The sequence below is a fragment of the Rhineura floridana genome, chromosome 6 (genome assembly GCF_030035675.1).
Source record: "Rhineura floridana isolate rRhiFlo1 chromosome 6, rRhiFlo1.hap2, whole genome shotgun sequence".
Lineage (NCBI taxonomy): Eukaryota > Metazoa > Chordata > Lepidosauria > Squamata > Rhineuridae > Rhineura > Rhineura floridana.
In genome coordinates this window covers 48,580,653-48,697,964 of record NC_084485.1, presented here as the reverse complement: position 1 = coordinate 48,697,964, position 117,312 = coordinate 48,580,653, and the positions used below count along the sequence as shown (strand labels likewise).

At 41.1% G+C, this 117,312-nt stretch overlaps 1 protein-coding gene across 5 annotated transcripts; it reads left to right on the top strand.

The window, feature by feature from the left end:
• Nucleotides 1-29,264: 29,264 nt before the first annotated feature.
• Nucleotides 29,265-115,273, top strand: RALGAPB (Ral GTPase activating protein non-catalytic subunit beta). Of its 5 annotated transcripts, none has more exons than XM_061631718.1 (31): nt 29,265-29,619; nt 49,859-50,074; nt 55,693-55,895; nt 56,847-57,010; nt 61,575-61,761; nt 63,036-63,167; nt 65,776-65,954; nt 66,745-66,792; nt 76,167-76,315; nt 76,452-76,665; nt 84,290-84,491; nt 87,224-87,391; nt 87,969-88,083; nt 88,974-89,121; nt 89,999-90,063; nt 90,231-90,363; nt 93,919-94,040; nt 94,528-94,710; nt 95,902-96,053; nt 96,445-96,632; nt 98,548-98,654; nt 99,838-99,990; nt 100,606-100,815; nt 101,924-102,082; nt 105,426-105,591; nt 106,167-106,289; nt 107,473-107,609; nt 108,173-108,281; nt 109,028-109,106; nt 110,466-110,614; nt 112,328-115,273. In XM_061631718.1, the coding sequence occupies exons 2-31, from the start codon at nt 49,889-49,891 to the stop codon at nt 112,519-112,521; spliced, it is 4,524 nt and encodes a 1,507-aa protein (XP_061487702.1). In that variant the 5' UTR covers nt 29,265-29,619; nt 49,859-49,888; the 3' UTR covers nt 112,522-115,273. The 5 variants fall into 5 exon arrangements, with proteins under 5 accessions (XP_061487702.1, XP_061487700.1, XP_061487704.1 ...); XM_061631716.1 differs by having other exon boundaries at nt 93,907-94,040; XM_061631717.1 differs by lacking the exon at nt 29,265-29,619 and adding an exon at nt 29,765-30,030 and having other exon boundaries at nt 93,907-94,040.
• Nucleotides 115,274-117,312: the final 2,039 nt, after the last annotated feature.

The window sequence follows — 117,312 nt, the reverse complement described above, 5'->3', positions numbered from 1 at the left end:
ATCTTGAGAGATCTGTGCTAGAGCGGAGTGAGAAAAAATTAAAACGACGATCCTGACAGGTGGTGTCCTGAGGTGGTGCCTAGTGAAAGGTGGTAGCCACAAGCAGGTGGGAACCTGACAGGTGGAGCCAAAGGTGGGATCGTCACAGGCATCCCCAGTTATTATTTTTTACTGCCTCTTTTTGTCTATTTTGGTTCTACGTGTATGCCCTTATTCGTGCCCTGCACCCAGGAGAAACTCTGGGCTGGATGGGAAGCACTGGCATCTTGTAGAAGACACCCTCCCCTTTTCTGGGGTGTATGATTTGTCCTGACCCAGAGCAGACTGTGCGGTGGGCACCCTCAGTTACTTATTTTTTATGATTTTATGACATCATTATGCAATTATGACCATTTCAGAAGCCTGATGATTTTGATTGAATAAATTTACTGTTATTCTTGATGGGGAGTGTCCCCCAATCACAGCGATATATCATATGGGTACCCCAACATATATTTTGGGGTTCAGAGACATGTTAACAGGCTTGTTGTTGCTGTAGCTGTCAACTTTTCTTCTTTTTTAGTGTTTTGAACTTTCAAGCAAATAAGGAACAGGGAACCAGGAATCAACTTCAGTGTCGTGGGTGGAAGAGTGATAGAAGCTACAGTAATCATAGTAGTAGGATGCCTTACAAAGGAGACAATACGGTTTAGCAGGGTGATGCCTAAAGGCTAGCAAAACAGGAGCCAACCAAGATTCCCTCAGATCACTCATTCACCTCCACTGTAGGCATGTTTGCTAGAAAGTAAAAGCCATGAGACTTATTCCCAAGAAAGTAACCATATTATTGAGGACAATGTCCTATTTGGAAACACAGGCACTCTTCTTCATTATATTATTTCATAAGTCCCTTGGACATACCCTGATGTTGACTTTTTAGGGCTGGATCTTCACTCAAACTAAGCCTTGAAGCATTTCAAGTTTCTTCTTAGTTACTGGGAGGGGAGGGGAGGGGAGGGGAGGGGCTTGCATTAGAGAATAATAATTGAAACAGACTTGAATATCAAACTGGGAAATCAAATAAAATATTAGATGATAAATTAGCCTGTGGATGTGGATATCATGTACCACTTAGAAAAAAGGGGAATATTAATTCTTAAAGCAGGTTCTCTACTAAATGTGATATATAGCAAGTTTATGACAAATACAAATAAACAGAAAATGGAACCCGGAGATAGATATCACCATCATGCTCTGCTTATGAACTTTTTGTAGGATCTGGCTAGTTGCTTGAGAGAATAATACCGAAATTTAAAATGGCCTTCCCCCAACCTCGTGCCTTCCAGATTTTACTGGACTACAATTCCCATCAGCCCCAGCCAGCATGCCCAATTGTCAGGGGTGATGGAACAACCTGTGGATGACACCATGTTGGGGAAAGTTCAAAGATGGAAAATCAAAATTTGAGGTGAGGGAAGTAATTCCAGATTCAACACAATATAGTATGGTTTGTGCATGTAGAGGGTTGTAGTTCTAGGATTTCATTTACTCAAGTAGTGCAGCCATTTCAAGGAATTTTCTCAGGGTAGTCAGAATGTCCTCCAGTGCTCATCTGTAGCTTCATTTACTGCCTGACCTACAAAAAGAACAGGATTGTTTAGAAAGGATTAAAGGGTCATTGACCTTCTGCTGTCACAAGCTGAGCTGCAGCAGTATAATATGCTATTTATTTTACTAACAGTGATTACTATTAAAGATTTATAAATTTAAAACCATGTACATAATGTCATGATGACTAGTGGAATCCTTTTACATGCAAGGCAAACACAGGAGTTGCCACACCACTATAAAAGCATAGAGCTCTATATATTAAGATAGTATAACTGTAATGAATACAGGTCAGAGGAGAACCATGGCCGAACAGTAACATTAATTATGTGTAGGCCTTGTGCTTGATGTGATTACAGGTGAAGTTATACACACACACACACACACACAAATAAATAAATAAAATATAAAGAGCAGGTGGGATTTTCTTTTTCTAGCTGCACATTTTTTTTAACTGTAGAACAACAGAATGTGCATAGGAGTGAGTGGGTATGAAATAGTTTAGCCCTGTGCTTTTTTGGTGTGATGGTGCTCACTGGTACAGAGTACTGGCACCTCTTTTTGGGAGGGGGGCATGGCAGCCATTTTGTGCTGGCACTCACAGCACTTTATCAAGATATGAATACTAGCACCTCATGTTTACCAAAAACAGCAACCACAATTGCTTAGTCCTCCTAGATTTGAATGTCTACAGTTAAATTAGTGGGCAAACAAGAAGTCAGCATGCCAAACAGCAGCACAGAACAAAACTGCTGAACGTGTTCCACTGTGAAAAATTATGGGAACCCAAACTCAGAAGAACTGACAAAAACAAGGGCATGCATTGCCCAAGAGATAAATTTGTTGGCTGAGTGACTATATTGAATTTTGAACCAGTCATGGTTACAATTGACTTATTGAGCTGTTACTGTACAATCCTATATGTGATTGTTCACTGAGTTCAATGGGACTTACTCTCAGGTAAGTGTGGACTGCAGTAGAAAAGGTAGTAAAAAAAGGATGGTGCTATTCCTGTTAAGTAAAACTTATTTAAAGGTAAATTCCTAAGGATTATTTTAGTTTTAAAAACATTAGGGGAGCTATGTAGAGATATAAACTGTAATTTGTTTCAAACTAATCCTTTAAGATTTATAGTACAGGTGATTTTCAGTCATTCTTTCCTTACTGTCCAAATTGTGCAGATGATTCATATGTCAGTTTGCCTTTTAATTAGCAATGCTGTCTTGTTTATCCATTGATTCAAATGCATCTAGAATATACTGTTTGACAACTGAAGCCAAACAAGATTGGGGGCTTTTCCCTACCCTGCAAAATAATAATAAAGTTTGTTTTCAGAAACCATAAGTGCCTCCCACAATAATGATGGTATGTGTGATATCTATAAATTAGATTCACTAATAGGCAAAAAACCTTGCGGTTTAAGAATGTACCTATAGCCCACAGATATTTCTACCAAACTTTAAAAAGCAGGGAAATTGGGCAGCTATAGTGAATGCACCAGGGGAACAGGAGACCTGAACTCCTCTCTGAGATATTGTACTGCCCTACAAAGTTGTCAAAATGCAAACACAATTTGGGTTGGTCTTTCACAGTCCAATCCACTTGCTGTGTAGCTTGGAAGAATTTGGTAACATGTGCCTCTGAGCATATGGTGAGTGGTGGCAACACCTGCCATCTCCAAACATGGAGAATTATATTTTTCTATGTTTGTTGGTGTTCTTCTTACTTTGCTTCTTTCCTGTGTTACTAATGTTTCTACAGAGAATCTCATCTAGAAAATTTTATTTCCCTCATTATTCATCCTAGAAATCTGTGTCAAATTTATTTTTATTAATTTCAAAGCCTTTTTATTGGTCAATGTCATATGATGATGAAGATAGCCTTTTTTGTTTCAAATGGGAGGTTATGGTCTATTTCTATTTTGGGTGCATTAACAGTTGGACCTGAAACTGCAGTTTAATGTAAAATCAGACTGATTACAATATGCTGCTACTTTAGCAATGACTCTAGTTGTTGGAAAAAAGAGGATGCATGTTTTCAGCCTGCTATGTTTAAACCACTTTATTTAAGGCAAGGTGTTCACAATCAATTAAAAACATAGAGCACACCTAGAATTTTGCTAGAATATATTTCACCTCCCACTGTTTTATCTTGTGCAAATTGAGATACTTCTGAGGTCCACTGGAGACTACTTATCAGAAGTCAGTGCCAGTATTCCACAATTATGTTTGGAGTTTTTTAGTATAAATTTTGCAAAGTGTTGCTGTGCTTCACATATTCATAGAAACAAAAGCAAACGAAAATGATTTCCTATAGAAAACTTCACTAAAATTGCAAAGTAAATCAGACATATTTAAAGTGACCATCTGAACTATATCAACTGTCTTAATAATGTTGCTTCCTCCCGGCTAAAACAAGATCAGCACAGGACATATCTTTTGGGCTGATTACAGGTGTTGCCACCACTCACCATATGCTCAGAGGCACATGTTACCAAATTCTTCCAAGCTACACAGGAAGTGGATTGGACTGTGAAAGACCAACCCAAATTGTATTTGCATTTTGACAACTTTGTAGGGCAGTACAATATCTCAGAGAGGAGTTCAGGTCTCCTGCTCCCCTGGTGCATTCACTATAGCTGCCCAATTTCCCTGCTTTTTAAAGTTTGGTAGAAATATCTGTGGGCTATAGGTACATTCTTAAACCGCAAGGTTTTTTGCCTATTAGTGAATTTCTCTGCTTTTTAATCCGGGAGGTAAGAAATGGGATCCTGTGCAAGTTTGCTGAGAATGGATTGATCATTTGCATGCTTATTGAGTTCAGTGGGATTTACACACACATACATGGCAATCATGCTTAGGACAGGTGAAACTGACCACAGTGGATGGGGAAGGGAGGAGGGGGAGGGGAGAAGAAGGACAGATGTGGTCGTTTGCATGTTTATTGAGTTCAGTGGGATTTACTCCCGTGCAATCATGCTTAGGATAGGTAAAACTGACTGGGGGGGAGGGACAGAGGGCTGGAGTGGGCAGGGAAGGTGGAAGAAGGAAGAGGGGAGGAGAAAGGGCGAGGAAAGGTGAAGGAGGGAAAAGGCAGGACTGATCATTTGTATGATTATTGAGTTGAATTGGATATACTCCTATGCAATCATGATTAGGATAGGTAAAACTGACCAGGCTGGGCCTGCCAACCAAGACGTCTTCTGTATCTTTCACAGTTGGGCAGGGGGAAGGGACAATTCTACCTTGTGGTTTTTCCCATTACAATGTTGCAAGAACACTGGCACTTGGCTGACTTTCTCTTCTCCTAAAGATACAGGATCAGTCTCAGGCCCTGAACCTGGCAACCCTACCTCCCACCCAAATTTAAAACAAAGGTGTCCCTGGCCATATCTACACCAGGCCTCTATTACACTTTGGACAATCATTATTTATTTATCTATTTATTTAGTGTATTTATATACCGCCCCATAGCCGAAGCTCTCTGGGCAGTTTACAATAACTAAAAACATTAAAAACAGATATACAAATTTAAAAACACATCTTTTAAAAACAATTTAAAACAATTTATCATGGCTTCTCTCAAAGCCATGGCTCAAAGCCAATCATGGCTTCTCTCAAAGAATCCTGGGAAGTGTAGTTAGTGAAGGGTGCTGAGAGTTGCTAGGAGATGCCCTGTTTCTCTCACAGACCTTTAATCAGAGTGGCTGACTGTTAACCATTCTCTCAGGGGAATAGGAGTCTCCTCTCAGCACCCTTCGCAAACTACACTTCCCAGGATTCTTTGAGGGAAGCCATGACTGTCTCAAGTGAAATCAAGTCTGGTGTGGGTGCGGCCCTCTTATTAGCCAAGTCCAGCAGCTGTGAAGCTTTTAGAACACTGACAGTTGGTCCTTACTGAGCATGCCCTGCGTTATAATAAGCTTCCAGCCAAAATTTCTTAAATTAATTAAAAATCAACCAGGCATTTTTTTTAACTTTTAAACTGCAGTAGATGAAGGTCAGAGTATGGGGCAAGGTCAGTATTAGGATTACAGGTACTCTGTGAACATGGCTGATTTTTAATGAATTTCAACAGATTATGAGAACTCGCAGAAAAAAGTCCAAAAGGGCTCTGAGTTTTTTTCTCTCTCTTTAGACTTTGAACTCTCGATTCTCTCTGACTGTTTTGTGTATCGCCATGAAAATTGACAGGGTTGTTAAGCAAGCATTTCTGAGTTCAGGACTATAAGTTTTGTAAGGTTTTGTTTTGAAATGAGCTTATGGGAAGCCTCAGAATGGCATGGGGGAATATTTTCCATTTAACATTGCGGAATGTGAAAAATCCCCGCTGACTATAGTATACAGCCACTCTCGTGGCTGTATAATTCTGAAGACCCAGGATTAGAAATAATTTTGTTTTTCCTGTTGTGCAGGCAATATGGTCAGTTTTATTTTCTGGATGCATAAGCAATTAAACAAAGAGACTTGTGATGAAATCAGAAGAGCTATGAATATTCACAGTATCAATATTACCTTTTCTGAACACAAGACTTCCCGGATTTTGCTGTCCGTGTTAGCCTAGTTATCACTATGCCTAATTAAACAAATTGCCTGTGGGAAAAGAAAATGGTAATTAATTTTCAAATAGATAAAAGGGAGGAGGGAAATGATATGTAAGAAACAGTCATGCTGTGAGGATTGCAAACTACAACCAGAGATAGCAACATAAATTAACAAAACTCAAGTTGTATAAAACAGGCTTCTATCAGTGGCAGTTTTAATCAGTTATACAGTTTGGTGCAAATAAAACAAGGAAACAGGTGGACTTGTCATTTCTGCTGTTAGATGTCTGCTAATAAAGAAAAGGTCTCAACATTTACAAGTTTTGCTCTTGGGAATCCTGCACTGATTCCCCCAATGCCTAGTGTTGATATTATCATACCCTGTATTTTCCTACCCTGTATTTCCACTCTGGGCTCCAACTGGGAGGAGGGGTGGGATATCTCTAATTAACAACAACAACAATAAATTTCAGTTTCTCATCTATTGATACCTAAAGGTACCTAATATATCCTGCTTCTTAGGAATTCAGAAGTGCTTTTAAGGTGTGTGTATGCTCAAGGCTGTCAGGACATGATTAATAATGCCTACTTTTCCATTTTTTTGTCTGCTTATTTAGTGGACATATAATCAAGTTATAAGCTCTTACATTCAATATTGTTTAAATGAGTTTATCACAATCATATATGCATTTGAATAAAGAAAATTATATATGAAATAGTGTTTGATCAAAATAAAAATGATAGAGCATCAGTTTTGGGATGGGGACTCTAGCTAGCCTCTTTTGCTTCAGCACCACCCACTGCCTCTGGGGCCCATCCTGCTGGTTCTGTACTGACTGGATGGGTAAAGAAATAATAGAAGACCGCTTTGTACATGAATTTGGGGTCTATTTTCTTTCTGTGTTGTGGGAATCACCAACAGTAGGATTTGTTTTCATTGAAATTATGTCAAGGCATCTTACCTCCACATAGTTGTGGTACCTTCCTTTGCATGTTGGGATGTAGCCAGATGCTGGGATTCCCTTTTCTATGTAACTGTTAAAGGTGCAGGGCCCCTGTTCTCTTGTATCTGACCACTCTATTTGCACTTGACTGTATATGGGGGCAGCGGCATCACTGGCAGGAGTGGGGGGGGTGCGGACCTCCGGTGCGTGCCCTCCCAGGGGCATGGACGAGGTGGCTGGGCTTGTGAGGCCAGCCACCCCGTCCATGCCCCTGGGAGGGCACACGCCAGAGGGGCACCCAGCTGGAGAAGACCTGGGAACGCCGGTGCGCCTCCCTCGCCCTGCTGACGCTGCTCCCGGTCTTGTCCGCCCACCTCCGAGGAGGAGTTGGAGCAGCCTTGCCGGGCAACGGTGCAGGGCGGCGTGGCTCTGGGTGCCACCCCCCTCATGGTGACACCCAGGTGCGGGCCGCACCCTCCGCACCCCGGTAGTGATGCCCCTGTATGGGGGAACAATTCACCTACATACACACCATGTATTTAAAGCACATGAAGGTTCCTAGGAATTGTAGCTTACCCCTCACACAGCTATAATTCCCAGCACCCTTAAAAACTAAAGTTCCCAGGATTCTTTGAGGGAAGTGATCTACTTTAAATGTATAATATGTATACTACTGAAAATAAAGTAAAAATATTAAGACGCCTTATGACATGCATTATTCTTAATATGTTTCTTAAATCTGCTGAAAATTATTGTTTTAATTACCTGCCCTTCACCCAGAGGTCCCAGGGCGGTTACAACAGATTAAAATACAACATTAAAAACAACTTAAAATCACATCATCACAAAAAACAAGGTGGGTCTTACAAATATATATCTCGGGTGTCAAAAGCCAGGGTAAAGACTTGTATCTTCGAGTGATACAATAAATAATGTACAACATAATCCTATGCATCTCTAAGAAGTAAGACCCATTGGGTTCAATGAGACTTACTCCCAGGAAAGTGTATATAGTATTTTAATCTTAGGCTTGAGAGTGTTGAAGAATCTGAGAGCAATGCTGTTAGGAGTCTAGACCAAGAGGTTAGACTCCTAGCAGGGACACCCAAGGCAGAATGGTCAAAGCTGAGACACCAGACTAAGATGCATCCAAACTCGGAGGAAGGCAATGGTAAACCACCTCTAAATACTTCTTACCACAAAAACCCTATGAACAGAGTATCCAAAATGCAACACGAGATAGTGCTGGAAGATGAGACCCCCAGATCAGAAGGCACTCAACAAGCTACTGGGGAAGAACAAAGGACAAGTCCGAGTAGCGCTGTGACTAATGACACAGCTGGGTCAAAGCCGAAAGGAAGCCTAGAGGCTGATGTGCATGTGATGCGTCCTTCCCTGGCTCTCCCTGTCAGGTTCCTACCTGCTCGTGGTTACTGCCTGTCTCTAGGCACCACCAGGGACTCCACCAGTCCGGACCGCACTCTCTTATGGTTTACCTATCCGCTCTAGCACAGATCTCAACAGATCCCCCTGCTAGGCAACCACCAGTAACGTCCCAATACTAGTATTCCCAGAGACTCTGAATACAGGTATTGTTATTCTCTTCACCGCTGCCACCATTTGTTACAGTTCCCCTTCAGCCTTGGTCATTACCTTACCCTCCCTTCTGGTCTGTGAAACCCCAGCCAAGGATCAGGCCTTTGATAAACCAAATTAAGTATTTATTACAGATAACAAAGCTAACAAGATTAACAAGATTTCTTCTTAAGGCACATAAGCATATGGTTTTACTCAATACTAATCCGAACTCCACCTCCCTCCTGGCAAACAACTCTCTAAACCCCACCAAGCAACCCACTCAGTTCTCTTCTCCCCCCCCCCCGATTCCACTCTCACTCTTCCTTTTATACATTCAGCCATTTTAAACACTCAGCCAATCATCTCGCATTCTACTGCCCATTCACTCCCCCTCCTCTTTCACTCCACTTACCATGTATCTTCTAAAACAACAACACTTACCATATATACATTAATATAGGAACATCACATTTCCCCCCCCCCCTTAAACAACAGCAGAGTATTATTCCTGTTCCAGGATTTATACGTCGCGTTAACAAATAAAAGTCTCTATGGGGAAAATGTCTTTCTTTGTTCCTCTGTCTGGTCACGTCACTGCAGTCCCAGCCACTTGCCTGGAAAGTCCATCGGCCAGTACATTGTCCTTGCCTTTTATGAACTGGAAGTCCACTTGATAGTCCTGTAGGGCCCAGGACCACCTCTGCAGCATAGTGTTATGGTTTTTCATAGTCTGTAACCATAACAAGGCCCGATGATCCGTAGTCACTGTGAATCTTCGTCCCCACACGTATGGGCGCAACTTGTTCAGTCCCCACACGACCGCTAGGCACTCCTTCTGGACCGACGAATAGTTTTTCTCCCTCGGTGTCAGCTTGCGACTCAGGTATGCCACTGGATGTCTGGTGCCTTCTCTCTCCTGTAGCAAGACGACTCCCAGCGCCAGGTCCGACGCATCTGTAGCCACGATGAATGGTTTCTCATAGTCTGGTGCTATTAATATGGGTCCTTGGCACAAGGCTTGCTTCAGTAGATCAAAAGCCTTCTGACATACATCCGTCCATACCACACGCTCAGAACACTTCTTCTTTGTTAATTCATGCAAGGGGGTTGCTATTTCTCCAAAATTTCTCACAAACTTCCTATAAAATCCAGCCACACCCAGAAATGCCCTTACTTGTTTTTTGGTTAAGGGGATCGGCCACGCTTGTATTGCCTCCACCTTGCTCCATAAGGGGGTGATTTTCCCACTCCCCACCTTATGTCCTAAATAGATTACTTCCTTTAGTCCAAACTGGCATTTCTTAGCTTTTATTGTGAGGCCTGCTTTTCTTAAGGCCCCCAATACTGTTGTCAGGTGTTGGACATGTTCAGGCACCGACTTGCTAAAAATGGCCATGTCATCGATATAGGCCACTGCAAAATCTGACATGCCTCGCAACACAGTATTGATTAGCCTCTGAAATGAACTTGGTGAGTTCCTTAGTCCCATGGGTAAGGTCACAAACTCATATAACCCATCTGGTGTACTGAAGGCAGTTTTGGCTCTGGATTGCTCATCTAGTTCCATTTGCCAAAATCCTTTACAGAGATCTAACGTAGAGATAATGGTTGCTGCCCCCAATAACTCTAACATTGCGTCTACCCTAGGCATAGGATACGCATCTGGGACAGTAATTTTATTGATTAGCCGATAATCAATGCAAAACCTTGTTGTTCCATCTTTTTTCGGAACCAGGACAATACTTGAGGCCCAGGGACTGATGGATTCCCTGATCACTCCTAATTCCAGCATATCTTCCACCTCCTTTTTGATCTCATTCAAAACTTTCCCATTCACACGGTACGGAACAGATCTGATTGGGGCATGATCTCCAGTATCAATGGAATGTATAACTATACTGGTTCGGCCAGGTTTGTTGCTATAGAGATTCCTATAGGTTTTCAAAACTCTCAGAATCTCCTCTTTTACTTCCTCCTTCACCTCCTCTGACCATTCCACTTGATCTACCCCTCCTTTGTCTTTGCTTTCCTGTACCAAATCTGGAAGTTCAGGCCCACTTCCCTCAGGGAATAAGGTAACTTGCAACACCTGTGCATCCCTGGTATGGTAAGGCTTCAACATATTTACATGAACCACTTTGCTTTTGTTTAATTGGTCTGTGGTGATTACATACGTCACTGTGTCAAGCCTTTCTCTGATGGTATATGGTCCTTCCCAGTTAGCCTGTAATTTGTCATGTTTCCTGGGTATGAACGCCATAACCATATCTCCCACATCATACACACGTTCCCTGGCTGTTCTGTCATACCAGTAACGTTGCTTCTCCTGTGCTTGACTCAAATTCTTTTCCACCACCTCCATCATTGATGTTAATTTATTGCGGAATTCCAATACAAAATCTACTACAGATGTTTTGTACTCTCCCAGGGTTCCTTCCCATGAATTTTTTAATAGTTCCAAAGGTCCCCTCACTTTTCTAGTGAACATGAGTTCAAAGGGTGAGAAGCCTGTTGACTCCTGAGGGACTTCTCTGTATGCAAATAAGAAGCATCCCAACCGTTCATCCCAGTCTTGTGGGTGATCTTGAACATAGCTTCTGATCATGCCCTTCAAAACGCCATTGAATCTCTCTGTTAACCCATTAGTGGCGGGATGGTAAGTAGTGGTCTTTAGATGTTTTAGACCACAACATTTCCACATACATTGCATCACTTCTCCCATGAATACACTGCCTTGATCTGTCAGCACTTCATGAGGGAAACCCAGCCTCATAAAGATTTTTAATAAAGCCTCTGTCACTACAGGGGCTTCCACGGATCTTAGTGCTTCTGCGTCTGGGTACCTGGTGGCAAAATCCACCACCACCAATAGATATTTCTTGCCATGCCTTGTGGGTTTGGAAAAAGGGCCCACCAAATCTATTCCCACTCTATAAAAGGGTTGTCCAATTATAGGAAGGGGCTTTAAGGGTGCCTTAGTCTTTACTCCACTTTTTCCCACCTTTTGGCATATTCCACAAGATAGACAATGTTGTTTTACATCTTTGGAGATGTTTGGCCAATAATAGTGTGCAGCCAATCTCCTCTTGGTCTTTTTTATTCCCAGATGTCCTGCACATGGGACATCGTGGGCTACCTCTAGCAATCTGGTTCTGTATTTGCTAGGTACTATTAATTGCTTCACTGGTTCACATTCATCCTTTCTCTCAGCAGGCATCCACAGTCTATATAAAATCCCATTCTCACACACAACTTGATTCCTCAGTTTGTCAGTGAAAGGAATCTGTTGGGTCAGAGCTTGTTCCTTTATCTGCTTCAAACTTATATCTTTTTGCAGCTCTTCCCTGAATTGCTCTGCCTCATCATTATCAGAGACCACTTGATACAGTTTGTCTCCTTCAGCAGGCCTGCTAGTGGTTGCTATGGTGACCTGAGGCTGGTTAACAGATTCCACCCTGTTTGTTTCAGCCCCCCTTAATATGGCTTCTTTTTCTCTGCCAATTTGCTGTCTGGTCACTACATATATCTTTCCTTGGGCGCCCATTACATCCCTTCCCATTATTACTGGTTCTTGTTGCTGGGCATTAATGCCTACTTTATATCGGCCCTCTCGGCCTCTCCAAGTCATATCCACCAGGGCCACAGGCAAACTTTCTGGTTGACCCCTCACTCCTTGGATAGTCACAGTTTCCTGAGGTAATATTACCTCAGATTTTATTAAATCTGGCCTCAGTAATGTCTGAGCGGCACCAGTATCAAGCAATGCCCAATAATTTGCCCCTTGTACACTCACTTCCTCTCTCAGACTTGAATCAAGGTCTGTTACTTCTGTCCAGTTTATCTGGCAGAACTGAACCTTTTTCGCTGTTTCTAAAGCCTTGGGCTCTGTTTTCACTGCCCTTGTCTGAGCAGGATTACTAATGGGGTTGGCAACCTCACATTGAAAACGTAGGTGCCCCGGTCTACCACATTTGTAGCATAATTTCTCCTCACTTTTAGGGTACACAGATCCACTCTGGGGTGTCCTGTGCCCTTCAGATTTTACTGGAGGACTCACTCACTGTGGTACCACATCCCTTCTGCCAGCATTATATGGTCTGGGTTTAAAATCTCTTGATGTTTTCCCCACCTAGCCAGTTCTGTTGGAGGCGAAGTGATCCGCCATCTCTGCGGCCTCCTGCACCGATGTAGGGGAACGGTCTTTGACCAGGAGCCTTATTTCTGGTGGTAACTGATGGTATAATTGATCCAATATCATGAGGTTTTTCACCTCCTCCACAGACTAAGCTTTTGCACTTGTCAGCCATTTCCCAAATATGTCCATCAGTTTTGCCCCCAGCTCCACAAAAGACCTCCCTGTCTGTATCTGGCAATTTCTGAAAAGCTTTCTAAAATGATCAGGCCCCAGTCTGAATCTTTTAAACACTGCTTCTTTGAATTCAGCATAGGTGACGGGCCTGTCTGAGGGGAAATATTGGTATACCTCAGCCAATTCCCCTTTAATCAAATTTGATAAATACTGCATGTATTTATCTTCAGGTAGCCCCCACAACTGAGCTGCTTTTTCAAAGGTACTGAGGTAAATTTGAGGATCTTGACCAGGCTCATAGACAGCAAAGTCCTTTGGAGTAATTTTTATTTTTGCTCCATCTCTGTCCTTTCTTGTTTCATCAGAATGAAACTTCTCTCTTTCAAATTTTAACTTTTCTGCCTGTAATTCCACATCCACTCTCATTCTCTCAGTTTCCATCCGCAATCTCTCAGTTTCCAACTCTCGCTGTTTATTTTTTTCCTCAGCCTCAAAGACCCGCTGCTTTTCTTTCTCATCAGCCTCCCTCCTCAATCTCTCAGCTTCCAACTCCCTCTGCTTGTCTTTCCCATCAGCTTCCATCCTCAATCTCTCAGCTTCCAACTCCCTCTGCTTGTCTTTTTCCTCAGCCTCCCATCTTAACTTCTCTCTCAAGTACTCTATATAAGCGGGATTGCTTAAATATCCTTCTGGGGTCTCTTCTCTGACAGGTTGTTTTTGCTGGGCAGTAGCAAATGCTATAAGTGCTACCCTCAATTCATCTACCCCTTTACCCTCGTGAGGTAAATTGAATGTTATGCACTTCTCCACCAGCTCCTCTCTTTTCATTTTTATGTATTCAGCCATGGTGTTTGAGTTCACTCACTCTTTGCCACACACTTTTTGCCAGTCACTCTCACAAGTAATCTTGTTTTGTTATTTCTGTTTGCCACACAACTATTAGGGATTGTCTAGTATTCGTATCTCACCGTTACAGCCAACACCTGTGACGTAGTCTCCTTTGTCACCACGTGTCTTTGGGACTCTCTTTGGTTTGTATCTGGATTCTCTGTTGTTCGTATCCCACCGCTACTGCCACCACATGTGATGCGTCCTTCCCTGGCTCTCCCTGTCAGGTTCCTACCTGCTCGTGGTTACTGCCTGTCTCTAGGCACCACCAGGGACTCCACCAGTCCGGACCGCACTCTCTTATGGTTTACCTATCCGCTCTAGCACAGATCTCAACAGATCCCCCTGCTAGGCAACCACCAGTAACGTCCCAATACTAGTATTCCCAGAGACTCTGAATACAGGTATTGTTATTCTCTTCACCGCTGCCACCATTTGTTACAGTTCCCCTTCAGCCTTGGTCATTACCTTACCCTCCCTTCTGGTCTGTGAAACCCCAGCCAAGGATCAGGCCTTTGATAAACCAAATTAAGTATTTATTACAGATAACAAAGCTAACAAGATTAACAAGATTTCTTCTTAAGGCACATAAGCATATGGTTTTACTCAATACTAATCCGAACTCCACCTCCCTCCTGGCAAACAACTCTCTAAACCCCACCAAGCAACCCACTCAGTTCTCTTCTCCCCCCCGATTCCACTCTCACTCTTCCTTTTATACATTCAGCCATTTCAAACACTCAGCCAATCATCTCGCATTCTACTGCCCATTCACTCCCCCTCCTCTTTCACTCCACTTACCATGTATCTTCTAAAACAACAACACTTACCATATATACATTAATATAGGAACATCACAGTGCACAGATGCAAAAGGAGAGTCCAGAGTTGTACAACGCACACAATAGGAACATGGGATATGAGAAGCATGAACCAGGGAAAGTTAGAAATTGTCAAGCAGAAATGGAACGTATCAACATTACAATACTTGGCGTGAGTGAATTAAAATGGACGGGAATGGGACATTTTCAATCGGGCAACTACAAAATATGTTATGTAGGAAATTAGAAATCAAGAAGAAACAGGGTTGTTTTAAAAGTGAGAAGTGATGTAGCAAAAGCAATTAGGAGCTACAGCGCATGGTCTTAGCGAGTGATATCAATGAGATTAAATGGGAAACCTATTAACATAACCATCATCCAAGTCTACACTCCAACATCAACCACAGAAGAAGAAGAATTGGAGAGATTTTACGCAGAAGTACAGGAGGAAATTGATCACACACCAAAACAAGATATGATAATCATGGGGGACTGGAATGCAAAAGTAGGGAACAGAGAAGAACTAGGAATTGTGGGGAAATGGGGCTTAGGTGACAGAAATGAAGCAGGAGAAAGACTTACTGAATTCTGTGAAGCCAATAATTTGATTCTTGCAAACCCATTTTTTGAGCAACTGAAAAGACGACTGTACACATGGACATCACCAGATGGTCAATATAGGAATCAAATTGACTATATAATTGGCAACAGAAGATGGAGAAGTTCCATACTTTCTGTGAAAACAAGACCAGGAGCAGACTGCAGTACAGATCATGAACTGGTCGTATCGAAAATGAGAGTAAAGCTAAAGAAGAACAACAAAGCAATCATAATGCCAAAATACAATTTAAATAACATCCCAGAAGAATATTAAGCAGTAACAGATTTGAGGCTTTAAACTTAGTTGACAGAGAACCAGAAAAACTATGGACATTATCAGGGAAGAATGCAAAAAGACAATACCTCTAGTTAAAAAGAGAGGAAGACCTCAATGGATGACAGATGAAACTCTTAAAATGGTTAAAGAGAGAAGGAAAGCAAAAGCAAAAGGAGATAGAAACACAGTCAGAACCCTAGATGCAACAATACAGCGACTCGTAAGTAGGAACAAAGAGAACTATTACAATGGTTATTGTATAGAAATAGAAGAGGACAACAAAAAGGGAAGAACAAGAGCCCTATTCCAAAAGATTAGAGAAATGAAAGAGAAATTTAAACCACGAGTAGGGATACTGAACAATCAACAGGGAAACACACTGACTGACGGAGATGAAATAAAAGGAAGAAATGCCAGGATGACAGATTCATTCAGCCTTTGACTGTAGATCATGAAAAACTATGGAATGCTTTAAAAGAAATGGGGATGCCACAGCATCTGATTGTCCTGATGTGCAACCTATACTCTGGAAAAGAGGCTACTGTAAGTACAGAATATGGAGAAACTGATTGGTTCCCAATAGAAAAGGGTGTGAGACAGGGGTGTATTTTATCACCCTATTTGTTTAATCTATGCACAGAACATATCATACGGAAAGCAGGATTGGACAAAGATGAAGGAGGTGTGAAAATTGGAGGGAGAAATATCAATAATTTTAAGATATGCAGACGATACCATAGTATTAGCAGAAACCAGTGATTTGAAAAGAATGCTGATGAAAGTTTACGAGGAAAGCACAAAAGCAGGACTACAGCTGAATGTCAAAAAGACTAAAGTAATGACAACAGAAGATTTATGTAACTTTACAGTTGACAATGAGGACATTGAACTTGTCAAGGATTATCAATACCTCAGCACAGTCATTAACCAAAATGGAGACAATAGTCAAGAAATCAGAAGGCTAGGACTGGGGAGGGCATCCATGAGAGAACTAGAAAAGGTCCTCAAATGCAAAGATGTATCACTGAACACTAAAGTCAGGATCATTCAAACCATGGTATTCCCGATCTCTATGTATGGATGTGAAAGCTGGACAGCGAAAAAGGCGGATAAGAGAAAAAGCAACTCATTTGGAATGTGGTGCTCGATAAGAGCTTTGTGCATACTATGGACTGCAAAAAAGACAAATAATTGGATGTTAGAACAAATTAAACCAGAACTGTCACTAGAAGCTAAAATGATGAAACTGAGGTTATCATACTTTGGACACATAATGAGAAGACATGATTCATTAGAAAAGACAATAATGATGATAAAACAGAAGGGAATAGAAAAAGAGGAAGGCCAAACAAGAGATGGATTGATTCCATAAAGGAAGCCACAGACCTGAACTTACAAGATCTGAACAGGGTGGTTCATGACAGATATTCTTGGAGGCTATTGATTCATAGGGTCGCCATAAGTCGTAATTGACATGAAGGCAACAACAATCTTAGGCTGCAGTCCTATATGCACTTTCCTGAGAGTATAAGAAGATATGTATAGGACTACACTTGTGGTACATAAGCACCAATTACTGCAAGCGCCTATGGGGATCCAAACATATTAGAGAATCACATTCATTATAATTATAATGACTTGTAAAAGCAAACCAATCTGAAATGAAAGAACATCAGCTGTTGACACCAAAGGGACATAAAATGTAGACATTCTTTAATACAACACCCACCTTCGGCCTGTTTGTACCAGAGGGGTGGTTATATGAATTAGTTAAAGAAAAACAATAAAGAGTAAGGTGGCACCATAAAGACTAATAAATGTATTTGGTATAAGCTTTCTTGGGTGAGAGCTCACTTCATCAGATGAATTAAATGTTATATTTAGTTGGCAGGCTCATGGGTATGGAAACACAGAAGGAGGAGATGTTATTACAAAGTGAGGTTGGTATGCCTGGCCAATGCAAGAGCTAAGTGTGTCACATTGCAATGCAGAGCACACATGGAAACAAGATGCAGTCAAAAGAGTAAAATATCTAATCCAAATGGTGTGACTCTCATGGGCCAAACTAGACTGCCCCTATGCAAGAGACAAAATAGACACAAATCAGACGTTGAAAATGAAAACATTTTCATTTCAATCTCCGTTGGCATTCTGTAAGAGACTTGAATACTGTCATAATTTTTTTTAAAGGTTTCAAAGGAAGGCTCTGGTTAATATGAAGCTGGAGTTATAATTCATCTGCAGAATTTACAGTAGCAGACTTGGGCTCAAGGGAGACTGGAATTGCCCAGTTCCTTCTTTAGGTATTTGTGTAACTCATGGGTAGCCAAAGGGGCGCCCTGTAGATCTTGTTGGATGACAGCTCCCATCATGCCTGACGATTGGCCATACTAACTGGAGCTGATGGGACTTTTAGTCCAACAACTTCTGGAAGGCACCACCTTGAATCCCCTGACCTAACTGACTTGTCTTCCTGTGCCAATCTGTTCCCTGTTGGAAGGGGTCACTTTGAATCTTTACCTCGTTTGACTGGATCTTGTCTCCATTAGTGCACAGTAACGTGAGAAACCTGCCTCTTTACTGCAGCTTTCCCCAACCTGGTGCCCTCCAGAGGTTTTGGACTACAGCTCCAATCAGCCTCAGCCAGCATGGCAGGCTGAGAAGAAGCAATCTCATGGGGCTTCAAGGGTTGTTTGCCTTTGGGAAGCAGGTGCTACTTCTGTCTGGATGCTGACTAGTGCTCCCCTGCTCTCCCATGCATAACCAGGGGGACCTTTATTTATTTATTTAGAACGACAAATATATGGAGTAGGCTTTGCTATTAAGAATAATCTTGTGAAATTCTTGTCAGAAGTTCCTATTGGCATTAATGAATGACTCTCAACTCTCCGGTTAAAACTTGCCAAAAACCAGCAGGCAACTATTCTAAGTGCTTATGCACCAACATTCGATGCTGATGAAGACATCAAGGAAATGTTTTTATAACCAGCTGGACACCATCTTATCAGAGATTCCAGCAACTGCAAGTACTCTTGGATGAAACAGATTATCTTGACCCATTCCAGTCTGGGTTCAGGCTTGGTTATAGGACTGAATCGGCCTTGGTAGCCCTGATGGATGACCTTTATCGGGAGAAGGACAGGGAGAGTGTGGCCCTGTTGTTCTTACTTGATTTCTCAGCAGCTTTTGATACCATTTACCATGGTATCCTTCTGGGCCGACTTGGTGAGATGCGTATTGGAGGCACTGTTTTACAGTGGTTCCGATCCTATCTCCAGGGTCGTTCACAGAGAATAGCATTGGGTGACTGTCTTTCAGCCCCCTGGCAGCTGTGCTGTGGGGTGCCGCAGGGTACCATCTTGTCCCCCATGCTGTTTAACATCTATATGAAGCCCTTGGGAGCAGTCATCAGGAGCTTTGGGGCTAGGTGTCAGCAGTATGCTGATGATACCCAGCTCTATTTCTCCATAACCTCTGAATTGGGAGAGGCCGTGCAAGCCCTGGGCCGGTGCCTGGACTCGGTGGTGGGCTGGATGAGGGCCAATAAACTGAGTCTGCTAGTAAGACGGAGGCACTGTGGGTTGGTGGTTCCCGAGTTCGGATAATTGGTCAGTTGCCTGCTTTGGATGGGGTCGTACTTCCTCTGAAGAGCAGGTCTGTAGTCTGGAGGTACTCCTGGATCCATCTTTGTCACTAGAGGCCCAGGTGACCTCAGTGGCTAGGAGTGCCTTTTACCAGCTTTGGCAGGTTCTGGACCGGGATAGCCTAACTACTGTTGTCCACACACTGGTAACCTCCAGGTTGGATTACTGTAATGCGCTCTATGTGGGGCTGCCCTTGAGGTTGGTCCAGCAGCTGCAGCTGGTGCAAAATGCAGGGTATTGGCAACATATTACCCCGCTGCTGAAAGAATTGCACTGGCTGCTCATTTGCTACCAGGCCAAGTTCAAGGTTCTAGTTTTGGTGTACAAAGCCCTACACAGCTCGGGACCAGGATACCTGAAAGACCGTCTTACCCCTTATATGCCCAGTCGATCACTGTGCTCTGCAGATGAGGGCCTCCTGCAGATACCATCTTATCAGGAGGTTTGTTCTGCACAATATAGGAAACGGACCTTTAGTGTGGCGGCACCTACCCTGTGGAATTCCCTCCCTTTGAATATTAGGCAGGCGCCATCTGTGCTATCTTTTCAGTGCCTTTTGAAGACTTTAGGGACGCCATAATTATCACCCTTTTTAAGAAGGGTGATAGAACAGATTGCGGGAACTATCAATGTATCCCTTTTCTTGCTACCGCAGGTAAAATCCTTGCAAGGATCCTCGCAAATCGCCTCCTGCCGATCTCAGAAGATGTCCTACCCAGATCTCAAAATGGTTTCCGCTGCACAACAGCTTCAAGAAAAATGCTGGGAGCAGAATCGACCTTTATATATGGCGTTTATTGATCTGACTAAGGCCTTTGACACTGTGAATCGAACCGCTCTCTGGACCATCCTTCTGAAAACTGGATGCCCTGATAAATTTGTGAATATTTTGCGACTTCTTCATGACAACATGACAGCAACAATTTTGAACAACAATGGCTTTCAGAGCGATCCATTCAGAGTCAGATCAGGCGTAAAACAGGGATGCGTCATTGCTCCTACCTTATTTGTTATCTTAATTGCTATGATTCTACACCTTATTGAGGGGAAACTTCCTACTGGTGTGGAAATAATATATTGAACAGATGGAAAGCTTTTTAATCTCAGTAGGTTGAAAGCAAAAGGTAACCTCTGTCGTAGAAATTCTGTCAACCTCTGTCGTAGAACTTTAATATGCCGATGATAATGTAGTCTCTGCACATTCAGAGAAAGATCTTCAGACTATCCTAAATGTCTTCGCAGAAGCATATGGAAAGCTTGGGCTCTCACTTAATATTAAAAAAACCAAAGTGCTTCATCAACAGGTGCAAACTAGTCCCTCTGTAGCACCATCGATCCAGCTTAATGGTGTGACACTGGAGAACGTTGATCACTTCCCCTATCTCAGCAGCCATCTCTCTGTAAAAGCTGACATCGATGCTGAAATTCAACATCATCTGAGCTCTGCGAGTGCCGCATTCTACTGAATAAAGCATAGAGTGTTCGAGGATCGGGATATTCACAGAGAGACCAAAAAGCTTATTTACAAAGCCATTGTACTACTGACCTTACTGTATGTCTCTGAAACATGGACCATTTATAAACGCCACTCTCAACTTCTTGAAAGAATCCACCAACGCTGCCTCTGGAAAATTCTGCAAATTACTTAGGAAGACAGACGGACTAATGTTAGCATTTTGGAAGAAGCAAAGACTACCAGTGTTGAAACAATAATCCTTCAACATCAACTTCGCTGGACCGGCCATGTTGTTCGAATGCCTAATCACCTTCTTCCAAAGCAGCTACTTTACTTCCAACTTAAGGATGGAAAATGGAACATCAGTGGACAGCAAAAGAGGTTTAAAGATGTTCTTAAAGCGAATCTAAAAAAATGTAACATGAACATCGACAACTGGGAAGTCTTGGCCCATGAACGTCCCAAATGGAGGTCAGCTATTATCAAAGGTGCTGTGGACTTTGAAGAAGCACGAATACAGGGTGAACGGGACAAACGAGCTAAGCGGAAGGCACGTCCAACAAAGCCTTTCCATCTAGAAACCTATGTCCTCACTTTGGGAGGCTGTGTGGATGCAGAATTGGCCTCCACAGTCACTTACGGACCCACTGTTAAAGACCTTATCTTGGAAGACAATCTTACTCGGCCACGAGTGATTGCCAATGAATGATTTAGCCAGAAGGCTGTATTCCCTTGTGGCCAGCCTTCCCAGGACACATAATGCTAGCAGTGGGTGGGGCCAGAACCAAAGTGGGCAGAGTAAGAGCTGGAGGTGAACTGGGCACACACATGTACTCATAATGAAGATGCCCCCTCCCTGCAGTAATTAGGCTTTCTTGAGCCTAACAGCAGTCTAAGAGCATAACTCAAACACCTTTTAGTTTCAGTTGTGCAATTACTTTGGATGTATACACACGGGAGCAGCCACAGTGCATGGAGAGGGTTAACTGTTCCCCAACTGTGACCCCCCTGTAACCCCCCTGTGCAGCAATTAGAGTTCAAAAAGCTTCTTATGAGGTCCAATAAGAGATTTTTAAAAAATTTTACAAGCCTAATGGCAGCATGGGAAGGAGCGGAGGGAAATGTGGCTGTGAGCCAGATAAGGAAGCTTCCATGGGCCAGAGGTTCCCACCATGAATTATATGTCTATAGACAAATGCTGAAAACAAACACAATGAGCCTCCAGTACATTTTCTTTGCATGGAAACTGATCCCAAAAAGGACTGAAATCTCCTACCACTTGGAGGAAGTGTGTATGTGTGTGAGTTTGAAACACAATGTTGTTCGCTCATGTGCTGTGGAATCAACGTAGCAGAAATAACATTTTGCATTCCAGCTACAAGGTCAGCATTTTTACCATTGCATTTTGCTCCCTGATGATTATTTTCAACACCGTGATAAAGGAGAAAACAACAGCGTCTGAAAGAAAGGCTAGCATGGATTAAAGTTCTGATTCCTAGCACCATCTAGTGTCTAACTAGGATTCTAAAATATAGAAGAAAGAACATACCAAGGAACTAGAGCAGTGATTCTCAAACGGTGCGTCCAGGCACACTGGTGCGCCCTAAGAGGTGGCTAGGTGTGCCTCAAATATTATGAAAGTATATTTTTAAAATGAGAAGAAACCCATTTGTATAGGGTAAGTAATAGTTTTCTATAGTTTATTTTATTCATAGTTTAAAATATATTAATAGATTTTTAATTTTATACACGAAGTGCGCCAGAAAAATTTTATATGTTTTACAGTGCGCCGCGAACCAAAATTTTTTGAGAACCACTGAACTAGAGCAATGTTTTTCAATCAGGGCTGATTTAAAAAAAATTCAGTCAGTTTTTCAACCACGGCTTCTGTAAATTTTTAAAAACTCCCACTTAAGGCACCACACTTTCCCTTCTTGTGCCAACCACCCACTCACACTCCTGAGAGTGGGAGTGTCTATATATAATATGCGGCCTGGTCTAGTCCAATAGGAAAGGGTGTGAGATAGGGGTGTATTTTATCACCCTATTTATTTAATCTGTACGCAGAACATATAATACGGAAAGCAAGATTGGACAAAGATGAAGGAGGTGTGAAAACTGGAGGGAGAAATATCAATAATTTAAGATATGCAGACGATACCATACTATTAGCAGAAACCAGTAATGATTTGAAAAGAATGCTGATGAAAGTTTAAGAGCAAAGCACAAAAGCAGGACTACAGCTGAACGTCAAGAAGACTAAAGTAATGACAACAGAAGATTTATGTAACTTTAAAGTTGACAATGAAGACATTGAAATTGTCAAGGATTATCAATACCTGGACACAGTCATTAACCAACATGGAGACAATAGTCAAGAAATCAGAAGAAGGCTAGGACTGGGGAGGGCAGCTCTGAGAGAACTAGAAAAGGTCCTCAAATGCAAAGATGTATCACTGAACACCAAAGTCAGGATCATTCAGACCATGGTATTCCTGATCTCTATGTATGGATGTGAAAGCTGGACAGTGAAAAAAGTGGATAAGAGAAAAATCAACTCATTTGAAATGTGGTGTTGGAGGAGAGCTTTGCGCATACCATGGACTGCGAAAAAGACAAATAATTGGGTGTTAGAACAAATTAAACCAGAACTATCACTAAAAGCTAAAATGATGAAACTGAGGTTATCATACTTTGGACACATCATGGGAAGACCTGATTCACTAGAAAAGACAATATTGCTGGAAAAAACAAGGGAGTAGAAAAAGAGGAAGGCCAAACAAGGGATGGATTGAATTCCATAAAGGAAGCCACCGACCTGAACTTACAAGATCAGAACAGGGTGGTTCACTACAGATGCTTTTGGAGGTCACTGATTCATAGGGTCACCATAAATCATAATCGACTTGAAGGCACATAACAACAACAAACTAGTCCTGTGATTCCTGCATTGAGCAGGGGGTTGGACTCTATGGCCTGCCCCTTTCAAGTCTACTCTTCTATCATTATATCTTATGACAAATCCTGCCAGTTCACCAAGCTTAAGGTTCATATTCAAAAGTTAATGAACTTGCAGGATTGCATTATTGAAAGTTCTTAATTTTCCAGTCGCCCCATGATCTTGAATAATATTCCAAATTATAATTTTTAATTAGTACAAAATTGTTAAATAAATTATTACAAGTTTTTACTTCTTTTTATCTTTAGGGGGTCAGGGAGAGTGGGTTCAGATTCTGCAAGATATCACAACAGGTGACATGGATTCTTCAGCCAAGAAAGGGTCGAGTATCATGGAGTAGTGGGATGCAATGCAAGCTCATCCAGAGTTGCAGTGTGAAGAGGGTGCTGGGGCAGCTATATGTCTTCCCAGAAGTTCCAGAGGGAAGTGTGCAAAGAATTGCACCATAAGAGAATCTGGGAAAGTTTATTGAGAGCTTTATAACCTTACAACATTTTAGAGTGTTGGCTGTGTCTCTCTAGAGATCTAATGTGGAACAATGGATTTGGCTAGAGTTTTCCACCTATATTTGCCTGGTACATTTGTCTTATTGAATGTGTTTAGGATTTCAGCCTCAACGTCTAAGGCTGCAGTCCTATGAATACTTAGGTGCAAGTAAGCTCCTTTGTACACAGTGCAGCATACTTTCAAATAGATAACCATAGGATTGGACTGCATGTTTTGTTTGCTGGACAACTTTTATGTCCCTAAATGAGAGCCAGTGTGGTGTAGTGGTTAAAGTGTTGGACTACAACCTGGGAGACTAGGGTTCGAATCCCCACATAGCCACGAAGCTCACTGGGTGACCGTGGGCCAGTCACTGCCTCTCAGCCTTAGAGGAAGGCAATGGTAAACCCCCTCGGGATACCGCTTACCATGAAAACCCTCTTCATAGGGTCTCCATAAGTCGGAATCGACTTGAAGGCAGTCCATTTTTTTCAAATCGTTTTACAGGATTTACCCGTTAAACTTCTTCCCAAGGATTTTTCTAGTAATTATTATTTATTGGAAAGCCTAGCAATAGTAACTAGTATCTCATTCTAATCACTACATCCTTAGGTTGTGATAAATTGTATAGCAGCAAGATCAGCCTTCCCAACCTGGTGTCCTTTGTTTTGGACTACAACTCCCATCAACTCCATCCATTGGCCATGCTGACAGGGGCTGAAGGGAGTTGTAGTCTAAAATATATGGAGGGCACATCATCTAAATGAATGGTTGCATTTCCTATAGAAAATAGGAACACAGAAAGATGGCTTGTATAGAGCCTGATCATTGGTCCATCTAGCTCTGTATTGCCTTTACACTGACTTGTAGTGGCTCTCCAGGGTTTCAAGTAGGAGTATTTGTATCTCTACCTGGAGATGCCAGAGACTATAGCTGGGACCTTCTGCCTATGCTCTGACACTGAGCAATGATCCTTCATATACTATTTCAAATGTCACCATAGCAATGAATTGACTAGGGAAGTCTCTGTCTCTCAGGCTCATGTCTAATGTGGGGATAACTACGGTGACTGTTGAAATTATGACAGCACAATCCTATAACATGTCAAGCTGGAATTAAGTCTTCCTGTGTTAAACAGATTTATTCTAAAGTCTTTAGGATTGCAGCTTTAATGTATGTGAACAATGCTTTGAATCTTGTAATTATATAAATGATAATAGTGAAATTACAAAATTGGCTGAATAAGAAAAAGTGATGTGAGTACAAATAAAAATGTGTCTTGAATACAGTTAATTCACCTTTCACTCAAAATTCAAAATGTGTTTAGCTGCTAATGGTGATTCAACAGAATGACTGAACCCACTGAGGCAACAGCTCTTGTCCAAGCTTCAAGTTTCCTGACCATGGAAATGGACAAGCCACCATTGGATACAACCCAATATGTATGGATCCAATTGACTTTCCAAGGGCTCTGGGGAGTTTTCTGGTTGGCATGGTCAGCTCTTCTGTTGAAGCCCTGGTTGATCTGTGGAATACAGAGATGACCTGGCAGTTGACACGATTGCACTGAGCCTCCCAATTGGCAGAGCTCAGAAAGCTCCATGGTATACCCCAGAGCTAAGAGCAATGAAGGGAGAAGCGAGATGACTTGAGTGCAGGTGGAGGAAAATTCCCAACGAATGTAATTGAATGTGCTCACGTTTGACCCAATTCAGTGGCAGTGAAGGCTGAGAAATAAGCTTACTTCTCTGCTTCCATTGCATCCTCAACTTGCCATCTAGCAGAGTTGTTGAGAGTGGCCAAGGACTTATACTGGCCCTAGGGAGGTGGTAGAGCCATCTAAAGCCCACCAAGATGTTTGTTAAGCATTTTGAGGATAAAATTGCTTCCATCTCCTGGGATTTAGACTCCATCGTTGGTGCTGATGATCCTAGTAAGTTGTCTGGAGTAATTTTTCATTTGATGTTCTCGGATGGATTTCAGTTGTTGCAGCTTGAGGATGTGGGCAAGGTACTTTGCTGGATTTGTACAACCACTTGTGTCTTGGACCTTTGCCCCCATGGTTCATAACATTTGGCAGAGAGGGGACAGCTAGATGGGCCAGGAAGATAATCAATGCTTCTGCTCATGTCCAGTTCAGAGTGGGATCCACGGGGCTGAGACACAGGTGCAATTAACTCGTTTTATTAAAGTAATGGATACATCAAAAGCAGTGCGCTTCATAAGAATCTCTACGCTAGCTCACTAGAATTCCCTAACTACACTCTAGACATGCTCTGCAACGTGTGAAGGAAGTTGACTCAGCAGCTTAAACCAGAAAGCTGCAGTCTTAAGTAGGGAAAGTCTTTGATCGTAATCTCTGACTCCTGCGCAAGTCCGACCTCTGTCCTGTTCGTTTCTTACAGCGTCGCGAGCGGGGTGATGGGGTGTGAGCCTCCAGCGGCTCAACCAAAAGAACCGGCTCCTTAGCAACAGGCTCTAGGTCGGGGGGCGGAGACGCACTTGGAGGCTCCCTCGAGCCACTGGGTGAAGAGGGAGTTAACGCACGGTCAGAGGCAACCTCCAACAGCTCCTCTGATTTGTCTGGGGGTGGTGCGCTGTCTTCTTTGGATATTGCACCATCCGTGGGAATTGACCCGAACTCAGCCTCACACTCGCTCCCAAGGTCTTGTTGAGACTCCACCACTCCTGCATCTTCCGCGCCTCCTGGCAGCTGAGGAGTCTGAAGCTCATGTCTTCCCTCTCCCAAGCTCTCGTGGGTGAGCAGAGGCTCAACAGCTCAAGAAGGAGTCGTCCCAGGCTCCCCATCTATGGAAAGTACTCCCCAGTGAGGACTGCCTAGTGCCTTTGTTATCATATTTTTGGCAACAGATAAAGACTTAATTTTTTCCAGGATTTTGATAAGCTAAGATGATGTTGCTTGTTATTAGGGTAGAAACACACTCACTGTTCTGCCAGTTACAGTGCATCTCCACCTCTCTCTTCTGAAAATGGGACACACAATGGTAGTTAAACCCCGTCCCTTTTTTCTGTAAAACCTGATGGGATCAACTTCAGTGTTTTTTTTTTTTTTAATTCAGCTTCAAAGAGATTTCTCAACTGATCAGCAGATCAACCCATTCCCCGTCCAGGTGTGGCTAACATAAAACACTTTGCTATAGGGGACTAGTGCGTTCATAGCCTTAATGCTGCCAAAGCTCCCTGTGGATGTTATGGGGATTTTTTGGTCTGTTTTATGCTATAATATATTTATTTTTGTTTTTAACAGTGTGGGAAGTTGCAATGTCATTACATGGCAAGATTTTGGGATCTAGTATTTGACTACATCTCTAGAATTACTGACCCGAATTAGCCACTACTCAGATCGCTGGCCCTTGCCTTTCTTTCACTGCAATTGGTGCCTAAGTTGGTGCACATGGATCTCATCACCTTTCTGTTGCTAGCAGCACAAATGACGATTGCAAGGTGGTGGAAACCCCCCTCAGAATTTATCTTAGACAATTGGTCTCTAGCCTTGTTAGAGAAGCAGATGGGCTCAGTTCAATGAGCCAGGGACCATCCTAACTTAGACATTTTTAATACAGTCTGGTTTCCTTTCATTTTTGTTGATAACTCGTTTGGTGGAAAACACCCTCCTGAGGTTCTTAGGCAATTTTAGAGAGGCTTTCTTCTTTGAGGGTCTTGATGGAATTCCACCTGATTACCTTCTGTGATCCTTTCCCCATTTTCTGTTATAATGTAACAGATATTTGATTTATGTTTTTGTATTGTATGTTTTATTATTGTTCCTTTGACTTATATACAAAACTTAATAAAATACATTTTTAAAAAACAGTATTGTTATGGGTTTGGGGGTTGAAACATATAAGAACATAAGAAGAGCCTACTGGATCAGGCCAGTGGCCCATCTAGTCCAGCATCCTGTTCTCACAGTGGCCAACCAGGTGCCTGGGGGAAGCCCGCAAGCAGGCATATAATTTCTGTGAGTCCCAGCCTCTGATTTGGAATCCTGCACCTGTTGCCAGGGAGATCTCTTCAGGAGAGCAACCCTCCTTCTGGGGCCAAAGGAGAGGCTTGCATTTTTAGTTGAGTAAGAGGAAAGGCTGGGAACTACAGACAGGAAGAGAGGCTGGCTCCCTGCACCATGGCTTTAGGATGCCTCCTGTGAGCCTGATGGAAAAGCAAGATCTACTGGACTGCTGATGCTTTGAACCCCTCCATGTTGAGCTCAGGTTGGAATGTGCATAAATTTGTTGTTGTTGTTCACCACTCGGAGATTGGGGTGGCACGCTACAGTATTCTAAGTCACTTGGAGATCTTTGGGTAACAAGAGACTAACAAGTGTAATAAATAACAATGGTACAATATGACTGCTGGATAGGTATCTGTTGTTACCCACAAGCTGCTGTGGGGTGAACTATGTGTGCACCCTAAAGGGGCAAGCTTTGCACCTGCTCTGTTCCAGCCACCAGCCTGAGACCATTTTAAAGAGGAGCTGCTAGCTGGGGAGTGTCTGTTTAAGGGTTTACTCCTGTGTTCTTTGACATTGCGGTTGGCGTGTTTGCCTTTAGGCAGGAAGATGGGTGTATCTGGATACTAGCTTTTTAAATAAATCATTGGGATTGTACTGCTGTAATTTTTGTAAGATGAATTTTATTGCTTGAATTATGTATATTTGTGAACCTGAAACTGAGGTTATCATACTTTGGACACATAATGAGAAGACATGATTCACTAGAAAAGACAATGCTGGCAAAAACAGAAGGGAGTAGAAAAAGAGGAAGGCCAAAGAGATGGATTGATTCCATAAAGGAAGCCACAGACCTGAACTTACAAGATCTGAAAGAGTGGTTTATAACAGATGCTATTGGAGGTCGCTGATTCGTACGGTCGCCATAAGTCGTAATCGACTTGAAGGCACATAACAACAACATTAACCTTTTGTGAGCTGTGTTTAGAATCTTTTCGCCGAAAAGTTGCCCAGAGAATAACTCAGTTACCTGGAAGTTAGTCGCACTGAACTCAACGGGCATTATGTCTGGTAGACTATTGGGCAATTGTTTCTTTTCTTGTTTTGGGGAAGGGGAAAGATGTAGAAAGACTTATTAAAACGAAACCGGCTCCTTTAAAAGTGACTAACAAACGGTAAAGAAGAGAGCTGAGCAGAATGGAAGGCGCATGCGTACATCTCTGAAGGCTGAAAATTCCTCCCTTCACCTTACTTTCCCACCGCTTTTCAAGGGAAATGTCACACGCAGGCGTACTTCCGGTTGAGAACGGCCGTAAAGGGGAATAAGAACTTATTTCACACGGCAGGGAATGTTATCAAGACGCGTGCGTATTGTGTAGGGTGAAACTAGGGCTCAAGGGTGTGAATTTTCTGGCGCGGCCGGAAGTGTCAGGAGAGACCGGAGCGGAGCGTCCGATTTGTCTCCCCCTCACCCACTGCGGGCACTATGGAGCCGGGAGCTTGAGGGAGGAGCTGTTGCTTTTACTCCAGACATGCTAGCTGATCCCCTTGGTGCAGGTAAGGACGACGAGCCGCCCGCCCGCCCGCCATACGCAGAAATTGTGGTCCGTAATACGTTTTTACACTGCTGGGCCCGTTCCAGCACCCACTCTGACCTCTGTGCCCTGTTATGATTCACTCCTTTATTCCTGGGTTGGAGGCCTCGGCGCCGGATACTGTGCCTCTTTCTGTGAGGCAGTAGCCGGAGGCTGGATTGCGCAGGAGGCCGTCCGTAGCTTGCCTCCTCCCCGCTTCTCTGTCTGCCTCCTCACGGTGTTGGGGCACCGACTGTGTGGCTGTACCAGGCCGGGAAGGCCAGACTCTTCCCTGAGTGTATTTATTGGAGGGACCGCTGCTGGGAGAAAGTGCTCCCTGCGGCAAAGGAGTTGGTCTTACTTCCCGTGAATCCGGAGCCCACAGGTCGCTTAGGTAAATCTAGGCCATGTCTAGGCTAAGGACTCTTCCTTTCCTCGCCATCATCAAGAAAACGTCCCTACTACAGCAGTCTGAGTTACGATTACGCTCGAATTAGTTGTTGTAGTACTAGTAGTTGCTGCTGCTGCTGCTGCTGGGGCAAGCAGCAGAGTAGAGGCTTACCAGCTGACAAATTCTGGGTTCAGTTCTTCCACTCAGAAATGTGCAATAGGGATTTCAACCCAAACAGTCGGATCTGCATCTCTCTTGTTTAAAGGTGAGGATGCTGGCAGTGTGAAACTGTTAAGATCCGACTGACTGAAACAATACTGATACTGTGTCATAGTAGAGTGGAGTGGCAAAGGATAGAGCTGTGAATGGAGAAGTGTGTTGTCTCTCTTATAATTTATTCGCTGTTGCTGCTTTCACCCTCAGCTACCCCAAACCTTTCTATAAAAAGGGAACAATAATATTGATCTATAATAGTTATAATAATTATAACAATATCATTTATGAGAAGCACTTAAAAAAAGTATAATGCTATGATACTTAAGGATTACTTTCTGATACAGGTGCTTGTTTCTTTAAACCAGGGGTGGGGAACCTGTGGTTCTCTGTGTGGTTGGATCCTAAGTCCCATCAGGTCCAGCCAGTATGGCCATTAGTCAGCGATGGTGTGTTCTCTGATTAAAAATGTTTGGAGGGCACAAAATTGGGGAAGTCAATCTTAACCCATTTGGGGCAGCTGTAGCTTGTAATCAGATCTCTATGTTTACTGCCTTTCCCCCTAGTTGTGTTGAAAACCTAAGTTGAATCTTGACTGTTTTGAAACTAGAAGCAAACTCTTACTGACAAGATTTTGCTGTTTTGCCTCATGCCTGAATGCAAGCAGCTAGTTGCTCTACTCACTGATTTTCCCAGTTTAGTTGTTTTTCTAGCTATTTCTGTGAAGATCCTGTTCTCACTAAAGTAGCTAATCTGATTGCTAAATGACTGTTTTTTAAGTAAAAGCCTGACATAGTATCCCTATCTCTGACACATCCACCTGGAAGATAAGTCATTTTTAACATGTTGTGTAGGCCAATAATACCCTGCTAATCTGTGTGTGATTATACATTTGTTTGTTTTGTTTTGAAAATCTAAATAAAGGGAAAAATAAAAATAGATAATCTGAGCACATGGCAAATTCAAAGCTCAGATAATGTACAAATATGCCATTTTCTGCCCTCAGTAGCCCCGTTGGAAAAAGTGCTCAGGATAGTAACAGATCTTGAAAGTGCATATATGAAACAGTTTAAGAAATATTATTTCTTAGTACACTCTAAATGTCTTTTAAAAGCTTTACCAAGTAAAGTAGCTGAAAAGTATTCTCTCCTCATCCCCCTCCAGTGGTCTACATACCATTCTGAATGGGACTTGTGACTGTAAAACAGGATACATTAATTCCAAGATGGTTAATCTGGATTAAAAAGGGGTAAACTGCTTGTGGAAATGCATCAACTTAAAGTACATGATATGGGATACTGAAGAACAAGCCCGGAGAGAGCAACTCTCATTGGCTGCATGTAGTTCCCAAGAATCCTGATTTGGCTATAGTGTTAATTTTCAGATATCAAGTCATGGATCTCTTGTATACCACAGAAAACTGGAGCTGTAATTAATGTAGCTCTCAAGGCCCGTATCCTAGTTGTAGCTGGCAGTTTACACCTTGCAGAAAGGCCTCTGGGTTTGCTGTCTTTTGTCTGGCATTATGAAAGTCACTTTCATTTTGTATTGACATCTGAGATTCTCGGACAGGAGTTTATTTTGACTGTTGTCTTCCTAGGTAGATTCTTAAGCTATTTTAGATTGCTGTTGTGTGTACACTTCAGAATACGCCCCACTGAATTCAATGCAACTTACTTCTGGCTAAGTATGGATAGGATTGAGCTGTTGCTGTTGCAAAAAACATATGGTTTTGTATTTTTGCTATACCAAAGAAGTGTAGTTGCAAGTTCATGTTATACATCTGTGAACTTGCACAAAAGAAAATTCATGAAGGAGGTAGAAAAGTGTATGTCATTGTTTGTGTCATCTGTGGGTGCAAGAGAGTACAAAGCATATCATAGTGTGGCTAAGTATGGATAGGATTGAGCTGTTGCTGTTGCAAAAAACATATGGTTTTGTATTTTTGCTATACCAAAGAAGTGTAGTTGCAAGTTCATGTTATACATCTGTGAACTTGCACAAAAGAAAATTCATGAAGGAGGTAGAAAAGTGTATGTCATTGTTTGTGTCATCTGTGGGTGCAAGAGAGTACAAAGCATATCATAGTGTGGGTGCATAATATAGTGAAACTTCATTCCATGGGCAAGTTTATAAAAGAAAATTAGGGAGGTGTCTGCCTTTGTGGTGTGGTGCTGAAGAGGCTTTTTGCATGCACACTCCCATAATAATACAGTGCAATTCTAAGTAAGAGATTCTTTGGAAAGCAGCTCTTTCACAAACATAGTAGTAGTGAACATAACAAACTTGGAACAATTATATAATATATAATATATAGTCAAAAACACTTTAAAAAAAACGGATTTGAGGAAAAAATAATATAACACATGAATGCATTTCTTAAATTATATATTTCAGACCCTGATAAGCTGGAGTCTGGTGTGCTTGTCGATTGCATTTAGTGCATGGGTTCTGCACAGACATTATTGGGAGATCAGAGATCTTGCTTTATTTGTCTGCTTTTTGTAACATGTAGGGTTTATTATTATAATAATATTCTTTAAGATCCTCAAATGCGCCAATTCTAATATTGTAAGATTTGTTGAGTTAGTAGTGTTAACAAATCTACAATATGCCAGTTCTCTGGCAGCTAAATGTTAAGAGGGTGTTTTTCTATGTTGTTGAACTTCATAGCGTGACCCTCTGATCGCCTGTTAGGATAACTGTTTTTTGTTCAATATTGTAAATCACCATTAGTCATTTTCCTCTGAGAACATGTCTGTATTAAAACATTTTTACTCTTAAAACATTAGATCATTAAATAAATGGCTTACTCTAATAGTGGCTTTATTTGTGTTAAGAATAATTTCTTTGGTGTACACTTGCTTATGAAACTCTTCCTGCTGCAGTCTGTAGGTTTATTTTGGATATCACACCAGCTATGGTTAATGAAGTTTAACTGTGGTTTGGCATGATGTCTGGCTGAAATGATAAACCATGGTTTGTGATCAGCGAGCAAAACAGAATTGAAAACCTGATTAGATAAAGTTTATGGCTAATCTGGCTAGACTGCTAGGCAGAGTCCTGTGTCATGGTTTCCCTGTTTTGGTGCTCAGATCAAGTACTGGATTCTAAACTGTGATTAACACAACCATAGTTTGGTGATATGCCTGCACTTAGTATGTGTCTCCAGGCAGCTTCTCACCAAAGTTTGCATGATTTGGGCTGAGGCCCTATGCATGCTTACCTGCTTCAATTTTAAATTATAGTTTGTTTTGTGTATTGATAAATCAAGGTTTTTTATTTGAAAGTGTGGTGTAGTGGTTAGTGACCAGGGGTCAAATCCCAACTCAGCTATGCAGCTTGCTGGGTGACCTTGGGATAGTCATAGTCTTTCAGTCTAACCTATCTCACAGGGTTGTTGTGAAGATATATTTGTAACAATAAATACAAAACACACCATACAATAATAACAAATAACAGTAGTTAAAATGTTCCTTAAGAGGGGCATGACCACAGGGAGTTCTGTAGGAAAGGCAGGTAACTGTCAAAGCCAGTATGTAAAGCCAAGGCATTTTTGAGGAACTAGCTCTGAAAGGAAATTATTGGCTTGTCCTCAAGGCTGTACAAGCCTTGTTTGGAAAAGGCCAGAGCAAAGTTCCAAGATATGAAGTAGGATAAACTATAGGATATGAGTTGGACGCTGTAGTTGATTTATTTTATTTATTAATTTAATTTAATTTATATACCGCCCTAAGCCCAAGGGCTCTCTGGGCGGTGTACATAAAATAAAGCAATCAGGAATATATAAATACAATAAAATAGTTGATATAGGCCCAGTGGATGTAACCTTGGCTCTTGCTTGTCCAGTGTTAATGGATACTTTTCAATTTGTATAGGTTGAGGATGTGGACAGGATTCTTGGAGAGATGAGGGCCATCCCATGTGTGATGCCCTTCCTGGCTCATTAAAAAGACCGGGAGGGATTGGCTGAGTGGGTAATGTGAGTATGTATTGCCTTCAAGTCAATTCCAACTTATGGCGACCCTATGACAAGGGAGTGGTAAATGCCTCTCTACAGCAAGGCATGGTCCCAGTATATCTAAAGGAGGCAGTTGTAGAACCCCTATTGAAAAAGTGTTCGCTGAATCCCAATGTATTGGGTAATTATCGGCCGTTCTGCAGTATTCCATTTCTGGGCAAGGTACTGGAGCATGTGGTGGTGTCTCAGCTCCAGGGGCTTCTAGATGAGATGGATTATCTAGATCCATTTCAGTCTGGCATCAGGGCTGGTTATGGGATGGAGATGGCTTTGGTTGCCTTGGTCAACGACTTATGCCGGGAACTGGAAAGGGGAGTGTGTCCCTGTTGGTTCTGCTGGACCTCTCAGTGGCTTTTGATACCATCAACCGTGGTATGCTTCAGGGCTGCCTCAATGGGATGAGAGTTGGGGGCACTGGTTTACAGTGGCTCTGTTCCTTTCTGGAGTAGCGAGCCCAGAACATGGTGCTTGGGGGATTCCTGTTCAACTCCTTGACTTTTAGCCTGTGGAATCCTTCAGGGTTCCATTTTGTCCCCCATGCTATTTGACATGTACACGAAACCACGAGAGGCTATCTGGAGCTATGGGGTCCAATGTCACCAGTATGCTGATGACACTTGTCATGAAAACCTGAATTTAAAATGGCTTTGTGGCAAGGAATTGTGGGATGACATCTTTCCTAAACGTTGCGCTCTGTGTTAGAACCATGATTCAGCAGTTTTATGGCCCAGCTGAGGATAAGCAAGGAAGCTTAGCTTCACACCTGCTTATCATCAAAGGCCTGGTGCCACCAAGGCCATATAGTCTGGGAAGTTTCAGGGAGGATACACAATTTGACTCCCTGATTGATGGTTCTTACCTCATGAAGAAGTCTCCTGGTTGGATAATTAGTTCTGGTCTGTTGCTGGGGATTTTGCCATAAGTATGGGGCTCAAACCTCAGCTTTTGTTCCTCTTCCGGGTCCCATCATGCCTATTGATGTTGCCCGGTGAGGTTCCATTTGCCATCTACTATCTTGACCATTTATCTCTCTGAGAAGAGGTGGCCATACAACTGAATACCTCTATGTAAGTATTAGGCTAGGTTAGATAGTTTTATTGTTTTCTGTTGTGACTGAACTCTGTGTTTTACCTTGCCCTTTTTGGGTGTGGATATTAAGGAACCATTTGCTGCTGTAACTGTGCACCTCTTTTATTCTTTAATAAAGTTACTTCTATTTACGAGTGTGTGTTCATTTCAGGAGAAGGTTAGTTCTGAACCTGGTACCTTGGCCACTGACCACGACTACTGTGCATTTTGGGGTGTTTGCCTAAGGCTTCAGAGCAAGGAGTGCCTGTTTGGCTCTTGACTCTTGGTATCCCTGGCAAGTTTTCTGGGCTCTGGGCTTCCCCTTGGCTCAGGGTGGTTAACCAGTATAAGGGGTGGTGGCAGTCTACTTACACTACAGGGCTGTTGTGAGCATGCACAGCCTTAGCAGGGAAGGATATTTGGCCAGGATCCTGGGTGGGGAATTAGCTCCTGGGATGGTGAAGAGTGACAAAGGATTGGTGCTCGTTCATCGCAACACTCAACTGTGTTTCTCCTTTCCAACTCAATTCAAGGAAGCTGTTTCAGTTCTAAACCAGGGTCTGTCATCAGTAATGGATTGGATGAGAGCAAACAAATTGAAGCTTCATCCAGACAAGACAAAGGTCCTCCTGGTCATTCGGAAGGCAGATCAGGGAATAGGGATTCAACCTGTTTTGGATGGGGTTACATTCCCCCTGAAGATACAGGTTCGTGGTTTGGATGTACTCCTGGAATCAGCTCTGAGCCTCGATGCTCAGGTTTCAGCGATGGCCAGGAGTGCATTTGCACAGTTAAAACTAGTGCACCAACTGTGTCCATTCCTGGAATGTCTGATCTGGCCACAGTGACGCATGCCTTAGTCGCATCCATTTGGATTATTGTAATATGCTCTATGTGTCTTTTAAGAACGTTTGGAAACTTCAGCTGTCCAAAGAGCCACATCCAGATTAACTGGGGCTGCTTACAGGGAGTACACAATTCCTTTGTTACAACAGCTCCACTGGCTACCAGTCTGTTTCCAAGCACAATTATAAGACCTATAAAGCCTTATATAGCTTGGGTCCAGGCTGTCTGAAGGACAGTATCTTCCTATATGAGCCTGTCTGATCATTGGGGGAGGCCCTTATCTCGGTCCTGCCACCCTCACAGGCACATCTGGTGGAACACAGGAAAGAGTGGTGGCCGCCCCCAGGTTCTGGAACTCCCTTCCTAGGAGGGTTAGACTGACTCCTTTCCTGCTATGCTTCTGTCAGCAGGTGAAGACTTTTCTGTTCCAACAGACTTTTGGGAACTGACTGCAAGGGCTATTAAACAGGGTCCTGTTTTTACTGATTTGTTTTGTATTTTTTAATTGCTATGTGTTAAATGGTTCTAATTTTATAGTTAGTTTAATTACATTTTAATTATAATCTGTATGTTTTATTTATATGTTTTTAACTGTATTTGTTTTAATTTTTGTAAGCTGCTTTGAGTCCCAGTTCTGGGAAAAAGGCAGGATATCAACAAATTAATAATAAACTGTTTTTGAAGGGGCAGTCAAATCCTCTCTCCTGTCCATCACATGCTGGTACTTGCACTGCCACTAATTCCCTTGTTCTATATTTTAATAAAATGGCATTGTCCTAGAGAAATCTTACTAGCTGCTCTAGAACGCTGGTCCCATCTTGGAGACTTCCTAGAGAGGCAGAGCTGATAATGGCAGGATGCAGTGGCTAACTAATTGGGCAGGGGGGAGGATTAAGAGGAGGTTTGGGCATGGGCAAGTAACATAGACAACGAGTTGCCTTTCTTCACAACAACTGGCCTGGGAGCCTTCAGGTTGAAAGGTTGAATGCAAATTAAATAAGTGTGTAGTTTCTCCTACTGTTCTGTGTGTAAGATGTGTCATCAGCATTGCCATATCCTCTTAGCTGACTTCACCAGCTCCCTGATCTAAAGCCCTCCTAGAACTGGGGGATGGGTCAGTGGGAGAGAGATGAATTTTAAGTGTTAGTACAGGACTTGTCAGTGTTTGGGATTTTTCAAGCCCTGTCCAGTTCTTCCTTCTTTCTTATCTTTTGGGTCTCGGCCATTCTGCTTTCCAAGCTCCCTTGACTCTTAGATCTCCCTATAGTACATATTGAAGCCCCATGTGAGGTTTCTCCCAAACTGGCCGGGGGGGGGGTAACCTGTGAACCTCCAAATGGATTACAGCTTTTGTCACCCCTTACCATTGGCCATGCTGCCTGGGGCTGATGGGGGTTGGAGTCCAGCAACATCTATAGGGCCATAAGTTGCCCAATTCTGCCGTATTACCTGATTGGGAGAGGTTGTGAAGAAAGCAAGATGGCACTCAATATTTTAATACATTATTACACTCACCAGTAGGCAAAAATTACTGAATTGAATTTTGGACATTAGTCCAAACTGTGACTACCAGGTTTGGAATGAGGCAGGATTCTAAACCAACTTCAAAACATAGTTTTAAGATCCTGGTTTACTCCAAACCTGATAACCACCATTTTTTGGTTCACACAAAAAGGGCAGCTATGGTCAAGTTGAGGATTTCTGGTTTTAATTGGAGCGTGCTGAGGAGGGCGGGGTTGTATGCAGAGATGGCCGGAAAGTTTGGTCCTACCATAGCTTATTAAGCTGAGCTATGTTTGCCTGAATGTGGCCAGTATCGCAAGATACCTCCTATTTCTAAAGTTGGATAAATATGTGGTATATGAACTTTTAAGTGAAAAAAAAACAATCTGGTGGCATCCAATGGAACCTGTCTGCTGACAGAAGGAGTACATCAGTGGGACAGGAAGGAAGGCAAATTTTGGTTGCTACAGCGCCCCCTAAATTTGCTGAGGAGAGTCTCCCAACCCTTCAGAAGAGATGAAGTGCTGCTGAGGAGTCTGTCAAAAATTGCCTCTCTACCTGGTCTGCTGGCGTTTGCTTTCTGTCAGGTGACAGTTACAGTAAAACCTATACAGTAATTAGACTAATAGCGAGAAAGGGATAAATAGAATAACACCAGGGGGAAAATGCAACAGAAAAGAGATGAACTTATATTAAAGGAGGACAAGGAGAGGTTTACTGAAGGGAGAGAGCTCCAAGCATCAAGGGCTACGAGAGTGAAAAAGAGCCTTTGTTGTAGAATCTTGAGTATTACTTTACTTGCATGGAATATTAAGGCAATGGTTCGATAATTACTGCATTCCCTGGTATCCCCTTTCTTTGAAATTGACAAATTCGGACAGATTCAGTCTCAGTAGCTTGTAGCAACTCTATTGGTATGCCATCTGTTCCTGGTGATTTGTTTCTTCCAAGTATTTTAAGAGTAGCTTTCACCTCACATTCTAAGATTTCTAGTTCTTCATCATATGGTTCCTCCGTGAATGAATCTGTCATGCTGGCATCTCTTTTATAGAGTTCTTCAGTGTATTGCTTCCATCTTCCTTTTATTTCATCTCGGTCAGTTAGTGTGTTCCCCTCTTGATTATTCAACATCCTTACTCTTGGTTTAAATTTCCCTTTAATTTCTCTAATCTTTTGGAATAGGGCTCTTGTTCTTCCCTTTTTGTTGTCCTCTTCTATTTCTATACAAGAACTATTGTAATAGTTCTCTTTGTCCATACGTACTAGTCTCTGTATTGTTGCATTTAGGGTTCTGACCATGTTTCTATCTCCTTTTTATTTTTAAGAGTTTCTTCAGTCATCCATTGAGGTCTTTCTTTTTAACTAGAGGTATTGCCTTTTTGCATTCTTTCCTGATAATGTTTCTAATTTCACTCCATAGTTCTTCTGGTTCTCTGTCAGCTAAGTTTAAAGCCTCAAGTCTGTTCCTTTGTTGTTCTTTATATTCTTCTGGGATGTTATTTAAATTGTATTTTGGCATTATGATTGTTGTTCTTCTTCAGCTTTACTCTGATTTTCGATATGACCAGTTCATGATATGTACTGCAGTCTGCTCCTGGTCTTGTTTTTGCACAAAATATGGAACTTTTCCATCTTTTGCTACCAATTATATAATCAATCTGATTCCTATATTGACCATTTGGTGATGTCCATGTGTACAGTTGTCTTTTCGATTGCTCAAAAAATATGTTCACAAGAAACAAATTATTGGCTTCACAGAATTCAGTAAGTCTTTCTCCTGCTTCATTTCTGTCTCCTAAGCCCCATTTCCTAGTTCTTCTCTGTTCCCTGTTTTTGCATTCTAGTCCCCCATGATTATCAGAACATCTTGTTTTGGTGTGTGATCAATTTCTTCCTGTACTTCTGTGTGAAATCTCTCCATTTCCTCTTCTGTGTTTGCCGTTGGAGCGTAGACTTGGATGATGGTTATGTTAATAGGTTTCCTGTTTATTCTCATTGATATCACTCGCTCGGACCTTGCTTTATAGCTCCTATTTGCTTTTGCTATATCACTTCTCACTATTAAAGCAACCCTGTTTCTTCTTAATTTCTTATTTCCTGCATAAAATATTTTGTAGTTGTCTGATTGAAAGTGTCCCATTCCTGTCCATTTTAATTCACCCACGCCAAGTATTGTAATGTTGATGCATTCCATTTCTTGCTTGACAATTTCTGTCTTTCCCTGGTTCATGCTTCCATGTTCCTATTGTGTACGTCATACAACTCCGGACTCTCCAATCTGTGCGCATCAGCCTCCAGGCTTTCTTTTGGCTTTGACCCAGTTGCGTCATTAGTCACAGAGCTACTCGTGCTTGTCCGTTGTTCTTCCCCAGTAGCTCTATGAGTGCCATCTGACTTGGGGGTTCTCATCTTCCAGCACTATCTCGTGTTGCATTTTGGATACTCTGTTCATAGGGTCTTTCGTGGTAAGAGATATTCAGAGGTGGTTTGCCATTGCCTTCCTCTGAGTCTGGATGCATCTTAGTCTGGTGTCTCAGCTTTGACCATTCTGCTTTGGGTGACCCTGCTTAGGAGTCTAGAATCCTGACGGCATAGCTCTCAGCTTCTTCAACACTCTCAACCCCCCTCATCATGTTAAGGTGTGCATCCTGGAGGAGGTCCTCTATTGTGGCTGGAAAGTGCAGTTGGGAATGTGAAACAGTGCCTTCTCAGTTGTAGCCATCTGACTCTGGAACCTCCTCCCTCAGAAAACTCATCTGCCCCCCTCTTCTATTAACTTCTAATCATTCTTTTCTGTCCTTTATTAACATGCCATCAGTATTAGTTGTTCTTCTCCTTTTTTGAGGTTTTGTTGAGGCGAATGGGTTCTGTTACTGATTTTGCTCCTGTCTTTTGTGTTGCTCAACATTTTATCTTGTATATCTCCTTTTTAAAAAAGTGTTTTTTGAAAATTCTACTTCTTATTGTATGCTATTTTTTCTTAGACAGAAAAGCAGCTTTAATACTTTAGCGTAAATACTTTATACACAGGGCAAAAAAAAGCAGACTAGAAAGAGTCAAAAAGGAATTAGAGAAAAAACTAAGGCATTGGAAATAGTCAAGTTGCTAAGGTGTGGTAATGAAAGAGGACAGAAATAGGATAATAATTGGAGAGGAGTGGAGCATTCAGAGGGCTTTAAGTGGGGGAATGGCATTTTTAAAGCCAAAGAGAACAATGAGGAGAGAGAAATGGAGAAAAGGGGTAGGGTGGGAGGGACAAAAGGAACAACACACATAACAAGGAAACCTGTATAGGTGAAGAAGTGGTAGGTTCAACTGAAGAAGAGTATCTCAGAAGCAGAAAATGGAGAAGAATAGAAAAAGGAGGAGGAAGATTCAGCAAGCAACTATGAAGAGAATTATAGTTAAGAACAGAACTTTTATTGATAAAAATATTGTGCAAAAATATCTGTGAAAATTGAAGGAAGTAGTGGCTGAATGAAGAGAACTAAAAGTAGCAAGAAGATTTTGAGAATGAAGAGATGGAATAAGGTGAGATAAGTAATATTGCTGAGAAGTTAAAGCCCCTGAGTAGAATGAAAGCATGAACTCATAATGAATGGAATCGCTGGTATTTGCTCCAGAGATGTTCAGCTGATCTGATGTAGGAATAAAAATAAGATTAAAAGCAAGACCACTAAGGTAGAGGAGTAATGGGACGAAGGAAATTGAAGCAAAAGAGTCTAATGTATGATCATTCAGAGCACAAATATACAATTGCAGAATATGGGAAATTGTGAGAGAAGAGACTGATCAGTTCCCAGATAATCTGAGACTATAGAATAAAGTTCTCAAATAATTTGGAAACTTTGGGACATAGTCAACACTGCTGTTCCACTACCACAGCCGAATTCCTCTTGTGCAGTGGAACTTTCTCCTCTCCCCTGCAGTCCCCTGTGCACCCTCAAAGTCCTCTAGAGCAGATTTTGAGGGTGCGCAGGAGAGGAGAGGAAGAAGCACCATTGCACAAGTAGAACTTTATGCACAGAACATTGGATTTAATGCTTAGGAGAAATTAATCATAAGAAATTAAAGCAAACAAAATCATTTGAGAGGGGTAAATAAGCGGAATGAAGATTAACAATCAAGTCATTTCTTCATATTGCAAGGTCTAAGACTAGTGACAATCTTTTTTGGCTCAACAGTCGCATCCTGTCATGTCTCCCCCCCCCCCCCCCCGGGATGGGAGGACTGGATGCTAGCAGTGAGTTTAGCCAAAAGTTGGCATGACAACACTATATGCATGCTGCAGACAGGGGGAAAGCTCTGTCCACTCCTCAGCTGGAGGAGTTGGGAATATTTTCTTCCCCATTGTGGTGCTGCCCTGAGTGGAGAGACTTAAACCACTCTGCCTAGCTCAGCCCAGCACTATGATGTTCCCCGCAAGCACCCAACACAATTTAACCATCAGTGATGCTGAACAAAGCTCCTGTACTCTAGCCACCATTGATCTGAGCAGATTGGAGTTTTTTCTGAAATATTGGAGCATTCCTTACTGTTTCCAGAGCACTTTTATCAATGGCAGCTAGAGGAGAGGCATTTTATTTATTGTCACCAGTGCTGCTGGAAAATTGGACTGGGGTCTAGCAGGCATGAAAAGAAAATCTAGGCAGGCTGGATTAGGCCATAGGCTGGTGTTTTGCCAACCCTTGTCTAAGATGTGGCAAGCGGAATAAATGGGTGTAAGAGAAGAGAGGGTTAAAGCAAAATATCTTGAAGTGAGAAAGTGCTGAACACAATTCAGAGTATGAGTCAATATGAATATTGAAATTGCCAAGAATTAAGAGTGAGAGTGGAGAAGAAAAAGGCAACTCAGGACTCAAGGGCTGCAGCGCATGACTTCAAAAAGAGAAAGAGATGTTTGGCTCAGCTCTCCTCCCTGCAACTCATGCTTCAAATCTGAGAAAAGCATATGGGACACAAGGAGAGGTGGCAAGTAGGACGGTAAGCAAAGTTTCAAACAGAAGCAACTGATATCTTTTTTTAGGTTTCCACTAGTTAATCTCTTAATTTCTCCCTTTCAATCAGAGCTTGGAAAAGTTACTTTTTTGAACTACAGCTCCCATCAGCCTAATCCAGTGGCCATGTTGCCTAGGGCTGATGGGAGTTGTAGTTCAAAAAAGTAACTTTTCCAAGCTGTGCCCCTGACTGGATGAAGATGCTTACGCTAAGCTTGCTCTTGCCCCTGATAGAGTTGGGAATGCTCTCTTCTTGTTAGAAGCAGGTATTTTATGCTTTACTTTCCTCAACTAGTTCAAATGTCTACCATCCTAACCTAAAGTACTTGTGATAAAGCAGTGGCAAACGTCACTATTTCCTGTTCTTCCACACAGGAAATTTCTGGCTGTAAGCCATTCTCTTGTCCAGGAAATAAAACTTGATTCCTTAGGAAGTGTATGGGAGTGGAGGATATCCTTCTGAATGTATCTGTTTAATTTTCAGTACTTTCTCTGCTTATGGCAAAGGGTATTATTATTTATAATATATGGGGGGGGGCTTATGCTGTTAAACGACTTTCATTAAGCCTCCCCCCCCTTTGGATAACTTGATTTATTTGCATCTCCCCATGTATGTGGCAGTCCAGTTTGAAAGGACACTTTCTGCCAGGTCTTTCTTTATTGGGTTGGGTCGAAGGAAGATATCTACCATATTCAAGAGAAGTAGGACATCAATTTCACTACTACAGATTTTTCTTTTGGGCTTGTAGGCTTAATAGTATTTATTTATTTATTTATTTATTTATTTATTTATTTATTTATTTATTTATTACATTTGTATACCACCCCATAGCTGAAGCTCTCTGGGCGGATTACAACAATTAAAAACATTAAAAACAAATATACAAATTTAAAAACACATTTTTAAAAAACAATTTAAAAACACATGCTAAAATGCCTGGGAGAAGAGGAAAGTCTTGACCTGGCGCTGAAAAGATAAGTGTTGGCGCCAGGCGCACCTCATCACAGAAATCATTCCATAATTTGGGGGCCACCACTGAGAAGGCCCTCTCCCTTGTTGCCAGCCTCCGAGCTTCCCTCGGAGTAGGCACCCGGAGGAGGGCCTTTGATGTTGAGCATAGTGTATGGGTGGGTTTGTGTCAGGAGAGGTGTTCCATCAGGTATTGTGGTCCTAAGCTGTGTAAAGCTTTATAGGTCAAAACCAGCACCTTGAATCAAGCTCGGAAACATACAGGCAGCCAATGCAAGCGCGCCAGAATCAGTTTTATATGTTCGAACTGTCTGGTCCCTATTACCAATCTGGCCGCTGCATTTTGCACAAGCTGCATTTTCTGAACCATCTTCAAAGGCAGCCCCACGAAGAGCGCATTGCAGTAATCTAACTTGGAGGTTACCAGAGCATGGACAACTGAAGCCAGGTTATCCCTGTCCAGATAGGGGCGTAGCTGGGCCACCAACCGAAGTTGGTAGAAGGCACTCCGTGCCACTGAGGCTACCTGAGCCTCCAGTGACAGAGATGGTTCTAGGAGAACCCCCAAACTATGAACCTGCTCCTTCAGGGGGAGAGCAACCCCATCCAGGACAGGTTGGACATCCACCATCTGGTCAGAAGAACCACCCACTAGCAGCATCTCAGTCTTGTCTGGATTAAGCCTCAGTTTATTGTCGCAGCCAGGCACTGGTTCAGCACATTGACAGCCTCACCTGAAGAAGATGAAAAGGGGAAATAGAGCTGCGTGTCATCAGCATACTGATGGCAATGCACTCCAAAGCTCCAGATGACTGCACTCAATGGTTTCATGTAGATGTTGAACAGCATGGGGGACAGAACTGACCCCTGCAGAACCCCGTACTGGAGAGTCCAGGGTGCCGAGCAGTGTTCCCCCAGCACCACCTTCTGGAGCTGACCCGCCAAGTAGGAGCAGAACCACCGCTATGCAGTCCCTCCCACTCCCAATTCAGCCAGTCTTCCCAGAAGGATACCATGGTCGATGGTATCGAAAGCCGCTGAGAGATCAAGGAGAATCAACAGAGTCACACTCCCCTGTCATACAGGGTGACCAAGGCTGTTTCCGTGCCAAAACCGGGCCTGAAACCCAACTGAAATGGATCCAGATAATCGGTCTCATCCAAGAGTGTCTGGAGCTGGCCTGCCACCACTTGCTCAAGGACCTTGCCCAGGAATTGAACATTTGTTACCGGCCTATAGTTAAGATTTTCTGGGTCCAGGGAGGGTCTCTTCAGGAGTGGTCTCACTACCGCCTCTTTCAGGCAGCCAGGGACCACCCCCTCTCACAGAGAGGCATTAATCACTTCCCTGGCCCAGCTGGCTGTTCCATCCCTGCTAGCTTTTACTAGCTAAGAAGGGCAAGGATCCAGCACAGAAGTGGTTGCATGAACCTGTCCAAGCACCTTGTCAACGTCCTCAAGCTGTACCAACTGAAACTCATCCAAAAAACTGTGACAAGGCTGTGCTCTGGATACCCCACTTGATTCACCTGCTATAACACTGGAGTCTAAGTCCTGGCGGATGCTAAAGATTTTATTCTGGAAGTGCCTAGCAAATTCATTACAGCGGGCCTCAGGTGGTTCTACCATGTCCTTGGGGCCAGCGTGTAATAGCCCCCGAACAATTCTGAAGAGCTCTGCTGGGCGGCAGATTGATGATTTGATAGTGGCAGCAAACCATTGTTTTTTTTGCTGCCCTCACTGCCCCTAAATACAGCTTACCATAGGCACTTACCCGTGTGTAATTGCATGCACCAGGAGTTCGTCTCCAACTGCGGTCAAGCCGTTTCCTATATTGTTTCATTGCTCTCAACTCTGGGGTATACCATGGAGCCGTACGAGCTCTACACAGGAGACGGTGCTCAGGAGCAATCATGTCAACCGCCCAGGTCATTTCTGTATTCCACAGTTCAACCAGGGTTTCGACAGGAGCGCCAGCCCTATCAGCCAGAAAACTCCACAGAGCCCTTTGGAAACCATCTGGATCCATTAGTCTCTGGGGGCGGACCAACTTAAGGTCTCGGTTATACATGCCAGATTGGCTGCCTCATCCACAATTAAATTGTGAATGAGGGAGATCTTATTATCCACTGATCTGGCATTTAGGAGCAGCATCTGGAGGTCTGAGAGCTGGCTGATAGGGCAACCAACAAACCTGCGGGTGTGGGGAGGATCGGAACAAGGCACAGTCGTTAACTGCCTGGGCCACATTCCCCTAACCTGGCAAGTCCTCCTCACAACGCCATATCTCCCTCTACCCATCACTACACTAATTGGGGCCTCCTCAAGTCTCCTCCCTCTCTCCCAGGCACATGACTCAAGACCTGCAAAAAAACAGGCAATCTGTAAAGCAGGAACCACAGCCAGCCAGCTTATGTATTTCCTCCAGGGAAGGGACAGGTGGATGATATCGGCAACAGCTGGCTGAGTACCTGGTGTCCTGGTCCTGCAAGGCATGACACCTGCAGAGTAGGAGTCCAACAGGGAGAGGGTGGTGGTGGTGGTAGCCCAGCAGCGGCAGGCAGGCAGGCAGGCAGGCAGCAGCAAACAGCTCTCCTTCCCTGGGCAATGGTGGTCCCCTTCCTCCTGCAGGCACTGGGTCTGTAATAGTATTTTTGACAAGTTGTCCTCTGTAAAATACATGACCAAACATAACGAGTAGGATAAACATATTGAATGGAGGGAGATAGGTCCCACGGGTGGAAAATACAATTTCTTGAGTGCTGTTGTGTTTGAGCACATTTCAGAAAGCAATCTTGGCACATGAGACTGAGCTACAGGAGAAATTGTGCTGATTTCAGCTGACACTATTTCTGGGGTTTAATTACAACACACAACCCCAAGTATTTCTACAAAGTTCAGCAATGATGTTTATTTCAAATGCATATATATTGGCCATAAATTATTTGAATGGAATCACTTCACGTATGCTCGGTACTTCAGGAGGTCATTTTGTACTGTGTGTGGTTCATTGTTTCTCATTTCTGTGACTGAGGTGGAAATCTTTCCCTGTAGGTTGCAGTTGGCTTTCCCCAACTTGGTGGCCTCTGGCTTTATTGAACAACCACTTCCATCAGTTTCCTGCCAGCATGACTTTTGGCTACCAAGTTAGGGAAGGCTGCCCCTGTGTATTTTCAGCCTTGTTTCTGTTGAATCTGGAGGAATGATGACTGTATGGGAAGGCGTACGTATGTGGAAATGCAAATTGTTTTACACAGGGAAGATAAGAGAATCAACAGCATCACTTAAAAATATTTATTTTATTTTTCATCAACATCACACTGTGCTATCAGACTGTGACATCTGTTCAACCTTCATGTTTGCTGAAATGAGGAAGAGGTATTGGGTTAGGCTGTGCGGCTTAAATTGCAGGGTTTTTTTTTTACTTCAGAAGTCTTCTGTGCAAAGAAGGAGTTACAACTTTCTTGTATAATATGTTCAGGCTTTTCTGTGTGAATGTAGCATCCATGCTAATACAACTGTTTTGAGATAATTAAAATGATTTGAATTTTGGCTTATGATCTCTTTCCCCCCTTTGAATCAGTTTTTCTGCTTACAGCAACTTTCTCATTGAAATAGCATCTGGATAACTTTTTATTTCAGTTTTTATGTCATGTATTAAAATCTTGGCAGGGGATAATTTTGAACTAGATAATAATGGTGGAGCCTGTTGCCAGAGCCCTGGAACCTGTGTTTTATGCTGTGGCTTAGCTATAAATATGAGTAGTAATAACAATTCACCCACCACTGAGAAACCCATTCCTTCAGGCCCACCACCACCACTTGTGGTTAGGGGGCAGAGCTTCTAGATCAGAAGATGCAAGTTCCAGGCATTCCTGAGTTCTTCCACTTCCATTTTTAGAAGTTTGCCAGCTGTATATCATTGCAGTGACTAACGTTGAAGGGACACAGCTCATTAATACTGTATTGTACAAGACTGACTTTATTAATGTAGCGTGTATACACACTACTTAAGTACCTGACCCACAGAGATATCCTTTTGCATAAACATGCCAATCAAATTTGGAAACAGAAATGTGAACTATAATTGAATCTAGATGCAATAATGTCAGCTTTCAGTCATAAAACACAAGATGACAAGCCTAACATTTTGGGAAATTCCAGTCAGTCACAGGGATATATCCTGCCCTAATAAGCTTGGATCACTGTGCTACCTCTCTCGCTGGTTTGATGCTGCTTGCTTCTTGAGTTTCAGCCAATCATGGCATATACCATGTGCAGCATAGTATATGCTATGCCACGCATGCATTAACTTTTATATGCAGCACTCTCCTAGGAACAATGTGCCTTTATTCCAGTGTTCTCTGTATGCAGCAAATTCTTGGGTATATTATCCCATTTTAATAACCTTCCTAAACTCTTCATTGTGCTTGTTTTTAAGGCTTAAAACCAAAACAAAGCCAGTCGTTATTTACAATTTATGGCATTTTTATGTCACCCTTCATAAATATCCCAGGGTGGTTTGCAATGCAAATATTTATTCATGTATTATACTTAAATTTCTATTTCGTTTTTCCTTTCCAATGGCAATGGCTCAGAGGCGGCTAACTATTTATTAAACTTATATGTGGCCTTTCTTTCCAAAGGAGCCCAGGTTAGCAATATAGAACAAACAACATCAAAAGCCAGAATAACCATTACTGAAAACTCAAATAACATATCCAGACTAAAAACACCAACAAAAAAGCTGTTCGTTCTTGTCACAAGTTGGCAGATGCTGCTGGCAGAAACTGCATCTTCCCATGTAGGCTGTTTGCTGTCTTGCTGCCTCACAGGGCAAACAGCTCTGTGGGGTTACCTCAGCATTGTGTGCGTTGAGTGCACCTTAGTCCTCACATCATTTTTAACCTTAGAGGAGGGCTGATAGGCCTTTATGGCTTGAAGGGAGAGAATTGGCAACAGCAAGTGGGTGGACACCCAAGGCTAATGTGGTAGGTCAGGAGGAACTGCCTCCTGGACGATTAACTGCAACATTGACTTGGACTTCATGCTGCATGTTATTTCCTAACACTTTCCTCCTTAGAATACAGTCGTATGTAGGATGCTTGGAATTGCTTCCATGTGATGGGTGATGTGCTATTGTCTCTTTGATGTTTGTGGAAGAAAACAAAGTTTCCCGTTGTTTTTGAATCGTCTAGATCTGTTAGAGACACTTTTTATTTAATAGAAAGCAAAACAAAACCAAGCAAACGAACGGTTGTTCGGAGAGAACTTCAGACAAGTGCTAGGCCAAAGCACTCTCCCATAGACAATTGTCCACTCTTACAGCAAAATTTCTAAGGGGTGCAGAAGCAGATTTCCATCATCACACTGACATCTTTCAGGTATTTGCAAAAGAAACGCCTGAGCTGTGTAAATGTGCTATCTACTGTGGTTTTCCAGAAGGTCAAACATCAACAGTTTTCTTGAAACATTTTGTAACACACTCTGTACATGTACTCTGCAGCACTTCATTATCATTTTACATATCATTCCCTTTGTGTCTGCAAGGTTCAGACCACAGTTCTGAGGCCTGTGAATTTTAATAGAATTTTAATTCCATAGGTTCATATTCCTTTTTCCATGTAGCCTCTTCTGAATATGCAGTAATAGGAAGATAAAACAAATGATGAGAAGGACTAATCATATTAAGCTGGTTCAAGTAAATGGCTTTCTGCACTGAAGCAGTTTCAAGCACCCTTTGTGTTTGTGAGTGTGTTCAGTTTGTGAGTGCTGACTCTTTGCTGGTCTAATTGATAGTTGAGGAAGAAGTGCCAATATACAATATAACAGAAGAGAGAGAGTAAATAATAATCTTGCCATGCTGTCAGTTGCATGAACAGTACACAATGGCCTAATATGAACCAAGGTAACTGTAAGCACATTCTTATGTGCCAGAGACATTTGCTACTTCTGCTTCCCAAGTAAAGCAAAATGGATGATAAACCATGATAGATGGAAGTTATACCAGCTGATAAAAATTCAGGGTGTGGCAAAATAATAGCAACTTCTACATTAAAAGGTACACACCTGTACATGAAAAATGAGCCATCAGTGTGCTGTTTTGTGTGCACTTGCAATATGATTGACTATATTTTGGGGAACCAGAGTCCTTTGTACCCAAAGTAATAAACACTAAAAGTAATTTTAACTCAGTTTTTCTCTTTTCTTCCAGGTACAGTCTACTCTGCAGTATAGAGGCATTATGTACTCAGAGTGGAGGTCCCTGCATCTTGTAATTCAAAATGATAAGGGACATACCAGCGTACTTCACAGCTACCCTGACAATGTGGGAAGAGAGGTGGCAAATGCAGTTGTGCGTCCTCTTGGCCAAGTCTTGAATGCTCCGTCAGCAGCTAGCAGTGAGAGTTTACTGAAAACAGACAAAGAAGTGAGTATTCATCTACAGAACTTGTAGTTCTGCTTCTATTCACATGTAAGTGTTAATAAGTTGGTTCTGTAATTTAAACATTTCCACATACAAGGCCAGCCAAACACTACTTCAGTGCATAGATGAGACAGTGGTGTTGGGATGAGGGGTTTGGATTTGTTAAGACACTGGGGAAGGTTTGAGAGAAACCGAGCCTATAGAAAAGGGACAGGCTCCACATGAACCAGATGGAACCAGACCTTTGGTACTTAAAATCAAAAAGGTGGCAGAGCTGCTTTTATGCTGATTGCAGCAAGAAAGGAGCTGAAGAGGGTGCTAGAAGTCTCTGAGCCAAGAAGGGCTAGCTTGAGTGCTTGTTCTTAGAGGAGAGCACAGATATAATGGGCATAATGGAAACCTGGTGGAATAGAGAGAATTAGTGGAACACAGTTATTTCTGGATACCAGTTCTATAGGAAGGACAGAAAAGGGCATATTGAAGGTGATGCCACTCTGTATGTCAAAGAGGACATAGTTTAACAAACTAGAAATCCCCAAACAGGCAGACTCCTCCATGGAATTATTGTAGGTGGTGATATTAGGCTCCAAGAGTAATTTAGTACTGGGAATATGCTATCGTTCTCCTGACCAAAATGCTCAGGGTGATCTTGAGATAGATAATCAAGAAGGGATACAAAAGTTGGAATGCTATAGTAATAGGTGATTTTAATTACCTCCACAATGACTAGCTGCATGTAGTTTGCCCCTAAGATCAGCCTTTGCACTTGAAGACTGGGAAGTGGCCAGTGTAACACCAATTTTTTAAAAGGGATCTGGGGAGATCCTGGAAATTGCAGGCCAGTTAGCTTAATATCTGTTTTTGGAAACTGGTGGAAAGCATTATTAATAAAGATAGACTTATCAAGCCTATAGAAGAACAACCCTTGCTGAAGCAGAACCAGCATGGCTTCTGTACTAACTGATTAGAGTTCCTTGAGAGTGTCAGCAAGCATATAGATAGAGGTGATCCAGTTAATGCTGTATACTTCAACTTTCAAAAGGCTTTTGGCAAAGAACCTCACCTAAGACTCCTAAGAAACGTAACAATCAGGGAATAAGAGGAGAGGCTGTCCTATGGACCAGAAACTGGATAAGAAATAGGAAGCAGAGTAGGAATAAATGGACAGTTCTTCCAGTGGAGGGATGTACAAAGTGGAGTCCCCCAAGGACTGGTATTGGGACCTGTGGTTTTTAACTAGTTCATAAATGATCTAGAGTTAGGGGTGAGCAGTGAGGTAGCCAAGTTTGATGATACCAAATTTTTCAGGGCGGTTAAAACAAAGGGATTGTGAAGGGCTATCCAAAAGGATATCTTCAAACTGGGCAATCAAATAGGAAATGCAGTGCAATTTAAGCAAGTATAAAGTGAAGCACATTGAGGCAGAAAAAATTAATTTCACATATATGCTCATGGGTTACTGTCTGTGACTAATAGGAAGAAGCTTTAGCATGTGTTTTAAATTGTTTTTATATTGTTTTAAATTTTAAAATTGTGTTTAAATTGTTTTTAAAATATGTGTTTTAAATTGTATATTTGTTTTAATGTTTTTGATTGCTGTAAACCGCCCAGAGAGCTTTGGCTATGGGGCGGTATACAAGTGCAATAAATAAAGAAAGAAAGAAAGAAAGAAAGAAAGAAAGAAAGAAAGACAGACCTTGGGATCATAGTACATAGCACAATAAAAGTGTCAACCGTGTGTGGCAGCTGTGAAAAATGTGAATGCTGTGCTAGGGATCATTAGAAAAATAAAACTGCCAGTATCATAATGGCTTTATACAGATCGATGGTGTGACCGCGTTTGGAATACTGTGTATAGTCCTGGTCACTTCACCTTAAAAAGGATATTGTAGAGCTGGAAAAAGTTGAGAAAAAAGCAACAAAAATGATCAAGGGGATGAAGCAAATCCCCTATGACGAAAGGTTACAGTATTTGGGTCTCTTTAGTGTAGAGAAAATGTGAGTGAGAGGGGACATGACAGGGGTGTATAAAATTATGCATGGTGTGGAGAAAGTGAATAGAGAGGTTCTTCTGTATCTCTCATAAAACTAGGTCTCAGGGACATCCAGTGAAGCTGAATGTTGAAGGATTCAGGACAGATAAACGAAAGTACTCCTTCACACAATGCAAACTTAAACTATGGACGTTGCTCCCACAAGAGAGAGTAATGACAACCACTTGGATACCTTTGAAAGAAACATGGTTAAACAAATTCATAGAGGACAAGGCTATATTCTACCTCCAATGTTAGTTGTGGGAATCTGAGATGGGGAGATTGCTGTTGCGCTCAGGTTCTGCTTTCGGACTTCTCATGGGCATCTGGATAGCCACTTTGAGAACAGAGTACTGGACTACAGGGGCCTTGGATCTGATCCATCAGGCTCCTATGTTCTTAAATGCTGTGAAGCAAAAAATTGTGAGTGTTCCATAGAAAAGCATTCCATGATTCCTTCATAGAAGGAGATGGCATTCTTTGTTGAACATCTCCTAAAAGGTGCATGAACTTTATCACTAATCTTATTCATATTTGTAATTAAATGTCTTATCTGTTAACTTGATTGAAACTGTTGCACAATTACAAAATATTATTTTGATCAAACATCACTTCAGTTGTATTAGAATCTTCCTGTACTGCCATGTGTGGTTCATGATAGCCCATTTTAACAGATCCATGGTCCTCTAGACTAAGTCATTTGCACTATTCCTTCAAAAGATTTCCTTAATTTGCTTGATAAGACCTTTAGTAGCTTGGGCATGATCACACAAACAGTTAAAGTTTGTGCTTGGCTGTAATTTCAGACCTTGGCTTAATGCTGTGTGAATGAGCCACAGCAAACCTCCAGCTCACATGCTTTTCTCCCTCCCCTCTCCTGCTCTTGAAGTCCAGGAGGAAGACCTCAGCAGCATGTGCTTTCCTGCTCCCTGAATCTTGTCTTATTGCATCTGAATAGGAGATTGTGGTTTGTGTTCACAATGGCAAGTTTAAACAAACTAGCTTTATAACCTTGGTTTTGAAGTTGGCTGGCAGGATAATACACGTGGGGTGAAGGGGATAGCTGTGATAGTGTCCTGTCTTTTGCAGAGCGCATAATAATAATAATAATAATAATAATTTTATTTATTGGTCGCCTATCTGTCCAGGTTAATGGACACTCTAGGCGACTTACAATAAAAAACAATACATCAAATACAATATACAAAATAAAACACAGTCATAGTCAATTTAAAATCAGTTTCCAATTAAAACATCATAAAACTAACCCTCCCCAATCCCATAGGCCTGCCTGAATAGCCAGGTTTTTCAGGCTCGGCGAAAACCTGTCAGGAAGGGAGTATGTCGAAGATCAAGAGGAAGGGAGTTCCAGAGGGTGGGGGCCACAATCGAGAAAGCCCTCTCTCTGGTCTGCACCAGCCTAGCTATTTTAACCGGTGGGACTGAGAGAAGGTCTTGTGAGGCTAGATGTGCACTCCAGTATAGGTACTGAGAAGTTCACAGCTTTTTTGAAGAAACAGCGGTTCACTAAGTGGTTGGGGCATTGCTAATTATAGGCGATAGTCTTGCTGCAGCTGTTTCTTTTAAAAAGGTAGCGTGCTTCTGCACATAAGTATAATAGGAAATGCACAGATCAAGAGAACTAAAATGCTGTTTAATAAGCTTCATAAAATTGCAGTGATGTAGGTTGAGTGAGCTGTTGCTGATTACTAACTACATGAATAATATTGTGTAGGTGCCTTTGATGCTTGTACAGCCGTGTTCAACATGGCAGTCTTCAAGAATTATCTCCTTTTTTCTCAGATCCAAAATGAGTGCTTAGAAAGTGTGATTTTCCTACAACATAAGTGTGATAGGAAATTCACGTTTGTCCAAAGTGTTATTGTGCAGAAAAACGTCTATTTTGAACAATATAAAAGCTGTAGGTGGAGTTAAGCAGACATCATTAACCTATTCTCTACTATTATATTAGTTTTTCTGAACAAAAACATAATGGATCTATTTATACAGAGCTATCAATGTGCATAGTGCAGAGATTCATAAACTCCTTCAGGTTGTCTTTTTTAAAAAAAAACGTACAATCCATATTACACAGTAGAGAAAGCAACACAGGTTGGGAGAGGTACATTTATTTTTAGGTCACTTAATGCATGGAAGTGTAATACAGAAGGAACAGCAATAGAACTAATAGCTGTAAAACTAATATTTAATCTGTTTTGTAATAACATACAGGATAATTTTCCTTGGCTAAATCTGGAGGTAATTTAGCAGTATTTCCCTCCGTAATGTGTAATGAGAAAATAGAATTCTTCCTTTGCTCTGAAGTGTTGGTTCTAGATACTTGACGAAGGCCTCGCTGATAGCTTCTCTGCTAGAAATACTATATGCTTACTGTATGCCAACCTGCCCACACTTGAGATCATCTTCTGAGGCCAAGTGACATGAATTAAATTAGTGGACATGAAGTTTAGAATTCCATGTCTGTGGAATTCTATTCCAGATGAAGTACATATAGCCTCAGCATTACAATAGGTTTTAGGAGGCCTTTAAAGGACAGTTTAGAATGACCTTCTCTTAAAAAGACCCTATCACGTTACTGGTTTGATTTGGTGCTGAAATAGTTTTAAAGTATTTATTGTTTTTGTAGGGCTGTATGTTGTTGATATTGCTGTGCTTACTGAAATTGTTAATTGTACAATTTGTACAATTTTATGGTAGGGATGGAAAATCTGTGGCTGTCCAGATGTTGCTGGACTACAGTTCCCATATCTCTAACTATTGGCCATGCTGACTGGGGCTAAAGGGAGTCCAGCATTCTTCAGGAACAAGGGCAGGGCTATAAATTCTAATCCTTCCATCCTTCCGGGCCACAGGGTTCTCAATCTTGTTTTATGTCGGTAATTTAGTTATATTGAGTGCTGATTATATAAGTTGGCAGTTGGCTTGTGAGGATTTAATCCTAAAAGTGCCCCCCAAATGTCTCAAATAAACTGATTCAGCAGCCCTTTGTGTAAGCACATCGTCTCATACACGTGTGATGTGAATATGAGCAACTTTGGCTTGGATGTTAAGGTCAGTTAACAAATTTAATGGAATCCGCTTGATTTTGAATGATTCTCTCAGCAGCCATCAATCCCACATTGTTTGGGGGAGGGGTGCCCTACCTTTTGGAGAGGCTCTTTGATGGCATCACACATCTGGGGTGGGGGCAAGGGAGCGGGTACAGGAAACTTTTCATTTTGTAAGCTTAAGGCTGCGCTTATGTACCCACTTAACTGGGAGCCCCATGGGAATCAGTGGAACTTACTCCTGAGAACACATGTATAGGACTGCGTTGTAATCTTATAAGATCCTAAGATTCAAAATCAGGTGGATCTTAGGATCCAAGCCTACATAGTATTTTCAGATTTGAAATAAGAGCATGGTCCTTAGAGGATGGATTTTCTGTTTTTTTCTTATCATGTATCCTTTATGTTTCTAGTACTTACAATGCTATGCTGAAGGACTGGTGTTCATTTGGAGGAGTCTACCAAATGAAAACATGTTAAAAATATGATCAATGTAATTTTCCACTTTCTCTTTTCTCAGGTAAAATGGACTATGGAGGTAGTTTGTTATGGACTGACTCTCCCTTTAGATGGTGATACTGTAAAGCACTGTGTTGATGTATATACAGACTGGATTATGGCTCTGGTCTTTCCTAAGGACTCAATTCCTCTACCTATTATTAAAGAACCAAATCTTTATGTTCAGAGCATTCTCAAACATCTACAAAATCTCTTTGTACCGAGGTGAGAGCATGAAGAGTAAATAATTTCATGTATGTGGTATGGCTACAAATTGATAGTCCATAACATTAATAGTAACCAACAGATAAAACTATATTTAGAAGTATAGTTATAAGAAGTGTTGTTGGATTAGTATGGAATTTAGAAAATTCCCATCATTTCCTGTTTTGGAAGTTGGATTTTAATACTTGTTTATTTAAGAACACTGTCCATATTTGGCAGCTGCAAGGAGAAAAATATTTAAAAATGCATAATGTGTAGGGAAAATGTTAAAGCTGAAAGAAAAAGTTCATTTTGAAATCTAAATTTTATATGCCATATCTCTGTTGCTGGATTTTGTGTTAATAGAAGCTGAAGCTTGTCTATCTTTCCATTTTTGTTTTGGTATGTTCTAAATTTGTTGAGCGACAAAAAAGCAAAAAGTGTGTTTCCGTAGTGGCAGGAGTATGCTAAGAGAAAAAACAAGCTGCCTGATAACATAAAATATTTATTCTAAAAACTTTGTGTCTCTCAAATTTCAAGATCTTGGTTGGTCTTGGGAACAGTCACTGAAAAATGGATAATTATGCCTTATTATAGTTATTAAAATATTTGATATTTTTTTTAAAAAAAAAACATCTCTGTACACAGTTACTCCCAGAAGAGTAAGGATGCTGTATAGAAAATGAATGTACATGATATGGCAATTTTAAATAGAATAAAACCAATTAAATCCTTTTCCTACCCATTAACCTACAAGCAATGGAGTTTAGATGTTTTGAAGATCTTTTGATGATGAGTGGCTTTTCTAAGAAGGCTGCAATAAGATGGCTTAGCTCCAGCTTCATTTAAGAACAATTCCTACAATATCTATTGCAAGAATGCCTCCCATCTCTTGTCTAACTTAACTTTGGCAATATTTTTGTACTTCGTTTTTATGGAGATGTATGTAGTAGTGTTTTTCTTCTCCTACAGGCAGGATCAAGGTTCCAGTCAGATTAAATTGTGTTTGCAAGTTTTGAAAGCTGTCCAGAAATTGGCTCGTGAATCAACCACTATGGCTAGAGAAACATGGGAGGTTTTATTATTATTTCTCCTACAGATTAACGATACTCTGCTGGCAGCTCCAACAGTACAAGGTTTGCCTCTTTAGTCTTCCCATTAACTCTTTGAGGTGTGTGAATTTGGCCTGAGTATGACCACTTAAAAACCTTACCTCTTTTCTACCATTCAAAATTTAAAGGAATCATAGTCATGAAGTGAATGGCATTGAAATAGTAATTCTCTAATTTGTGTTTTGTTTAAGTTCATAATTTAGATTTCTGCAAGAATTGTTTTATACTTCCATTTCTATTACCATTTAAGCAGGTACCAGTTTTACTGATATTCATGTTGTTTGCGAAGACCCTTTTACACCCGCATTTTATTCATTCTTAAATCCTTAGAATAATTGTTTCTAGGCTTCAACAATTCCACACACCATGTGGAGTGTGAAGCCACTTTCTGTCAATCAGCTATCCCACCGGTGAAGCTGCAGAAGTAGGCAGAGATCGTGCCAGCAGTTGTGCAGTGATTCTCCCCAGCTTCAAAACTGGGATGAAAGGTGAAGGTTATTTGGGAGCCATATGGCCAAGGCACCTGGAGAGCATTTAGGGTCCAACTGGCAAAAATAACCCCTCCCTGCTGAGTTGGATGTAACTACTTAAAGCCATTCAGGATGCCTTCAAGCAACAGTGCCCAACCTACTGCCTTTCCCTTGGAAAGGGAGCTTGACAGGCAAGGCAAAGCTCTTCCGGCTGTGGATGCAGGCAATAGTTACTGTTTTCTAAAAGCTTCTCAATGTATAAACATAAATTACGTGTGCTGTATAGTGTATGCCTGTGCTGCATAAAAGGCTTTGTTATCATTTTTTTTAAAAGGATCAAGATGGGGTGGCCTTTGAAATTCCTGGCTGCCTTGTCATAGTAATTTATTCAAAATTAATTTATTCAGACAGCAGGGTGATGATCTTGCATTACACCGGTAGAGATTGGAAGGCTCACTAATGTTGACCAATACATGACAATGCAACAAAGCTACAATGGGGTACTGAGTAAAAAAAGTTTAATTGAAATAACTAATCATCTGCTCCAGACCTTCTTGGTCAACATAAGTATCTTGGCTGGTTTAATAAAGGAATAGGATTAGATCTCAGTGCTGATGAAGATGACAGTCAGTGGTGGCTGGTGCCATTGGGACTAGAAGGACAGAAGGCAGGGAGGCCAATAGTTGGAACCAGAGCTAATGAAAGCCAGAGTCAGCCAGTTTTGTCCCCATCCTCTTCCCTGATGGACAAGAGCAACACTGATAATAAAGAGGAGGAAGCTGACAGCCATTGCCACCTCCTGGACTGGATGTAAGGAGGCAGATGGGTGGGGGCTGGCTGAAGGCAGACAGAGATTGGTGGGAAATGCTCCATTTGCATTAGTGGAGCAACCTTTATTGACTAAGTCTAGAGTAGCAAAGTGGAAGTTGAGCATGGAGATCCAGTTTAAATAGTAATTTGGATTACACGATAATGTCCATAATGGATGGGGAATTGTATAGTCAATTAATACAGAGCCAGGACAGACTCCTCCCCACCCCTTTTGGAGCTAATAGCAGCTTTGGAGGAGGTGAATGCGAAAACTGCCCCAACCAAACCTGGAGCGGACTCCCCTTGGCAGCTACTTTAAAGTTAGAAAACCTAAACCGAGAGATCTGATCATGGTTTTTCCAGGGCAGCATATCCGTTTTGGTCCTCAGTCTTCGAACAGTGGTAGAAGCCCTGAGTATTCTCCCTCTCTGCTCCAGTGGGTTCTGATTCATTTCCAGATACTGGCTATATATTTGAAGCAATTTTCCCATGAGAGCTAGAAAATGTTCTTTTGTCACATTTCAGTATGATACTTTCTGTGGTAAATATGTCTATGGAAAGCCCGCACATAATTCTGAACTAAGCTGGCTACTGCAATACTGTAATGTTAATAAAACCATAAATGTGTCAGTATGCAGGAAACAACTGCTGTTGTGGAACTGAATCTGCACTTGATACAATTCATAGTTAAACAAATATGAAAATACTTAAAAGACTTTTAGGGATGTATAAGGTTCTTATTTGCAAAATTGCTAAATACAAAGTGATGAATTAAAATTAATAAATATAAAATAACAAATACATAAAATAACAGATACATAGTTGTTACCATTAAATCAAAGTGTGTGTGTGTGTAGATATATTATACAGCCCCCCAAGAGTGGCTGTATACTATAGCCAGTGTGGATTTTTCACATTCCGCAATGTTAAATTGAAAATACCCCCATGCCATTCTGATGCATCCCATAAGCTCATTTCAAAACAAAACCTTACAAAGCTTATAGTCCTGAACTCAGAAACTCTTGCTTAACAACCCTCTCAATTTTCATGGCGATACACAAAACAGTCAGAAAGAATTGAGAGTTCAAAGTCTAAAGAGAGAGAAAAAAAACCCAGACTTTTTTTGGACTTTTTATCTCAGAGTTCTCATAATCTGTTGAAATTCATTAAAAACCAGCCATGTTCACAGAGTACCTGTAATCCTATTACTGATGTTGCCCCATACTCTGACCTTCATCTTCTGTAGTTTAAAAGTTTAAAAAATGTCTGTCTAATTTTTAATTAATTTAAGAAATTTTGGCTGGGATCCTGTGATAACGTCGGGCGTGTTCAGTAAGAATCAACTGTCAGTGTTCTAAAAGCCAGACTCACGGCTGCTTGTCTTGCCTAATCAGGGGGCCACATCCACACCAGACTTTGATTTCACTTGAGCCAGTCATGGGTTCCCTCAGAGAATCCTGGAAAGTATAGTTTGTGAAGGGTGCTGAGAGGAGACTCCTATTCCACTGACAGAGCTCCAGTGGCCAGACTGGTTTAACATTCAGCCACTCTGATTGAAGGTCTGTGAGAGGAGCAGGGCATCTCCTAGCAACTCTCAGCACCCTTCACTAACTACACTTCCCAGGATTCTTTGAGAGAAGCCATGACTGTCCAAAGTGAAATAAAGGCTTGTGGCCAGGGACAGCTTTAGTTTAAATTTGGGTGGGAGGCTACATGTGCCTGCTGTAGAATAAAAAGGTGGAGGAAACGCTGAAAAGCAATGATACTGTTCACAATGTTTTCCTTTTGGAAAGGAAAGGGGCTTCCCCTCTGCCCAGTGCCCACCCACCCAATCTCCTCCCCTCTCCCACCTCCTATCCTCCCTGCCCCTCCCCCAGGTCAGTGTTGGAGTATGACCTGGGAGACCAGGGTTCGAATCCCCACACAGCCATGAAGCTCACGGGGTGACCTTGATCCAGTCACTGCCTCTCAGCCTCAGAGGAGGGCAATGGCAAAACCACCTTTCCCACCTGTGTTAAGTTCTAGACTTTGAGTAACTAAGGCTGCAATCCAGTGCATGTCTACTCAGAAGTGAGCTCCATTGGGTTCAGTGGGACTTACTCCCAGGTATTCTTGTACCGTATTGGATTGCAGCCTAAGCCTCTAATTTGGGAGGATCAACTTTTCCAAGCTTGACATGTAGGCATATAAGCTGTTACAAGGTGAATGGTCATTTTGCAATCTTTTTGGATTACCCCTTCTTTGACAATAACAAAACAATATTACTAGAGGGTGCCTTGGTAGAATATAACCAATACTTCTATTTTGGTTAATACTTGATAAGTATATTCTGACTTATCTGTTTCCATATCTTGGGATATTTCTAGAACAATCTTTCTCCCACTTTCCTTGATATAACATTTTTATACTTTAAAGTGCAAGATCGTTCTGTATAGTACTCCCAATGTTCTCTGTAGTGGATCTTTAGCTGACACTAATTTTTCAAAATCTGTTAATCTCTCAGTGATCTGATTGACTATATTTCACTTGTAGATACTGCAGACAGGGTAATTGTATTTGATTCATCTCATTTTTATTTAATTCGTATTTCCTAGTATCTTTCTACCATTTCATGTATCTCCCAGAGCAGCATGCTACCTAATATTTTTTCCAGACTCTGCATTGTAACAAACAGCTGTTAGAGATGATAGCCCAGGGTTTAAATCTAGTCTCCTATTTTTGCCATATAAAAGATATAATTGCTATAGGGGTTAGATATTATAGTTAATAAGTCCTTATAATTACAGTGCAACAAACTGTGTTTCAAACTTACCGATATTCCTGTCTGGTCCAGCTCTGTTGCAGAAATATGTTTAAGTATATTAGCATAGCAGCATGTTAATAACACTTATGGAAATGAAAAACCATCTGCCAATGATGTTTGATAAAGTGTTTTTGTACTGACTCTAGGTTTGTTTCCCCCACATGTACAATCTAACAGCAACTTTTGCCATCAAATGATCCATGAATTACTTACTTGCAGAGTAATATTTAAAAATAAAAATAGGATTTGAGGTATTATATTCATTTTAACCACTGAAAATCTACCAACCCAAGATCATTTTAACTTTGCACATCAATTCAAATATTCCACTTTGCATATCAACTTGTGAATAAATTGTACCAATTCATCTCACTTTTGAGAGCAGATCCTAAGTATCTATTTCTCCCCAATGAATATTTGGAGTTTTCTTTTAAAATGATAAAAAGATGCCTCACAGATAAGGTTAAAAAACAACAACACTTTCTCTTTTTTGCTCCTTTTGTAGGAGGTATCGCTGAGAATCTGGCAGAGAAACTAATTGGTGTGTTGTTTGAAGTCTGGTTATTAGCATGTTCCCGCTGTTTTCCCACACCACCTTACTGGAAAACTGCCAAAGAAATGGTAGCAAACTGGAGGCATCATTCTGCAGTAGTAGAACAGTGGAGCAAAGTCATCTGTGCCCTTACTGCTAGGTAGGGGGAAAACTTTTTTATGCATCAGGTTGAAACTGAAACTATTGAATTAATTATCCATTTTTAGATAGCATATTTTAGTAGATTTTCTCCCCCTGCCCCCACGAATCCCATACTGTGCTCCAGAAAATGGGGGCTGCTGTTCACTCTCAAATACTGCATTTGACTCTGCCTCATCTATTAAATGTTATGAACTTTGTACCTGGACCTAGCTCTTACTGAAGTGGCGAAACCTGTGCCTGGGCAGTCATATTCAAAACATAAGGCAGAGCTCCTATGATTGAAAGCTCCACTATACTGTATATTTAAGGCACTCATACCACTTTAACAGGCATGGTTTTCCCCAAAGAACCCTGGGAACTGTACTTGGTTAAGGGTGCTGGGAATTATAGCTCTGTGAGGGATAAAATACATTTCTCAGGATCCTTTGGAAGAAGCCATGATTCTGATCTCTTCCTCTGGCAAAACAGCATGGTGGAGATAGGATACTTCCACTTTTGTTATAGATTAATGGCAGTTTAGCATGTTGTCTGGTAGTTAGTCGTAAGTAGGGTTGGTTTAAACAAGCCAGCTTCAAAAACTATGATTGCTTCGGAATGAGGCCAGTGTGTCTTCATATTTGAATTATACTACTGAGTAGGCACAATAAATGTACCATACAGTTTTCTTTCAAATATCATGGAAGGAAAATATGTAGTGTCACTTGACTTCTGAATGAGCGAGTAGTAGTTTCTGTTATGGCTCAGTTAGGCATTTATCCACTCTTCCGCCTCCTGAGACTGTTTTATTGCAAGATTATTTGAAAATTGCAAAATATGTTTCAGTATATATTGAGGGGTGTGTTGGGGCATATTCCTGGGAATGTTTTGTATTCGAAAACTATTATCCTGTTTTTCTTAGGTGTTACAGTGTTTAGCATACTAATAAAAACTTATAGTGTTCGGGCTGTAACCATTTGAGCAAGTATTTCTCTTGTGTTGCTGTGTAACCGGATAAATTCTTGTTTTAAAAATTCCCTCTTCTCTAGAATAGACATCAGGTCCTTCTGGCAATTCTCCTTTGTTTTAACAGTCCATGGTTTATGCCTTAACATTTAGGAGGGAAGACTAATGAAGAATACATGGAATTATTAACTTTGAATGGGTGTTTGTACGATATTTGTAAGGGTTTTGTGCAGCAAATATCTTCAATAAAATATGGATGCATCATTTATAATTATGTGTAGTGAAATCATGCAGAACTACAAACCCATGACATTCTGATTTGTCTTCCAGATTGCTACGTTTTACATATGGACCTTCATTCCCACCTTTTAAGATTCCTGATGAAGATGCCAGTTTGATTCCTCCTGAAATGGATAATGACTGTGTTGCCCAGACTTGGTTTCGCTTTTTACATATGCTGAGGTACTGTACACAAGAAGAAGTATGCAGTGATTAGTATGTTTATCCAAATCTGTTATATATGAGTCCTCTTGGGGCCATGAATTGTTGGAATAAGATGGTGTCCTAGTTATGAAAGGGCTCTATAATATTGTAGCAAACTTGAATTCAAATGATGCTCCACAGGTGCCTATGATAAGAATCAGTTTTTTGACATAAGGATCATTTCCTTGATCTTTATGCCTAGCTGCAAGTGATGGGCATGTATTTCTTCTGGAAATTAATCTTTTAGCTAATACCTGATACATATTTATCCTGAGCTAAGCCTCTGGTATCTTACACCACAATTGTACCCAGAGTAGCTTGTTGTGTACTTTTGGCACTCAGCATTTCACTCATGGCTTCAAATACATTTCCTTTGCAGTTCTGCATACACTTCAGAAACCTAGTAGCTCCACACACTGAACAACCCCCTTGTCGGTAGTGTTGCATGTTATCTTGCAGTACTGGCACATTTCATATTCCTCAGCTGCAAGCAAAGGTCATGTCCCCCAGGGTTACAGCTGTTAATAGTATTCTTGATTTGCAAAAGAATTCATCATTTTTGTTTGCCATGCGTAGTTCATCACTGTTCTTACAAACAAATGCTTGAAGCTTCTAAGAAACTTTTGTAAAAGTTAAAAGAATTTCTAAAATTGAGAGAAAGTAGTTCAATAATGAATAGAAATGGGATACTTGTGCAATGTTTCAAAAGTAACAAACATCATAGTGGAGTGATTTGTCTAAATTGGTGGCCTAATTTTATAAAGGCTGCTTGCTTCTCTGTATCTCTGATGGTAGAGCTTTCCTTTTGTTTAAAACAAGATATTTTTATTTTCAATATGCATATTTCTGTTGGTTTTTTTTGTTTTTTGCTCAACAATACAGTTAATGAACAAAAACAATAAAAGGGGGAGGGGAATTCGGCAAAAGACCATAACAATTTGTTATGTACCAGTACCGTGGTTAAAGTAAATACCATCAGAACAAGATTGAAAGAGGAAGGGAAGGGATGTGGAAAATAGGCTGTGGCAGAGCCCGCTAGGTGTGCACTTCACAGAAGTGTGTCCAAATCTCTGACTATTCATAGTCAGGTAGTCTTTTCACATGCAGCAAGAGTAGATAGGTCTTCTGACCTCTGAGCAATTGGAGGAGCCATTCGTTCCTTCCATTGCTGTAGCACCACTCTTTTAGCTACCAACAGAGTGCACAAGGTCTTACTATGTTGCCCCTCTATCAGAGCCCACAATGTTGGGATGTAATTGAGAATTGCATGGATATCTGAGAATATTAAGAATTTTCCCAGGACAAAATAAATATGGGTAGTAACTTCAGTCCATAACAGTGCCACAACTGGGCATGACTAGATCATGTATTTCAGCACCATCTCTGGCAAACCACAGTGCCAGCAAGTATCTGTGGATGTAATGCATTTCTGACAGAGGTGATGGGAAGTCCAGTATGGCTGGAAGACAAGCTTTTCCTGAATTAGGTGTGATCTAAGGTACAAGGAACCAAACGTAAAGGCCAATACAGTTTGCCATTGTTTCAAATGTAAGAGGTGTTCCAGCTCTCCATTCCAGTCCTCCCTTGAGCCATTTACATAAAATTTCCCATCATTCATCATGGTCTTATAAAGGTAGATTATGGGTTTCTGATATTGTACCAATGTTATTGGGTCTTCCAACAGACTGGAGTTTCAGAAGCACTTAATACTAAGAGGTATTGTATTTGCAGTTATTGCCGTTCTGCTGAAGTGAGCAGATTGAGCTGATCCCTCAGAAGGGAAAAAGGCAGAAAGTCCCCATCGTGACTCGCCAACTGATAGTCAACCCCCCTCCCCTTAGTCATCCATCTCTTTCACAGAATCATGCTCCCTACCCTATTTTTATACAGGGGTTGCACCACAAATAATATTTCACAGCTAGCCTTTTCCAAACTTCCCTGGTGGCCATACTTGATGGCAGAGAACAGTTCCTCTGGATATGTTTTGAACCCAGTGTACTCTATCCTGACAGCAGAGAGACATAAAAAGACTTTAAAGAGACTCAGGGCATAGGATTTGCAAGTAGGGAATTTTGCCAGTTCAAGGTGCTCTCCAGAAGGTAAGCTTTGTGATAAGCCTTCAGGTTCAGAAACACAAAGCCCTCTTTATCAGTAGGCAGTTGTGTTTTTTGAAGGGTAGATGTGGAAGAGAAGAGCTCCAAAGAAATTTAGGAAGTAATTAATTTGCATAAAATAACAGTAAGGAACATAAAGCGGGACTGCTCTGAAGACACAGATCAACTGAAATACACATGCATTTTGGTTACGTTAGCTTTGCCCACAGACTCAAAGGTCAGTGTGCCCCTTGTTCAAAGTCAGACTATATTTTCTTGGCAATATGTGTAAGATTACAGTTAATCATTTTAACAATGTTTCTGGGGGGCAGGATTCCCAGTATGTTAGTTCAGTAGGACACAGCTGGAAATTCCAAGCCTTCTAAAAATTGAGTGTCAAGAGAACTTTTTATTTATATATTTAGTGCATTATACCTTTTTACATCAGTTAAATGCATTATGGTTAAACAGTATTATCTTTTTTTCTCTTGTAGTAATCCTGTGGATTTGAGTAATCCAGCAATTATAAGCTCAACCCCTAAATTTCAGGAACAGTTTCTGAATGTGAGTGGAATGGCTCAGGAATTGAATCAGTATCCCTGCCTTAAACATCTGGCTCAAATATTCTTCCGTGCTATGCGTGGGATCAGTTGCTTAGTGGATGCATTTTTAGGTAATATTTTCCACTTTTAACATATGTTATTTATCTATCTATCTATTTATTTGATTTCTGTCCCACCCTTCCTCTTAGTAGGAGCCCAAGGCGGCAAACAAAAACACTAAAAACGCCATAAGATCACTTTAAACTATATTACAACAATACATCTTTAAAAACATCTTTTTAAAAAAGCTTTAAAAACATCTTTAAAAGCATATTTATTTATAGGACACTGCTTGCTTTTTATAAGCAATTCAGTAGATTTTCACTTTTCATGTTAGTATGTTTAATTTTTCAGATGTTAGTCTGCAGAACTGGGTATGTTTATCTTTGTACTCGTCATTATCTGTGCAACTGAAATACATTTTATTTGCATCAGTTGGAAACTGGTGGCTCCTGGACCAAATTGGACTCCCAACTCTGGTGCAATCTATTCAACCCATCTATCCAATCTCATCATCCAAAAACAGGTGTGGATGAACAGCTTTTCTGGCAGTGAGGCCCCCTACTCCCTTTTAGGGCCCCTCCAGCAAAATTAGTTCCTGAACAGGGCTCTCTAATCTTGCTTAGAGCTACTGAAAAGTCATTACCAATATGCTGCCTGTTATCTCGTACAGAATGTTTTCTTAGGAATTTCAGAGCCGTTCTTAAATTATTTAAGTAATTAAAACAGTTGCTTATTTAATGAAACCATAAATGTTTTTTAGTAAATATTACACACTTCATTTTCCTGAAAGACTGCTTTTTGGAAATGTTTCCATTGCGGTGCATAATATAGTAGCAATATAATTTCTTTTTTCCCTAGGAGTTGCTGTCTTTACAACCAGTGGGTGTGAAAGATTACCCAGATATGGTATTAAAACTTGGACTCTTCTGGGTGGCAAGAATCTGGGCAGGGGTGATGATTTTAACAGTGGCTGGGGCTAGTATCAAATCTGGAAAGCTGCAGTATTCTGTTATGATAGTTACGTTTTATTAAATTGGTGTTTTTCCTCTCAAAGAAAATACTTTAAAGGTTATCCTATTTTTAAAAATTGTTGGCTTACAGAATTCTTGCAATACAGATTGGGCTTGATTGCAGAGTTGTAGGTTATATATTTTTAAAAGGTGTTGGTATTTATATTAACAGTACATTGGTAGTTTAAAAAATAACCACCATTCAGATTTTTAGTACCTTTTGCAATGTGTTATAAATCTCTCTCAACAAATAAGTATGTGCTTCCATTCTCAAGACATAATTTTAATTCCTTGTCCATGATGAAAGATTTGCACCCTCTGAACAGTAATGAGGCCTTGCAATTAAAGTTTCTACTGATACTGTCTACATGCAGACATATGACACAGCTGTGATGATATGATCTCACACTATATATGTGGCCATTGTATCGTTTTTCTGCAGCCTATAATTTTTTATTCTCATACAAGAAGTTTGAAAATCTATAACATGTGCAAAGTGGAAAATCTCAGAGTAGTTGTTTGATTTTTAATTACATGAATATTAGAATTTTTTTATCTCTCACATTTGACAGTAACTAGGGATGCTGAAAAAATGTCTACCATCTGTAGCGTGCCTGCCATGTTTATCAACATAAAATTATGGATCAGTCATACCCTTTCAGTTCTATTGTTAATGCCTAACTTGTCACCTGTCAACCTAAAATAAATGAAAGTAGATTTTATTGATTGATCACAAAAAATGTAGTTTTAAAAAAGTTATAGAAAATTATTTACTTTTTAAACCACAATTATTCAGTAAGAACTTGATACGAACTGTAAACTAAGGGGAGTTTACAGAAACACTTTTTAAAAACAATAAAATTACAAAATCATTCAATTTAAAATCACATATAACCCATCACATGTACAAATGTGTCTTCAGGTGTTGCCCACAATTCAATACCAAGCTTGACAACCTCACCTCTGGGGTTAGGAAGTTACACTGATAGAGGCATCTCAGTGGTGCCACCCCATCATGCATCACTGCACAACAGGCTGCATCCCTTGGTGGAAGCACATGCAAGGCCTCCTCAGAGGATCTTAAAGCTTGGCCCAGCAGATATTGTACTGTGGAGGAAGGTGAGCTCTTTAACAAAAGTACAGTAAACTGAGTAGCATGCTCTGTCTGCTTTGAAGAATGCTATTTAAAATTTGTTGTGGGATGAGAGAGCTGCTCTTAATTATGAGGAAGCCACAGAATTCATTTTAACATTGTCTTTTATCTTTAATATCAAATTAAAGTCTGAATTCTTGGATGAAATGTTCCTCATTACAGAATACTGCTTCTTTTATGTTTTGTGAAACCTATAGCACAGTTCCTTTTCTATTGTGCTAATTGTTGTACCAAGGCAGATAGAAGAGTACTGCCAATCACACGCTTGCAAATTGCTTCTGTCCCTTCATCATCCATGATGTAAGATTCCCCCCCCCCGATACTGTGCTTGTTAATGAAGAACTGTTGGGAAAATAGCATGTGCCTGAGACTATGTTACCGAACTGTGGGTATTTTACAACCTATCGAATCCTTGTTTTATCATGATTAGCACTCACCTTGATGCTCATGCTGTATACTCAACCATGGGTAATACTGTTGAAAAGAGAACAAAGGGATAATTTGCCTGGAAAGGAGATACCTTATGTAATGTGTAACGCTATGAACTAGGAACTTAGGATAGCACTGCCAGCCTCTTAAAAGTAGCTTGGGAAGTGTTAGGTTGGCCATGGGCCTATGATGTCTGAGAATTCACCCCAAGAAAGATAGCATATTGTTTCCAAAATGAAAGCTATGAAACTGTAGGACCCCTTTGCGTAGTTTTACCCTATATATTCATCTCTGCTGCTACAGGTATCTGTGTTGCCATTTCTCACAGTGTCTTTCATATATGTTGCCTGTGTGTGTGCTTTTGTTGTCTTAAAATAAGTAAAGGCCCCTCCAAAATATTAATAATAATATTTGGCTGCCTAGTAATTATTTTAAAAGGGCTATTTAAACTAATTGTATCTCAAAGATAATTATCCTTTTTACATTCACTTTGCTTTTTAAAGAGGGATTAAATGTAATATCCAATGTAATGGTGGGGGGGAAATTGTTAGCATTTGTGGTGTTCTATTAGTCAGTGGTTTCTGTTTGTGCCAGCAGTTGCACAAGGTCTTATGGTATACAATAAACAGTATGAACTGGCAGTTGCATAGCATCTTTCACAAGCAGAAATCAACTATCGGATACACCAATTCAGCAAGCTCAGAACGCTTTTGGTAGTTGGGGACAAACCAAGAGCAGGGCTTGGACATAACACTAAGCCAAACCATGGTTTAATTAATTGCAGCGCAGAAGCAGCAAGACCAGAGGATTAGCAAAGCTTCCACATCTTTCCCCCAGAAACCTGTATGTTCGCTCGTTAGCACCAAGTCATGGTTTGACTTCAAGTTATGTCCAAAGCTGGGCTTGGAGCTTGTCTGGGAGAGATGAACTGTGAGCCTGGGTTCATATGTAATTCTAAGCCAAACCATGGCTTAGCTTAATCTAGCGCAGCTGCAGTAGTAATGGAGAAGCAAAGCTGCCGTAGTGTTCTCTCCCGGAACCTACACATTCTTAGTCAGCGGAAGAGTGGAGCATACAGAAATGGGTTAAGTCCTCCTGGAGGCAGAGTCTGAAAAAGTTAATGTGTGGCCATCCGGAAGGAATAATCCTCTCCCAATCTTCAGTTCTTGACACTGCTTCCAGCAAGTAACAAGGTCAACTCATTCCTCCTGGGTAAAGTATTCAGGAATAGTTTTTTCTTTCTAGTTTTATTTTAAGAAACAACCAGCAGCAACAGCCTCTCTCTTCTCTCACTATTCTTGGCCGTCAGCAGTTAGGAAGGAACACGGGGGAGGAAGAGATGGGTCACCTTGTTTTCTCAGTGCAGGCAGTGCCCAGATGCAAAAGTAGCTGGGATCTGTCCAGTGCCCCCCCCCCCACAGTCCTTCGGTGTTCTCTACTGCCATATCAAGTGTGGGTATATCCCTCTTGAAGCGCCTTCTGATGCAGGGCTTGTAGAATAGCAGGGATCGGTTCCTCAACCACCATGCCTTTGTGGAACAGCCAGGCCCTTCGGCAATGCACCTCAGCTATGCGCAGCAGCCACTTTGCTGCTCATCAGGTACAATAGATTATTTTCTTTCCCCCAGTCAGTGGGGGGAGGGAGGCCTAAAGCCTTTTATCTGCCTACCATGAGAGCCTTATGGCTTGGGGAAGGGCAATTTGCACCACTCCTCAGCCGCAGAAGATAGTGGGTCCCTAAGTGGGACAGCTGGTATAGCACAGTGGGGAGGAGAGCCTTGCTGGGAGTCTATAGTCTGTGAGTTCAAATCCCCGCTTGTGTCTCCTGGGTGTCAAGGTCCAGCTAAAGATTACCCACAAGGTGAGTGGCTCAGGGGTTACGTGCCCTGCCACCTGTGCAGCCATGGGCAAGCTGCATAGTCCCAAGGAGCCCAGTTGCCCCCCAGCTGGCAGTTGCGGACAAGGAGGGGCTGGCTTGTGCAGCCATAGCAAGCTGAGCAGGCCCTAGCCAGCTGGGGAGGACTAGCTTCAGAGGGAGGCAATGGTAAACCCCCTCTGAATATCACTTACCATGAAAACCCTATTCATAGGGTAGCCATAAATCGGGATTGATTTCCATTTTTCCCCATTGTTTCCAAGTGAGACAGAGGCCAGTTTCCAGGCAGGAAGCCCTTTTGATACCCTGGCATCTGTAGTGGGTGTCATTTTGGATTCACCCCAGAAATAGTTTTAGTTTCCCCTTCCACACAACCAGAAGTAGGAGGGGACAATGCCTAAACACCCTCTTCAGGTAAAAAACATGCCAAAACCCACCATTTGGAGAGGCCTTCTACTTCTACTGAGCTAACTCAATAAAACCATAATATAGTAGAGAGGGGCTTCCCTAGCTAACCCACGAGAGGAAGGGCACCAAGCACAACAAGGCCCATTGCCCTTATCATTTCTACTGCTCTTCCTCATCCTCTTCTTTGCCTTCAGATTCCAGCTGTGTTAGGGGAAGGGGGAAGACCAAACAGAGAGATTTTGTTCATCAGAAGTACAAAGCACAAAAAGACACTCCAGGTCCAAGGCCCTACCAGCCGCTTCTCATTCAGTTCTGACTCCCTGGGGGAGGGCAGCCATTTTTCTTCTGTTTCCTCAGTCTTGGGGAGGGAAGAGGGGAACTCATAGGGGAGATCATTTTGGTTTCTAAAGCCATGGCCTGCCTTCAGCTAGACCCTCCCAAAGAAGCTGTCACCTGAGTGGAGGACACTGAAGAGTGGGACCAGTGCTCCTCAGACATCTTCCCCAGTTCTGAGGATCAATGGGTGGTCATTCCATTCCCAAAATTATTTGAGATCGTTGAAGAGTGGAAACACCCACCAAGCCTAAATCTTCCCATGCTCTCCCCAGGAAGCTCTACAGCTTGCCCACCACAGTTATGGAGAGTTTTGAGGTCCCAGCCATTGATGAGCCCATGTCTACTCTTGGGGCCAAAACTGCCATCCACAAGGAAGGGGGGGGAGACACATCTGACTAAAGCCACAGACGCAGTGAGGCATGAAAGTGTTCTAATGAAGCTTCGGCCCTAGCCATGAGGACTTCTGCGACTAACTCTTTCCTAAGCCAGGAATCAAGTGGGCCAGGGCTGTCTTGGCAGAGGTCCCTCCAGATGCTAGGCACATCAAAAAGGGCCTGAACAATTTACATAAACAGCAGCATTTGTAGCAAATTCTTCTATGGATCGCCTACAATACTCAGCATGAGACCTGGGCCATAGTGAGGCACATCTGGCTGAAACAGCAGGAAATGGACCACCATTCCAAGGCAAGTCTTTAGGGTCTTCCATGCACAGGCGACCAGTTCTTCAGCAAGTCTCTGGACCGCCATATAAATCCTGCAAGAAGACATCTTGCTCCTTCTGGCCCAAAGGCTACCCAGCCATCTATAGGACAACTTGCCAGGTTTGTGGCTCCTGGAACTCTTCATGTCAGCAGAACTGCCCCACCTCTTCTGTCAGTAACTTCAACAAGTATCACCAAGGACACAGGTCCAATACCAAACCAAATCAGGTGTGACAGTGGGAATTTCCAGTTGAGGGGCAGGTTCCAGCAATTCGCCCGAGCTTGGGCAGCTTCCACCTCAGACAGATGGATCCTAAGAACGCTATGCAGGCGGGCTATTCTCTGGAGTTCACCAGCATGCCAAGGGACAGATGGCTGGTGGCCCATTTGTCACACAAGGCAGAAAAGCTACAGAGAACCCTGGATGCCATCTCCTATCTCCTTGAGATAGGTGCCATAGAGCCCAGTCCAGAACATAAGTGGCCTTCTGGAGTCTTCTCTGTGTTTTTTACAGTGCCCCAATGCAACAGCAACTTTCACACTAACTTGGACCTAAAATTCCTTAATTGGTTGCAGGCTAGTGGTTCAAGATGGAAACACTCAGATCGTTGCAGAAGCCATCCAACTGGGGAACTTCTTGGGTCCATCAATCTCACAGAGGTGTATCTGCATGTCCCCATTCTACCTCAGCACAGATACTTTCTACACTTTGTGCATAGCCAGGACCAGGACCATATAGGGCCATGTCATTCCATGTATCTTTGACTCCCCGGGTGTTCACCAAGGTCACTGTGGCCATCTTAGCACACCTTTGCACTCGGGGTGCATGTGTACCCTACCTGGATGATCTGCTGGTACAAGCCTCCTCAGCTGCAAGAGCTCAATGGTACCTCGAGACACCACCCAATGTCTTGGTGAGTCTCAGCTTTAACATCAACAGGAACAAAACCAGCTAATCCCAAGCCAGCATCTGCAGCACTTGAATGTGGTAATCAACATAACACAAAGCAAGATATTTCTGCCCAAGTAGTGCACTGACAAGATCAACTCACGACTGCAGAGGTCCATGATAGCAGCCATAGACTCAGTGCCATTGGCACCCTTCCACACCTGGGCACTCCAGTAGTTCTTACTGCTGTACCAGGACCAGATTGCCCAGCACATCTCAATTCCCAGGTCCTTGGTGGAGTCCCTCCAGTGGTGAAATCATCATCTTCATCTGATGAAAGGCCTCCACCTCAGGGCTCCAACAGTCACAGTGGTCACCACGGATGCCAGCCTCCTTGGCTGAGAGGCTATCTGCCTATCTAGCTTCACTCAGGGGATGTGGAAGGATCCAGAACAATATCAGTTGATCAGTTGGTTGGAACTCAGGGCACTATGGCTGGTGCTTCAGGAGTTTTGGCCTCTCGTCACAAGCATGGTGTGCACAGACAGTGACACAGTCAAAGCTTATGTGAAGAGGGGGGGACAAGATTCAGCCCCCTACAGGAAGAGACCAATATGCTATTCTGAACACCAGGTCGACTGACTGAGCAGGGAACAGATACACCAGGGGAAGTGAGCCCTCCATTGGGAAGTCTTCTTGGTGGTCACTCAGACGTGGGGCCTTCCATGCGTGGATCTGTTCATCTAATCGGCGAACACACAACTGGAACAGTTCATGGCTCAAGGATGGAATCCCTGAGCTCAGGAAGTAGATGTGTTCTCAGGGGATTCTTGCCTTCTTCCCTCTGCCTTTCTTGCCCAGGCTTCTCTGCAGGATCCTGATCCTCCAAGCTCAGGTGATAGTGGTGGCCCTGCACTGGCCCAAGAGACCATGGTTCTCTGATCTGGTGGACCTCAGTTCCAGCCCCCCCAGGAGACTTCCGTCCAGACCGCACCACCACCTCCCAAGGACCCATTCTCCACCTGGTGTGATTGGCTCCAGCTTCATACCTGGAGGTTGAGTGGTGGATGCTGAAGGAGGAGGGCCTATCTGGGAAGGTCATCACCACCATTCTGACTTCCTGCAAACTATCTACCCAGAGAATTTACGACCTCACTGGGAAGGTATTCAGTAGGTGATGCAGTTGCCAGCAGCTGTCCGACGGAGAATGCCACGTAAGCACCATTCTGAACTTCCTCTAAGATGGACTTGACCAGGGCTTGACTCCTAATAAGGTCAAAAGGCAGGTGGCAGCCCTGGGAAGTGTGGTACCATCAGTGGGGGGGGGGGTCGTTCCATATGCTCACATGCCTGAGTCAAGCAATTCCTTAGGGGAGCCTCCCTCATCTCTCCTCCAGTTCAACGCAGGTTTCTCTCCTTGGATCTTACCTTGGTACTCAGAGCTCTCTCATCCCCCCTTCGAGCCAATCCGCTCCATACCACTCAAAAACCTCATACTCAAAACAGTTATCCTTGTGACAGTCACAATACCCAGGAGAGTGGGGGAACTGAGGGCCTTATCCATCTGAGGGGAACTCCACCTCTTCCATCTGGACAAGGTGGTCTTTCACCTCGATCCTAGTTTTCTGCTGAAGATCAGCTCTTCCTTTCACAGGGGTCAGGACATCATGCCACCCACCTTCTGTCCCAATCCTGTGCATTGCAGGGAGAAGATGTGGCACAAGCATCAAGTGGGTCTATTTATTTATTTATTTATTGCATTTGTATACCGCCCCATAGCCGAAGCTCTCTGGGCAGTTTACAACAATTAAAAACATTAAAAACAAATATACAAATTTAAAAACACATTTTTAAAAATCAATTTAAAAACACATGCTAAAATGCCTGGGAGAAGAGGAAAGTCTTTACCTGGCGCTGAAAAGGTAACAGTGTTGGCGCCTGGCGCACCTCATCACAAACATCATTCCATAATTTGGGGGCCACCACTGAGAAGGCCCTCTCCCTTGTAGCCATCATCCGAGCTTCCCTCGGAGTAAGCACCCGGAGGAGGACCTTTGATGTTGAGCGTAGTGTACGGGTGGGTTCATGTCAGGAGAGGCGTTCCATCAGGTATTGTGGTTCTAAGCCGGTTGTTAAGATATACATGGATGAAACTGAGCCCTTCAGAAAGACAGAGTTGATGTTTATGTCCTTCAAACAGGGCCAAAAGGTCTCCAGATCCACCATCAGCCATTGGGTGAGGGAGTGTGTGGTTAAGGCCTATCACTGCTCATTCCATCAAGGAAGCAGCCACCACAGCAGGACTCCACAAGGATGCTTCTCTGGCAGAAAATTGCTAGGCTGCCACCTGGGCTCACTCTTCCACATTCGTAAAGCACAACAGGGTGGATAAGTTTGCCTCTGCCGATGCTGCCATCAGCAGGAGGGTTCTCCAGTGATGAGTAGTGGCCTAGGTCTGCATCCCACTCAAGGATGTAAAGGGTCACTGCTTCGGTACATCTCATTCTTTTGTGCTCCACTTCTCCGCTGACCAAGAGCAGATAGTTGATCTTACTGTGAAAGTGTCCTTCTGGTCAGTGGAGAGTGGAGCATACAGCCCCTCCCTACTGAGGGACCTAGGCTGGGATGGAGAGGGTCCCCTCTCTGGGACCGTTAGGCAATTCGCATTCTCATGGTAACCTGGATAGAGTAGAGAGGTCCCTCTGTGACACCCTTCTTACCTGTCCTCTAATGTTCTGTTGTTTTCTTGTTGTATCTGCTGTTCAAGTTGCATGTTGTATAGGTGTTGGGCCATCTACCCAGCATTGTTTCAGCTTTGTCACAAACTGAAGATCAGGAGAAAGTTACCTCCCACTTCCGCCTAGCCACACATTAATTTTTTCTATGTGATTGACTCTGCCTCCAGGAGGAGTTAACCCATTACTGCATGCTCCACTCTCCACTGATCAGAAGGACCCTTCATGGTAAAACTAACTTTCTGTTTGCTCATTATCACTAAACCATGGTTTGACTTAGCACTGAATGTGAACTGGGTCATTAGAAGTACATATAACTAGGTACAGTATCTTAGGCTTTATTTCTTAGCTTAATGGGTGGGGATTCGTCCTTTTAAAAAAATCAGTTGCAGCCTGTTTCTGCTAGATCAAAGTGAATTAAAGGAGGCAATAACATGGCTGGAAAGAAAGTGACTTTCACTTTGCTTCCTGTTGGTCCTCTTACTCTTCCCATTTTTAGGTGCATATGTGCGTGTTTACTTTTTAAAGGTAAGCAGCAATCTTATATGTAGCTACCTAAATACTTTCCTTGATCACTTTCCAATCGTAACTAAAAACTAATTCTAAAACAAGATATTTTTTAACACTGGTGCTGGTAAGGGAGGAATTTTGGGGTGTGTTTGGATATCTTGCTCTTTAAGTACCCAGCATCTTGGATTTTAAAAGGATGTAATGCTGAGATTCGTTTTCTTTATCTCTCAGGTATTTCAAGGCCTCGGGCAGACAGTGCTCCACCCACGCCAGTAAATAGATTGAGCATGCCCCATACTACTGCTGTCAACACAACTCCACCTCACACCAGAAAGCATCGAGCTGTAACTGGGAATAAACCAATACTGAAAAACAGCATAGTAAGTCTTTATGCTTAGGAACACAGTCATTTGATATGTTTAACATAAGAGAAGATGACTTGTGTTGTCTGATATATGACCAAATATATGCCTTTTTAAAATTCTAATTGAATGTTTTTCTCTCTTACTCCAATAGGCTAGCACAGCTCATGCTTCCAAAGTACACCAGCCATCCTCCACTTCTCCACTATCTAGCCCAAACCAGACCAGTTCTGAGCCTCGGCCACTCCCTGCTCCCCACAGGCCAAAAGTTAACAGTATCCTGAACCTCTTTGGATCGTGGCTATTTGATGCAGCCTTCGTTCACTGTAAGCTTCATAATGGAATTAACAGAGACAGCAGTATGACTGGTAAATATTACCTATCAAATCTGTATACCTCTCTCCTTTGCTGGCACCTCCTACCTGCAAGATTAACAAAGTAGCATGACTAACTGATGTCCGATATCATGTTAACATTTTGCTTTTCTCCATTGCACAAGGGGGCATAGTGGCTACAATAGTGTTACTACAGAAACTAGGTTAACTTTTGCTAGCATGTTGGCCTGGAGAATATAAAAGAGCTGAGGAAATTGCTTTTCTGTGTCTTTAAAAAGCACCGCTTTGGCAGCAACTTTAAAGGTAAAAGGTAAAGGTGTCCCCGCACTTGTAGCGTGAGTCGTTTCTGACTCTTAGGGTGCCGTCTTGCGACGTTTACTAGGCAGACCGTATATATGAGGTGGGATTGCCAGATCCTTCCCCGGCCTTTCTTTACCCCCCAGCATATGCCGGGTACTCATTTTACTGACCACGGATGGATGGAAAGCTGAGTGGACCTCGACCCCTTTTACCGGAGATTTGACTTCCTCCGTCCGCTGTAATCGAACTCCGGACGTGAGCAGAGCTTTGGCTGCGTTACCACCGCTTACCACTCCGCGCCACTTTACTTACTATGAATTGCTTCAACCAATTAATTAGTAGAGGAGGCAGGCAAGCACCATAACAGGATCTACCTGCACTATTTGGTTTTTGCCTAACTTTACTTTGGTTGAGATGTTAGTTTGGTTTTCATAAACACCACTACCCTGAAACACGTGCCTTCTAGTGGCTGATCAAATATTTTAACTTCAAGGGTTCTGTAAGTTGTAGCTTTCAAATCTTCCTAATTGCTACACCAATTTTATTTTTTATTTTTGCATTGTTTTCAAGATTTCCATATTCAGAGCTAAAACTAGACATAGGATAGATGTGATATCTAACTCGGGTAAATGAGTATATTGCAGCAAATGTGTTGTGTTCAGGGTTTGTTGCAGGAAATAATGAGGCTTGTCATCACAATCATATTATGTGAAAGTTGAATTCCTTGTTGCTTTGCCAAGAAATTTTCTATCTGAATAAGACAATTCATTATAGCAAGGACTAGTGGTAAAGTCAGGGTTGCACATCTGGATAGTTAACATAACTTTCATTATAATCTTACAGCCAGTCTGCTTCTGCATGTGTAGAAAATATTTGTCTGTCCCAGTAAATAGCATGCGTTAGACCCAAGGATCCTTTGTGGAGAATAAGATTTCACTGTTCCACAAAGCTTGAACAAACTAGCTCAGTTGCCTTTAGGTATCCAAAGCGAAATCACATGCTACATCCTCTAGAATTCTCTGTGTAACTATACAGATTTAATAGAAACTAAGTCACATCGTGAAATTGAGGTTATCATACTTTGGACACAATGAGAAGACATGATTCACTAGAAAAGACAATAATGCTGGGAAAAACAGAAGAGAGTAGAAAAGGAGGAAGGCTAAACAAGAGATGGATTGATTCCATAAAGGAAGCCACAGACCTGAACTTACAAGATCTGAACAGAGTGGTTCATGACAGATGCTCTTAGAGGTCACTGATTCATAGGGTCACCATAAGTTGTAATCGACTTGAAGGCACATAACAACAACGTCACATCATGGGATAAAACAAATCATATCATGGGATGAAAGAGAAATTAAATCTCTGAAATTTCACAGGCTAATCTATTTTTCTTTTTTTGATGTCTTGAGGCATACTTCTAAAAGTATTACAAAAATGTTTCATTCTAGGATGAAAATATAATTAGAGTGCAAATGCCAGTACTACATTAGCCAATATTACATTAGCTTACTTCTCTAACACTTGTGTTATATTGAGAAATTGGTGCCTTCAGGGAGGCATTTTTACAAGAGTATCGAGAGTGATGTTGTCTTTTCTATGTCTTGGCTATATTTCATTACTTCATTTAATTCTCATGCAGTAACAACAGTTCTGTTTTGATGTAGTCAAGGCAGTAACAGAATGCAGCTTTAGGTTCGGACTTTTTTTTAGTTAAAGGAGACCATATTGGAATAAGTCATATCCCACTGCAAAATATTTTCTAGTTGTTTGTGGTTTGTGGCTTCTCTCTTGCAATAAAATCCCCAGCCCTGCATTGTGACAACTAGAGGCGTTTCCCTATATTCACCCTTATAATATTAAAACACTGTTTTAGCATCTAAGAATTTATAAGTGGCCTTTACTATTCATCTTGTTGTTCACTCTCCAGAGGAATATGTGGCACATTAAAAAAAACTTGATAAATTACCATGAATCTTCCTATGTCCTAGATTTGTCAGTATAAAAAGCTACTCTTCTGTTGACACCAAATGGCTTCATTCACCTCCATTGGTCTGGTCTCTCACCCTACATTCCCGTTAAAGCCATCAGATAGCCACAGAAACGAAGATTGTATATATGAAACATTTGCCTCACCCAACACTCCTCCCTTCCCTGGTTCTCGCCCAGAGAAGGGGAATCTATAACTAATACAACAAATAGAGTGCTCCTGCCCCCCCACTCCTCCCCAAAGGGAAAATCCCCTTAGGCATCTCTCCTTCGGGTTATCCTACCACACACAGCAGCACCTCCTTTTATCCCTGATCCAAATGTCAGCAAAAGCCCTCCCAAAGGAAGTGTCTGGAAATCAAGGGTTAGCATTGCCTTCCTTTCCTGTACACCTGTGACGCCAAAAAAGTTCCTGCATGACTTGGTATGCAGGCACAATCCCTCCTATATCCAACTAAACAAAGAAACACAACAAAGGATCTGGTATCAGGTGATGGAAAAGATCTTTACCTGAGACCCTGAAGAGCTGTTGCCAGTCAGAGTAGACAATACTGGGCATGATGAGCAAATTTAACTCGGTATCAGGCAGCTTTAGACAAATGCAGAAGAAAAACAGTAATAGGAGAGAATAATTTGTGATTGGAAAGAATAGAGCTCCTGAACTTTTGGGTGGATACTATGCAGGAATGCAGTCTCTCTTTACCAAAGGAGCTCCTGTAACTTTTGATAATTTCTCAGGGATGTGTGGTAATTTTCTGTAGGCTGTTCTTGGGGGGCGGAGTAGTTAACAGACAAATCAGTTCACACAAACAAATGGTCAACATGAGATTTAGAGGCTACCACCAAGTACCATTTCTTTTTCTGTCCTTTGGAATGCTTGGTGGCTCCTCTTGTGTCATAGATTTAAACTAAGGGTGGCTAACCTACAGTCCCTAACCTGCCCCCCAGGAGTTTTTTGTGGACTATAAAGATCCCCAAATTTCTCCTGAAAATACATATACTGTATGCATAACTTTCTTTACTGCTCTTATAGATCCCCTGCTGTGATTCCATAATGCATAAAGGCCCCAACACCCCCCCAAATTTGTGACCCTTCAAATTCCCCCCAATGTTATTTTGTCTGTGTGTGCGTGCACACGCACGCATGCACACACACACATGCACACACCCACCCTCTGACCATTCTTGCTATGATTCTGAAATGCCAAACATTTTTTGTGACCTCTCAAGACTAGCCAAAACTTGTCCATTTTTTTTTATTGGCCAGAGCCACTCCTTCACTTTGGCTACAGCCAGTTTTATGCTTTGTCCATGCCAGCTCCCAGAGAGTTGACTGTGGGTCATTGAAGCCCTTGGTCAGAAAACGTTGAGCCACCCCTGCTTTACACTCTACATTAGTTTGCGTGGTATATTTTATCATTAGCATCTTCCATAGGCCTTTAAAATTGGAACATTAATTTGTTCCAGTATTTTGATTTAGTTATAAGAGTTGTGTGTTGTTTCTGCAGAATTGTAATGGAAAACTTAGTTGAGTATTTCATCACTTTGCAGTGTCATTTGTCTGCTCATGCGCATAAACACATATTATTGGAAAGAAACATTTTTCCTTTAGTCAGACACTTTTTTTTGCTTCAAGGCTTCTTTGTCATTTGAATCTTTAAACATAGACTAGAAAATGAATAATACAGATTTCTGAAAATTCTTGCCTAATGTTTACATCTCTTTGTCAATCTTAAAACTAAATAGACATGTAGTTGTGACCAATGCAAATCAAACAGTAGTCTTAAAAAGCATTGGCCTCTTTCTGTACAGGAGATAAGGAAGAGTCATGAAAAATACCTCTGAATTAGAATATGGAATATACCTGTTGATAGCAGCTACAGATTGCAGAACCCTTGAAGAAAGAGAAGAGCCCTCACTTTCTGTCTCAGTTTTCTTGTAGATAGACACTTTGTGGGTTGTAGGCAACCCTTTGATAGAATGCAGAGGGGCTAGATGGCAATTCACATATTGTCGAAGCCAGGGTTGAAAACCTCCAGACCTCTAGATACTGTTGGACTGCAACACCCATCATCCCTGGCTGTTAGCCATGCAGGCCAAGGCTGATAAGAGCTGGAGTCCAATGGTATCTGGTGGGCTACGGCTTCCCCATCCCTCACCTAATGGTTTGTTTTTGCCACAGCAATAGACTTTGTGGGAGCCAAATATTTAGGAAGTTGTAGAAAGTGGCTCCCATAAAGATTGGGCTATTTGTACCATATCATTAGATGCACTGACATAGTTAAAAATGCCCTGATCCATGTTGGAACTGCTTTATACAAACAGCTCTTTGGGATTTATTTAAAACAAGCAATGTATTATATCCAACTAAGGTCTACTCAGAGTAGACCCATTGAAGTTAATGGGCAGTATCCAATGCACTCCATTAGCACAAAGATTTACGCTTGCTCCTTGGAACTTCTCCCCTTTCCTCCTCTGCATGTACCCTGCACTCTCCGCAAATCTGCTTCAGAGGGTTGGGGAACCCCAGAACTGATTTAGGGGTGTGTGCAGGGGGAGGAGAGGGAAGAATGTTCTGTTGTGTTCTACTGCAGTTGATTTCTGAATAGATGTAGCACTGGATACACCTCAACACCTGCCCACTCCCACAAATCCCTATTTTTCATGGTTGGTGAAACATTTGACTGTATAATGCAAAAAATCTTCCAGTGTGTCCTCTCTGAAGCCAAGATGACTATCTTTTTACTTTCAAATGGGTCTCTGTCCAACTCATCTTTTCAGTCTACTCATTTCTAAGCTTTTCGTTCTTCCAGCTTTCACTTTTCTACAAAGTGAGGATAACCTTGAGTTAAATTCTACCCTACACTTTCTTTGACTGAAAGGAAAGGGCTTGGACAATCTTGAAGATTTTCCTGTATGGAAATTGCAGAGAAATAATGTGGAATAAGTGGACAGTGGTGAGATAGTTGTTAGTAATTTTTTATCTTTTACCCCTTCCTTCTAGTGCAGATTTTCAGCTGTTGGTATATGCAATAAAGCAAAATACTGCCTGAATTGTGAAGGAGCAATATTTCCACTATGAATATTTGAATGTACATCAATATACAAACCTAACCCTATGGCAGTATATTTTTTCTAACTTTTGTTCATTGTTCTGCATGAAATCATAATTTTGGACCCTAATGCCAATTTCCTATGTATTTAACAAGCCTGCTAGATCATAAGCTTTGAATCTGTTTTTCAAAAACCTAAAAAAGCTGCTTAACTTGTTGTTAAAGTTTCACCATCTTTAAAGTATTTTATAACTACTGCTCTCCTTTGATTTGTTTCCATTTTATTTCTATTATCTTGCAGCATCTTTTATCCAAATTCTTCTTTCTTATAAATCTTGTAAGTAGGAACTAGTAGCTTCTTTTAATTGCAGTCATGTTTTTTTCTTTTTTCCATAATCCAATTTTTTTATTTGTATCATCCCCACCTTGTAGCTTTTGCTCTTTACATGGGAAAGACAAATATCTGTGTGTGGCTTTTTAAATGGGGAAGATTGTTGGCAAAAGCAAATTAATCTGCCTGAATCAGTCCCATCATTTTCTGTACTCTAGTCTGTGATCATGTCATGAATTTAAGGACTTTGCACTAACCGTGTTTTTTTCTTAAAGCTTATTTTATAAAGAACTAGTATTTTGATTTGTATGCATTTTGCATGTAGTTTTTTCCCTAATTATAATATTTTGCTGGATAGCTTATTCAGGACAAAAATGGCTCATGGGAAGACACATAAAGATTTGGGTTTAGTTGCTTCTACTGTTTAAAAAATGACGATCAGTGAAGAAAATTTTAAAAACCAATACATCTGACCTTGATGTGCTTCTAAATTGTCAATCCATCAAATTTGTAGTGAACATCCAAAACCTGAGCAGAGCTTCTGTTTGTAAGACTGTAGCTGACTTAGGTTGCAATCCTATGCACGCTTACTTGGGGGCAAGTCTGCTTTGAATTCAGTGAGACTTTATTTTGAGTAAACATGCTTAGGTTCAGGTGTAAAAGACCTTACTGTGTTGTGTCAGGAGTTCCCCTAATTGTAGGCTCGATTTAACTTAGTTTTTTTAGTACAGTATTGGTGAAAATAGATTCTTACGAACATCCATCCGATTTTATAGTTTACCTTTCTAGAAATCTCAAAGCGCATAACTGTTCTTGCTTTCAGATTATCATGTAAACCTCTAGGAAAATGGCATTCTTATTTCCCACTTCCTCTTACCTGGCTGATAATCAGAAGCAATGGAACAGTTGTATTTTTTTGTATAGGGCATCAGTGACAATATAGGATTATAAATATATGAAACTAGACTGCTGCTAAGGAAAATATGGGTAAGGAAAGTGAGAACAGCCAACCCTATACAGCTTCCTGATGTATTTTAAAATAAATTGATTGGATCTTTTCCTTAATCCATGGCACCAAAGAGATGCAGGCCAAGCTTCCACATGTGTGTAGGATCTTCCATCCTTGCTCTCAGCTTCTGAGGTTCCACCTTCCCACCATCACTCCTTGTGCTTCTCACAACTCCAGAAGATGGAAGGGCTGTGGAGCAGCTTCCGATAAAGCACAAGGATTTGCAGACAAAAAGGGGGCATCTTCGTATGAGTGTGGAGGGCTCGGGCATTTGTCTGCAGGTTTCTGTATCCTGACCCATCCTCCTGAATATGACTTCCTGCTTATTAGTTATGATTCCTTTTAGGACGTTTTTTTAGCAGTGTGAGAGGAAAGGTTCAGAAGTCAACCACCCGATATACTCCTTCCCCAAGACAGTTTTCATTGTCATCTGGCATCTGCCTGTGTCCTAGCTTGGGCAGCGCAAGTGGTACTAGAGCAGATTCATGATGGTGTCAAAAGGTGCAGGGAGATCACTGGGGAATTAAAACAAACTTCTGTATTGAAAGGACAGAACCAGTTTTTGAGATGGGAAAGGATATAGGGAGAGAGAGCTAGGAAAATGAATGATAGACTTGAAAAACATTTTACAGACTCTGTTGAGGGATCTCCTTGTTAATGCATGTCGCTGGGAATGTGAATGGAACCAAGGCTTCTGTGCTTGGCAGCATGGATTATGCAGCATATAGAATAATGTGGGAAGAGATTGTATACTTGTGTGTGGAGTTAAAAAGGGATATAATTTCTCACTTCTTACAGAAGTAGTCAAATGATCCCTAAATGCTTTATAAACAGAGGCAGCAATTCAAATGCAATGAACTAGTGGCTTTTATGATGACTACATTGGACTTGATCTTTGTGTCCCAGATCCCATGAGCCTATTGAGTATGTTGACAAATGTAATGAAACTCTGTGCTTTTCATTTTGTTTTAGCTATAGCAACACAAGCTAGTGTGGAGCTTCGCCGGAAAGGATCACAAATGTCTACAGATGCTATGGCATCCAATCCCATGTTTGATGCAGGCGAGTTTTCGGACAACTATGAATCTGGCAGAGCAGAGGCGTGTGGAACACTTTGTAGGATATTTTGTAGCAAAAAGACTGGGGAGGATATACTGCCAGCCTACTTATCCCGGTAATTATTTAATTTTAAAATTATCTTGTCAGAAGCTTTGTTCATACAGACTTCTTGTGTATTCTATCAATGCATGATGCCTGCTCATCATGAGCTCTGCCCCTAACATACTATACACCAGCTAGCCCCAGCTCCTAGAATTCGTGTGTACAAGATGAACACCTGCAGGGAGAGGGCCTTTGAAAGGTCTCTCCTTCCAGAAGTTTGTGTGGTACTTGTAGACACCAGTGGGTGTGATTAGCTGGAGTGCATGATGTCGGAGTCAGGGCTAGCTGGTATGACCTTGCTTGCATATGGGTTAAACACATCAGAGTAGAGCTAGAATCTGCTGTTGATCTGTGTTGAGCAAGAAGGGGCTACACAATTTCTGGAAGTTCTTTTGTGCCCAAATGTTAAGGGTTGTATCCATCTAAGTTCTGCTCAGAATAGAATCATTGAAATTCATGAACCTAAGTTAGTCATACACATTGAAATTAATGGGTCTACTCTGAGTATTATTAAAGTTGGATGCAACCTCAGTTTAGAGTTGAATGAATAAAACAAATTTGACCAGTCCAGGTTTGTAGAATAAGTTACTATCTTTGCTATTTAGATATAGAGCAAGCAGTCAAAGGGGACAAGTAGAAGAGGTTCCTTAACTGTTTCCCATTTTTCTAGGTAACGAAAATATATCGTAGTATTTCTCCCACAATATGCTTTTTCTCTGCCCAGTGTAGAACTTATACTTGAAAACTTTTAGTATAAGGAATATGGGGCAAATAGCAACACCTTTGTCATTATGTTTCAATAGCTGTATTAGACAGTTGAAGAGAGTGGTTATAGAATGGCTCCTCATATGTATGCATTTAAATACAGAAGGCCAGGTTTATTTTGCTGTCACTTGGAGAGGATGTTCAACTAAAAACAGGCAATATATTTGACATTCTTTATTTGAAATGTGAAAATGTTAAGCAGAAATATATTATGAGTGACATGGGGGTGCTACTAAAAACAAAACCTTTGTATTGACCTCTCTCCTATTCTGTAACTTGCAGCAACATGTTGTGATGGCATATTGTGCATTTTCCCCTGTTCTGCATTACTTGGAAGACTGTGGACAATTTTGGTTACTGCATTTCAAAAAGGATGTTGTAGAATTAGAAAAGGTGCAGAAAAGGGCAACCAAAATGATCAGAGGGCTGGAGCAACTTCCCTGTGAGGAAAGTTATAATGTTTGGGACTTTTTACTTTAGACTCCACAGTCTAAAGGTGATGACATTATAGGCACACATAAAATTATGTATAGAGCCACCAATTTGGACAGCTTTCAGAGGTAATTGGCCAAATTCATGGAGGATAAAGCTAGTCTTGATGGCAGTATACTATCTAGGATCAGAGGACCATGCTTCTGAATAGAAATGGGATCCGTTGGCTGGTGCTGCTTCAATAGCTTTCCCTCAATATAACAGGCTGGTATAGATTTGAGTTCATTGTTTGTCCACAAGCCGCTGCTTTTACTAATAACCTTTTTTCCCATCAGAAAAATATTGATATTAATACCTGTTTTGAAAGGAAATATCAATAAATTGAAGGAAATATTGATATAAATATTAATATCAATATTTTAGATGCTTTTTTAAAAAAATGTTTCTGAAAATAGCAGTGGAAACTCAGTACATAAAAAAATGGATCCACAACAATAGCAAATAAGTGAATTAATGGAAAATTAGGTACCAAATCTGAATTGGGTGGAATTCTAGCACATCCCTACCTCTAAATACCACTCACTGGGAAACAACAGTGGGAGAGGGTTATTCTGCTCCCGTCCTGCTTGTTGTCTTCCCATAGGCATCTGACTGGATATTGTGGGACACAGGATGCTGGAGTAGATAGGCCTTTGGTCTAATTGAGCAAAGCTGCTCTTTATGTTCTTATTGGCTGTTGTAGGTGAGGGAACAAGTAATGTGACAACATGACATTGATGAGTGTTACTACATGATTTGGGGAAGAGAAGGAAAACTACACAGCGATGCCACTTTTTGTAACATCTCTGGATTGTTTGTAGCATGTAATTTTGCCTTTTGCTAATCAAGAGAAGCTTAACAGGGAGGAACATACAGTATGTTCTTGCTAGGCACCATCAACCCCCAGATTAAACTTTTCTACAATTTTTCACTTAAATTTTTTCATGCAGAGATTAATATTTATTATTTATTAAATTTCTGTTCCACCCTTCATCCCAAAAGGAGCCCAGGGCGGCAAACAAATGAATAGTATATTTTCAATTGTTCTTCCCTATTACTGATCCATAAACTACTTCAGCTAGTGTGCTGGCAATTAATGTGGTATATATCTGCTTAGATTTTAACAGTAGTGAATCAACAGTAGGTTAATATAGTTTGTGGGTTGCCCCTTCAACCATGCTTATGTTCTATCTTAAACTAGCTGCCTAAATAGAACAAGTTCTTTGATATTTGAAGATTTTTAAAACTACTTTAAAATGCTCTCAGAGAGATTCCCATGGTGTCCCTGGGCACTGATTGACATTTTGGTACAGCGTAGGTAATCAAAATGTCCACAGGATTGAAAGTGATCATGCTCTTCAGCCTGTGGCTTCTTGTTTATCAGATACTTTAGATATTTTATTTGACTGAAAGTGCTGAAGTTGCATTTTGCTTGTGACCTAGTCCCAATAGCATTGGATTACAAATGTTTCTTTCTTACAACTCATTAAACCTGTCTTTCTCTGCCAGATTTTACATGCTTTTAATTCAGGGTTTGCAGATAGCAGATTCCGTTTGCCACCCAGTTCTGGCTAGTGTTATTCTAAACTCTCCTGCACTGTTCTCCTGTGACCTGAAAGGGATTGATGTCTTAGTTCCTTACTTTATTTCAGCCCTTGAAACTATTTTACCTGACAGGTAATTATATATATTTTTTATTTTTTGTTGATCCTTCTTGTCTGTGAAAAAGCCTGTGTATATGGCCTTAAGAAATTGTCTAATGTAGGTTTGCTTTTATGTGCCCCTTTTTCTTTTGCTTCTTTGACCATGCTGTGAACTTTCATATTTTTAAGAAATAGACTAGTGGTCTTGGCAATCAAATTAACATGAAGCCATACAAGTGCTTCAACAGATCATATGCAGCTCACCCATGTAACAGTTTAAGGCTTTGAAATTAATGCAGAGTGGAATTATTAACTGTTTTAATACAAAGCTGCAGACCTTGCTTTTTGGCTTTAGGCATAAGGACTGCAAGCGTTGCAATCTCCTGTGTTGCTTTCTACCTACAAATTCTTACTCTTAAGTGAGTGCACTGGGCTCTCATGCAAAGCCAGTGCTACCAGACCCATCAGAGGATCCTGACACACACATTGACTGTTTACTTCACAAGTGAAGTTTTGCACAGAAGCTGCTGTCCTGTAAAATAAGGTTGTTCTTACTTTGAAACAGAGATTGTTGATTGTAATTCTTTTTAAAATATGGTTTTTATTTTCAGGGAACTCTCAAAATTTAAAACTTATGTGAATCCCACAGAGTTAAGAAGAGCCTCTATCAATATCTTACTCTCTTTGTTGCCTCTTCCCCATCATTTTGGAACAATAAAATCAGAGGTAATCAATTAGTTTTTCAGTGACATTTTGTACAGTTTTGAACTTAAGGTGTGTTGTACTTTCAAGTTAGCAGTACTTCTGCAATGATGTTGTTTTTTTTACAAATAAAAATGCACTTCTGTTAGAAAAAAAGAAGGAAATTCACAGAAAGGATTATTATTTGTGGTCTTAGCATAAGACAGTGTTCTTCAGCCTTGGATCCCTAGATTTATTTATTTATTTATTTATTATTTGATTTATATCCCGCCCTTCCTCCCAGCAGGAGCCCAGGGTGGCAGTGTTGTTGGACTACAATTCCCGTCAATCCCAGTCAGCTTAGCCAATGGCCAAGGATGATGGGAGTTGTAATCTAACAACATCTGGGGACCCAAAGTTGAAGAACAGTGGCATAAGAGTTCTTGTTCCAGTGAACATTGGTTCATGAAGGAACATTCCAGGCTTTGGAAAAATACCTATCACACTGTCATTTCTCTTAGAGAATATCGTACAGAGATTTATGACTGGCAGTAACATTGAAATAAACGCTGGGTTTGTAAGTGCAGCTTTTTAGAGCCTCAAATCCATATGTTTGGCATCAATCAGATTTGCTCATTTTATGTTGAGTGAGAAAACTTTGTTTACACTTCATTGATTTGCTGGTTTCATTTTGCTGGAGCTTCCTCAAGGCCAATTTTGCAATCTATTTAACAGTTCCATTTAGCACTCTTTCTGTGACAAGCTTCTCGTTTTCTGTTTTTGGGGGAGGGGGAATATATTTGAAAAATGAGATGGCACTAAAGTAGGTCAGATGTTTGTTAAATTCATAAAAGGGCACTGAGAATACATGCTAGTATTACTAGTTGCTAATTCATATATATGGCAGCAGATTATAAAAGCAATTTATTTTTCAGGTTGTTCTGGAAGGAAAATTCAGCAATGATGACAGTTCATCCTATGATAAACCAGTAACATTCCTTTCCTTGAAGCTGAGGCTTGTGAATATACTAATAGGAGCCCTGCAGACCGAAACGGATCCCAACAACACACAGATGATACTAGGTTGATTTTTCTATTTGATCTGTGGGATGTGCATTTGAAAATGTGCTTTCACTTGGTGACTTATGGTTCACAGTAGCCTTCAAGCAGGACCTGAGTGCTGTCAGGTTCCAGGGGCAGTAGGTGAGAGAAAACTGAAGCCAACCAATCCTTCCATGGTTGAAGGTAACAACAGAATACATCATGGTGGCACAAGCCATGGAACTGACCAAGAGGCAGGTACAGGATGTAACAAGTAGCCAGGAAGCAGAGAAGAAAATGTTCGGATGAATAGAGTGGCAGCCTAGTGGCTTCTTTCCCTTAGAGAAGAAGAATCCAGACTGAGAGAGTTCAACAAGCTTTGAATCTGATAGCAGATAGTAGTGCTAGATTAGCTCTTCTGGATCATCTAATTCCTAGGATCATTTTCCCTTTTGTTTAAAGTGAAACTGTCTTTCTCTGTTCCTTTATTTAAGCTTCATGGTTCTCCCAAGAATAATTTAGTGAAAGCATTTTCATAATAATTATAACCATTTTGTCATTATAAGAACCATTGTTATGTGAAACAGAAGAAACAATCAAAAGTTATGTGTAGAAGGGTATTATGTAGTCTTGGAAGAATTTTATCTTGGCAGTTTGGAAAACAACTTCGCAAACTTCATAATTCTGAGTTCAGGAAATTATTTGGATTATTGTAGCATTGGGATGGTGGCAGGCAAAAAAGTTCCAAAACATGAGCTTGGATTTTCCCAAAATGCAAGGTAATTCACACAAAAATCTAAGGAAGAATAGCAAAATATGTGTAAATGCCATTGGATTTATTGATATAACATTTTGTTTACAATGTCATTTTTATTGTGCATATTTTTAATATAACATCTTTTCATTTTTAACTCCACAGGTGCAATGTTGAACATTGTGCAAGATTCAGCACTTCTAGAAGCCATTGGCTGCCAGATGGAGACAGTAAGAGTTTTTTTTTATTTTCTGTATTTTGCAAAAGAGTGCCAGATGACTTGGTGGGTTAGTGCAAGATATCCCTTTGGCTGAGTATGAAGGATGTCTGACTCAGTTGTGGGAGGATAATCAACCTTGCCTTCAGCCCTTCATCAGCCTGTTTTCAAACTTTTCAGAATGGTGGTGAGAACACTGCCTTGAAAAGTCACAGTCGCACTAACAGTGGCATTAGCACCACAAGTGGAGGAAGCACAGAACCCACTACTCCTGACAGTGAGAGACCAGCACAGGCTCTCTTAAGGGATTATGGTAAGGAATTGGATTTCTTATATATTTACATAGATGTCTTAAGTTTGCAAATCCTGTTCTTCCAGGTATATTAACAGCATTTGAATAACATGTGTTTTTAACTTGCTTATTGATTTTTATGGGTTTTAATGGTTTAAATTAGTATACTTGTTTTTAATGTTCGTAATTGTTGTAAACCGCCCAGAGAGCTTCTGCTATGGGGCGGTATAGAAATGCAAGCAATAAATAAATATTTTAAATGAATTTCTTTTTTGCTATTGAGATTTTCAGTTGAAAGACTTTAGACAGTTTGTAATCCTTAATATAAATGGCAAGGGAAAAAGGGGACTAAATGCTTTCCTTTTTTATTATGAACTGGCAAAATCACCACAATGATGGATTTGTGGGGGAGAGTCATGGATAGTGGGGGAGATCGCAGAGAGAGTACTAGCTTTTCTGTTCCCCCTCCTGAACCCCAGGTATTGCTACCAATTTGCTTTACCCTTAGGCTAAAAGCCCCTTCAAGATGCTGCCTGATAGCATAGGATATAGTTTCGTTTCTGATATCTGAATTCCTCAGCAGCTCCAGTGTTGGAGCATTCTGACACCATTGCAACTGGGGGGAAGGAAATTCTTAATATAGTGTGTGATGTCCCAGTTCCCCATTGTCCTCAGTTTCATATACTTTGTATGATTGCATTTTATGAAGGCTAATTACAGAGCATCGGCTAAATGCATGCCCTGTTGTAGTGCTGTTTGGAGAAATCTAGGATTTCCAAAATGTTTGTCATCTTGCCAGCCGCTTTAATCAGATGTACCTGAAGATGTGCCTGTATTCTATGTGGTGCAATGTATTAAAGAGCAGCATCCTGCAGCAATATTTGATTTTTAAAAAAAATTTACTTAAGGAGTGGCAGAGCAGCGTATGTTTGCTTCATATGCAGCAGTTTTACGTGTCTTTCTGCAGCAATTCAGTTTAATGTGGAATGCCCATTTTGGCTAGAAATGCTTCAATTTCCCATGCTTACCCAGTTTGCTTTGAGATGCTATTGTTTTATGGTTTGTCATGTATGTGTCTGTGGTTCACAGAGACTGCCACTTACAGATTTCTCAGTTTGTTAAACCAAAGAGCTCAATAAAGTGAGGGTTGGGACAACCCAGGGGGATGAAAGCCAGAGACCCCAAACAACCATATTTTCAGAAGACACAATAGGAGCATATATTCAAAGTTTAAAAATAAAACAAATTCATCAGACAGTCAGACTTACTTCCTTTACACTGAAGATTCCCCATCCTTTTGCTTGGCAGGAACCTCCCTGAGGGTGCCAGATTTCTTAAGAGCAGCAACCTGTTCCATCTACTTAATTATTTAAACAGCTTACCTGAGTCACTACATGTCAACAGAATAAAAACTAAATGCTCAGATAAAGAACCAGGTAGATTACTGTGGCACAGACAGCTGAAGGGTTAAGGTAGACTTTTCAAAGATAGTTTCCCATGCCATGTCTTTGTTGGAGCAATGCTTTATGTAAGCTGGTAAGGCTTTCATGGGAGTTGGAATCTAAAACACCTGGAGGGCACCAGATTGGGAAAGGCTGGTACACATCAACTAAGGCTGCAATCCAGTATATGTCTACTCAGAAGTAAACTCTGTTGGCTTCAGTGGGACTTATTCCCAGGCGAGTGTGTATTGGATTGCAGCCTAAAACAGTTATGTGAGTACCTGGATGGGAAACAATACAAGGTACAGGATTCTAATTTAAAGGTAACATTGATTATGGATATCAGGTTACATAGCATTTAAAACTAAAAAAATACTTAGCAAAAAGTATAAAAATAAACAAATACAAGACTTATTTGGCAAATGAGCTTAATAGATGATGGTAATTTGAACCTGGACCTTACTGGTCCTATGCTGGTACTCTAATCACTACAACACACTAGCTTGTAAACATGAGCAAATCCTCTTCCTGGGTCCATCGTGTGATTCTTTTATTATTCAAGTTACTTTTATGCTGCTTTTTCAAAACAACTTACTATTTAAAAATTACATCAAAACTCTATAAAATGATAACACCACCAATGCAATCATTAAAACTGTTGCAGGTAAACAGGCTACTTGAGACTGGGTTTTAGCCATTTCAGAGAAGCAATTTGGAGCAGATGGAAACAGGATTAAGCACTTTCCTTTCTGCTCTAGAGTTTTCTCTCTCAAAGCTGCTTTGCTTTACATCAGAACCAGGTCTCGGTGAATATATATTTAATAAATATTATTTTTATAACCACTTTTCTCTCCAGATCTATAACTATAACCACATAACAAAGTTAATGTTAAAATTCACTTTTGTTGTCATGCTAGTTTTTTATTTCATGTTTTTGAGGATAAAGCTTATTCTTCCAATAACAGACCTTCCATTTTTCTAAACTGCCTACTTGGAATTAAATAATTTCAAGCAGGCAATTTAGGAAAGTGAAAAGTCTAGAATTTTATTATTTTATTGTATTTAAAAGCCAAGCTTAATTCTTTGAATGCCTAGAGATGATGTTTTCAAAATGTCAAAATAATTTTTAGAAAATGTTTACACTTAAAAACAAAACTGAGGGTTAATTTTTCATCCCTTTGGCCCTAATCCCCTGTGGGGAAAAGCTTGCAGATCTCATGATATTACAATTCCATCCTGAGTGCAAAATTCAAATGATGTAGTACCGTGTCTTGAACAGTTGAATGAAAAGTAATGACTTTTTTTCCCCCTCTAAATGTTTGAGTCACAAATTTAAGGTAGGACTTAAATAAAATGCTGTTCAAAACATTATATCAAATTTGTTTTCTCAAGTGGTCTGACTGAGTTATCAACTTGTGTACAATGCCATTTCCTAGCAGAATTTTACAGCAACAGATACCTTATTATCAAGTATGAAATTCCCTCTGCCATGTTTAAGTGTCTCTCCTCCCAAACAGAGTTCTTAACAGTTGCTTAACTGGCAAAACTTGCTGGATTAACACAGGGAAAACAAAGTTCTGGGGACATCAGCCTGAGGCATGGAAAATGTTTGTGTTCCCAACTTTGCAGGGACATGAATATCAGTAACTGAAAACAGTTACTAGCACCGTGCTGTTGTCTAAAAGAGTTCTAAATGGACTTTTTTGAAGGATTCATCATGGTGTCTGAACTGTCAGTTCTTAGAGATGCATAGTTTTAAAATTCTGATTGGAAACAACTTTAACGATTTAAATCATGTTTAATAGTCTGAATTTCAGGATATTGTTAGTGGACCTAATAATAAATGTTGGAATTTCCAGACATTTCTTTATCAGTATCTGCAAAACAAAGAAACAAACCACTGTTTAGATCAGTATTTACATACCTCTTGTTAATATTCGAAGTTTTAAGCAGTTACCTAATCTGTGTGAAATGTTGAGTGTTTTGCTTCCCAAATACATGTGTACTTTGTTCTCTGTGTGTACTGTGGCTGCTTTAGCTTCTGCTTTAGCCTTGCTGATTGTTACTAATGCTTAGTTGTTTTCCCTCCCTCTGGTGTGTGGTATTGGGGTTTATATCCTAGCTCTTCATACAGATACAGCAGCCGGACTCCTCATTCGCAGCATTCATCTGGTAACACAAAGACTCAATGCACAGTGGCGGCAGGAAATGAGCATCTCGTTAGCTGCACTAGAGCTTCTTTCTGGTTTGGCAAAGGTGAGCATCAGGCAGTCTTTTTTAGGCTATGGGATTCAGGCTCAGGTTCTCTCTTTCCCAGCCAGAAGTTCCTGCCTGATGGTTGTTGTAAAGGGTTTTTCCTCCTCCTTAGTCACAGAACATCTGCCAGAAACAACTTGTTCTGCACTGAGGAGCCAGCTCTCCTATATAGTTTGTGATTTTCTTTTTCCTCTTGGAAAGGAAATTGCCCTGGATAAATAATCTAAGTTGAATAGCATAAAGACAGCAGAGTTTTTCAGTCTAAATGGGTAAGTAGATAGCTAGAATGGCACCAAAAATTAAAATTCCTGTGTGTGTCTTCTATTATGTACCATCATTTAATTTTTCATTTGTGTTTTATGGGCTTCAGACAATATTGACTTGCATTGTTTCTTCATTTTGGTGTTATCAACTGCAAACCTAACTTTTGTGTGTGACTTCTGAAAGAAGTTTCTAGCTGAACATCTGTCCCTGCTGCTTCCTTCAGGTGAAGGTTGGCGTTGATTCTTCTGACAGGAAGAGAGCAATTAGCTCTGTGTGCTGTTACATTGTGTACCAGTGCAGTCGTCCAGCCCCTCTCCACTCCAGAGATCTTCACTCCATGATAGTAGCAGCATTTCAGTGTCTCTGTGTCTGGCTCACTGAACATCCAGACATGCTTGATGAAAAAGTGAGTGTATTTTTCTCTGAATGTTAAAAAAAAAAGAACAAATCACAAACTCCTTTTTTTTCATCAGGTCATAATGTGTCCCCATTTTTTGTTTGCAGTACCAGACTAGAACTTGTACAGCAGGAATGTAAATCTCAAATGGACTGAAGGATCAAATTTCACCACCTAACAGTTGTTCCAGGGAGCATCCCACTAATTGTTCACTTGAAAAATATCATTTTTGAAAACAAATAATCAGTTCTGCCTTAATTAGACAGTAACGTTGTGGGGGAAAGGGTGAATAAAAATGGTTACTGTGGGGTTTGTCAAACTGTGTTCTTAAACATTTATAGAGAGTGACTCATCACCAAAAAGTATGATGCACACACATGCTTTGGTTTGACGTAGAAGCCACAGGTATACACATTCCTATCTGTCCAAATCCAGGTATCAGAACTCATCAGTGGCTGCTACTGTGGCATATACTGCAGCAGGTATTGTTGAGTTAGCCCAACAAAAGACCCCCAAGAAGGGCAGCAGCCTAGCTAACATGTAGAGTGTGGTAGGGATGCTGTAAGCCAGATTTGGAGGGCCTACACAGCCTGATAGGACCACAAGTTCTCTGTTTGATACTCCTGGTTTGCACTGTGATCTCTACCTCTGTCCCCTCCCTGTTGGAGTTTGAGGCAACAATGTCTTGAATCCACAGACTTTCTGCTCCATCATTCTCTCCCCTGAGTTCATCTGCTACCTGGATGCATCCAACAGCGTGTGTGGGGATCAATCTGAGAGGCCAAGGAGGTCAGGAGAGTGAGCCTTTAACTATAGAAAGCCTGCACTTGTATATGCGGGTACTGAACATCATCTTGTAAATCAGGGGAAACCAACGTGGTGCTTTCCAGGTTTCGGACTACAATACTCGTCATCCCTCACCATTGGCCTTGCTGGCTGAGGGATGATAGGAATTGTAGTGCAAAACAACAATAAGCACCAGGCTGGCTACCTGTTTAGATAGTTATCAAAATCATAATGAAAAGACAGCCTCAGAGAAAGTAAGGTTATATGGCATGGATTAACACCGAATTAATAATATATGAAAACAGTGCAAAGTTCTTCCGGTGATTTCAGTCCTTTCAGAAGCCAATTCTGTATGTGGATGCAGTGAATTTGCCAAACAGCTGAACACTATTTTTTCTTTCCCTACCCCTCCAGGACTGTTTAAAAGAAGTACTGGAGATCGTGGAACTGGGCATCTCAGGAAGTAAATCCAGAAACAGTGACCAAGAAGTCAAGTACAAAGGAGATAAGGAACCTAATCCTGCTTCCATGAGGGTGAAGGATGCAGCTGAAGCAACCCTCACATGGTATGGAAAATAGTTTGATTGGCTGGCAGTGTAGAGGTGCTAGGAAAATGCTTAATTTAGAAATGATGGCCCATTTTTTCACCTTGGGCACCAAATTATCCTCAGCCAAGATGCTCAGGGAGCTGGGTTTTTTAAATAGTCAAGAGTACTAGGAAATTATTATTAAAGAAATTAATTTTCACTTCTGTTGATTTTCAAAGTTATTTACATCTTCTATGTTTTTAAGTCACATTCAAACATTGTTTGGTAATGTTAAATTACGTAGTCTGTAATTCTAGTTTACCCCATCAGCTCATCTGCCACAAATCCAGGTAGTTCCCATCTCCAGCGCTATAAGAGTGTGTTTTTCTGCTATGTGTCTTTTAATTAAGCCATTTTCTTTGGTTGACAGCATCATGCAAATACTTGGAGCTTTTCCTTCACCCAGTGGCCCTGCCTCACCTTGCAGCTTGGTGAATGAGATCACCTTAATTAAATACTCCCGCCTACCTTCCATAAACAAATACAGTTTCCGCTACTTTGTCTTGGACAACAGTGTCATCCTCGCAATGTTGGAGCAACCCCTAGGGAATGAGCAAAGTGAGTTTCAGCCATCAGTGGGACAATGGTAAAATTAGTATGCTGCATTACCAAGGATGTACCTCTTTCATTACACTGGTGTCCTGCTGTACAGAATATTCTGCAGAACTGAAGTATTATGAGACCCTGGCATAGTAAAAATTCAGGCAGCAAGACTGTACACATAATCACTGGGTATATAAAATCCAGCTTTCCATACTCTTCAGAAATTTGTCCGTTTTCATGAGAATATAATGTAACACACACACATTCCAAATTTCCATTTTAAATAAAAAAAGTTTTAACTCTTCCTGAGGAGGTTTCTATAGGTAGTGTGGTATCATAAATAAAACAGCAACAAACTAAATAGCAGCAACCAATACAGAACTAATAACCAACAAAAACCTAAAAAATTAATAACCTGCAAAACCTAGTGGACAATACAGATTAATCAGTTTAACTTTGCCATCTGAAAACTAAGCTGACAGAACAAAATGCCCCTGACTCAAAAGGGCTTTCCATTGTAACAATTGAAACAAGTGTGAATAAGTAACTAAAATCTAGATGGTGTGCTAGATAACCTAAAAGGATCATAGTGAACACTGGAAAACTTCTCTTCATTCCTCTCCCTTACGCCAAGCTCTCAGCTAAATAAACCTGCCTTGCATTGTTGTGCAATCGGAATAAATTATGCAGGTGGGTCAGAATTTTTCCATGTTTCAGTAAGTCAGATTTTTATTTGCAAATTAGAATAGACTGCAGTATGACCATCCCTGAGCCATGATGCTTTCAGAGGTGAGCGTAGCTATTAATAAAACTACTTGAGCATCCAAAGCACTTCACATACAGTGAACTGGTTTGTATATTGCCATTAAGCTTAGTGCAAGCTTGTGGACTCCCAGGGAAGAGATAGTGGCTGCTTTGCTTCTCCCCAGTTGTTCTGCTGCACTGAACTGAATGAAACCATTATTTAGCTTAGCATATCTGAACCCAGACTCATGAGTTCACTTCACTACAGGATGAACCACAAGCCATAATCCATAGGATAAACCTTGGTTACAGCTCTGGAGAGAGATAAACTACAAGTCTGGATTTGAATGACATGCTATGCCAAACCATGGCTTAGTGCAGCAGCAGCATGACCAGGAAGGAGCAAAGTGGGCCCAATGTTCTCTCGGTGAGTCAGCATTCATACTAAGACATCATTTGGCTTAGCATGATGTGCAAACCAGGGCATTATCTTAGTAATCTTTTCAACAATCCCATTAGATATGTTGGTGATATTAACTCCATGCTGCAGATGGGGAGAGGGACTGAGACTAAGGAATTGTGGACTAAGATCAGTTAGCGGCTTCATGCAAGAAGAGATTTGAACTCTATTCTTCCTGATTCAGAGCTCAGCCCTAGCTGCTGTGCTACATGAATTGTTATTTGAATTTGGTTTGATAAAATGATACAACACTTTCTGAGTCATATTGCAGGTATTCAAGCTAGTTAAGCACAGGTTTTGGGGTCTAGTTTCTGTTACTTCGACTGGACTCTTGCTGCCTGGCTTTGAGCTCCTGAGATTTTTGTAAAGCTCTTTTTACTGCATTGGGACATCTTGTATTGGGGACATTTTGGGCCAGCCTACTGAACCCCTCCATCTCTTCATCCACCTGATATGCTAAGAAGAACTTCCCATGTTCTTTTCAGTTGTAAGCTGGTGATGAAAGAATCCACCAATTCTCCTCCCTGGCAGCTGTATGCTTTGACATGCAGAGGGCAGGATTGTTCTGCTGTTTACAAATTTGTCTGGTTTGTTGAGTTTGCATATCTGCAGGTAGTAGGACTGACACTTTTCTTAATTTGCTTGTTTACATATGCACAGTTTCTTTTTAATTTCTCACTATAGATATTAGGAGACCTTTACATGCGAGTGTGTTTCCTTCTTCAGATGACTTTTTCCCTTCAGTCACCATTTTGATCCGTGGAATGTCTGGAAGACATGCCTGGGTCCAGCAACTCAGCCTATTGCCCAGAGGAGCCAAGGCAAATCAAAAGGTCTTTATCAAAGCCCATAGTGAAAATTATGCACTATGTTAAATCCATCTATAAACTGCTGTGAAAGATGTGCAGAGAAGTGGTAATGTTATGGTATTCTTAATGAATTACTAGCTTTTTCATCCTGCTACTTTTCACACCTGTGAGGTGTCCTGTAGAGGACTACAGTTTTATTCATTTGAATTCTTAAGAGATTATTGGTGATTATGTGCATGAATGTGAATGTATGCACATAATGTGTGTTCAATGCCCCATTTAACTCTTACATAATTTCATATTATCTAATGGTAATAATCTACCTTTGCCAGCCTAGCTGTCATTAGAATCAAGTACTGGGGTTTTTCTTTAGTAATTTTTGTATTGTTTAGTTTGGAACTCTGCCAAATAATATATCAGGCTGATGCTGACCAAAAGAAAAGATACCATATTGGCATTTTTTTTATAAAAGTAATAATCGGATTAAGGGAGGAATGCTAGTTGTCCTTATTACAAAAGTTTCTATAACACACAGTAAAATCTGTCAATATTTCCTGTGCTGTGGTTGGTCTTACTTTGGAAGAACTGATCATTCTGGCTTAAAATAAGAGTACAAACAAACAATATAGCTGCCAAAGAATCTTCAGAGCCACTGTCCTATCATTTAGAGAAGATAGTTGCATCTTTGTTGGTTACATCCATATTTGAAGATATGCACAAGCTTAACATGCCTGTGTGCATGGGACAAACGCACATATCTTCAGACATGGGTGTGACATGCTATTGTGTATTCACTAAAGACATGCTAAAAACAGAACTCTCTGCATCTGTAGCTTTCCATTTTTCCTGCTCTGAATTCTATTTATTTATTTATTTATTTATTTGATTGTTTGTTTGATTGATTTATATCCCACCCTTCCTCCTGTTAGGAGCCCAGGGTGGCAAATTTTGTCTTCTGACTTGGGATAAGTTCTGAGTTAAAGCAGGATTTCTAATTTGGAATGGAAGAAATGATTGGGGAAGCTACTATAAATTATTGAAGTATTGCTTTAGTTATAACCTAGAAATACAGCTCAGTCTGACTCTACCCCCACAAAAAACACTCAGTCTTGGTTCCAGCTTCAGTAATAAATCATTGTTACAGAATTATCCTGCAGTATTTGACACATTTTCAGTAAATTATGAGATTGTTCCCTTTCTTGAACAGATGTTTATCCCAGAACCTCGTCCTGCACCTAAAAATGATGTTGGACTCAAATATAGCGTGAAACACCGGCCATTTCCTGAGGAAGTAGACAAGATTCCTTTTGTGAAAGCTGACCTGAGCATTCCAGACTTGCATGAAATAGTTACTGAGGAAGTAAGAGGTTTATAGTATTTTTATTTTTATTTTCCCCTGTGTGTTTTTCTCAACAAAACATGTTTGACGTTAACCCTCAAGCAGGATGCATTTCTTAGCAACTTTTCCTGCTTCACCTGTGCTCATATAGGTCTTGCTGGCCAAAAAAGGGGGAGCCTGGTGCAACGTGTGCATTTTGTGAGCCCCATCCATCGAAACTCCCTGCGTGCTCCCCTTGTAAACCAAGTAAAGCATTGCTGGAGCAGATGTTTCTTCAAGCAGTAGCTGCCAGACTGGGATAAGATGTCCTATTGTTCTTATCCCTGTGAAGGTGAAAAGTCAGCTTGTTGGTTCTGTTAACATTTATTGCAGCTGTTTTTTGGAGTCAGGCACTGATTTAGGAGTGTTGCAGTGCAGGTGCTGAGCAGCGGTTGCGTCCATTTTTTTTAATCTTACAGCTGAAGAATTAATGGTCACAATTTTATTAGAAAGCTGGAGTGCAATTGTAGCAGCTTTTTCAGGTTCTCAACCTCATCACTGTTTGGCTTATCAAAGGAGGTGCTGGCATTCTTCATAGGCTGCTACTGCATTCTGCAATTTTTGATGTCTGAAATGAGGGTGTTAAATATGTTTCAGCTGGAGGAGCGGCACGAGAAGCTAAGAAACGGTATGGATCAGCAAGTTCTTTATGAGAAGTCTATAGATCAGCAGATGGAGGAAGACTGGAGGAAGAAGAATTTCCCTGACCCAGTCACAGAGTGCAAGCCGCCACTTCCTGCACAGGAGTTCCAAACAGCACGCCTCTTCCTCTCTCACTTTGGATTTCTGTCGCTAGAAGCATTGAAGGTGACTGGAGGTTTCCCTTAAATGCTTCAAATACTGCCATTATTGAAGACAAAACTATTACTGTTTGATATTGGGTTCTGCAGCTTACAGTCTATATTAGGCAGAGCTGTATTACCTATATTAGGCAAGGCAGAACAATAAAACAGTAACAAATTTGTGTAAAAACAACAAAGACTTGTGGCATCTTGAATATTAGGAATGTGTTGGTCTTCACGGTGCCACAAGACTCTTTGTAGGGTTTTTTTCTTGCAACCGACTTAACACAGCTATGACGATTTATGTAAATTACTTTCAGAAAGCATCAACTATTGTGATGCCATTGGCCTATGTGGATGTGGCTATCATATCTATGGGTTTTTAGAGTTGGGTATAGGTGTATGGGTGAGGGATTCTTTTTCTTCAGACTTTAAAGTTGGGTCCTTGTTCCATTGTTATAGGGAGAAGAAATGAGCCTCTTTTTTAATTATAATTAAATTAATAGAAACGCACACACATTGCACACACAAAATTATCTTAACACCTAGATGGTCAGGAAAATGACATGTCTTTAATCCCCTAGGAAGAAAGCATTATATTGAGAAACTTATCATACTCTTCTTTTTTTCTTTCCCTTTTTGGTTGTCAGTGGTTCTAGAACATGAATTGTAAAAATGCCTCCCCCATCTCCCCAAATTGCATAGTACTATGAGTTGAATGTTCTTGCTAATCTGGTCTTCCTAGAATGTACAAAGAGAATAATGAACTTTATGTTCTCCATAATTTTTATTTATCTGTTTATTAGATTTCTAGTCCACATTCTGTTATGAAACTCAAGCCAGTGTGAATTAGGTTCCCATCCAGGTATTGAACAGATACAGAATCAGAACCACTTAACTTCAGGATGGTTACTACATCATACGCTTACATCTCATGCTGTGGGATTACTAACATGAGCTCTTCTAACATGAGCTCTTCCCCTCATTAGCTAGTATTTACGACTTGGATCTCATTTGACAAGTTGATTGAATATCAACAAATTAAAGTGACTCATCACAATTCATAGATAACCACAAAAGGATTCATAGATAACCACAAAAGGATAAAATCTGCATTCCTTTTTTTTAATTAGGAACCTGCTAACAGCAGAGTACCTCCTCACCTGATTGCACTTGATTCTTCTCTACCTGGGTTTTTTGATGACATTGGCTATCTGGATTTGCTGCCATGTCGTCCTTTTGATACAGTGTTCATTTTCTACATGAAGGCGGGTCAAAAAACAAGCCAAGAAGTAAGTGGCATGCTGATTTGCTTTTAATTTAAATTGCTGTACTAATTAGTGAGTGTGCAAACAAATATAGAAATTATGCTTTATATCCAGTGTAGTGCTCTGTACCCATCCCATCAGCACAAGGATTTATGCTTGTGCAATGGAGTTTCCCCTCTCACTAAGTGCACCACACATCCTCCCTAAACTGCTCCAGAGGGTTGGGGAAAACTCCAGAATAGATTTAGGGTGTGCTTGAGGGAAGGAGAGTAGGATGAAGTAACTCTGTGCAAACACAAAACTTTGCACTAACAGGAAGTTGCTTAGCGCTGCATTGGAGGATACAAGCCCCAATTCTGTTCAACTAGAGGAGTAGAAGAGTGTAGCTTTCATATCACTCAACATGTATCATCTCTATAATCCCTTAGAAGTGAGTCATGCTATGTTGTGATAAGACACTGTGTGCATACAATTTTCTTGCACTGCCTAGGCCATCCTTTCCCCAGTCTGGTGCCCTCCAAATGTTTTGGAGAACAACTCCCGTTGGCCCCAGCCAGCATTGCCAATGGCCAGGGACAATGGGAGTTGTAGTCCAAAACATTTGGAGTGCACCATATTAGGGAGGCCTGGTCAAGGCTCTCTAAAATGAAATGTGTTGTTTATGTTTCCTTATCCATGTAGGTGGTGCTTTACAGAGTTACACAAGGTAAAAAGTGTCATGCCCCTAAAGATCATTCTGAAACATAGACATCATCCTAAACCTTTTCACTTAATAGCTTCAGTATTTTCCCTGAGACTTTCATTGTGGAAAGTTTTCAGTAACATACTGCTAGCAGCTCTTTGAGAAATATTTCTGTGCGGAGAAGAGGAACTCAATAATGCAAAGTCTAAGCTAAGAAAAGCTAGATTTGGCACTCTATATAAGTGAAGCAAGTTGTTATGATTCTCTTAGGGTGGAATCAGGGCCGGCCCCAGGCATGCCGGGGCCCTTGGGCATCAGCTTTCCCCAGGCCCTGGGGGTGTGCGTGCGTACGTACGTACATACGTACGTACGTGCGCACGTGCGCACGGCCCCCCCATGCTCCCCACCTACCTGTCGCCTGTCTTTTAGCATTGCCATTAACCAAGATGGCAGCCACGGTTTCCCTAAGGGGATGAAGCCTCTGCTGCCATCTTGGTTGATGGCACGTGTGCGTGCTACGTGCGTCCATCTCTGCTATCAACCAAGATGGCAGCAGAGGCTTCAACACCTTAGGGAAACCTCGGCTGCCATGTTCATTAAGGGCAATGCTAAAAGGCAGATGGGGCGAGGGAATGGTGGGCAGGTGGAAGCTGCTGCCCAGGGATCTGCAGCTGCTGCCGCGGATCACAGAAGGTGAGCAGAGGGGCTCCTGTAGCTTCAGGGGCCCTTGGGCCAGTGCCCCACCCGGCCGCCCTGTAGAACCTGCCCTGGGTGGAATCCAACAAGCAGACTTCCCTTGTGCAGTGAGGCTTTCACTTCCTCTCTTCTTCCTTGCAGCTCCCGATGTGCCCCTAAAAGTAGACTGGAGAATCTCCCAACCCTCATGAAAGATTTTGAGGGTGCACGAAGGGCTGCAGGGTGGAATAGAGGAAGAGAATGTCCTGTTGTGTGAACAGAAGTACGTTCTGTTTCTGCACAGACAGCATTGGATACAAGCATTATTTTGCGCACTTCTGTATTCATACTATTTTGCTTGTGGTGTTCTGGTTCCCCTAGTCATGAGAAAGAACAAGGAGGATGGAGGGCACTTTAATCTCATTCCCAGCCACAGGGAACAATGTTTTGGAACTCCACTGGCTTCTGAGACTTCACCCTTGGTGATACTTATATTATCATAAAGTTTAGAAACTGGAGTGTGTTATTGCATTCAGTAGCACCTGGTTCAGGTTCATATATACAGTAGGGCCCCACTTCTCAGCACCCCGCTTTTTGGCATTCCGCTAATACGGTGCCAGCAGGGCATCAGCTGGAGGGGGAGCTGGAGCTTGCTACAGCTGATCTTCTCCTCTTCTGGCGCGATCACATTCCCCCGCTCGAGCTAATTGCGCCAGAGGGGAAGATCAGCTGTAGAGCTGATCTCCTCGGGGGCGGTTAGAGTCCTGCACTCCAGCTGATCTCTTCTGATGCAATCAGACTCCCTCTCGAGCTGATCACACCCGAGGAGGGGAAGATCTGATCTTCTCCTCCTCTGGTGCTATCAGCAGGTTAGGTTCCAGACCCCCGTGCTATAGCTGATCTGCTTTTCAGCGGTTTTTGCTTTTCGACGAGGGTCTGGAACCTAACCTGCTGTACGGAGTGAGGCCCTACTGTAATGATTTCAGTCTGATAAGCTATGGTTTATCAGTCTGAGAGCAAGCCTTTAACTCCCTTCTCACTCCTCCCTTTATCTCCTCTCTTTACCTCAGGGGTCACCAACTTTTCTGGACCAGTAAAGATATATCCTGGTTATTAGGGGAAAAGGAAAGGGAAATTATGGAGTTTCCAAGGATTGGAAAAAAGACAGAAGCAGGAAGAATGTACTAAAAGGGAGGGCAAAACAGCAGCTCTCTTGGCACCAGGGATTCCTGTTGCCTGATGTCCAAACAACCCATTTATCAGTCATAGCTCAGGCTTCACTCATTGGCTAATAACACTGATAGGCAGGAGCAGCCAGGCTGGCTCATTTCACATAAATCACTTAGAAAGGTACCTGCACTTTTTGCTCTGTAGCTTTTATTTGTAGCACGGCTAGAGACTTTTTTTCAATGAAAGCTCAGATTCTGGGCTACGTTCTGGGAGCCCCACAGGTGATGGGTTGGCACCCCCTGCTTTACCGCCTCGCTTCATCTGCCCAGCTTCAGGGAAGATACCATGGCTTTGTTAAACATGTTTTTCATTTATGCCCATACTAGAAAATGGTGGTTTAACAGCTGCTTGCAAGCAAGGATTTCAAATCAGGATTTGATCCTGGTTTGTTTGCATTGCTTAAGCCATTGTTTCCTGATTCAGTTGTCACAAAAAACTGCACTTCAGCAAGCCACAATACTGAGGCTGAAGCAGGTGTGCAAGGGGCAGAGAGGGAGTGTGCAGACAGAAGGTTTATTCTTTATCTGATAAACTACGCTTTATCAGACCGAGATCATTACATTGTCATGCATTTGGTGCTTTTACTATTTGAATATTGTGGCATAAAGACTGCCCTGGGCTACATTACTGGTTAATGTCAGTTAATATGTTGTTTGCTCTAACTAGATGGCTTAGTATTCCAGGACAGCACTTGTTACCACCTTAAAAATGGATTCAATAAAAAAATAACCTATATATAGTCTTCTGTTTTTACTGAAATGTTGGTCTTTATCTTTCTAGATTTTGAAGAATGTAGAGTCTTCCAGAAGTGTTCAGCCACACTTCCTAGAGTTCTTGCTCTCTCTTGGCTGGTCAGTTGATGTGGGAAAACATCCTGGATGGACGGGGCATGTTTCAACTAGCTGGTCCATTAACAGCTTCTGTGACGAAGAACGGTCTGAGCAAGGTGAGAAGCTTTTGTGGAGGCTCCTGTCTGCCTTTAATACTTTTGTCATTGAAGTGTCCTTGATCTTAATGTAACAGAGAGGAATATGATCCTGAGACAGAAGGTGCCTTCTTACTCATTGAGCCAAAACCTGGCTGGATTGAAAGCCCTCTCCAGATGATCATTGCAGATCTGCACTGGATTTAGAGAGGGGGTGACTGCATACTCGCTGTGCCATCATCCCTTTGTGATTTGGGGAGTTCAACATTGCCGTTTCATTCCATGTGCATAGTTTTATGAGTGAGGTGGTCAGAGAAAACCTCTCATATCACTGCTGAGATTACTATCTCCAGATCTTTGGATGCAGTAGCAGGCAGTATGTACAGGACTGCATGCAATAATCTCTGCTTGTTCATCTGTGGAACAGATAATTCATGAAGAGTATGGGGTGGGTATCCCAGAAGGTAGAATAAGTTTTAAAGCAGGAGGAAGAGCTTTAAAAAAACTTTTTTTGGACAGATATAGCTCTGTTGACAAAGTGCATAACATGACAAGAACACCTTCCCTTTTACTCCTCTTGTTTGCTTCATTCTCAGATGAAATAATTTCTTCAGAAGACATTGGGGCATGTATCTTCAATGGGCAAAAGAAAGTCCTATATTATGCGGACGCTCTTACAGAAATAGCTTTTGTTGTTCCCTCACCTGTGGAGTCATTAAGTAAGTGTGCTGTGTTAGATTCTGTAACTGATTCCAAAGAGATCTCTGCATTCATATTAGGAGTGCATCGTATTTTTGCAGTATAAGGGGATGCCATTAAAAATCCAAGGGTTGCACTGAGTGCTGCACCAATAGGGTTCTGCTGGCTCAGCAGGATTTCTGTTCCTTCTCTTCGCCGTGAGTCCTCAAAATCTGCTCTCGAGGTCCTCCAATGCTCCGGAGCCAATTTTGGGGCTGGAGGGGGCTGGAGGAGACAGGCAAGGAAAAGGAAGTTCTGTTGGATGCATGCAAGTCTCTTTGCCTGTGGAGCTGCAGCACTGGATACAGCTTGTGCATCTCCTTCTATTGTAATTTGAGAGGCGGGATTAAATTCCCCCTCCTGTGTGACAGTACTGCAGAAATGTGTTTTGGGGAGCCACAATAGGCTTCAGCTTTTTTATGCATGTTTCTGCAGTCTCCACGCTGCAAAAAAGCATGCATCCATCTCTTGTGTTAATAATTATTGTAATTAGGTACCAACTTCTACCGTAAATTGTGACACAGCCCTTAGATAAATTATTAGAGTTCCTAGAAAGGTGCAGATCTCAGATGCAACTCTTAGGCCACATGTTCCAGATGCTGTGATCTATAGGTAATGTGCATATTTCTCATTGAGGAGGGGCCATATCTTAGTGGTAGTGCACATGTTTCTCATGCAGAAAGTTAAAGGTTCAATCCTTGGCATTTCCAGTTAAAAAAAAACACACCACCACCAATCAGTAGGTGACAAAGAGAGACCTCTGCCTGAGACCATAGAGAGCTCCTGCCAATCAGAGTTGACAGTATTGAGTTAGGTGTCTAATTTTTTGACCTGGTATAAAACAGCTTCTTATGTGCTCATGTTTAAATTAAAATTTCGCAAAATTTTCATACAGTGGGATCGGGTATAGCTGGTGTATATGTTGGGTATGGACTTGGGAAAATTGGACAGGTACTAATTATAGTAATGTATTTTGTTGGTGTTGATGAATTCTTGATGGACAAAATATAAAGATGGCTTCCCAGCAGCACTGTTTACAAGTGCATTGAGTTGATTTAAGAAACTGCCGTGGGTTGACAAGCTGCCAACCGCTACATCTGAAGTGTAATTGCAGCTCATGCAATTTGTGGCTATGAGAAATTCCTCTTTTTTTTTTGCTTTTAGCTGATTCTTTGGAAAGCAATGCCTCGGATCAGGAAAGTGACTCAAATATGGATCTGCTACCTGGAATACTAAAGCAGCCAGCACTGACACTTGAGCTCTTCCCCAGTCATACAGACAATCTTGGTTCTTCACAGAGGGCAAGTTTATGCTATGTTGACCAATGAAGCATATTTAATATGCAAGTTGTAGTCTCATAGTAGGATAGCCTCCTCCTGTAATTAAATAATATTGTTTCATGACATACTAATAATTGCAAAAAGAATTAATTCAGAAATTGAATAATTTAGTAGGAGCAAGCTTCCCAATATTCCGCAGTAACTACAGGCCTTTTTGCTTAAGTTTTTAAGCACTCATAGTTGCTATTTACTTGCACAAAGTTCATGCCTTCCCCCAGGACTATGTTTTTATTGTAAGGCAATCACTGTTATCAGACACTTAAAAGTGCAGTATTTTGTACCTGAGGAATTGCCCCCAAGCAAATACACCCATTGCTATTGTGAATCAGAAACAAAGCCCAAGCCTGTCATAATGCTGAGTAGTAAGGAGTGAATAGAATTGTCTCTTTAATGAAGTGTTCATAATAGGTTGTATGCACTTGTAAATTATTTGTCCTGAAGCTTTTAGAATAGGGCAGTCTGAATACACGCCTGCAGTTCTTTAATACTTGACAAATCCTTTTTTTGTGTTCTATCTGCAACAGCTCAGTCCAACTTCTAGATCAAAGAAATTGCCACAGGGTCGGGCTGTTCCTCCAATGGGACCTGAAACCAAGGTGTATGTGGTCTGGGTTGAACGTTATGATGATATAGGTGTGTGAATCTCAGACTTCTATTGTGAAGTGTAGATGATAGGGGCTTTGGCTGCTTTCACACATAACACTAAACCATGTTTAGCGCTATGTGCATCAGCAGGAAGGAGCCTAACCAAAAGGCTCAGGTTTGTCCACTCCCTCTCCTCTCCCCACCTTCTGACTGGAAGAAGGACTTCACCAGTGTTTACTTTCGCTTTTACAGAACCGCAGCTCAGCATTATGTACCAACCACAGATTATGGCTTAAAACAACTCGGGTCATGTCTAAATTAACCCATCTTCATAACCCAGCCCTCCATGTCAAATTCTAGTTTATTCATTTATTTTATTTAAGCTATTTATATAATGCTTTTCAGGCAGACCTCACAAAGCGGTTTGTGTAAAATAATTACAACAAAAATTGTCATTTTATTTTTTTTAAAGTTACAATAAACTGGAAACAGAACTTGTTTAGAAGAAGCTGTTACTGCTTCTTCTCACTCCTCTAAGGGCAAGCTGATTCTGTAGAAACCGCTGTGGTGACATTTGGAAGAGGGAGGGGCCACTAGGGGAGCCAGATGGCAACAATTCTTTCTTTTCCACTCCCCTCAGGGCAAAATGGTCCTTCACACTATCCATAGTTATATGGATTTAAATACCAGTCACTTAATACGACTTGGTTTCTAATTTTACATGATACTTTCTAAATTCACTTGATACCTGACAGGAAAATATTTAATCTGTTGTTAATATTTTTATATTGCAGAGAACTTTCCTCTCTCTGACTTTGTTTCAGAGACCAGCACTGGAGTAGAAACTACAACAAACAGCAGCACTTCATTGAGGTACAACCCTGAATAACAACAACAATAATAATTGTTGTTGTTATTATTATCTGCTTTATATATTTTTTAAATTTTATGTATGTGCTTTTCCACATCTACTGTTCACAAATAACTCTTAAGGGAAGGTTAATACAACACTTTCTACTATTTCCTTCACTCTTGGAAGTCGTCGGTTCACATGCAACAGGAATGGTAGGTGTTTATGGATTTTAGCCCCAGCAACTCCAGGGAGGAGTGTTGGCACTTGAGAGATATCGCAGAAATTTGTGGGTCTGAAGACAGTGCATGAGGTGCACAGGGATTCCACCTCTTTCAAGCACATGGTTTACTCTTGGTGTAGGCCCAGAAGACTGTCACCCTAATGCTTGTATCCTTATGCCAAGGTACCTGAGCCGGTTGGAATTTGTACTCCTTTGTTGCCCTGCTCTTTAGTCATAGTTTGTAGTTAGAGCACATATAGTGAATTTTCCTCTGGCAGATTTGTGGCTCATTGCTGATCACCTCTGGCTTCCCACTGGCCTTCATGTTCAATAAGCGCCAGCCTATGCACCTTCCTTTTTTTTTTGTAATAATTTTTATTATTCAAATTTTCATAAAACAAATCAAACAACAAAAACAATACAACAAAAATAAAAATAAAGACTTGACTTCCGATTTGTCACAGATCAGCTATAAGTATATAATATATATCAAACCTGTCCCCTAAAACATACAAAATTCACTTTTTTCCATAGTCTATCTTAATTAATCGTCAAATCCCATTATCATCATTTCATTTTTTTCTTTCAACAAAAAGTCCAAAAGAGGCTTCCATTCCTTAAGAAATGTATCTGTCGTTTTTTCTCTGAGAAGGCATGTCAATTTGTCCATCTCTACTAAGTCCATTAATTTCAATAACCATTCTTCCGTTGTTGGTATTAATTCCATTTTCCACTTTTGTGCATATAATAATCTTGCTGCCGTAATCATATATAATATTATTCTTCCATATTTCTTTTCCTTTTGTTTATCCATAAAACCCAATAAAAAAAATTCTGGCTTTGACTGAATATTTATCTTTAAGATTTTTTGCATCATCCTACCTATCTGTGCCCAAAATAATTTTGCCTGTTTACAAGACCACCACATATGATAAAAAGATCCTTCTTGTTGTCCTATGCACCTTCCATATATCTGGCAACATTGTTATGACATTGTGTAGATTTTGTTCCTTCTCTTGGTGCTTGGGAAAGTAACGTTCAAGGTATACTTTTGTGTATTTTTTCTAAATTTAATTTGAATTTTGAAAAATGAAGGCTGACACAGCTTTTGTCATGTTTTCCCTGTAATGCTTGTATTGGTAACTCTTGTATGTTTAAGGTCTACTACTCCTGAAAAAGAGGTTCCAGTGATTTTCATCCATCCCCTAAATACTGGATTATTCAGGGTAAAAGTGCAAGGAGCTGCTGGGAAATTCAACATGGTCATCCCACTGGTGGATGGAATAGTAGTTAGCAGGAGAGCTTTAGGTAGGTGTTTTGAATTAATATTTGATTATTATTGCTTTTGTATTGTGTATTGCATTTAAAAGTTTTTTATGTTATACACTGCTCTGATTTTGCTAGAGGTTGGTATATAAATAAATAATCTTGCTAGCCTGTGTTGTGCCGTGAATGCAGTTTAATGATAAAGACTCTTCCCACACCAGCACCAGGCTACTTCTGATGCCCAAAATGGATCTGTCTAGAAAGAAAAGCATCGGGGGGGGGCAAAAGTCTCTACCTTTTCCAATGGAAGAGACAACCTGGAGTGCTTTGTTGGGACTTTCAGCAACTACAACCATGTCATGCCCTAGAGCCAAACCCAGCCACTCAGTGCAGTCTCAGGACCCAATTTCCCACCCAGGGCAATTGATCCTGGCAAAATATCTCCCCTTGCCAAGGTTGAATATTCCAACACCAACTTGCAAGGTAGGTAGACTGCCACCACCCCTTAATCTGTTTAACCACTCTGGGTCAGGGGATACCCAGAGCACAGGGATAACCCTGCCAGGAATTCCAGAAGACAACAGCCAAATAGGTACTCCTTGTCCTGGAGCCCCAAGCAGGCCCAAAACACGGTAGTTAGTGGCCAGGGTACCAGATTCAGAGCCAAAATTCTCCTCCAGCAATGAACACACATAGGTAAATAAGAAATAGCTTTATTAAATAAAATATAGTGCACAATTAATAGCAGCAAAACAGTCCCTTAAAATCCATACCCAAAACAGGGCTAGGTAAAGTACACATATAGTTCTAACACAAAACAAAATAACAAAACTAACGTTCTATGCTTACTGAAGAGGTAGTTGTTGCAAAGTATCACCTCTCCCCAGAGACTCATAGCATGGGTAGTGAAAGCAATGGATCCCACACAGATGAACCACCTAAGCAAGTGTGGTGGCACCTCCCCTGTGGAATTCCCTACCCTTAAATATTAGACAGGCACCATCTCTGTTATCTTTTTGGTGCCTATTGAAGATCTTCCTCTTTCAACAAGCCTTTTAAGTTGAGACCTTATTCCAGTCTACGTCTGTGTTGGAATTGCTTTTTAATAAGTTTTTAAACCTTTTTTTTAAAACACGTTTTTAACCTTTTTTTAAAGATGTCTTCAAAGCTTTTTTTAAAAAAATGTTTTTAAAGATATTTTAATGTATTTTAAAGTCTGTTTTTATGATGTTTTAAAGTGTTTTTACTGCTTTTGTTTGCAGCCCTGGGCTCCTGCTGGGAGGAAGGGTGGGATATAAATCAAATAATAAATAAATAAATACAACCACAGTAGTCATGGCCACAGCTTGTGGCTGGGTGAAGAAATGGCTAGCATTCAGGTTGTGTGTCCATATGCCGCCTCTGATCTCCTTTCTCTCAGCGTTGGGAAGGTATTTTCCAAGGAGGCAGGAAAACAAATGATCATAGGGAGCTAGCCCTCTACTGCTAAGACAGAGTAGCACTCATATGTCTCAGAACAGCCTCTACAGCCATATATATCCCTTAGTAAAGTCCCTAAAGTATTAGGGAGGATATTAACACTTTAAGAGTTACTTCTGAGGTTGACAATTGTGAGAAGATTCCAAAGTCTTATAAGTGTCACTGACTTTAGGATATAAAGTACATTTTTTTCCCTTTAGCCTCAGACAGTTCTAAAAATAATGTTCCGGGAGGAAGGAGGACAAAGCATTAACTTGTTCTTTTTTCCCATTTAAGGCTTCTTAGTGAGACAGACAGTAATAAATATTTGTCGAAGAAAAAGGCTGGAAAGTGACTCGTACAATCCCCCTCATGTCCGTCGAAAACAGAAAATAGCTGACATTGTCAACAAATACAGGAACAAACAGCTGGAGCCAGAATTTTATACCTCTCTTTTCCAGGAGGCTGGGCTCAAAAACTGTAATCCCTAAACCAATATCCTCCCTGAACAATTAGATCAGAACTTGGTGTCTACGGTAATGAAAAAACCTTCCCCATCTTGGAACGCCTGTATAAAGAAACCACAACCTGAGCATGACTTCTGCTTCTACTGAGCATGACTTCTGCTTCTTGCCCTGAAAGTCAGCTTCACACCATCAGTTGCTGCAGAGGGACAAAATTTTACCTTCAGTCACTACTTAGTAATGTGGATGTGTAACAGAGAGAGAGGGTTAATTGCACTTCCACTTCCGCTTTCACATAAAATGCCAGATTCTGAGCATACAACTAACATCTGAAGTTTCATAGTTGGTTTCGCTTAGCAGGTTGGGCTTAAAGGCAAATTCTTTCAGACAGAGACCATGAAATTAAAATAAATGCTTGTCCCACAGTGTGTTTAGCTTGCTTTCCCACTTACAGGCAGGCCTGGTACCAGATTATTTTTAACCCTACTATAGAGAAGCTCCATTCTTGCTACTGCTGCTACTCCTCCATATCCAGGATGCATGTGCCATACCATAGGTCAATGGCTCAAAGATTATTTACCTTTGTAGGTTGCAGTCATTCTCTGCCTGCTGCTGGCCTGTCCAGGATAAAAGCCCTGGGGTATTAGTGGGGGTGCAAAGAAAGTTGTTCTTTGAACTAGGGATGGTTTGGTCTGTTTTTAAGACAGCTTTAAAAGGCCTGTGTAGTGGTTTATCCCAATTATATTTGACCAATACATAATTCCATCTGTGTCTTCTGAATTCTAGAAACCTAATTTCTCATCAGACTTGTCCACCCTTTTAGAAGTAAAATCCTTATCATGGAAAGGATGCAATTGGAATATACGTCCATCTCTGCACGTAAGGATGGAAAACTAGGTACATGCCATCTTACTGTGAAACCTGACTTCTGAACTGCAAACATACTTTACAGAAGGGAACAGACGATTCTTTGTATTTCCCACATTTTATACATTCATTGTAATTAAAGAGGTGGATTTCTTTTAAAAAACATAGTTATCCAAACTGACTACAAGCCTAGGCACACCATGGCTGTCTCATGTCATTGGAAGTAAAGACCTATGTAAGTTAAATGTAGGGTCATAAAAAATTATCTGATAACCATGTGCCTCATCATATACTTCAGAATAGTCACAAGTGTTGGAAATGAAATGATTTTATCCTTGCTTTGTAAGTATATCAGACTAGAATTATACATTACTAGCAATTCATGGTGTCTGCAAAAACAGCTAACAATGTTGGCACCACAATCCCCACCCTTAACATCTACATTGCTGCAAATTTCCCTGGTCTCCCTTCATTCCGTTGGCTACTGTGTTTTGTATTACTAGACATTACTGGAGGGGAAAGAGGTGGCTGCCTGTTTTGGTGGTGGCAGACATGTTTCTTACAATGTCTAGATCCATGCTTAAGAAACATCTCTGTGTAGCTTTAAAGAAAAAAATATTAGATCACTGGGTTTTCCTGCTGTCGATACTTAAGCCTAAGGCAGGATAGTTTCAAAATAACCTTTTCTTAAGCTTATAAAAACTCTTAAAAATCCACCTTCCCATTTTATAAATGGAGACCATCTCTTCCAAAAGGGAATCCAGAAAACCATGCTTTGTGGACGAACTCTCTGGAGATGGGGGTTATTCAAGAGAGTGATGTTGCATTTTCAGAAATAAGAGATACAAACCTAATTCTTAACACATTTATTTGGAAGCAAGTGTATTGATTTCATTGGAGTTTGATTCTTAGTAAGCATATAGTATGATATTCAAGTACGCAAGAATTAAGTTTCTAAGTTCCCAAGTCAGTTTGGTGCTTTTGAGGTTTTTTCTTTTTTTAGTAACTGCCTTAACACAATGAATGAGGGTTAGTACACTTTATTTGCTGTTGCATACTTGCAGGGTATTGCTACAATGTGTTAAAGGTTAATATATTAAAAATACCTATTTAGAAGCAAACATCACCAAAATTAAGGCAGTTCACTTCATAGCAACACCTTAATATTTAGGATCGACTACTGAGGCATCAGCATAGTATTCTTGCAAATCTTAACCTATTACTAAAACAAAGCTGAACAATTCTAGAGGACAATTAACTCAATTCTTCCAAGGAATATCCAATATTAATAACAGTGTGGGTTGCTTACAATTGATGATAACAATATTCTTGTTTTAATTTGTTTATCTTTATTTATCAAACATAGATTATCTGATTTTCCATGATGGCAAAAATAGTCAGTCTTCTGCAGCAAGTTAACCTCTCTCCCACTGTTAATGGCACACAAGTTGTTGGGCCTTTTCAATTTCTAAAATTATGTAGTATGTGTATTTATTTTCTGGGTGATATTCATTGCTGGCCGTATTCAGAATACACCCTTTCCAGTTAATAGACATGACTAACTTATGTTAATTTCAGTAGGTCTACTCGGAGTAGGACTTGGTTTAATACAACCGTCCATGTAGGCCTGTAGTATAAAATGTGAATATCAATTCTGTTGCTCTTGATGACCATACTGAAAGTCTTTTGCAAAACAGTTGACTTCCACTTGTCTGTGTTGTTTTTTTTTATATATATACCCTGTACTTTAAAATGCTGGAACTTTAAAAACCTGCAATTTATATGTTAGCTGTATGACACAGCCATGAAGATTTTTGCTTAGTTGAGACCTTTACCTTTCTAAATGTTGCTATGCAAGCAGATATTTGAGAGCGGGAAGCAAACTCTCCATCAATAAAAAATGCAAAGGTAAGTTATCTTTGAACTCATTTAAGATCCAAAGGAAAAGCCATTTTGAAGCTGGCATACAGTAGCAGTGTTTCATCATATCCTTTAGTGTGACTGAATTATGTCAAAGAAACAATAGAGTGGCCATTTATGAAGAGCCAGAGGAATATGAGGAAGGAAACCAAAATGCTAGAAAAATAAGAGTTTATTTGTAATCCAAGCCCAATGCGTTTCAGCCTTTGTGTATTTAGGCCTTCATCAGGGGAATAAAGGCTGGCAAGAAGTATCTTCCAATAAGCAAACTGCTTTCACCGATGCAAATGCCTCAGACATTCCTCTGAGGTATACTTTTTGTTAATAAAAGCTACCATTGTGGTCATTTTGAAAAGTGACATCTAAAAATACCCTATTGACCCTCAGGTTTCTTAGAGAAGATTAAGTAATGGACTCTGCTGTTTACACTGAATTAGCATGCTAGTGACTGTTAGCTTGAGGTATAGATCCACATATTGCTATCAGGAAAACAAGGGCACATCAAAAAATCACACTCAAAGTCTGCTTAATCAAGGTATAGACTGGAACAGCAAATAGTGCTTCTAGTGAGGATTCAGGGTTTACTTACTCTTGTATAGCACCTTGTACTTAATAGTGGACATTTGCCAGTATTAACCTAGTGCATGAGCACTAAATATAACTGTACCCTCTTAGTTACTGTTCTGATCCATAAGATGACTGTCACATTAAGACCATGGATTAAATGGCATGACCAGTGCCTGGTGTGCCACAAAAACTGTGTAACAAAAGGTTGAGCAATTGGATGTCTGCATATAAAAATTAATTGCCAATGTAGCTGTCATTGTTTGAACCATGTATGTACTCCGGGCAAACCCAAACCATATTTCTGAGTTATACAAACAGGAAAGAAATGTCTTAAATCTACAATGGCTTTTGAACTGGGCTACAGGCATGGCCAAGTTTGGTGTTCAAGACGTGAAATAAATTGCCTTTAATTACATTCTCTCAAGTTTAAAAATCTGTTCAGCCAGAAATTTCAGTTTTAGACTCTGCCATGAAACTGCAAATGTTGTGTGCTTGTTAAGCCCCCCCCCGACTTCCTTTCCAATATGCATGTCTATTCTTACCCCCAGGACTACATTGGACTTTATAATTTGCTTGAAGTAGCCTTAATTTAGCCTGCATTTTAAAAAAGCTTTCAAATAGGCATGCTGTTCTGAATCCACTTGCATGTGGTAGGTACTCCTGACTTCCAATATGTACTTGCCAGCACACAAGTGGACTTCTTGTTGCGGCCTAAACTCTTGCATGCAGGACTTCTTCTGATTCTGTTTCTAAAAATGCTAAGAAGGAAGTGATTCCTCCAAACAGCACTAAGCAATTAATGGAAAGGTGTAAGGGCTCACTTTCACTGTTCTCCCAGATGTTGTGTGTAATGTGGTCCTTTTGTACAGATGCTGGTTGTCTGTTTTTGTATATGTAAAACAGAAGGCTTCCAAATGCACTGATCACTTCTTATTACCTGTGCAGAACTATTGACTGACTGACTGGCAATAAAATGTTCTGTCTAGAGCTCTCTAAACATAATTGCATTTGAAAAATTGTTTCTTATTAGGTCAAATGAGACATCAGGCTTGCTCATGTGTAAAACTGTCAACATTTAAATTTCCAACTCTTGTTTTGAATAACATTGCGCAGGATAATCGAATGAATAGAAGTTTGTAGATCAGACTTAGTTCTTAACATGTTGCTTGTTTCCTATTACCATTTCATTTGGCTATCTTAACTACTATGTACTGTTTATTTTTCACTCTAGTCTCTGGAAGAGATAAAATATTAGGGCTACAGTATTTACTACATAAACATGTTGTACTCACACTCCTCGTAATACATCATTATAAATTGGGGAAGTCAAATGGAGTCATAACAACAATTCCATATGAAAAATGTCAATTTTAGTACCGTAATAGAGTTTCCATTTAAGAAATATAAAGCACCTTTCTTAAGCAGGTTCTTCAAGGATATATTAAACATAAAGCAAAAAAATGG

Coding starts and splice junctions, on each gene's coding strand:
- RALGAPB (XM_061631716.1), top strand. CDS start 49,889: ATGTACTCAGAGTGGAGGTCCCTGCATCTTGTAATTCAAAATGATAAG. Junction 89,122..89,998: donor CAACACACAGATGATACTAG/GTTGATTTTTCT, acceptor TTAACTCCACAG/GTGCAATGTTGAACATTGTG. Junction 90,364..93,906: donor GGCTCTCTTAAGGGATTATG/GTAAGGAATTGG, acceptor TTTATATCCTAG/CTCTTCATACAGATACAGCA.